Source organism: Populus nigra, chromosome 18, assembly GCF_951802175.1.
Source record: "Populus nigra chromosome 18, ddPopNigr1.1, whole genome shotgun sequence".
NCBI lineage: Eukaryota > Viridiplantae > Streptophyta > Magnoliopsida > Malpighiales > Salicaceae > Populus > Populus nigra.
In genome coordinates this window covers 12,885,203-13,026,273 of record NC_084869.1, presented here as the reverse complement: position 1 = coordinate 13,026,273, position 141,071 = coordinate 12,885,203, and the positions used below count along the sequence as shown (strand labels likewise).

General features: G+C 32.4%; 14 protein-coding genes, 4 long non-coding RNA genes and 1 pseudogene across 24 annotated transcripts; 12 read left to right on the top strand and 7 right to left on the bottom strand.

Annotated features, from left to right (window-relative positions):
• Nucleotides 1-6,594: 6,594 nt before the first annotated feature.
• LOC133679012 (uncharacterized) lies at nucleotides 6,595-8,763 on the bottom strand. The gene is made up of 3 exons (XR_009836079.1): nucleotides 8,437-8,763; nucleotides 8,209-8,316; nucleotides 6,595-7,210 (listed from the first exon to the last, which is right to left on the bottom strand). It is a non-coding gene; the product is annotated as an uncharacterized LOC133679012 (long non-coding RNA).
• Nucleotides 8,764-12,202: 3,439 nt separating this feature from the next.
• LOC133678178 (xyloglucan galactosyltransferase XLT2-like) lies at nucleotides 12,203-14,321 on the bottom strand. The gene has a single exon (XM_062100410.1). The coding sequence runs from the start codon at nucleotides 13,997-13,999 to the stop codon at nucleotides 12,458-12,460; it is 1,542 nt and encodes a 513-aa protein (XP_061956394.1). The 5' UTR covers nucleotides 14,000-14,321; the 3' UTR covers nucleotides 12,203-12,457.
• Nucleotides 14,322-22,594: 8,273 nt separating this feature from the next.
• Nucleotides 22,595-24,360, top strand: LOC133678143 (uncharacterized). Its single transcript, XR_009835902.1, has 2 exons — nucleotides 22,595-23,163; nucleotides 23,605-24,360. It is a non-coding gene; the product is annotated as an uncharacterized LOC133678143 (long non-coding RNA).
• A 363-nt stretch (nucleotides 24,361-24,723) lies between these two features.
• LOC133678142 (CDGSH iron-sulfur domain-containing protein NEET-like) lies at nucleotides 24,724-25,731 on the bottom strand. The gene is made up of 2 exons (XM_062100356.1): nucleotides 25,348-25,731; nucleotides 24,724-25,098 (listed from the first exon to the last, which is right to left on the bottom strand). Exons 1-2 carry the CDS (start codon nucleotides 25,560-25,562, stop codon nucleotides 24,990-24,992), a joined length of 324 nt encoding a protein of 107 aa, XP_061956340.1. The 5' UTR covers nucleotides 25,563-25,731; the 3' UTR covers nucleotides 24,724-24,989.
• A 2,777-nt stretch (nucleotides 25,732-28,508) lies between these two features.
• LOC133678123 (K(+) efflux antiporter 5-like) lies at nucleotides 28,509-37,089 on the top strand. Of its 2 annotated transcripts, none has more exons than XM_062100328.1 (20): nucleotides 28,509-28,811; nucleotides 30,763-30,806; nucleotides 31,265-31,332; nucleotides 31,476-31,560; nucleotides 31,676-31,737; nucleotides 31,940-32,015; nucleotides 32,173-32,247; nucleotides 32,636-32,707; nucleotides 32,821-32,904; nucleotides 32,998-33,066; nucleotides 33,163-33,240; nucleotides 33,366-33,454; nucleotides 33,674-33,770; nucleotides 33,894-33,947; nucleotides 34,809-34,904; nucleotides 35,206-35,394; nucleotides 35,502-35,579; nucleotides 35,843-35,887; nucleotides 35,981-36,095; nucleotides 36,652-37,089. In XM_062100328.1, the coding sequence occupies exons 1-20, from the start codon at nucleotides 28,598-28,600 to the stop codon at nucleotides 36,669-36,671; spliced, it is 1,710 nt and encodes a 569-aa protein (XP_061956312.1). In that variant the 5' UTR covers nucleotides 28,509-28,597; the 3' UTR covers nucleotides 36,672-37,089. The 2 variants fall into 2 exon arrangements, with proteins under 2 accessions (XP_061956312.1, XP_061956311.1); XM_062100327.1 differs by having other exon boundaries at nucleotides 35,981-36,109.
• A 12,798-nt stretch (nucleotides 37,090-49,887) lies between these two features.
• LOC133678236 (LRR receptor-like serine/threonine-protein kinase ERL1) lies at nucleotides 49,888-56,339 on the top strand. The gene is made up of 27 exons (XM_062100493.1): nucleotides 49,888-50,245; nucleotides 50,614-50,752; nucleotides 50,865-50,936; nucleotides 51,050-51,121; nucleotides 51,214-51,285; nucleotides 51,372-51,443; nucleotides 51,546-51,617; nucleotides 51,784-51,855; nucleotides 51,952-52,023; nucleotides 52,103-52,171; nucleotides 52,295-52,366; nucleotides 52,449-52,520; nucleotides 52,646-52,717; nucleotides 52,813-52,884; nucleotides 52,957-53,028; nucleotides 53,129-53,200; nucleotides 53,296-53,367; nucleotides 53,471-53,542; nucleotides 53,631-53,702; nucleotides 53,807-53,878; nucleotides 53,974-54,045; nucleotides 54,119-54,190; nucleotides 54,299-54,372; nucleotides 54,502-54,633; nucleotides 54,729-55,067; nucleotides 55,226-55,596; nucleotides 55,756-56,339. Exons 1-27 carry the CDS (start codon nucleotides 50,143-50,145, stop codon nucleotides 56,113-56,115), a joined length of 2,955 nt encoding a protein of 984 aa, XP_061956477.1. The 5' UTR covers nucleotides 49,888-50,142; the 3' UTR covers nucleotides 56,116-56,339.
• Nucleotides 56,340-56,535: 196 nt separating this feature from the next.
• On the bottom strand, nucleotides 56,536-60,448 carry LOC133678237 (protein TPX2-like). Of its 3 annotated transcripts, none has more exons than XM_062100494.1 (14): nucleotides 59,739-60,448; nucleotides 59,537-59,620; nucleotides 59,280-59,442; nucleotides 59,054-59,162; nucleotides 58,866-58,916; nucleotides 58,618-58,706; nucleotides 58,425-58,506; nucleotides 58,272-58,334; nucleotides 58,064-58,138; nucleotides 57,877-57,935; nucleotides 57,609-57,720; nucleotides 57,344-57,403; nucleotides 57,188-57,253; nucleotides 56,536-57,080 (listed from the first exon to the last, which is right to left on the bottom strand). In XM_062100494.1, the coding sequence occupies exons 1-14, from the start codon at nucleotides 59,941-59,943 to the stop codon at nucleotides 57,042-57,044; spliced, it is 1,257 nt and encodes a 418-aa protein (XP_061956478.1). In that variant the 5' UTR covers nucleotides 59,944-60,448; the 3' UTR covers nucleotides 56,536-57,041. The 3 variants fall into 3 exon arrangements, with proteins under 3 accessions (XP_061956478.1, XP_061956479.1, XP_061956480.1); XM_062100495.1 differs by having other exon boundaries at nucleotides 57,609-57,684; XM_062100496.1 differs by lacking the exon at nucleotides 59,537-59,620.
• A 3,662-nt stretch (nucleotides 60,449-64,110) lies between these two features.
• Nucleotides 64,111-64,783, top strand: LOC133678347 (1-aminocyclopropane-1-carboxylate synthase 6-like; annotated as a pseudogene).
• Nucleotides 64,784-65,947: 1,164 nt separating this feature from the next.
• On the top strand, nucleotides 65,948-66,762 carry LOC133677891 (zinc finger A20 and AN1 domain-containing stress-associated protein 9-like). The gene has a single exon (XM_062100025.1). The coding sequence runs from the start codon at nucleotides 66,194-66,196 to the stop codon at nucleotides 66,635-66,637; it is 444 nt and encodes a 147-aa protein (XP_061956009.1). The 5' UTR covers nucleotides 65,948-66,193; the 3' UTR covers nucleotides 66,638-66,762.
• Nucleotides 66,763-67,746: 984 nt separating this feature from the next.
• LOC133678014 (zinc finger A20 and AN1 domain-containing stress-associated protein 12-like) lies at nucleotides 67,747-68,328 on the top strand. Its single transcript, XM_062100164.1, has one exon. The coding sequence runs from the start codon at nucleotides 67,789-67,791 to the stop codon at nucleotides 68,245-68,247; it is 459 nt and encodes a 152-aa protein (XP_061956148.1). The 5' UTR covers nucleotides 67,747-67,788; the 3' UTR covers nucleotides 68,248-68,328.
• Nucleotides 68,329-71,310: 2,982 nt separating this feature from the next.
• On the bottom strand, nucleotides 71,311-73,227 carry LOC133678009 (protein PSK SIMULATOR 3-like). The gene has a single exon (XM_062100155.1). It carries the CDS (start codon nucleotides 72,936-72,938, stop codon nucleotides 71,529-71,531), a length of 1,410 nt encoding a protein of 469 aa, XP_061956139.1. The 5' UTR covers nucleotides 72,939-73,227; the 3' UTR covers nucleotides 71,311-71,528.
• An 11,201-nt stretch (nucleotides 73,228-84,428) lies between these two features.
• LOC133678166 (ATP-dependent Clp protease ATP-binding subunit CLPT1, chloroplastic-like) lies at nucleotides 84,429-86,740 on the bottom strand. The gene is made up of 6 exons (XM_062100394.1): nucleotides 86,413-86,740; nucleotides 86,306-86,332; nucleotides 86,068-86,177; nucleotides 85,808-85,987; nucleotides 84,817-84,944; nucleotides 84,429-84,738 (listed from the first exon to the last, which is right to left on the bottom strand). Exons 1-6 carry the CDS (start codon nucleotides 86,622-86,624, stop codon nucleotides 84,706-84,708), a joined length of 690 nt encoding a protein of 229 aa, XP_061956378.1. The 5' UTR covers nucleotides 86,625-86,740; the 3' UTR covers nucleotides 84,429-84,705.
• A 5,856-nt stretch (nucleotides 86,741-92,596) lies between these two features.
• Nucleotides 92,597-96,838, top strand: LOC133678744 (protein YLS7-like). Of its 2 annotated transcripts, none has more exons than XM_062101228.1 (4): nucleotides 92,597-92,871; nucleotides 93,131-94,012; nucleotides 95,134-95,408; nucleotides 95,658-96,838. In XM_062101228.1, exons 2-4 carry the CDS (start codon nucleotides 93,412-93,414, stop codon nucleotides 96,465-96,467), a joined length of 1,686 nt encoding a protein of 561 aa, XP_061957212.1. In that variant the 5' UTR covers nucleotides 92,597-92,871; nucleotides 93,131-93,411; the 3' UTR covers nucleotides 96,468-96,838. The 2 variants fall into 2 exon arrangements, with proteins under 2 accessions (XP_061957212.1, XP_061957213.1); XM_062101229.1 differs by having other exon boundaries at nucleotides 95,134-95,412; nucleotides 95,662-96,838.
• A 3,063-nt stretch (nucleotides 96,839-99,901) lies between these two features.
• Nucleotides 99,902-106,565, top strand: LOC133677821 (65-kDa microtubule-associated protein 3-like). 3 transcript variants are annotated; one of them, XR_009835843.1, is made up of 14 exons: nucleotides 99,902-100,141; nucleotides 101,739-101,825; nucleotides 102,063-102,269; nucleotides 102,665-102,907; nucleotides 103,001-103,210; nucleotides 103,297-103,452; nucleotides 103,540-103,699; nucleotides 103,792-103,943; nucleotides 104,036-104,123; nucleotides 104,451-104,524; nucleotides 104,598-104,672; nucleotides 104,877-105,168; nucleotides 105,266-105,367; nucleotides 105,679-105,818. XR_009835843.1 is itself a non-coding variant. In XM_062099947.1 (13 exons), the coding sequence occupies exons 2-13, from the start codon at nucleotides 101,754-101,756 to the stop codon at nucleotides 106,134-106,136; spliced, it is 2,187 nt and encodes a 728-aa protein (XP_061955931.1). In that variant the 5' UTR covers nucleotides 99,904-100,141; nucleotides 101,739-101,753; the 3' UTR covers nucleotides 106,137-106,565. The 3 variants fall into 3 exon arrangements, 2 of the variants coding, with proteins under 2 accessions (XP_061955931.1, XP_061955932.1); XM_062099947.1 differs by lacking the exon at nucleotides 105,266-105,367 and having other exon boundaries at nucleotides 99,904-100,141; nucleotides 105,679-106,565; XM_062099948.1 differs by lacking the exons at nucleotides 99,902-100,141; nucleotides 105,266-105,367 and adding an exon at nucleotides 101,519-101,654 and having other exon boundaries at nucleotides 105,679-106,565.
• Nucleotides 106,566-107,554: 989 nt separating this feature from the next.
• On the top strand, nucleotides 107,555-112,401 carry LOC133677837 (AT-hook motif nuclear-localized protein 6-like). The gene is made up of 5 exons (XM_062099968.1): nucleotides 107,555-108,478; nucleotides 109,801-109,868; nucleotides 110,245-110,376; nucleotides 111,360-111,521; nucleotides 111,776-112,401. Exons 1-5 carry the CDS (start codon nucleotides 108,010-108,012, stop codon nucleotides 111,995-111,997), a joined length of 1,053 nt encoding a protein of 350 aa, XP_061955952.1. The 5' UTR covers nucleotides 107,555-108,009; the 3' UTR covers nucleotides 111,998-112,401.
• A 5,055-nt stretch (nucleotides 112,402-117,456) lies between these two features.
• LOC133677820 (uncharacterized) lies at nucleotides 117,457-119,964 on the top strand. The gene is made up of 7 exons (XR_009835842.1): nucleotides 117,457-118,237; nucleotides 118,365-118,420; nucleotides 118,554-118,733; nucleotides 118,860-119,052; nucleotides 119,170-119,346; nucleotides 119,429-119,480; nucleotides 119,678-119,964. It is a non-coding gene; the product is annotated as an uncharacterized LOC133677820 (long non-coding RNA).
• LOC133677819 (peptidyl-prolyl cis-trans isomerase FKBP53-like) lies at nucleotides 119,878-124,659 on the bottom strand. The gene is made up of 11 exons (XM_062099946.1): nucleotides 124,519-124,659; nucleotides 124,056-124,129; nucleotides 123,585-123,817; nucleotides 123,281-123,408; nucleotides 122,229-122,589; nucleotides 121,896-122,054; nucleotides 121,251-121,527; nucleotides 120,777-120,861; nucleotides 120,656-120,697; nucleotides 120,521-120,569; nucleotides 119,878-120,264 (listed from the first exon to the last, which is right to left on the bottom strand). Exons 1-11 carry the CDS (start codon nucleotides 124,529-124,531, stop codon nucleotides 120,183-120,185), a joined length of 1,503 nt encoding a protein of 500 aa, XP_061955930.1. The 5' UTR covers nucleotides 124,532-124,659; the 3' UTR covers nucleotides 119,878-120,182.
• Nucleotides 124,660-131,408: 6,749 nt separating this feature from the next.
• Nucleotides 131,409-134,328, top strand: LOC133678775 (uncharacterized). The gene has a single exon (XM_062101264.1). The coding sequence runs from the start codon at nucleotides 131,678-131,680 to the stop codon at nucleotides 133,931-133,933; it is 2,256 nt and encodes a 751-aa protein (XP_061957248.1). The 5' UTR covers nucleotides 131,409-131,677; the 3' UTR covers nucleotides 133,934-134,328.
• Nucleotides 134,329-135,272: 944 nt separating this feature from the next.
• On the top strand, nucleotides 135,273-137,860 carry LOC133677852 (uncharacterized). The gene is made up of 3 exons (XR_009835849.1): nucleotides 135,273-136,474; nucleotides 136,662-136,826; nucleotides 136,897-137,860. It is a non-coding gene; the product is annotated as an uncharacterized LOC133677852 (long non-coding RNA).
• The last annotated feature ends 3,211 nt before the right edge of the window (nucleotides 137,861-141,071 follow it).

Here is a 141,071-nt window from a genome sequence, read left to right as displayed (position 1 = left end):
CAAAGTGCTAGCCTATGAAGAATGAGATCAAAGATAGAATTCCAATCTAGCTCTTTATCTTCAAAAATGTGTTTGTTTCTGGAATTCCGAATTCCCCACATTATTCCATAGGATAGTAAAGTGATTGCCCTCTACTGATATCTGCCTTGAACCAGAACATCCCACTGTAGAATGACTTTATCAACAGTGTTTGGCAATTACCAAGGGGTACCAATCCAGTTTTTTTTTTTTGATGATCATTGAGAGTATATTGAGAAGGCTATAAAATGAATAGTCAAAGAAAAATACAAGCGATATAAAAAAAAAAAACTGATCTACTATAGCAAACCAATCTAATTTATAAAGCATTGCTGTAATTTTCAGGATTCATAGCGATCAATTAAGAAAAACATGAGATACAGTTTCAATGTCATTGCCACAGAAAGAACAAGATGCTTGTTCCAGTGTAATTAAAATTCTCTTTAGAAGGAAATCTCTAGTGCACACTCTATCTTGAAGTAATAGCCATAAGAATATGTCAATCTTGGAGTAGTGTCATTCCTTTCCATAAAAGTGATGAAAATAGAGAAGTACGTACATCTCATGTTTTTCTTCAAGGCTATGAGTCCTGAAAATTATATATGATTTCTTTTTTCCATTACTTATTGAAGAAGCTTAGAACCAAAGAAAGTTAGCAATATGGTGTTGTTAAAAATCAATTATTTGTCTTTAAAATTTTATTATTAATTTTTTGGTATAAATAAAATGATGCAATCAGTTTTTTAAAATTTCAATAATTATATTTTTAAAAGATTTTTTTTTAAATCTAAAAATCAAAACAGAAAGAACTTAAAACCTCTCTATGTCGAACTGGAACTTAAGCTCTATAGTAGAGAAAAAGAAAAAGAAAAAAAAACAATAGCTTGAATTTCCCAAATGTTTGCATAACCTCCCGTATACCTAAAGCTTCAAGAAACATGGCTGGACCATCAGCTCGAGGCCTCTAGCTACAGTTCCTCTTCTTCGTTTTTCTTCTTCTTCTTTTAAATAAAAAAAAATGAGGAATAATAATAATAATAATTCCCTGTTTTATCTAGGGTCTTTTTCAACATAGCTACCATGATTTTAGAATTTTTCACGTTGACTAGTTGGTTAAACCGCTTTATGACCACAGTATGCTTCACAACGCAGACACACAATTATTTAATTAATTAACATCTAGCTAAATAGAATTTTTATTTTTATTTTTATATGAAAGTATATTTACGTAGTCCTTAATGTATCACTTGATTTTCAATCTAGTCTCGAAATAATATATACTCTTCACCCTAGCATATTAAATATTTTTGAATTGGTCCTTTCACAATTTTACAACGAAAAATATAAAAATCTCTTCAATTATTGCTTCAAAAAACATATATGAACGTTGATAAACATGCATGGAAGGATTTTTATTGAGGAATGAATGCCCGATACCTTGGGGATCTCATTGAGAAAAAAAATTAGTGTATGAATTTAATTGGGAAATGTTTGGTAAAGATGACTGCTTAGATTTTTCACAGAAAGTGTTGCTCCAATATTCTCTTGAAGGCTTATTCTCAGTGATTTGAACATGCGTGCATATAAATCACAAATTAATCTTATCCAAACGTGGCATTAAGTCAAGCACATATACCCTTCACATTGCTACGTGGTATTAGGATTTGACACATGGTTAAAAAAAATATAAAAATAGATATTTTAATAAAAAAAACTTTTTTTAAAAAAATATCTGGCACAACAATCTCAAAACACTTATACTTTCTAGCTAGTCCAGCCGGCCAGGCAATGAGCTTCAGGCACAGGTTTTGGCTAGCCCTGCCTTCACTTGCAAGTCAACAACAACAAGGGTGACTTTTTTTATCCAATCACACCCTAGAAATTGACATCTCTACGTAATTTTCCCACTTTGATTCGCATGGCCAGAAGGGCCAATTTTCCTCCTCCTGTTCGCCTGTACAAAAATACAAAACCATGGAGATTTTCCTGCTCAAGTTTCCCGCCATAAAGATCTCGAGCCTCCTTTGAAACGCATCACCTACCAAAGTCTACCAGTCTAACTTGATAAAAGTTCAAAAAGCAATACTCCTACCTGAATATATATATATATAGCATCATTTTCTGTCGCTTCCTAAATGACACCATGCCTAGTCGGGGCCATAAACTGATCCTGTTGAGAAAACAAAACAAGATAGTTTATATATTTTGGATTATAATTCAATTGATAGATATAAATTACAATTTTCAATTGCTCAAAATTATTGATTCCATCATTTGATGTAATTTTGATTTTCTCTACCTTTAGTTTAATTTGCATATAGTTAGCAGAATTAATGATCATTGATATTTTACTCAATTTTGAAGTGAAAAACTCTTGCAATAAAGCATCTAGCCTATGCATGAGTTCCATCCATAAAGCCAAAAACTTAAGCCATAGGTCCAGCTCGGTGAAGAATCAAGTTAATTAATTCGTCAGTACACTGTAAATGAAGCGAAAGAGAGAGCTTCTAACTTCTAGGTTCTTCCGAAAATTCTGCGTGTATCCTAAGCCAGACTAGACTGGTAAAGAATGACGGTTGGCATCTTGTCGAACCGTTAGTCTGTGAATTTTACCGGTAGTATGAAGGGAAAATGCCATGTCTTTTAAAGCAATAGATACCATATTCAGTACTAGCGGTGGAACTTTAGGTGAAAGCAAATAACATTCTTACCCTTGAAAGCAAGAAAATATGTAGTTTACTTACATGGGTTTTTTTGGGATTTCAATACTTTGTACAACGATATAATGATGCTAATAACCTTCAAAGAAAAACTAAACTTGCAATGAAGGGTTCTGTGATCATTTTATTTTTTTACAGTAAAATAATTAATTTACTCTTGAAATAAAAAAACTAGGGTTTTTTTCATTTTTTTCATGATTTTTTTGTAATATTCGGATACATTTGGTAATTTGTAAAATAAAAAAATTATTAAAAATAATATCAAACGTGTGGACGCTCTTTATATCATTGTAGCAACACATGGGTGGTCGTCTTGTCATCAAATACCGTATTTCATAGCGATGTTGAGATTATCTTGGCGAACCCTCCATTATGAGGAGTCAATAATCTTCTTCTTTTTTGTTTCCTCTCTTCATCTTGAATTTCATACCTGACCCTTCAATTATTTTCTCCTTCATATTTTATCCATATTTTTTTATTCATATTTGGCCCTTCTATATATGTTCCTGGCAGTGCATAGATCATTTTTCACTCTTTATGGGGTAACTACCAGCCATTAGGAGCTATTATCCCACATAATTATGATCAGTGCTCGTTCCCGAACGTAGACGCGGCTGCAATAATCACACCTATATTCTCAAGCATCAAAATGTTTGGAAACAGATACAAAAACTTACAAGTCTGCAAAAGTATACATCATTGAGTCTTCTTCTCATAATAGATCCTGACAAACCAACAACCATAAAATTGAATGGATTAGTAAATTCCACTCATCCATGGCCTGATCGATCCTTGGGCAACATAAAGATCCCTAATTGAATGGATTAATAAGTGTTATAGGAGTCACTTTATCTTGAATTTTGAAAGAGTAATTATTGTTCTTCGGGCTCTCACTGCATGTCTCTCTGACTCCAAGCACAGGCAACAACCACAAAGATGGAGGAGATGGGTTTAAATAATCAGCTCTTATCTCTTGGTGTCAAAGGGTGAGTTCCTTTCTAGCCTTGCCCAAAAACCTTTTTTATTCTCACTGTAGAAAAACTCCCTCACGGCAAGGTTTTAGACTATAGGCAAACGAGATGAAGAAAAAAGCTGGCCTGTCAGATACTGGATTAGAGCTGCGCATCCACTTTCAGAAATATCACCGCCTAGTGGATATATACTCGCTTTTGATTAACTAGCTTGGAAAGCGTCCCCCGCTGCCTTGAAAAAGTGAGAATTGAGTCAAAAGTGGAAAACTAAACCATATGTAATTTACTTTGGTTTGATTTTTCATTGCTTTGGTTACTGTTTTAAGTACTATTTAAAAATATATTTGTTTTAAAAAAATTATTAAATTGATATTTTTTAATAATTTTAATGTACTGATATAAAATATAATATTTTAATATATTTTTAAATAAAAAATATTTTTAAAAATTACCTTACTCTTAATATCAAACTCGTGCAAATAAAAACCGAACCTAAATCCATATAAATGAATCACAAAATCAAAATGGGAAGGACCGTAGCTTATGGGGCTAATTAGGAATGCCTTCTTTTATTTAAAATTAAATAAAACTTTGAGATTTATGTGTTGCTGTGTTGTCTTTGATTAACATAGAACTTTTGATTTGTTTCAATCAACTCTCACATCTTTTATTTTTATTTCAATCAGCCCCAATATCTTCAATTTCTATTCCAATTCCCCCTCTGTTCATTTTCATAAGGAATAGTAACAAAAAGTGTGTAAATTTCAATTTCATCCTTATATAATATCCCAATATCCATTAAAAAGTAAGGGGGAAAAATGCACTGAATTGAAATTATCAAATTAACAAAAACAAAAACATAAATTCAATAGAAAAGGATTTTATTTTTAGTAAAACAAATTCGATAAAACTTGGGGTAGAGTTGCAGTCAGCTCTTCTCTTATCTTGATCTCTACGTCTAGATTCTTTGAAACAAGCCAGAAACTAGTAAGCATACGCACTCGTATTTTTATTACATATTTATAACTTGTAAGGAATATCTTCTGATGTTTTTGAGACAGCCCTAAACATCGACTGTTTCGAACTAACTAGCTCTCCCGTAAAATACAAGCCATTTATCAATCAATCAATCTGACCCTTAAGTCCTATGAGCCCACGAGACTTAGAAATGGACTAGCAGACTTAGATTTACTGTAAGTGCATCATGTAGGAAGTAAAAAGTCTAGCAGACTTGTTAATGGACTCGCAGGAGGATAAAGATAAGTCTAAAAAAAACCTTTGACCACATCAAAAAAAACCTATTCCGAAGAAAGAACTCAAAAATCCAGTTATAACAAACACAGTATTTACTTGGAATCGCACAGTGATGTATTAAAAGGTACTGCAATGCCAAAATTCCCCTTTGGCAGAACCTTAAATAAGTGGCGAAGAGCTAAACCGGTCTGACCAATCCACCTTTGGGTGGGCTGGCAGGGCTCCCGGGAGGCCGACAAGGGACTCCCAGGTTCGAATTTCCCTAGGAAGATTTGACCTGTCAAGAACCCAAGTTTCGAGGTGGCAGTATAGTCCTCAACTCTGTGTCGGTCGAATCCGTAGTAAAAAATGAGTGAGAAAAAGCGATAAATTTTTTTAATTATAGGGTTTGATGATTTAATTGAATTATAAAATATTTTTAATAAAAGAGAAAAAAATTAAAAAAATATGTTTCAAACTAAAAAATTAAAAATTAAAAAATTAACTAAATAATAACATTGAAAAAAAAAATTCAACGAGATAAAATAAAAAAATTTTAAAAATAAAAATTGAAATGAAAAACCAAACATAGAAGAAATTGCAATTAAATAATTAAATTAAAAAAAATAAAAAAATTTATAAATGAAAAAAAAACAAAATAAAAAATTAATCAAATGACGACAAAAATTGAAAAGTAAGCAATAAAGAGGATAATGGTATACATTATCTGTCAAAAAAGAGAAAAGAAAAGAAAAATTCAAACGATCGCTAGTGACAATCCAACCATCGTAAGTTATTACACACCAATGAAAATAGAAGAGAACACGATGATGCATATGAATACGGCAAAAAGTCAGTTACATTCACTGGGTGGCGTCACACACACCGTCTAAACGGCGTGGACTTCATCCGCGCGCTAGGACGTGTCGAGCACGCTTCAACAGTTTTAAACATCGAAAAATTCAGGAAAAAAAAATACCAACATGCTCCTCAGTAACTACATAAATATACTCATATAAAAATACAAAAATACTCTTAAATAATAAGATTATGTTTTGTTTCTTTCAAGGTTAAAGATGTAATTGTACTATACAATAAAAATTAAAAACTCTAAAATACTCTTGTCTAGCAGCACAATATTTTTTTTTCTCTGGGGGTAAATATATATTTTTATTGTTAAAAAGTTTATGCAAATTCAAGAAAACTCTCGGTCAAAAATTCAAAATATTTTTGCTGCGTAAAAAAAAACATCAACACCCCCACTTAAGAAGCTTAATTTTTTTAACCAAAGGAACAAAAATAATTCTACTATAACCCAAAACACATTTTACCATAACCATAGATTAGATTGTTTTTTTCTGGTAATTAGCATCATCCTTATTAGCTATTTTGCAGCAGGTAGAATCATTGTTAGAGCGTGTTAGGCAGTGTAGTAGTGGTTGCTTTTCAAATAGTGTTTCGTGCCGAAATACATGCAAATGATGTTTTTTTATTTTTTAAAAATTATTTTTGACATTAGCACATCAAAACGATCCAAAAGGTACAAACCGCACTCAATTTTAGCAAAAAAAAAATTAAAATTTAGTCAAACACAGGTTCAACCGCAGAACCAAACAGGCTCTTAAGCTGGGATATATATGAGTCTATACATATAACCAAGGCGTATTGAGCATTCATCAATCAAGTAAGAAATAAAATAACCAACACCTTTCAGAACTTTCTGAACCCCTATCTTTCTCTCTCCTTGAGTTTTCACCAGTCCAAACTACACAGGCTATTGTTCTTTGCTCCTTGAATCCTCTCAGAACGATAGTAGCTAGTTACAACGTCACACCATATTAGAAATATGGAAATGGTTCGCCACATTTCCAGTACTAATATTTTTCCCTAGTCTTCTGCACATGCCACTGACGATAATTTACTAGCAATTGTCCCAGCAGCCACTAATATGCTGCTTGTTATTTGTTTGGGCTTGCAATAAAAAAAAACTAGCAAGAACCGATAAGTTGCTAGCAATTGTCCCAGCAACCTACAATGTGATGCTTCGTATTCGTTTAGACTTGCAATATAAAACTAGCAAGAACCGCAAGGATCATGTACAAAAACCATTGCGGAATTCCTCGCTGAAGTGCAGAAGAGGCATTGTGGCACAAATTAAATCCGTACCAAACATCTCTGGGGATGTAGGTATTGTAGGTAAAAGTAACAGTCCTCGAATAATAACCAGAAATCTTCACGGTGTCAGGCTTCCAATCATCTGGTCCGCTTCTGTAGACATAGACATAACATATCTGATAAGCACATGGTCCAGAAATCTGAAATGACTTGGAACTATTCATGAACTTCTTGCTATGAGCAACAGTTTTTCACCAAAAATATGTCAAAAGTTCAACACACACCAGGTAAAACAAGATGAAACACACCACTTGCGCCACAAATAAGAGAGTTTCAAGGGGAAAGAAAGAAAAATAAGAATGACCCTTAATAACTCTATTCCACCTACATCGAAAAGGATTTCCGAAAACCCAAATTGGATCGTTAAAGAGGAAGATAATTAACTGAATGCAATTTTGTCTTAATTTTCCAGTATTAGCAATATGAACAAACACAATCATGCCTCAATTCTCCCCCTTTTTTTATCCTGAACACCCTCCAATTGTAATTAAACCTTCCTTCTCAATCTCCTCTGCCCTCGCATACACATATCCAATATTCACCTCCTCATTCCATACCTTCAAAGGCACCCTCACTTCCCTTTCCTTTCCTCTCAGCCAAACTCATTGTTAGGCAGTAGTTTTAATGTGTACATATACTTGAACGTGATCCATAAACAGGATGTAGTGCATGAACACAGTACTCTGACAACTCATTCTCAATCCTACTACTAACTTTCTTAATTTTTCAACAAACCATTCAGCTAATAGCAGTCTTAACAAGGAAAATTCCTCTTAAATACTAGAAATCAGTTCCCCAAGCCATTATAATTCCAAGGCTCAGCCATTGACAACTCAGTACCATATACATTCTTTATCGAATGGTCAACTTGAGCACAAATTCTAGGCTTTAGAATATAAATAACCCAAAAAATGTCTTTTAATAACAAAAACCAGTATTGTTGATTATTACAGGCAACATGCTACTACATTAAACAAACATATATAGAATTAAGAATTAATCAACAATAAAGGGTTTGTCTTAAAATCCAGGAAATTTTTTTTAAGAAAAATATCCACATTATAAACCAAAAAATCAGTTGAAGACCAAACCTGATTGCCATAAGCATAACCGAAAGCAATACTAATATGATCACGAGTATATCTTGGAGAGGAACAGCTTGTTGTAATAATCACTGTGTAATAACAGCTCCCTGCATTCTTTAAAACCAAACAAAAAATAGAGGAATTTAATTTTACAACATTTGAAAGAAATGGAGATTGTTTCGCGCAATAGTGATCGTATGGAGGATTAAATAGTGGGATATACAGATTAATTACCTGGATTAAACTGAGATTAAAAGACTCAAGAGGTTGAGGCTGGAGGTGGCTGATTATTGATTGATCAGCTTTTCATAGGCCAACAACAAAAATGAAAGCAGAGAAAATGAGGATAAAATGATGGGATCTTCTCATTTCCTTCCAGAAAGAGCGAAGAAAGAGAGGGAGAGGGAAGGGAGGGGGAAAGGAAGAAAACGTAGCCTATAATTTATCTGTAGGAGTTTTTTTTGGTGAATACATAAAAGACAAGATGATAGCAGGTGTCTTCTTGTCTGCCATCGTAGATAATCTTCTGTCCGAAGTAAGAATTTGCTAAGATTTTCTTGCACACGAGTGTTGGTCTGGAATTTGTCATGTTCTTGTAGGAACAAATAATTATTATTATTAAATTTTCCTTCGAAGGCAAATGATGTTTTTTTATATGCGTACATTTTTTTTGTTCTCCGAGGTATATATTCTGCTATATGTCAAGACTGAGATCTCTTTCAAGAAAAATTATTGCATTTGTAAGGGCTCGAATAAAAAATCATCGGATTAAAAGTTTTTTTATTAAAAAAAATTATACAAATATTGTTAACACATTTTAACATCAAAATCATGGCTATTTATATCCCTTTGGGGACAGCAAAACAAAATCATGGCTATTGATTAATTGCTAAATTTTCAAAAAAAAAATCGAATCATTTAATCTTTATAATATATTTGGAAATGGATTTATTTATATTATTTGTAGAAAAACAAGGAAATGAAAGAAAGTTATTATACTTGCCAATTTTAGATCACTACCCAGAAAGAAAAAATAAATAAATAAATCTCTTTAGTTTCATCGATTTTATCATAATTCTCATTTTCTTTTGAAAAGGGAGAGAAGGAAGGGTTTTCTTGAAGTTCTCTTCAAGGCAAGGCAAGATATGGGGAATGCTCCAGTAATTTAATAAGAGATATCGGGTCAATAAAATTAAGTCTTTTTTTCTTTCATTAGGTTGGCTTCGAACATTGCAAGAGGTCCTATGTTGGAACTCTACCGCAATTTAGTAAGATTTTACTGTTTATTGTATAATGTTTGGAATCACGGTATGAAACCTCAACGTTGATATCAAAAAATATTATCTTAATATATTTTTAAATAAAAAATACTTTGAATCATAACCTTTATCACAATCATCATAAATAGACTTGTGATTTTTTATTTTTGAATGTAAAATCACTTTTAAAAAAATTTACAGATTTGATTTTTTAATATTTTTACATTATTTTTTAAAATAAAAAATATTTTAAAAATAATTATTAACATAATATCAATCAACATATAAAAAAACACTGAAAGGGAGCAAAATATCTTACCAAATGATAATCACAATCACATGACATCTATTTGACAATCACCACGATTGTCGCCGAAAACATGTTCCATTTGGACTGATTCAAATTCAATCAACAACAGGAGACATTTCGTGCTCAATTGTCAAAGGGAAGCCCCCTAATCACTCCTTTCCTAATGGGGATTTACCTCTTTATCCATGCCATAAATACCTAGATTGCTCCCGATTACTTGATTTTTCACTATTACTAACAAATTCGTTTCCTCGTATTAATTTCGAAGAACTCCAGTCCAGCCGAGCATTGAAAATTGAAAATCTGAATCATCATTTCAAACTCATCCCTGGGTTCTCGGAATAGATGAAGAAAATTGACTTTCCATGCTGTAAATCCCATGTCGGCATGTTAAGTCAGTGACTTGTCGACGCTGAACCATTTTTATTTTTTTTATCAATGCAACTTTATTTTAGTTTTTTTTTAAATATTCATAACTTGAGCTATTCCGGTAATTAGTAAATCAGAACAGATCTCAAATGAGATTATAACTGTAGCTACGATTACAATCTCAGAATCAAATTTAAGATATAACAGGAAATAATTCACTAATTTTCTCTGGGCATGGTTTTTTTTCTCGATATCCTCATAGCTTTTTAAAAAATAAGGCTAATTTTACTTGAGGTTCATAATTATCCCTCCTAATAAATATATTTTTTAAAAATAAACTTATATTTTTATTTTTATAAAAATATAACAAAGACTTAACTACCAGAATAACACTTGTTGAATTTTTGAGCTCAAATCTAAGAGGAATTGGAATAATAACCCATAAATAACACAGCTAACAAAAGTAGTACCCTATTGTGCATATACAAATTGCGTGGAGATGAACCTAGGCTACACAGATATAATCATTCGTCTCCCATATATATATATATATATATATATATATATATATATATATGTGAGCATGAGGTAGGTAGGTAAGTATTTTATGATTAATCAATAAAAAAGTTAGTGAATCCTCTATTCATTTAACCATGCAAAACGTTGTCTTTTTCGGTTCTTCTATTCATTTAATCACATATCCGCCAACAACGAGTTTTTTTTTTTTTTTTCAACTTACTAAAAAATTCATTACCATGACCAATGAATGGACAATATATCTGAGAATAAACTATAAACTATAGTTTTCTTTAATTGATATTTTAAGATAAAAATCCTAGTAAATAACTAGTAAGATTTTATTTTTTTTTTTTGCCTTTTGACCCTCGGAAGGCCCACCGTAAAGATTTCAAAGCACCCACCAAACTATACTTTAATAAAAGTGCATGAAAAAAATAAAAGAAGGAATATAGCATCCAAATGTAAAATAATTGATATGTTGTCCGTGGATGATGCCAAGTTTGGACAGCTGAAGAGCCTCGCCCAGTAGTGATAAAGTTTCACCATACCCATCCTGTAACTTCCACCTAATTTATTAATGCAAGATCACACCTTGGACAATTTGCATCAGTTACGTCTGTAGTGTGTGATAAAAAATATTTTTAAAATTATTATTTTTAATATGTTAAAATATTTTTTTATTTTAAAGTATATCAAAACGATATAAAATATTAAAAAATTAAAAAAACCAGACCCCCAGGCCAAAAGAGTTCCTAAAAATGCAAAAACAAGTTATCATGACTGCTATCATTTAATTAGATAAATAAAAATAAATTAGAAAACAAAATAAAATTCAATTAAAAAATAAATAAATAGTAATTAAAAAAATAAATGAGAATCAAATTTGATATAAAAATCAAATTAAAATGATGAGGGGTGAAATTGAAGAAAAAAATTAATATGCAAAAGATAAAAAAAAATAAGTAGTAATTAAAAGAAAAGTAACCAAATTATAAACAAAAAACAAATAAAAAAAAACTTATGTATTTTACCAGGGAGAAAACGGAGAAAGGAGAAGGAGAAAAAAAAACCAATCGAAGCCACATTATCAGTCTATCACCGACTCACGCCTTGAAATCTTAGTGCGTTGCTACTAAATCAGTATCGAAATGTTGTATTTAGCTATCAAAAGAGTCTACACACGCCGCCTGAAAGGCATGAGTTTCTCTCACTTGTTAGTGCATACATGAAATACACCAACCAGTTTTCCCTTTAAAATATACAGCAAAAATATAAAAAAACTATTTTGTTTTAGTAATGCCAGTTAAAACTTGTGAAAAATTATTTTACCCTTTAATTTATGCTTTATTGGCCTGAAAAAACATTACTACACTGTAGCAATATCCAATGCAATGAATGTTCTTGTATACCCAACTAGCTACCTAGCTTTATAGCTAGCCATGTCCAGCCAACAAAAAGAACATGGGATCACCTTACTGCCACCACCAAGTGGTGGTCCTGCCTAATCTATCCGATGAAGGCTTCAGTTTCACTAGATAATGAATTTTACTGCCCAATTACACAACATTTATTTCTGAAAATTCCTGGTCCTCAAGACTCAAAAGAATTACAAACGTAGTACACAACATTATTGTGAAGAATACATACAAAAAAGAACTGTAAGAATGGACTTGTAGTAATTGTTTCCCTATAAATTTTCTTGTAACAAATCTCTCCTGGATAAACTTGGGTACGTGATCATCTTCCCAAATTGGATCCCAGGTACCCAAATCACCATCATTTCTTAATTTCCTCCCAACTACCACCTGTAGCCAGGTTGCTCTTGCTCTTTGAACCTCCTCAAAACCCCATCAATGGCAACGTCAAAAGCATCCTTTAAAGTCTCTAAACCTTCATCGGGTCTAGCATACAAAAACTTTGGTATATATTCAATAACTCTCTCCCTCATTCTCCTAATCTCATCCTCACTGTACCTCTCAAGCACTTTCCGAATAGAAGCAGTCCCGTTTTTCACTTCATTTCGATCTATAAACACCGAATAGCTCTCTGGCTCAGCCGGCAAAAACCACTCATACTGATCATAAGCAGTTCTTTTCCAGAACAAAACCGGGATCGAACCAGCAATCATACAATCAAAAATCGACCTTCTTGTAAAACTATCACCCCTGGGCTGCAAACAGAAAACAGAATCCAAGAACGTTTCAAGAATTATCGAAGTTTCATTAGAACATTTAGAACCAGCACAATCCACAACTCGGCATGAATCAGACTCGTTCCTACAGTGATTCAACAGCAGCCCTCGAAAATCATCCTTGATTTTGCTACGTTTAGCACCAGCAAAACAGAAAAGACTCTTCCTGTTGCGATTTCGGACAAAATCCTGCCATTCGACAACATCATTGTCTGATCGAGGGTGGAATCCCGTAGGATAAGGAACACCAACATCAAAATAGTCCCAGGGATTTCGCTCGATCAAAAGGCGAGTAACGTTTCGCATACCTGGCTTGTGAATGCAACTCGAACCCCAATCCTCGTCCTTGGACCGTCTAAAATCCCAGGATATCCTTCCCATCGTCAAGAAATGATCCCATCCATCATTTCTTGTAAAATACGGCTGGTCTTGAACCCACTTGAGCATCATCTCGCAGTGAAAATCACGTTCTTTAGCGGATGAGTTCTTGAGCCATAGAAATTTCCCGACAGCGAGTCCAACGTAGAATGGAATGTAAAAGGCTGTCGCATTGCTGGGGTCTTTAGTTCTACACTTATGATTCAAAATTCTGTTGTGGAAAAGAACTTCAGTGACAAACTGATCAGTCCAGTGCCAAGCAGCAGCAAGATTTTCCGGTACAACGCTGGAAATTCCAGCGGCCACAGGGCCAAATCCGTTATTCGACAACGCAGCACAGCTCGAACTCCAAGGGTTCAATTCATCACAGTTGTTAACCACTTCATGGTTCAAAGCACTCGGAAGATCGTAGATAAAGATTTCACCAAACTCGCAGGAATTCTCCTCTTTCACTGTGCTGGCGGAGAACGAGGCGGTGGTGGTGGTGAGGGTTGGAGTGAGGTGGTGGTGGGCAGTGACGGGAGCCGGGAAGTGGTGGAGGCGATGATGGAAAGAACGAGGAATGGAGCGGAGAGCGAGGAGGAGGAGGATTTGAATGAAGAAGATGGAAAGGAAAAGGCATAACCGAGGTTGGTTTATGGAAGGGTAATGAGCAGCAAGAAACGCTTTAGGTGACCTGAAAGAGTCTTTTCTTCGGACATCAAGTGGAGTTTTTGGTTTCTTGATTTGGGATTCAGGTGAAGATGAAGGGTTTGAGAGCGGAAACATCATCAGAATTTTACTTTCCCGGCTGGCCGGAAAGAATGGTGGTAGTGATGAGAGATGAAAGAGCGTGTCGAGTGGAGTTGTGTTCTTGATGTTTGTGATGTCTCTTAAAGAGAGAGGGGGTTGTGGACTTGTGGTGATGGGCACGAGTAAGGTAACATCTCTGTTTAAAGAAGGTAACGGACGGTACGGTGAGTAAATTCACTATATTTGCAAAAACGAATCTAACGATTTAAATAGTTTTTGTTAGAAAATTAAAAAAAAAATCCGTTAATTGATTATTGTTATTATGTTAATCATTTTAATATTTAGGACGCGTTTTTGTAGTGTTTATAAATAAGAAAAAATATACATCTCTTTATCTTTCCATCTTTATCTTTTTATTATTTTATTTTTATCTTTGCAATAAAGTATATTTACATTTTTTTTACATTTACTAGTTTATGGATTCTCGTTAAAATATTATATGAACGTCAAAATAGTTTTAAAAAATAAAAAAATAATATGTTTGTAAAAACTAGAAAAATTATAAATATAATAAAATTTATTTAAAAATATATTAATTTAGTCTAGTGTTTCTCCAAGATATCTTTTTATCTTGGAAAAGCAACAAAACTTAATTTCCAAGATGAATTTAACTCCATTAACCAATGACGTAATTGAGCCACGAGTACGTGGAAGACTGAAGCCTCATCGTCAACAGGGACACCTCGGATTTGTCTCCATTGACCGAACCTGACTTTAATAAAAATTAATCCATTGCATCATTATTTTTAGCTTCATTTGTTTTAAGTCAAACAACTTTTTATATGGGCATGTTTAATTTATATTTTAAATAACAAAATATTTTTTTTTGAACTTATAGAGTATTAGAAAGATGTATTAAAATTTTTATTTTTAAAAATTAAATAAATTGATGTGTTCCTTTTCTTCTTATTGTTGTTTTTTTTCCCGAATATGTGGTTCAAAGCATGCGAAAATATAATTAGAAAAAAACTAAAAGTGAAGGAGAAACTCATGTAGCCCAAGACTCGTATTATTATTTATTGGAATAATGTTTGACGATATGCCCTATAAGAACCCTAGTTAGATTTTTCTTACATGATCTGGTAAAAGAAAGAGAAAAGGAAAAGGAGGGAATTTATGTAGAAACTTTACCCCGAGAGTAAGAAAGATTAAGAAAATTAATGTAGCAACTTTTAATGGATTAAAAAATTAAAAATAAATAAATAAATAATATGAGGATGTTAAGCATTTATAAAAAAAGGTAAAATAAGAATAAAAAAGGAAGGAAAGGAAATTTTATTCTTCCTCTCCATTGGTGGTCGCCTGCTGAGAGAGATAGAGAGAGGAAAAGGATTTCAAATTTTTTTTAATTTTTTAATTTTGAAATTGATTGAATTTCATCATAAATCAAAGGTTCACTTTTATACCTGGTAAGAAGTTTTAAACCCAAAGATGCAAGATTTATGAAATAAACTCTAGTTTTATGCATGAAATTGGATTTTTCTAGTTAGGGTTCTTGAAGAGTAATTTGAGGAAAATATTATATTGTTATAAATTTTTGTAATTGGGTAAATTGTGTTACAAATAATGTCTTATAGTAGATAATTAAAGAAAATATCAGGAGTATCAGAGGGGATTAGTATCAACCATAAAAACAAAAAAGAATAGAGAGTTTGAGGAAATTAATTTATTGTGTGAGAGGTGCTATGAGTGTGTTTGAAATGAATTATTGAATTGAATTAATTAATACATTGATTTATTTTCCTGGCAAGGATTATCAAAATGAATTATTGGGTTGAATTAATAGATGTGTTGATTTATTTTACCGGTAAGGATTATCGAATTAATTGATATGTTGATTTATTTTACCGATAAAGATTATCTAAATAAACTATTAGCTTGAATTAATAGGTGTGTTGATTTATTTTACCGGCAAGGATTATTGAATTAATTGATATGTTGATTTATTTTACTGATAAGGATTATCTAAATAAACTATTGGGTTAAATTAATTGATATGTTGATTTATTTTACAAATAAAAAATATTGAAGTGATAAATCATAATTGTGTGATTGAATAATAATAATAATAATAGAGAGTTTGAGGAAATTAATTTATTGGTGTACCCTAATATGAAGTACTTGTTGGTACAGGTGAGGTCACAAACACTCTTTAACAGTAAAGGATCGCTAGTCGAGTGCAAAATCCAGATAGCTCGTAGGCACCCTACATTAGTTCAATTGTTTTATTGTTAGAATTCAAAACCATTTATTATTAATTCTTTTGAATTATTTTGCAAGTTGATATCAAATGTGAGCTATTTATTCTGATTTAAGAACTAACGTCTAGTTTTAGGCATTGTGAGCTAGTTGTCCTGGTGTAGGGACTAATGCTCGATTTTAGACAATGAGCTAGTTATTCTGGTATAGGAATTAATGTTTTATTTTTGAACAATGTGAATTGGTAGTCTTGGTTAAGAATTAGTGCTATTTTAGACTATGTAATTTATTACTCTAGTTGAGGATTCGGTCCGGTTATGGGATAAATGTCTAGTTCTAAGCGGTAAAGTGAATGTGAAAATTAGAATTGAAAATTTTGGTGTAAGGTGTAACCTTAAATTCAATGAAGTTGTGTTTTGTTATATAAAAAAAAGAGGGATCTAAAATCACATGAGATTATATTTTATTATGTGATTTAATTATGTTTTGTATTAAATAAATTTTCATGTTCTTTTCAGCAGCATGAAGGATATTAATTAATTTTCCGACATCTTTTGTTTATGATATAGTTTAGTTGGTATGTGTAAACTTTTTGAAAATTATCTTTTATTGTAATAAAAAATTTAGAAATTAAGGTATTGTAATTCAACTTAGAAAAGCTTCTATAGTATATTACGTGGTCTAGCATGTTTTATTTATTAAAATTATAATGTATGTATTTAATATGAAACTGAGATATGAAAGAAAACTCAGTTAAAATTTTGATAAAAAATAAAAATAAAAATTCACTGTAATCTTAAATTGAATTATAATATTTATATTTGTAAGTTATAAAGAGTGGAGGTTGTTACAATGATATCAGATGAAATTATCCTCCACCCAAAATTTACTTCAAATGACAAAATCGCTAGCACATTGTCATAGTTTACAGTGTAATGTAACTATATCCACAGTAAACGACACAATAAAAGAGCAACGCCGTTATTGACGGAGGAAGCTATAGCTAGACTACGGTTTTTTTTCATGGTTACGTCCGAAGAACTGAACGACTTGTAGCATGAACGTTACAGCCGACAAAGTCGTTTGTAGTGTTGTGAACTGTGAGGGTAAGGTATCGTGTGTGCCTTTGTATCTTGACACTTGAGTGCATAAATGGACACGTGGCAGCTCAAATATGGTGAATAAATTTGTAGTTTGGACCCACGTTGAAGACAAGTTAATTATTGACATTGTTTTTGCACATGTTTAGAACGTTTGTGAGGTGATGTATTTTGTTTTTTTTGTTTTTGCTTTTTTTTTTTTATGCTTTGCATGTGTGTGTAGTTATCCAATCTCGTCTTGGCAATTTATTTTATAATTTGTTGATGTGTGGTCTAATCTTTCGTTGTTTGATTTTTTAAAATTATTTTTTATTTAATAATATAATAAAAAAATAGATAATAGCAAAACCAATTACCAACCTCGTATCATAATATTTTGTAAATTAAAAGCACTCCTTTCAAAAAATAACTCATTATGGTCTAAAATAAGTTTAAAATGAAACATTCAAACAAAGTCTCTCTATTTTATATATAATTGAAGAAAAAGATAATGATAAAATTAAATTCTTAAAAAAATATAAATTTTATGTTAATAAATATTCATGAGTTGTTTTTTTCATATTAGGCACATAATAATTGGATAGGAATGTTAAAATTCCTATAAAAAACTATAATATTATTTGAAAAACATTACTAAATTAAGTAATAGTTTTCTTATAGTGTATTTAAATATAAATCTAAATAAAAAAAAATGAAAAGGAAAAACAACCGAGCACTAATCAAATGACAGAATATTTGTTTGAAACCGTGATAATTTCATTGGAAATAAACCAAAATAGTATATGAAGAGTAATTTAAAATCAATCAAATATTGAAGGATAAAATGAAAAGAAAAAAACAAATACAAATACAAAAATCCAATAAAAATCCAATGTTTTAAGATAAAAATAGGAAAAAAAAATTAAAGGACAGAAAAAATCTAGGCATATGAGAGTTTTTTATTTTTATTTTTTTTAAGTAATTATAAACTCTCTGTTTTGTAACATGATATTATTAAACACTCTTAAAAAACAAAAAAAAATTAAAAAGTGAATTTAATGAATTTGAAATTATATGGAAACCTTTTGCACTCTTGACTTAATATTGGAAAAAATATATAAGGGTCAACATAAAGTTTACCAAGAAAAAACACAAATGAATCATGAAGGAAAAAAAACTGAAAAACATAAAGTTTACCAAAAAAAAAAAGGAAATTATAAAGTAAGTCAAGGTATCATTTAATAAATTTGGAATTATATGAAAACTTTTTTCATTCTTAACCTAATATTGAAAAAACAAATAAAGAGATAACGTCCACATAAAGTTTACCTAAGAAAAATGGAGTAAAACCCATGGGGTCCAAGTCAAAGAATATTCACATATAACTTAACCACTTGGACAATGATGTAAGATTTAAAACAAGTATTTTATGATTGGTAAATAAATTTTTTTAAAATATCAAAATAGTATGTTTTATATTTCATAGGTGATTGAAAGCTAAATATATAATAAATATGATAAAATCATGTTAAAGATCTATTTAAAAATTTTCAAAATAAGTGAAGACTTGAATTAAATTTTCATGAACAACTTATTATTAATGTTATTATTTTATATCAAATACATAATAATGAAAAACAATTATTAAAATTTAAATAAAAAATTATAATGGTATCTTAAAATTATAGCAAAACTAAAAAGTAAATGAAACTTGTAAAAAATCTCTTGAGTTCCAAAAATATTAAAAAATTTAACAAACAACATGTCTGTTTGAAGATAATGTTACTAACAAGATTCAAACATGAGACCTTGAGGGCTATGATAACAAATTATTATAGAATGATTTAAAAATATGTTAAAGTGTTTTATTTTTATATAAGCAGTAAATCACCAAAAACAAAATTCAATTGTTTTATATTGTTTAGGTAATTTGGCTTAATACAAACTTATATATTACTAATAAACAATTTCTTATAGTGACGGTCAATTAATTTTGTTGTGATAATATGATGCGTCTATTATGTCATTATGAAATATAAATGATAGCCCATAAGTATTTAATTATTGATCATGAATCATATATATATATATATGATCATAAAAGAAAAAAAAATACACAAATTTTTTTTTAATATATACAAGTAGTGAGACGCTATTGATTCTCTTGAGCCATCATAACTAGTTTTTACATTGTTAAAAATGATACTTTAATAAAGAAAATTAGTTCCCTTTTCTTTTCTCTTAAAGCTCTCACTCTCACCCCCCTTGATTATTCAAAAAAGTTAAAAACCCACAATCTGTGCAAAGATTGATTCATCGGGACTTTACCGTTAATTTCAGGATTTATAAAATAAGCACTGCAGGCTGTACACTGTGATTCTAATTGGAAATATTTTTAATTTTTTATTTCTTGCAAATTACTGGAAGAAGATTAAGAAACTTGATGATCCGGAAACCACAGATAAAACGTCTTTAAAATTGACTAAAACTGTTACCAAGAAAAGTTAATGATGCATGGAAGGTGAATATTTATTAGGTTCAATGCAATTTTTTAAAGTCATGCCTTTGGATAACATTAATATTAAAGATAATCCTCCTTCTAATTTATAATTACTTACTTCAACCCTTCTCGAATTTAAAACTTTCGAAGTTTGAAACCTGTTAGAAGAAAATCTAATTGTTTAAATTTTCCTTAAAAACATGATAATTTTTGTTTTGCGACAAGTTTTCATCGTCAAAACATTTTTTTTTTAATGATGTCTTAATAATTAATATTAAGTTACCAATGGAATTATAACTCAACTAATATCTATATCCTCTTTTTTCTTCTAGATTTCTCAGGTTCCATCTATTTTGCAACTAAAGAGTAGTTTTTAGCATAAGTTAATGGAAGTACACTTGCATCAAATTCTTCGTTTTGGTAAGCTCTTACACACTGTAGAGGGATTCTAATTAGAGTGCTGTGTACATTTGCCTCCACCATATACTGGTCTGTGCAAGGTTTTTTTTTTAAAAAAAAAACCGTGGATGTCCAAGCTAATTTACGTGCATCTCGACTAATCTCTCGAGAACTTGAAGTTAACAACTAAGTGAGCCTCCAGTAACCCTGAGATTTGTGACACTCGAACTGATGATTTCTGAAGAGCAAACTCAGAGTCTGATCAATTGATCTATACCCCTTAAAATTTTCTTAATTATATAAATAGAGTGATTACATGGTTTTATGAAAAATTTCCAGTAATTATTGATAAATATTGTAATATAAGATATATTAGAAAAAAAAATATAAATTTAGCGTGGTTTAATAATACACCTACATCCATAAAAACTTTTATTTTTTCTATATTAAAATAAAATTACATATATATGTTTATGAGCAACACGAACTACAACATATAATCGCCTTATAACACATACAGATAAACATGTCTTTTTCTAGCCTGTTATGAAACATCTCAGCACCTAAGGTGGCCATAGCAACTGATCTTCACATGTCAATATTCTTAAATTTTAGCAGGAATTAATGTAAGATCTAACAAATGTACGTAAGGGATTCAAATCAAAGAAGTTGACTGCTTAACTATGCATGGCACGAATACTTAATTTTTGAACAAAAATTATTTTAAAAAGTAATTATTATTATATTTTCAAACATCCTAAAATAAATTCGAACCTCAAATGGCAAATTAGGAAATATACCCACTTTATCAATTCAAATTTCAAGGTCTCACTCTTTTTATTTTTTTAAATAAAATATATTCTCATTCAAACTATAAAATAAGATTTGTATTCCAAATCCATGCATAAAAATATAAAAACCCTTTACAAATAATAAGATAAAAAACCCATATATAATACTAAAAAATAAAATTACAACTCCACGAAACAAAAATAAAAAGTAAAAAAAAATAAATAAAAAACAGATGAAGGTCAAGACGGCGATGCATCGAGCGAACCTCTCAGCCACCTCCACATCTAGCTTTGGTCAAAACGGATGGTTCAAACAGATAAAAATTTGATCCAACTAGATATACAAGAAATCAAGCAAAGCTTTCATCCCTAACTAAAATTACAAGTAAGAAGTTGGAGAATTGAAATTCTAATATCCTCGTACAAAATGTCCCAAGCACCTATAAAATGAGCTGCAAGAAAATGCACTCTAATAGCACCATCGATCTAGTCTTGAATCGCCAACCAATCTCTACATTCGTTCTCCTTCCTATAGATATGACAAACTTGAATAGTCCATTTTTTTTATCAAGAAGATCCATGATTTCTCTAAATGAAGGATCCCTGACATTAATTTTACATGTTCTTTTTAAGTGTTTAAACGTTAGTCCTGCTTGTCCTCGGATTCGGCTAGCTCGTAGGTTATGTCCATCACTGTGTTTTTTCTTTTTACACTGATCAAATATGGACTATTTAATTACTTCGAATGATTCCAAGCCCACCAAACTACCTTTGGAACAATCAGTGGTGGGGTTCTAAACTTCTAATTAAGGCTTAAGATACCCCTAAACACCATCCTTTAAAGGTCAAAGACGACAGCTCTTTTACATTCTTTTGAATAAAGTTATGCACAAGCATGCCATCTTACATTCTTTCTTTCTTCCCATTGAAAGAAAGAAAGAAAGAAAGAAAACAGAAGACAAGTGCAGTTATGGAGGCAAAAGATTAGGAATGTCATTGTCACTCAACATCTGGATAGCTAGAGTGCATAATTGAGTCAGATTTTTATTTTGTTTAATAAAAGACAAATGGATATGAGTAAAATTCAAACCGATTAATTTTACGAGGCTTAGAGATAGGTCATGAGAGGTTGATGGATCTATATCCAGCTCATTATCTACATTATTTAATTTTTAAAAAGAAATCCCAAGAACATACATATAATTTCTTACGTATTATTTCCATCCTGGATTTTGTTTTATAGTTCCTTTTGTTTTGTATAGAGAATACTTCTTAAGATGTTGCGATTTATGAAATCGGAGATTTATTAATTTTCTAGAAAATACATATAATCATAACCCTTTATATATATAACTAGAAAACTCTAATAATATTGAATAGAAAAAATAAATTAGGAAAAATATTCCCTCCAAATAAAAAAAAACTAGAAAAAACATTATAACAAAGAATAAAAAATAAAATTAACTAAGAAAAATATCAATTTTCTAAAAAATCTTTAAAGTTATAGTTGTAGATATTTTAGATCTTTAGCAGCTATTCGATTCCAAATATTTGATATAATGGCGTCTACACGCAAGAGAAAAGTTTAAGTGGGAGTCACTTTCCTTCAAGGCCTCAACTACATGTGCACACGATCGACATATGATGACTTAGAAAAACTCGGCTGGGATCAAAGAATACTTCAAGAACTCTAAAACAGCAAGATTGGGTATGTTACAAGTAGCAATTTTGTGCCATCATGTGATTCAAATTCAAACTCATCCTTGCCAAATGTTATATTTACACGATAAGAATAGTCTTCTAAGATCTTTAAATTCTCACCCTTTTTTTTTCAAGATTCAAAAATCAAATCTCAAACAGTAACCATCTAGATTTCGGTGTGAGTGTGGAGATAATAAAGGCACACATCAAGTTGTATATTAGAAGGGAAGGATCCAATGCTACTAATCAAGGGACGAGCTTTGGCGGTTTGCTGGGAAAAATCATGGCTGAAATTGAGATGTGTGCTCCCTCTTTTTCAGCTATAAATAGAGAGGTTAATTTAGAGAGAGCTAAACCAAGCAGCAAGAAGCAGCAAAACATGTAGTAGAGCAGCTGTTTGGGCAGCAGTTGCAGTAGCAGCAGAGAGAGAAGTGTGAGGCAATTACAGAGATTTGGGAGTCGAGTCGAGTCGAGGTATTCCTCCTCCTCCATTGTTGTGGACTATAGTTTTCAGTCTATCTAATAAAATTGGTTGCTTCTTAGATTTAGACAACTGTCGAGCCAAGTTAAGTTGTTGAGTTCTGTATCTGAGCATGAATCAACCGATCCTAATCGGCCCCAAACACAATACAATGGAAACTTACTTATAATATATGTGTTCAGAATTAACCCTCACATGTCAAGCTTATATTTTAGGCGGAATTAATGAAAGATCTTAAAAATGTACGTAAAGTATTTATATATGCAATGCATGAATAATGAATTTTATTTATACAAACAGTTTAATGAACTGGGATACCGGGTCCCGCTATAAATATTTTAATAGAGATATAATTTATGAATGGCTACTTCGTCTTCCATCTTGCATACTATTCAAAAAGAATTCTCTTGATGATGGTGAATAATCTGTAGCAGCAGTGGACCCAGCTAGCAGGGATGTCTCATTGGCTGGTCCTTTCCTCCCAAAGGATGGGTTAATCTTAAACAAAGCAAGGGCACAGCTTCTGCTGGTGGCGTTTCTACGTGATGAGCAGGTTGTGTGGATCAGAGACTTCTCCTTTCACACTGGTTTGTGTTCAGATCAGTTGTGGGGGATTGATCTTATTAGTCTTGAGATGGCTTGGTGTGCGGGTCATAGGAGAGTGCAGCTGGAGGTGGATTCGAAGTTAGCTGTGGACATATTACTCCAGCAGAACTCGTTGGATGGAGATTATGCTCTATTCAAGCCATGCTTCGCCATCCTTGACAAGTTGATCTCTCTCACTCACATTTTTCGGGAAGCAAATCGGGCAGCGGATTGTTGAGCATCAATTGCTTATTCTTCTGACAGAGGCATTGTCTATCACGAGGAAGCACAATTGGGGTGCTCGAAGATCTTGCTTGAGGATATTAGTGGCGTCACAAGGCCTGTATTGTGTAGTATTTAACTCTTTCTGGAGCCTAGCTCTCCTTGTATTCATAAAACAATCCTCTTAAAATATTATTTTTTGTAGGTTTAATCCGAGACTCTGTTTTTACACTTATCATATATCAAATGTGGAGTCTTTGATTCAAATAATTCGAAGCCCACCAATCCAGCATTGAAACAATGCGTGGCGGGGTTCTAATTAACGTTTAAAACTCTAAACACTATCGTTTAGAGATTCAATGAGACGCAGTTTGTTCCCTCAATTACATTTTTTTGAGTAAAATCATGCACAAATTATCACCATTATTTAGCTGCCAACCTCAATTGCCATTAGTGTCTTCTACTCAAAAACATTTGAATAAAAATCTCTCATTTGTAACCAAAACTTGAGGCTGAAAAGCCATTAACGAGACCACTGATGAGGGATATTAACGTTTTACAACTGAAAAAAGGTGATAAAACCTGGTTTTTTACCTCTCAATTTTCTACTTGCAGGATTTCATTGATCAGTAGAAGCAAAACTATTGACAAGGAAATAAAATTAGAAGAGTTTCAAGGAGTTGGTGCAGTGGATAAGAAAATATGTTCTTTTTCTTATTTTCTGAGTTCAGATTTTGAGACCAACATTAAAAAAAAATTGTTATCAACCACCAAGTCTTATATAGGCCTCCTCTATGGAGTAGAAGCAACAATCAAAGCCTAGTTAGGCATGCCACAAGCGAACAAGGCCATTTAACATAACATGTAAGAAATTGTTATCACCTTAAGTTTTATGCAACTCGAACTAGAGAGCTCAACTCAATCCAAAGGAACTCGAAAACACCATTTCATAGAAGAGCAAGAAATCTTCAACATGACAAACACAAAATCTAAATGAAGAGAAATTACAGAGTTACTCTTTCTGCTTTTTCAAGAGCAAAGGTCCAACATTGTCTCCAGTAGCTTTGTTGTGCTTTACATGGCTTCCATCACACAGAGGGAAAGTCCCTGACCTCCAGCATCTAAGAGTAACCAATGCAAGTTATTATCAAGAATTTGGCAAGCAAATAATTTTTATGAGTATATATTATTTCTTGGCTCCAAATTTAATTAATTAATCTTGGTTGTGCTCTTGTTACAAAAAATTTGATTGTCAATATATTTAAGCCAAGTGACTAACAAAAAGACAATAATCAAAATATAGAAAAACAAGCAAGAGTGATCCACAACAGAGACAGATGTTTTTTTGATAAACAGAGACAGATGTATACCTGCAATAAGCAGTGAGTGGCTTGGAGAGTTCAGCAACCATAACAGAGTCCACCACCTTCTCTTCAGTCTTTCTAATTTCAGGGTTTATAGCTTGAGCTTCTGCTCTCACCACCACCAAACTCCTTGGCCTCGCAGCTGCAATATTTGGCTTGACCCCTCCGATTCTTGATTTGCTGTAACAAAAACTAGCGCTAGATACGGATGCCATTGACATGGTTAATAAATGTGTAGCCTTTCTTCCCCACAAAATCTCTTGACAATTCTCTGGCTCAAATTCTTAGTTTGTGAAGGAAAGTGGGTTGGTGGTGAAATTTATGTGCAGAGTTTGAAAACTGTGTGTTGAACTTGTGGAGAACACACGATCTGGTGAAATGTGTGGATGCTGGTGGTCCGTGGGCATGTTTTATATGGATAATTTTTTTTCACTCAGATAACTATTTGGAGCACAGTACTTTCGTCGGTGAGGGTTGTGGGTGAGAGAAAGTTGAGTTGAGTTTATTAGGTTTTTTTAATAAAAAGACTGTCATTTTAGATAAAATTAAAATCGATAAAATAAAGTTATTTTAAACAAGAAATCATTGGAGTTTTGATCATGGTTAACATGTGAGTTACTCGAATAGATCAATTTTTTAAATGATTCAAAAACAAATTTGATATAAAATAAGTATCGGTCAACCAATTAAATTAAATTAAATTTAACAAATATGATTAACTGTGTGGACCAAGTTAAAGAATATTTACTCGTAACTTAACTTTGTCGGGCCCGTGTGTAGGCCTGCCTTAGTAGGCCCGTATAATTGAGCCCTTAATTTTTTTTTAAAAAAACCAGATGATGTATCATCTGATTTATTCAAATTTTGATCTTTGTAGTAGCTGAAAAATCAGAGTTTAAGTTTTTTTACTCAAAAATCTGTTTTTAATCTATTTTTGACCTAAAACATCTATAAAATATCAAATTCAAAACACCTCGTGGCTTCAAAGAAAACCTAAAGAAACACCTCAAAAATCAAAATCAACCCAAATTCAAAAATCAATCATAGCTCAAATATGTTATTCATGAACTTTAAAGGTAAAAAATCACATAATATTAATTTTATCCATCAAATGGAACCATTTGACACAAGTATCATTCATTTTTGTGGCCTAAATTGATATCAATGACACTTTTCTCTCTCTACTGTCGTAAAATGACAACTTCTCTCTCTTATTTCTCAACCAGGTACTAAAAAATAACAAAAATAAAATTTTATATCAATATTAAATTGGAAAAATATTGAGGTTCTAAAATTGTATAATTTGTTTGATTTTTAAAGTTCAAGGATCAAAGTGTATCTTTTATGAAACTTATGGCATGTCACTCATATTTGTCATTTCATTCTCTCTTCTTTCAATTCCATATTTTCATAAAAAATCAAAATTAATTGGTTTTTAATTATGGCTAAATCATCATGAAAAAAAGGTTTGAGGACCAAATTAAAAAAAAAAATAAAATTTTGCATAGTCTATCCACAATATTACATGAGAGGATAAAAAGTTTTGCACAATGAAGAACTTATTTAGGGTAATACATAATATAAAAACTCTTTAAATTGGCATAAAAAGCATTTGATGATAATTTTTCTATAAATTTCTTTTTGTTCTAACAAGTAACAAATACTTCACCCCGAACTATGTTTTTTTTTTATTGTTAAATAATATCATATGTTAACTTGCACACACAATTTAAATTTAATTATTCTCCATCTACACTAAATAAATGGATTTGGGAATAATAATTTAAAATGTTCCAGCTTGAAAAATTATAGAATTGTCTTGTTCTATATATTTAAATCTTGAGAACAGCAGCTAAAATAATTAAATTTCTCTTACTAGTATGGGAGATACACTTTTAAAATCATCTTAACAAAAACATGTGTTAATTAGTTTAAAAATATTTTTTTTTAAAAAAAGAAAAGCCTCCTTAAGTTTATGCCCACTCTCCATTAACATGCATCTTCCATTTTCAAGGTTGTTGTGATTTTACTATCCATTAAAAAAAATTAAAACAATAAAAGTTCTATCAAGTTTTTGACATGTTAATTTCTACCTTATTTATTTTAAAACATAGACTAGCTAGATTTTGTATTGGTGCATCACCAAATTAAGCTGCTATGCTATATCAAGTTTAATAAGACTTTTGTCATGTAATTATTAATTTTTAGGTTTAGTTTAGTGTAGCAATGTAATTATTATTTTATTAAATTTTAATTTTTTTTAATTGTGAACTAATTTTTTATATGATTTGAATGTTTTTGCACAAATATTAAAATAAATTTTAAAAATATAAAAAATAATTTTGTCATGTAATTATTAATTCTTAGGTTTAGTTTAGCGCAACAATGTAATTATTGTTTCGTTAAATTTTATTTTTTTATTATAAATTAATTTTTTATATGCTTTTGAATTTTTTTCACTAATGACAAATAAATTTTAAAAAATATAAAATTATATTATTTTAATATATTTTTTAAAAAATAAATTTTAAAAAACAAATTTTACCACCTTTCAAATACTATTCTATACTAGCCAAGGTTGACAATTTAACTTCTCATCCACCAATCAAATCAATCCACATTACCACCCCTCTTCAAATTATCATTCCAGCAACTTAACCCCAATCATTAACGGCACAAAAGATACTTTAAGGTAAATTCAAATTAATCCCTCAACAAGACACTTTTATTCAATATAGTCCCAAAATAAAATTAAGTCCCCTATTTATCAAAATTTCTTACATATCTCAACCTCAATTTTTTTTTATGGATAGCTTACCTTTGATTGGACAAAAAAAACTTAAGTCTCGTGCATGAAAGTTGGCCCTAAGTTATCTTTAATCAACCACAAAAAAGAAAAGATTCCTTTCATCTAAATTATCACAAATCTTTAATAAAAAAAATCTGATGAAATTAATGTCATTATATAACGTAAAATTCCAAATAAAAACATTAATGAACACATACAAAAGAGAAAAATTCTGAAAAATAAAGGATCTATTTATAATTAAGTTTAGCTTGGGAATCTATTTGAAACTATGTAACTAATTCAAGGACTAGTTTGGATGTTTCAGCAACAGTTAAATAACCTCCATCTCTGACACCGAAACAAAATAAGCTACATGATGACGATGTCTAATTAAAGAAACATTTGTTCCTTCAAATACAAAATTCCCTCTCTCTCTCTCTCTCTCTCTGCACTTCAATTTCCAGAACCATGAAAAGAGGAGGGTTTGCATGTGGATTTCGATGGTGCTGTTGTTTGCTCTTGATTTTGGTCTGTGTAAATGGGAGATCCGATAAGGAAGTAAGGGAGAGGTTTTATGGGAATTTGGTGAATTCATCAGCACCTGATAATGGAGAAGGAAGTATTGCTAAAATGTTTGATCGTGTTCTTGAAAAAGAGTTCTCTGACAATGATCAACCTGAAGGTAAAGAACCCTTTTTTTATTTTGCTTTAATTTCAGTTCTTTTATGTTCTCTTAAGGTTTTTAGGCTTGTTTTTGGTGGTTAATGTGAATGAAGGACTAGAAATGGTAGAGTGAAGCATATTTTTACTAATGTAGGATGTTTATGCAAAAGGGTTTTGCTTTAAAGTGCTTTTTTAAAAAAGAAAAATTGTGAGATTTAGTAATATATTTGGTTGTGTTGAGTAAGAGAAGATAGAGTTTGATCTTAAGAGAGACCTTTGTTGTTTTAGTTTCGTTCAAGTGTTTTTTTATTTTTTTCAATTAAAGTAGCCTGTTTTTTTATAGCTATTAAAAGGTTGTTAGAGAAATGATAAGTGGTGAAAAAACTTCAGATAAAATATGGGTTTCCTTGGGTACATCCTAGGATGGTGAAGTGATGGCTTGAATATAGACCTTTTTTCTGGCCTGATTGTTCCTGAAAAACCAAACCAGTCTCCCTTGGAAACATGGGATACAATGATGCTTAAGTAAATATGTGCACGAGGAAAGAGTAATAAATAAAAAAAGAAAAAGAAAATGAAGTTGTGGGGAGTGCGTGTCTGGATTTAGCCCGTGTATGTGTTGGCTAGAAATTGTGTAGTCTGGCCTAGCTCTGGCTATGAATGCTTTGGCGTTTGTGTGGTATGCACCTTTGCATGGTTAGCTTATGGCTTGACTTTCTATGGCTTATGGTGGCTATCTCTGTGTGGCCAAGGATTGGATATGTATTTTGTTGGGTGGGTCCTGAACATTTTTCATGGAGAAGGAGATGTCATTGGTGGAGAAATTGGTGTGTTGTCATTGGCTAGCCACGGTGGCTATATTAGTTATTGTGTCATACTATGGTTGTTGTGCTACATGGGTCATTGATGAAAATATTTGAGACAGACAATGTCATTGGCGCATTGTGCCTATTGTTCATGGAAAAAGTTGTGTGCATAGAAAAAATTGTACGCATGAAAAGTTTGTGTGTGGCTCCTGGGAACCCAGAAAAAATACATAGAAGGATGTGCCGAGGCAGGATTTAGGAGACAGGATCGGTGTTGGTGTAGGGCTAAAAATTCCAGCCAGCTGGAATTTTTTTCCTTTCAATTTGAGTATTATCAGGAAATATGAATCTGGGTTCAGTTTTTATGACTGGTGAAAAGACTTGATCGGTTACAGTAAACTGATAAAGAAACAAAGTAATGTGAAGCTTTCTTGAGGCAAATCTGAAACTTTAGTAATGTAACCGAATAAGTGGTTGAAGATGAGTTCAAGTCGATATTGATGAACATGTTAAATAATGTTGTTAAGAAGAGAATGCGAAGCTGAATAATAGTTTTGAAAGATTGAAGGCAAAAGGAAATTAGTTGTCAGTTAACAATGATATAAATAATACTTTTCAGTAAGCTTATAGCTGAATAAGAATGACTTAACAGGTAACTGAAAACATTTATTGTCAGTTCAAGGAATTCACAGAAATGTATAAGAAGTTAAGTTTGCAACGGGAGAAACATATAGCAAATTGAACAGTAGGTCCTTTGACAACTGCATTGAGATGATATTGATCTCAATGGTTTCGGTCTTCCCTTTGAATTTGAAGAGATTGAAGGTTTTCCACTTGAATATAGTTGCTTTACTAGTGCTATGCTATGACATGTGCTATGCTGGAGAGTTTAGTAAATCTAGCAAGTCCCGCACTTGAAAGTTGACAACTCATTATCATGTTTGTGTCTGTTTTTTTGACACTTGAAATTTGACGATTCATTATGTCTCTATGTCATTTGGTTTGACTCAAGTTTATGATCTCTTGACATGCCCTATGGGTCATAGGAGTTTCTGTTATGAAAGTGGAATGATAATTACCTGTGGCATTCTATCTTTTGGAAATTTTCTGGTTTCAATGTTGTTAGGAAGATATTTAATTTGGTTCTTATTTTTACTTTACTAGGTTCTGATGGAAGCAGCTTCAACAACAGTGTAGCTGACCAGCAAGTAGGTTTATTTTTCTTTTAATTATTTGCATTTACTGGTTGTGGCTTGAGCTTTAGTTTTGCTTTGCTGAATAAGTGCCCTACAAAGCGAATTTGGAAGCTTTGGCCTTACTTGAGTTTCTTGCTAAAAATATTAGATAAATAGTAAGGAAAAGAAAATCAGGTGGCTAGGGATCTTAGCTTATGCAAGATTCATACTCTGTTAATCCACGATGTGGCTGCAACCCCCATCTTCTATACTGAGGAAAAATTATATCTTTTTTAGCATATAATATTTTATTTTTACCCCAAAAATATGGTAGGACCAATATCTTCTCTTTCATACGCCAGTACTATTTAACATTAATACTGTCTAGGTATTGTTATCTTCAGTTTTACCTAGTCAAATCGATTGTTCGTTGCTACTGTTTGTTTCTTTGTGTTGTTGTTAAAAGAGGACTTCTGGTTATGTTTTCACAGGCTGTTTTGGAGACGGTTGCTAAAATCACTCATGAGAAGGGCAAGAAAAACGATACACAATTGGCTAAGTATGGAAGCGTGTAAAATATTTTCTCGTGGAAATTATTCCATTTTTTACTGTATATTCTAAGATATGGTTTCCTTTACCTCTCTTTCTGTACATAAGTGAGATTCTGATATCACATATATCATCCTTTCCTCTTGTTGTCAGTGGATCTAGACCTTTTCAGCTTCAAGATGTATTTTCACTGGAAAATGAGGAATCTGAGGATATGGCAACCCTGATTGACAAAAAGGTGTGCTGAAATTTGGTATCCAATCCCCTGTGTGAAATTGTTTAGACAGATTCTTGGATCCAGTTTTTGGTTTCTATGGACCTTCCTTCTAACTTTCTCATCTTGCTAATTGTAGGACAATGTATTTGTCATGTCGAACAAGAAATCCAAGTATCCGATTCTTCAAGTAGATTTGAGGTGAATGACCTTCAGATTTTGTTGGACTGTATACAAGAGCAGATACTACTCTTGAGAAATTGCTGTATGATTAGCTGCTGATTTTCTTTTTCTGTGCAGTTCTTGCATCTATAGTATTACCTGACTTAACTGCTATTATTAAGGTTCCGAGTTTTGATTTTATGTACTGTTAATTTATCATTATTTTTTGACATACCTACAGATTAATTTCTGATCTAGTGGTTGCCATAGTTTCTGCTGCCATTGGTGGAATTATCTTTTCTTGTTTGGGTCAACCGGTTAGTATCTGTATATTGTGGTTCTATTTGTCTTCAATTTCTAGTATATGTTTGCCTTTACTCATCTTGTTGTTGATGCTCAGCTATATCATATGATTTATGTAAGGGTGCAATATTTAAGGTAATTTTTTATTTTGACATGTAATATGTATGGCAGGTTATTGTTGGCTATCTTCTAGCAGGTTCCATCATTGGACCAGGGGGTCTGAATTTCATCAGTGAGATGGTACAGGTATGTGATTTTTTATTTTTTCTCAAATATTTACCTTTTCATTTTGCTTGCTTCATTTATTATAGCATCACTGACACACTGGATGGGGAATGCAAGTTTTATGAGCTATCAAATGAAGTTCTGCTACCTTTTAGGGTCATTTTATGTGAGGTTTTTGAAACAAAATTCCAGATGGTAATAAGCTGGTAGGACAAAAATGGTTGTCAGTCAAGTTGTTTCCAAATCACCATTGATTTTGTTGGTGCTCATAGCTTAGCAACTAATAATTATGTCCATATGCTCCAAAAATCCCTCATTAGGTGCCTATTATCTGGGAAACCCACACATAAAGAATTTGCCATCATATTCACAATAACAGTGGTGACATTTTCTCTTGTTCTTATCACAGGTCGAAACTGTTGCACAGTTTGGTGTTGTGTTTCTTCTTTTTGCGTTAGGACTGGAGTTTTCTTTGACTAAGGTAAGTTGTATTTGATCTAGGGAAGTTATTTGTAATAAGATTTTCTTAATTAATTTATTTTTAAAAAAAAATTCTTGATTTAGAAAGGCCATTCTAATTCATCATCAATGCAGTTAAAAGTTGTGGCCCCTGTAGCTGTTCTTGGAGGGATGCTTCAAATTGTAATTTTTATGTGCTTGTGTGGCATAATTGCTGCGGTATGATGCTTAATGTGTGTAACTTGGTTATGCTAGAAATTTGTGTGATTTGCCAAATTGGATACTAAGGTTGCACCACCTTTAACTTTGCAGATGTGTGGAGCAAAGTTGTCTGAGGGTGTATTTGTGGGTTCGTTCCTGTCAATGTCTTCAACAGCAGTGGTACTGTTATAGACTTGTTTCTGACACTATTATATCTATTTTCTGTTTGATCACTCCTTATCAGTTGCAGCATATGATGCATTCATTTTTTATCAGGTGGTGAAATTTTTGATAGAACGGAATAGTAGTAATTCTCTTCATGGTCAAGTTACCATCGGGACCCTGATTTTTCAGGTTTTCTTTATTTCTTACTTTGTTTATATTTATATATAGAAGCACGTCATTGATGTTATGTTGAGCTTTTTTGAAATTGGTTTTCTGATGCACATCCACTTGTCTGATCTTGTGAATTGTTTCAGGATTGTGCTATTGGTTTATTATTTGCTTTGCTTCCAGTTTTGGGTGGCAACAGTGGCGCTCTGCAAGGAATGATTTCAATGGGGAAGTTGTAAGTTGATTTTTGTCACCCTTCTTCTTGTTGTTGTGTAAATTTGTCCCTTTTCTTTTGATAATGGAAGCTAATTATCGTTATTGGTTGATTGCCACACCCCCTCTTTTTTTTTGGTATTCTGTAACTTTTCTCCTCCCCGAGTTTTTATTTACCATGAGAATGACCCCGTGTAAATAATCTTTAACGAATCTAATATCTATTGCTCATGAACTTCAGGTTATTGGTCTTGTCCGTATACCTCACAGCTGCATCTTTTATGTCCTGGTCGTTCGTTCCTCGCTTTCTTAAGTTAATGATACAGCTATCATCTCAAGTGAGTTTTTTATGGTCTAATTTTTTTGTCTCATATTTTATTTGCATGGCTTTGTTTGAGTACTTGCCGGGTTGAGTAGGGCCTTTGTCTAAGCACACTCCTTATGTTCCACTTGTGTTTCAGACAAATGAACTTTATCAGCTTGCTGCTGTTGCTTTCTGCTTGTTGTCTGCTTGGGTAAGTGGAAAAGATATGTACCTTTCTTGTCTAGTAGAAATAGTTGCATGCAACAGATCTTCCTACTGAATATTACCTTTCCATAACTCGGTAGATTTCAACTTTCAACTTGTTTAACATAATTTTTGGTCATTTGTGTAATGACATGGATTCCAATATCACAGAGATATTTGCAAACAATAACATCTAAATTGGCAATAGCATATCTACATCACATGTTTTTGCTTTCTTAATGATTTGTTATTTTAACTTATATGCTAATTTTGATTGGATGAGAGACTGCTGCTTCATTTGAACTGAATCTATATTACCAGTCTCAGTTTGATAGGTGGTTGAAACTCTGACTTCAAGGTTGTAAGGTTTTCTGTCCATCAGTTAGATGCTCAAAAGTTTAATTCAATTTCTCAGCAGTTCTTCAGTTTTTTATGTTTTCTCTAAGGATTTGATAGGCATCAGCGCCTTTATTCTGACCAGGGAAAATGCTTGCTTTAAGAAGTTTTCTGCATCTGAAAGATGTCATTTTGTGTATTTTGATCCAAAACTCTAATAATACAAATTTGCAGAGTGGAACAACATAGTTTTAAGGCAGAGAATTTAAGCAAGCCTCATATTGAAAATTTTCAAATTTATAAACATCACCTTTTTTCTGCTTAACATATGGTTTGTCATATTATTAGTTTGGTTCCTTGACTATGCTAAGGAAATTCATATGGTTAAATCAAGAGTTTTCATCTTTTGTTAACAGTAGAGGTTATGATGCTTAGCTGCAGCGTATCATGACTCAGTGCAGCACAGTGCTGCTTTGAATTTTTTGTGTCATCTTGTTCACTTTATTTTTTGGATTTCCTTCAACTATTTCAGTGCAGTGACAAGCTGGGCCTTAGTCTTGAGTTGGGTTCATTTGTGGCTGGAATCATGATATCTACCACCGACTTTGCACAGCATACTTTAGAACAGGTATTCGTCTGTGCAATGGATTGTGTGCCAAATTTTGCCAGTCATGTTAGTATCTTAAAGTAGTATGTAAGTTATATTCTCAGATAATATGGAACTGATTTAAATTTCTTAGTTGACTCTGGATCTTTGCAACTTGTTTGAGTTGCTGTACTTCTCTACTAATCATGCGACTATCAGCTGTAGTTGATGGACATCAGTGTGCTACTCATTCCTGCGTTGGAACTATTCTCCATGTGGTTATGTTATGTTATGTTATAATATAATGAGATTGATATGTTTTGAATGACTCTGTACTTTGTAGGTGGAACCAATCAGGAACCTGTTCGCGGCTCTTTTTCTTTCTAGTATTGGAATGCTCATACATGTACATTTTCTGTGGAACCATGTGGATATATTGCTAGCGTCTGTGATTCTGGTTATTGTTGTCAAGACAACCATTGCTGCTGCAGTTACTAAAGCCTTCGGATATAGCATCAGGACATCATTCCACGTGAGATGGCTTGCTATGCTTGTTGGCAAAAGAGAGACAAATTGAAGATGAAACTTCTCTCTTTCCTTTTTTTTTTCCTGGACATAAATCAATGTGCCGTGATGCAGGTTGCAGTATTGCTTGCTCAAATTGGAGAATTTGCTTTTGTTCTTCTGAGTCGTGCCTCCAATCTTCATCTCATTGAGGTGAACTCTCTCTCTCTCTCTCTCTCTCTGTTCATGCCCATGCATGTGTGGAGGTTAGGATGCCATTAAAGATGCAGATGCATATTTTTTTTATCATCAGAAAATCACAAGTTTGTTTGGGACTAAGATTTAGTAGTTCTTGAACCTATAGCTGGTTTCAGATTTGATGTGACGACAAGACATCTGTGTTTTAGTATTGCTTGCACCTATATGCACACTTACTCATCCTTCATTAATTTAATCATGTTGGTGTTATAATGCAGGGAAAGATGTATCTTCTTCTTCTTGGAACAACAGCTCTTAGTCTGGTTTGTTTCTTTGATACTTCCACATGGAATGATAGCTTTATAACTATGTGCTGTCACTTGCAATAAACATTTACTTGATCGATGGTCATTCAGGTAACAACTCCTCTCCTGTTCAAGTTGATACCTAACGTCATGAATTTGGGCATCCTTTTGCAATGGTTTCCATCAGAGAGCAGCACCCCAAATAAACGGTTTCCATCGGAGAATGGTACTCCAAATGAGGTTCTCCCGCCCTCCTTGTTTGTGTGTTTGCGCCTGTGCATGGACTACAGTGTAATTTATTTAGTCGGAAGACTGCATACTGAGAATGTTTTTGGTACTCATTGAAGCATATTAAATCCCATGTAAAACTGTCTTAAGACTTGACATGCTGACACATCCTGTGTTTTTCTGATGGATAGCATATCTTGGATAGGGTATGCCATCTCTGTTCTCCTGTAGGTGCCCCCATGTCTTACAGCTCTTTGTGAGTGTATTTACTGTTGTTTTTAGCTAGTGAATTTATTGGGGAGGATATTATGTAGGAATCTAGGGGTTTTTTTTATCAAAATTCTGGCAATGTATCCATCATGAATTAGAGAATTCATATCCTAGAACCACAAAGTCATTGGCAGGCAGTTTGGTCTTTGCCAATCATTGGACTGTGATTTAGAAACCACTTGAAAGTTGAATATCTGCTTGCCTCTCTCGTCTTTGCTTCTGATTTTTATTTTTTCACTGCTTTTAAACATTTCGAAGACAACTAACTTGCTGTGTTTTTACAGGAAAGAGTTTCTATGATTGAAGTACGTAGCAGATTGTTGTGACCTTCCACTTTTTGTCGTCTCGTCACCTAATTTTCTTGGGAATTTGTGAATACAAGGATTTCATCCCACTGCTGATTCCACAGTTGAGCTTTCCAAGTGACCAGCCAGACAATCAAGAACTCTCATGTACATAGAAATTACGTTCCACGTTCATTGGATCTTGCATTTGTATATATATGTAACTTTTTTTTTGTTTTGGCTCATCAGTTGATCTATTTTGAGTATGCTTGTTGAAGAGGGGCACCTCTTGAAAAACATGAAATTTTTCTTTTTCATGCTTTTTAAGTGTGGCGCGCTTCACAAATAAACATATTTTTTTGCCTATTGTAACCTCAAAATTCACAATTAGTCCCTGTAGAAATAGAATTTTTCTCCAGAAAATTGATTTTTTTTTAATTCATTTTTCAATTGAGGAGGTATGAAGATCAATCAATTATTAGTCAATTAAATGTTAAAGGATGATGTAAAAATAATCAATTAAAAAAAAAACTCAACTTGAGTTATTATGTTAAATTTCTGGCTCAGTCTTTAGACTAGCATAACTTCATACAAAATAAATTGAATAAAATAATAGAGATTAATTTTTTAGTAAACTTAATAAAAAAACATTGAAAAAAATTAATTAAAAAATCATCATAAAAAAACTTGAGTTAACTTGATTATTAATTTCATAGAAAGAAAAATAAAAAAAAATATGAAGTATAATGTTTAATAATTTAATATTAAATAATAAAATTTAAAAAATAATAATAATTTTTTAAAAAAATATATAAATCGGATTAACTTCTTGCTTCTTTCATTTCATATCCACTTCCAATCGGATTAAGCTTGCAATAAGATTTATATAAATTCTGAGTTGTAAATGAAATAGGTTTGATTTTTTTTATTTTTGTCTAGTTTTTAAAAAATATATTATGCTTGATAAAAAAAATTATCACCAACTTGTTTATTCCCTAGCATACTTGTATTAGGATTGGCCAATCTCTTAAAATTATATTGATTTATTTAATTTAAAACTGCCATTGGATCATCTAATCAACTTTTTTTATATCAAAACATTATTATTTAGTTTTTTTTTCCTCTAGTTTGACCTAACATGGTATGGTAAAGTCAAACAAATCACTGAAAATACAATACATTCAACTAAATTTTATCAAATCAATATTTTATTCTATTTAATTAAAAACTCAACTCGAACATCAGGCTATGCGAGTTTAGCACCAATAATTATTTTAAGATCACATGGAAAAATATATAAAGAATAATTACAAAACTCTCCAATATATTTTTATAAATTACATTTTTTATTATATAATTTATATATTCAATAACAATTTACATGAAAATATATTTTATTTAAGTTTTTTATTTAATTTAGGATATAAAATATAATTTATAAAATTACAATTAAAGAAAATAAAATTTAGAATATTGCAAGAATTTTTAATTATCCCAATATATATTCCTAGTTTAAAGAAGAGTTGAAAATAAAAAATCAAAGAATGGGTCCGACGCTAACGTTGTATTTCCAAAGATGAACCAGACTCTTTTTCTGTTGTTGGTATTTTTTAAATCGTGGATGTTGAGATAAGCTTTTATATATATATATATATATATATATATATATATATATATATATATATATATATTAATTAATTTTTTAAGATTATAAAATTAATGATTAGATAAGATTTTAATGATCCTGATATTTTTAATACTCAAACTAATAATTTTTATAAAATAAATTTAAAATTTAATTAGTTAAGTTACATCACTTCAAATTCTCTCTTCTTTTTTTTCTGAAGTCGACTCTTTCTTGCTTCCTTCCTTCTGCAACTCTTGTCTTTTAGAAACAACACCAACAATCCTTGGAAGAAAAAGAAGAACACGAAAACCAGAATTCAATCATTCACTCTCTGATGGAGCAAACAGAGGCACCTAAGTTTCGTTGCCAGCGAAATAAATGCAATGCAACGCAACTTTCTCTGAAGACAACAATCCTGAGTCCCTGACGGTTGCTGTTCTTATCATGATTCGGTACTTGTTTACGTAAAAAATATATATACGGGCTTCTATGACTCGTTTACGGGAATGTTTGGTACTGTGTTTGTACCTGTATTTTGTTAAAATTTGAATTTTTTTTTTATTAAAAACGAGTGCAGTTTATACTTTTTGGATCGTTTTGATGTGCTGATGTCAAAAATGATTTTTAAAAAATAAAAAAACATCATTGGCATGCATTTCGGCACGAAAAGCTATTTGAAAAGCACCCGCAACTACACTGCCAAACACGCTCTACATTAAAAAAAAATATCAGACGAAAATCTAAAAGCATATGCATATATATTTTTATTTAAATAAATTATGAAGCTCAAATATTTACTCGATCAAAATTAAACAATTAAATTTATGATCTAGGTTATAAACTTGATTAGGTTTAATAAAAATTTTTAATATTTTTTTTATATAAATACTTATAAAATTAAGAACCGTAAAAAATTGAGGTGATTAAAAAAAATTAAATTAAAATAAATTATGTTAATAAAAAAATTTAAAAAAATTCATAAAAAAAAGGCTCAGATTGTCAAACTTTGATGGTCTAAAGCTCCTGAGCCTTTAAAAAAAACCCAAGCATAGGGCCTGAAGCAATTTGCGAGCCTAACCTTGTTTTTTTTTATTTTATTAAAGGGCGGAGCCCATTAAAAAAAATATCAGGTTATGCATTGGTCACCCTGGCTAGATTCTAATGACCTCTCGTTGTTGAAAAATCGGGCTGAGCAATTCCAGGCAAAAAAAAAAAAAACTTATTTTTAATCATATTTCAACCCCAAAAATTATAAAATATATTTATATCTTCTAACAACCCAAAAATTAACTCCAAAACTCATAATCAACCTAAAACTAAAAAAACTTTGGGCTCAAATTTACTATTTCAGATAATTTTAATGAAAAAAAATCACATACGATGAACTATCTCCATCAAAAAAAGTTCATTGATATCAAAATCATCTTTCATCGTGGCTAGAATCAGTCTCAACCAAAACTTTTTCTTTTTATTACCGGAATCTAATCACTTTCCTTTTCCTCTCTCAAACCATGAACCATAAAATAAGAAAATTAAAGTTTGGGATCAAAATTGAATTTCATAAATTTTTAGGGACTAGAAGTTTATAGTTTGAAAAGTTCGAGGACCAAGGTGAATGTTTAGCCCCAAGATTTTTTAAAAAAAAACTATTTTTTTTTGTTGTCGTTTTCAGTCTAGTTCTTTATCTTTGAATCTTATCAATTCGATATGATTTAATTGGCTATCTATTTGGCAAATAAGGGTGTAATTAGAAGGGGAAAAAAAGAAAAGAGAAAAAATCATTCTTATGTTTCTGGTTGAACAATGGCGTGGAAAATAGTATTTTCCCTTTCCCTGATATTTTTAAAGTATTTGTAATGAAGATACCATGACATTAAGATCTTCCTAATTGAATTCATTTTTTCCGAAGTTAATTTATATAATTGCAATGTCCTCTTTAGATCTAACCAGGAGAAGAAACAACAATACTGTGATACCATGATTTCAAGTTATAAAGGATTTCAAGTTACAAAGGAGTCGATTCTAGATAAAGCTCAAGTCAAAGAATTAAGAGAATTGTTATGGATTAACCCAAGAAGGATTAACCCAAGAAAATAACTAGTTTTTTTTATTTTTTATCAACCTAAATTGATTCAAGCCTCGGTATCCGCTAGCTTATAACTAGAGTTTTTGAAAGTTAGAGTTAACACCATGACATCTAATAAAAATTCATCATTACAAACCATGAAATTAATAAGATTAGTGGTTTTTTTATTGTATAGAAATCACTACTTTAAAACTTGACCCAACAGGTTGACAATGACCTGAGTGACTCGTGTCTAGGCTAGGCCAGGTTTCAATAGAAATTAAAGAAGAATTGACTCTCAGTGTGATGTGGTTAAAAACCAGATTGACTTGTGATTTGACTATCCTAAAAAAAACTCAGCTAAAACCAATTGACTTCTTTTTTTATTTTTTTCTTTCAAAATGAAATCATTTTTACTTTTTTTATCACATAAACAAAGGAAAAGACTTGGCTCAACCACCCTAAACTAGAACCTAGGACCCGAGACTTGCCTTAGGTTAACCTCGGGTTAAGTTTGAAGGCTATGCCAGAAACTTGTTGCATATCTAATTATTTAAAAAAAAATATTGGCATTTTGTTAATTCATACCCCATAAAAAAAGGAAGGGAAACCATTTTCAATTCAAACCCCATGACATAGTTTAGATCGGGTTTCAATAAAAATAATAAAAATATTAACTCGGTATGAGTCGATTTAAAATTTAAATTGACCCATAATCTATCAACCTAGAAAAAATCTAATCCAAACCAAATAATTCCTCTTTTTAAAAAAACAAAATTCTTAAAATTAACCCAAGTAAAACCTTATTTTAAAAACTAAACTATAGAAGGGACACTCTTACATAGAATTGAAAAGAAAGGAAAATAAATTAGAAATATTTTCTTATAATTTTTTAGAGAATGTATTTGAAATTGTGGTGGTGATTATGACTTAAAATGTTTTTTATTTAAAAATACATCAAAATAATAAGTTTGTATTTTTTAAAATTATTTTTGAGATCAGCACATCAAAACGATTTAAAAATATATATAAAAAATATTTTTCTTAAAAAAATAAAATTTAAATAAACACGTTTCAATCTAATAAGACAGAATAGCGTAAAAACAGTAGATACTATATGGATAGGAATCACGGGTCGTATGACGGGTGTAATCAATACTCCGTCTTTATTTCTCTACCCACACAACTTGGGTTTGGGTCCCACTATTGCCTTTCTCATCAGGCATGTAACATATAAACATATGGCGCAGGACAGCAGAGGCTGGGAGCTGCAGGGAACACGCACAGGTTTCACAGCCTTTGCTTCCTCTTCCACACAGCTCTTTATTCCTTTCTCTACTGTTTGACTCCCCTTTCCATATCTCCTCCCGATCCTCCTTTTTCCATTGCCCGTTGAGATTTCTGGTTTTTATTAAACGAATAATGTTTGGGTATTATTTCAGATTATCAAAAATACATATAACTGATATATAAATACGCCCGGGCTTGAAAAGAACTGAGAAAATTGAGGTCATCTCTCGTATTATTAAAAAATCTTATAAAAAATAAAAAAACAATGAAGCCCCATCTCCAATAATATTAAATGTTGAAGGATAAAATTGAAAAAATATAAAATTAAAAAAATCACGTAACTCCGGAAAAATCTCTCAGATTTATAACTCGTGAAAACACATAGCCAAGTTTAATTCTCAATTAATTTAATATTGAATGATGAAATTAAAAGAAAAAAATATTAAAATAAAAAATAATAATAATAAAAAGAATGATAATAAAATCTAATATGAAAAAAAATAGAGAATGAAATCATTAAAAAACAATTTAAAAAATTATCTCAAATAAAATAGATAACAATCATAAGAATGTAAATCATATTTGACAAATAAAAATATTAAATGATTATGAAATTAAAAGTAAATTTTAATTTTATAAACTAATTAAAATAAAAAAAGATACAATTAAAAGTAAAGAGGACTAGATATAAAGGAAAAATAAATTGAAAGGTTGATGTGAAAAAATAAAAAGTAAATCATAAAAATTGAGAAATATAGTGGAATAGCTTACTTCACTGACTATTTTATTATTTTTTATATTTATTAAAATACTAAATTATTTTTATATTTATTTTTATATGATGACAATAATAAAAAAAGAAGAAGATGAAAGAATGAAAAAACCTTCAGAGTAAAGTTCAATAAATTTTCTTTTAAAAACAATTCAGTTATTCTATTGTATTTTTAAAAATTAAAAAATATAATAGAAACAAGTTGATCAAACGATGTCATTTCACTGTGTAAAAGGAGTATCGAGCTGGCCCGATTATTTTTTATAATAACCAATGAAAAGACGGTTTATGAGGAGGATAAAATTGTCGGTGCATTATTACAATCTACAGTATTTACTGATTCTATAAAAACAGTGATTTCACAGCATCAATTAGTTTTTGTTAATTAATAATAATTTGTATTAACTAGTAATATGTTTTTTTTCAAATGGTGTTGGAACTTGAACTCTCTGGCTAGCCAGATGGCAAATTGTTACTGGAGAGAAAGAGACCTGGAATCTCCCTCAATGATTACAATCTGCATTACCCTCTGGGAAAAACAAAACAAGTGCTTCCTGCATCGATTATCACACACGTTAGGGCACTAATACTGTTTCGGCAGTGTTTCGCCCTCTAATTTTTTAAAAAATTATTTTTTTTTAATTTAAATTAATATATTTTTAATATTTTCATTATTTTGATATGCTATATAAAAATAATTTTAAAAAATAAAAAAATATTATTTTAATATATTTTAGAATAAAAAACATCATTTTTTTAAAATTTATCATTATTTTTTTAAAATTGTTTTAATTTATTGATAAAAATTAACTTTTAAAAAATAAAAAAAATAGTACATTAATATATTTCTAATTAAAAAATATTTTAAATAACAATTAATCGCAGACATCTCCTTGAACCCTAGAAAGTACATTCACTCTTGTGGTAAAATCACATCAGTCACAACTCTTCCGAGACCAGATATTAAATAACACAACCGTGCATGCATGAGGTCCCACCAACGTTTGCATGGATTGGTGTCATTGCAGCAATGCTAGCAGACGGCTGAAACCGGCGGAGCAGACGCTAGTGGTGCTGGCTACTGCTTTTAGAACACCTAGCTAGGCTACTGCTATGCCCTAATGTAGCTGCTGCTTCTATAGGTCAGTTTTTGTCTTTTTCTTGAGGGTAATAGGCTGTCTCGGATTTTTTAAATCCACCACGTGTATTAAGATTTTTTAAAATGAAATGATGGTTTTCTGATTCTATGTCTCGGCTAACTAAATCATTGGAAGGGATCAAAGCTTTTTTAAAAAATATTAAATTAATATTTTTTCATTATTATACTAGGATTTCAATGAAGAATTTAGATCAACCCTACTAGAGGTGGGTTGGAACAATTTATTGTTTACGTATATGCACTGTTTTTTTTTAATTAATGATTAAATATGATGCATGCAATACATATCCATGTCATGTCACGCAAATGAATACACATGCATGGAAAGTTATCGTTCCTTGCCTAGAGGATTGTTAAATACAATTTCTATTTCTATATATATATATATATATATATATATATATATATATATATATTTCTTATGATATCTCTTAAAATTTGAAATCTAGATAGATAATTAAGTAAGATGTCACAAATGTAATGGTTGTGATTTGTAGTTGTGCTTGATATTATAATTGTTGTGACTAGCTCAGGGTTTAACTCGATAAAGGGCTCAGACCAGGCTAGGTTAGGTCAACAGAATTAACCGGTTTGAGAGATCTTGACAGGGTCAACTCTTTGGATGATTTAAGAAATATACCTGGTGTTTATTCTGCAGCATAGTCACCTTCCTTCTTTTCTCATATGTCTTATTATCTTGTGCTTTTCTTTCTAAATTTTGAAATATTTTGTTCTCCGTAGTGTTCTGTTGTGAGCGGTGATGACTCGACCTCGCATGTTATTCTGATCATCTATGAATTTGGGATCTGATTTAAGTCGTCGTGTATAAAAATAAATTAAAATGATATATTTTTAATATGTTTTTTAGTTGTTGATCTAAATCAATCCATTTGATTCCTTACCTAAGTCTTGAGCTTGATCTATCCTGTATGATAGAGTGTTTTAAAGTATTTTTTACTTGAAAATGTATCAAAATAATATTTTTTTAATTTATTAAAAATTATTTTTGACATCAGCACATCAAAATGATCTAAAAACACTAAAAAAATATTAATTTAAACTAAAAAAAAAATAATTTTTTTTTAAAATGCTTTTGAAACGTAATAACAGACCGGGCTGGCTACAAAATTCAATTCTAGTTGTTTTAAGCTTAATCCAATTTCATAGCATTTCAAAAGGATGTGATAAATGAAAAGCTAAAAATAAAAAATAATTTGGTTTTCAATGTTTGTTTTACATGCTTTAAGTAGAATGCTAAACAAAATACTAAAATATTATTTATTTTTTAAAAATATTATTTCTACATATCTTGTAAAAATGTCAAAACCTTATAATATTGTTCATTGTAATGATATTTTTTTATACTAATTTTTTTTCAATTTATTTTTTATAAAATTATCCTAGTCTCACGATTCATTTTATGAGTTTAGCGAATTCATGTGGGTTGTATTTTTTTATAATTTTATTATTGAATATTGAATTGATTGAGAATCATAGTTATGCATCAAGTATATTAACTTGTAAATGACTTTTTACCACTAAAATGCACATAAAAAAAGTCATATTTAAACTATTTACAAAACCATACTACTAATTTTACTCTTCTAGATAGCATATCTCGACGGAGATGCTCTGATGCACCTATACTAAAGAGGGGCAAGAGGCAGTCTCAGGGGAACTCCAAATCTCCCGCAAAAACATAAAGAACAAAGTTGTTATCCTATCCAACTCGAAAAGGCAAGGATTCCAGGCATGTCTATGGAAACCAAATTTGCAAGATCCCATATAATTAGGGCTTTGAACCCCAAGTCAGAAGTGGGCCAATCCTGATCTGCAATGGGACCGAGTTCTTGTTTTGCATGATAGAAACAAGCCAGCGACGTCTTGATATTGTGTATACAGATTAGAAATAAATACTCCTGCCCAGTCGAGAAAAAAGAGAGAGCAAAGTTTGAGAAAGTAGAAGCACGGGCCAGCTTTATACATGGCAACCTACTTATTGCAAAAGTGCTGACACTCGCAGCTCGCAGACACTGCAGGCTCCTGGCCTTCCAGCCCTTTGTGTTTATTGTTTTCCCACGACAATCTTGTACAGTTCTTTTTATGGAATAAAAGAGTTTGAAAAGCTAAATGCATATACATAGAAATTCACATTATAGTATTTTATTGCATTGGCAAGAAAATATACTTGTTGAAAAAGATTTTGCCATATCTACACTCAGTAAATAATTGCACTTTGATGTCAACTACACCCACACATTTATTAGGGTTAAGTGCAAAAAAAATTACAATTGTTTTAAATCTCTTATCATGTCCAAGTCAATTATAAATTTAGATTGAGCTTTTCTGACTAAAAAATAATAAAAATAAAATTTTATATCAAAATTAAAATAAAAAATATTAAGGTTTTGAAATTGAATAATTTATGTGATTTTTAAAGTTCAAGAGAGTATATTTTTTGCAAAATTTATGGCAACTCACTCATGTTTGATGTTTTTTTCTAAATTTTGGTTCCTCTTCTTTCAATCCCATCATTTTACAAGAATTTTAAATCAATTGGTTTTAAATTATGACTAAATCACCAGAAAAAATGTTTGAGGACCAAATTAAACAAACAAAAAAAATACATATTCCATCCTAAGTAATACATGAAAGGATAAATGATAAAAAAACCCAACCTTTTCTAGTAATACTTAATTATTTGGTCTTAACATATATGTACAGTTTTAATCCCATCATTTTATAAAAAATTAAAATCAATTAATTTTAAATTAGGACTAAATTGCCGGAAAAAATTTCTGAGGGCCAAATTAAACAAACAAAAAAAATACACAAGCTACCCACAGTAATATATATGAAAGGTTAAATGATGAAGGCTTGCATAGTAAAAAAAAACTACTACTTTTAGAGTAATAGTAAATTATTTAGTCTTTAAATATATGTACAGTTTCGAATTATACTTTTTTTTTTTTTTTCGGTGCGGGGGAGGAAATCTTGAATCATGGCTGAATAATTGTCGACAAAGTTCAGCATAAAGTGCTTTCTTCATGATTTGTGTATGCGGTGGTGGGATAGGCCATGACACTATTAACAGCAGTTGACAATGTCGTCAAGCTTGTTAAATAAAAAATTCATTTTTCTTAACTACCAGGGGAATATTACAAGAAAAGTTAATCCCATGAGTGGATTAATTAATATTATTGAGATTATATTTATAAACCTCTGTAAATTAATATTATTGAGATCATTAAAATTTATTAGTTAATCAAAATATTATTCAATTATGATATTATTTAAACTCTGAATTTAAATAAAAAAATATTATTCAATTAAAACTATTAATTAATCGAGTATTGATTTATCGGATGATACTAACAATAACTAATGCTCGGGGTCAAGACATTACTAACTCAACAATATATGTATTTATTATTATGATGTACAGTTTTTTTAAATATATTTTTATTTTAAAATATACTAATTTTTTTATTATTTTTATTAACACATCCAAACTATAAAAAAAAACTTAAAAAATTAATTTAATACTTTTTAAAGTCAAATATATTTTTAAAAACATACTTTCAAAACAAATATCTCCGGAAAAAGACAAGGATTAGAGGTGGAATTACAGAAAACTCCCCTGCTCCCTTGTTCAGTAACAGTTAATCAGGCCTTTATCCTTCACGCAAACCTGTCCGCGCCCAATTCACGAGCATGGAAAACAGCAAGAATAGGCTGAAATATATAAAAAATAATATTTTTTTTATTTTTAAAAATTAATTTTGATATTATATATTAAAATAATTTAAAAATATAAAAAAAATTAATTTTAAATAAAAAAATATTTTTTTTTATAAAACATGATTTGCACCATGTTTTTCAAAAAAAATATAATATTGTTTAAAAAAATATTGATTTTTTTTATAAAACGTGATTTGTACCGGATGAGAAAAATTTACAAGATTATATACTTTAATATATTATTTACATTTATAATTATCTTAATATATTAACTTGTCTTAAATTATCTCAATAATATGATTTGACCCGTTTAAAAATTAAAACGAAAAAAATAATAATAAAAAGTACAAATAATGTATTATTTATTTAACAATGCAGCCATGTGCTCATAAATTAATAACAAGAAGAAAAAAAAGGAGCCATCAATCCCCGTTAGTTCACGACCGTTAGCAACACCTCCTCTCCCCACTCGTCCTCAACGCGCGTGGAAAAGAAAAAAAACAGTAGAAGTGGCCGTCGAAAATCGTAACGACATTGGAAAACGGCAGCTATTGTACGAATGACGGCTGCTCTCTTCCACCCACTGTCAAATATCAAATCAAAACATTTTTGGTACTAAAAATGTAAAAAATACAATAAATCAATAATAATAACAATTTTTCACTTTTTCTTAAAGGGAAGTAAGGCTCGGTTTTCCGTTCTAAATAGAGATTAAGTAAATTTTTATTTTTTTATTTAAAATTATTTGTTATTTAATTTTTTTTTAATATGTTAATATTAAAAATAATTTTTTTTTAAATAAAAAAAATATTTTTTAAATATTTTTAAATAAATAAAATTAAAAATATAATCAATACTCTGAATATGAAGTATCAAATAAAAAAATATGTTAGTACGAATGACTACTGCTCTCTCTTTCATTCATTGAATTTGATTTGCAATTATTGCCGAAAAAAGAAGAAAGAGTTGTAATATAGCTAAAAAAATTCAATTTTAATATTTTAATATTCAATGATATTTGCCTCTACCATTTCAAGGCATTTTCTGAGATTTATCATGGATATATCTATTGTAAGATATTAAGTTTTGATCCTAATAATCCTCCTGTAAAAGCAATTAGTGTTGGGTAATGTGATATAAAATATTTTTTTAAAAAAATATATATTTTTAATAGTAATATGTTAAATTTATAAAATTAATATTTTTTAAAGTTAAGTATATTTTTAAAAAATATCTAAAAGCGAAAGTTACCATTCTCCTAAATAAATTTATACTCTTAAGTAGTTTTAATAAAATATTCTCATGTGATTGTAATGCATTCATAGGATAAATTTTTATAGTTAATACTTGTTTTTTAAACTTTAAAATCATAAAATCGAGGAGAAATAAAAAATCTCTTGCCACTGTAATTTCCTTGTATAATTTCATTACACAAGATAATCATCAATATTTTTTTTTTGTTGGTGATAAAAATCAAATCCTGTTTTTAAAAATATTTTTTATTTAAAAATATATTAAAATAATATTTTTTATATTTTTTAAAAAATTTATTTTTAACATCAAAACAGTTTAATAATATATAAAAAATCAATTTTTTTAAAAAATAACTCAGCCTACAAACAAACAACGTCTTCTTCTCACGCAAGCATATGCATGCATTTCGTTTAAGTTCAATCTAGTAATTATAAGTTGATTTTTTTTTCTCATCACCACCTACTAATTCGTGGATAAAAATTACCATTTAAATCAAATAATCAAAATCTTAGCAAATATAGTCTAATCAAAATCAAATAATCTTATCTTAATAAATTTTCTATTTTTAGCAAAGAGAATTTTGAATTATAATAACTCTACTTTATCTAATTATTTTACGATGATGGATGATAATTATAAAATACAGGAGGGAAATGATCATGTATATGTTTGGTACTATAATATATTATGTTTTTAAAAAATAATTTTTATTTGGAAATATATTAATATTTTAATAAATTTATTTTATTTTTGACATAAGTATATTTAAATTATTAAAACTACTAGAAAAACATCAATTTTATATTTTTTTTCCAACTTAAAACACACTTTTTGAAAGTACTTATAAGCAAAAATTAACACATTTTCAAATAATCAACACTTAAAGGATCTAAATTACTAAATAAGTAAACGAACTTATATATAGTTTGATCAATTATAGTTAATTATTTTTTTATCAAAATAATATTTTTTTTATTTGTAAATATTTTTTGATTTTAATATAATCATGATCGAATTATAAATCAACTTATAAAATTATTTAAAAGGATGTTCGAAAGTGTGGTAACAGTTATTTTTTATCTAGAAATACATCAAAATAATATATATATTTTATTTTTAAAATTTTTTTTTTGATATAGCACATCAAAATAATATATAAAAAATAAATTTACAATAATTTTTTTTTAAATTTTATAATCTAACTTCCTACAGAAATCAAAATACTGTAAAAATTTTATTTGAATAAATTATATTAAAGAAAACAAGATATAACTATTTGCCTGCTTTAACTATCAAACAAAGCAAGTCAGCCACAAACGTCTCTTCACCGCCGTTTATTACACTGCCCCTCTCCTTCTCTCTCTACTGCACTATGTTTCTGTCCTCTCTTTCTCTCTCTCACTTCTTCATAAATAAATTCTGTGCCATGTTATAAATCTCTACCTTACAGTTCACGCCAAACGAATGCTCCTCGTTCTCTCTCTACCAATGACAGCAGATAACCTCAAGACCCCATAATTTCCGTTTCTTATTCCTGTTCTTCGTCTTATACATTCACTCGTGTCTTGTTTTCCTGTTCGTGTATGAAAAAAATGAAGCTAGTAGTGGTTTTCAAGCACTGTTTAGCAATGGCGGTGCTGCTTCTGCTTCTCATGTTTCCTCTTGTTTCCCCACTTAACGACGAGGGTACTGCTCTCTCCTTGTGTACCTTTTCTTGTTTGTTAGCTTCACCAGGTTTTTCCTTGTGTTTGCTATCAGTTTTTGAAATTTTGCAGCATCTTTATTTCCCTTTTCTTTACGCGGGCTCCTTAAAGATGGTGATTTTAGCTGTAAAATGGATCAAGGATTCTTTTTCCTTTTGTGTTTGTGACTGTAAGAGAGGAGAAATTTAGTGAGAGAACTCCCAAAAGTGGTGGGGTTTTAATGATTTGTTTTGTTTGACTTTTGTTTCATAAATCAAAATGCTTAATAGAAGAGCTTGGAAAGTCAAAGTTTTTTTTATGTATAGCCTTTTGGATTCTTGTATTTTTAAATAAGATATTGTCTTGATGCAGGGAAAGCATTGATGTCTATTAAGGAATCATTTAGCAATGTGGTGAATGTGCTTCTTGACTGGGATGATGTGCACAATGAAGATTTTTGTTCTTGGCGTGGTGTGTTTTGTGACAATGCCAGCCTCTCCGTTGTTTCTCTGTAAGCCCTTGAAAGATGGTCACTTTCTTTCACTCCTCTTATTTTATTTCGGCCTTTCGCACTGTTTTGCAAATTTTGGTTTTAAAATCTTGCCGTTGTGTGTTCTGTGTAGTAACCTGTCCAATTTGAACCTTGGTGGTGAAATTTCTCCTGCCATTGGAGATTTGAGAAACTTGCAATCCATGTGAGCTGCGTCTCTTTTCATCAAGCATACGAGTTGTTGTTTGGAATCTGTCCTTTTTTCTTCCTGTTTGGTCTTCTTGATAGTACTTTTTTCTGATTTTTTGTAAATGGCAGAGACTTTCAAGGGAATAAGTTGACTGGTCAAATTCCAGAAGAGATCGGCAATTGTGCTTCATTATTCAATCTGTAATATTCTGCTGTCTGTGTGATAAAAATTAGATTTTCTGCTGGTTTTTAGTGATTTCTGGTTAACTCGTGGTTTGCATTGTGGAATCTAGGGATCTTTCTGATAACTTGCTTTATGGTGACATTCCCTTCTCTATTTCCAAGTTGAAGCAACTTGATACCCTGTAAGAATCCTTTTTTTGAGTTTCTTTCAGTCTATGTTTCAGCTTGGGTTTTCTAGTTTCATGGAGTAATTTGTCCTCCAATGTAGAAATTTGAAGAACAACCAGCTTACTGGTCCTATTCCTTCAACTTTAACCCAAATTCCAAATCTGAAGACACTGTGAGTCCTAGTGGATTAACGTTTTGATATGGTGTTTATGAATCACCAGATTCTTCCAATTGGTACTGATATTATTGAAATGTTGCTTGTGATCCTTTTTAGTGACCTTGCTAAAAACCAGCTGACCGGTGAGATACCAAGACTGATCTACTGGAATGAAGTCTTACAGTACCTGTGAGTATTTCAGTTTTTGGCACAGTTAAGCACTTGTAAGATTGTTTATTCTTTTGACCTGTTGATTGAACCTTTATAGGATTTTCTGGATTCGGTGTTGTAAGCCAAAGCATTTTTTAACCTGGAGTCTGATTATTTTCGTTAACATGTTTCATTTGTGCCCCAGCGGATTACGTGGCAATTTGTTGACTGGAACACTGTCAGAAGATATGTGTCAGTTGACTGGCTTGTGGTATTTGTAAGTAGTCAACCTGCCTGCTTATGTATTCCTGTTGAGTTGTTTTCGCGTTTAATTTCTATTTTTTCTGGACTTAAAACCTCTGTTTTTTGCCAGTGATGTGAGAGGAAATAACCTATCTGGCACAATTCCTAGTAGCATCGGCAACTGTACCAGCTTTGAGATACTGTATGTTTTCTGCTACAGACTGATTTTGAGTTGTTTATGAGATTTCTTGATGTGTATACTTTTAGTTCGATAATTACAGGGATATATCATACAATCAGATCAGTGGGGAGATACCATACAACATTGGCTTCTTGCAAGTGGCTACTCTGTACGTCTTCTATTGTACATTATTCTTTGCCATATGGAGCATGCCATTTTCATAAAGCAAGATGATAGAGTGTCCTACCATGTATATGACATGCCACAAGTAATTGCTGTTCCTCTTTTTCAGGTCCCTTCAAGGTAATAGTCTCACCGGGAAGATTCCAGAAGTGATTGGTTTAATGCAGGCCTTGGCTGTTTTGTAAGTATGATTTAAAATCATCAATGTTTTTATTTACAGCATGGTGATCTGTAGTGTGTACTTATTTCCTTTCTTTTTATAGGGATTTGAGTGACAATGAGCTAGTTGGACCAATTCCCCCTATACTTGGCAATTTGTCGTACACTGGGAAACTGTGAGTTCATTTTGTTACAATTATTGTTTTTAACGATGGAAGCTGTGAGTTCTATTTGGTAACATATAAAATTGCCACTGGCTCTTCCAATGGTTATGTGATTTTTTTTCTTTAATGCGCACCAGGTATCTTCATGGCAACAAGCTTACAGGACCAATTCCACCCGAGCTTGGAAACATGTCAAAGCTAAGCTACTTGTAAGATTCCTCTCCTGATTTGGAGGTTTCCAGATGTATTGATGTATATCAACGCATACCTTATTTTATTTAGCGACTGAACAAAATTATTTTAGGCAATTGAATGACAACCAGCTGGTTGGAAGAATTCCTCCTGAACTTGGAATGCTCGAACAGTTGTTTGAATTGTGAGTCTCCTGTGATTAAAAGCTTTCTGCTTTCTCTTCTATCCTTTACTTATTTTTTTTTTTGTGGAACAGGAATCTTGCTAACAACCATCTTGAAGGCCCCATTCCGAACAATATCAGTTCTTGCAGGGCTTTGAACCAATTGTAGGAATTTTTATATCCTAGCTGTTTGCAACTATTTGTAGTGTCTTATGTTTCTGATGTGAGCTTGACAGCAACTAATTGGTATAACTTCCATATGTAGAAATGTATATGGTAATCACTTGAGTGGAATCATAGCTTCAGGTTTCAAGGGTCTTGAAAGTCTGACTTACCTGTGAGTTCCCGAAACCATATTTGGAAATTTTATCATATTTGTGGTTGCACTTGCACTATTTCCTGTCAATTAACTGATTTGTCTTGAATTTTCAGAAATCTTTCTTCAAACGATTTCAAAGGCAGTATTCCTATTGAGCTGGGACACATTATCAATTTGGATACATTGTAAGTTTCCTAATACTGCAGACTTTTGTGATTAATTGTTAACACTTGGTTTTGGAGCTCATTCAAACTGCAATTCGCTAGTCTCATGAATCAATTTTTTCAGGGATCTCTCCAGCAATAACTTTTCAGGGCCCATTCCAGCTTCTATTGGTGATCTGGAGCACCTTCTCATGTTGTATGTCTTCTCTGGAGTGCAATGTTTGTTTAAATTTTAGTTCTTTGTTGGAACTTGCTGATCTAATTTCTGATGTTTACGTCTCCAGGAATTTGAGCAGGAATCATCTTCATGGAAGGTTGCCAGCTGAATTTGGGAATCTAAGAAGCATACAAGCTATGTAAGATTCTACAAACTCTACTATTAATTCTTGGATGAACTTTATTAGGGTATGCAATTTCCCCTTTCCTGAGTGTAATACAAATTGTGGTTTTTTTACCCCAGAGACATGTCTTTCAACAATGTGACTGGTAGCATTCCAGTGGAATTGGGGCAGTTGCAAAACATTGTTACTCTGTAAGTTAAAGGCTCAGATGAGGTCACTACTGTAAGTTCTTTTTTAATTGTGATGCATTTCTACAATGTAGTTCTAATTTGGTGATGGATGGCAGGATCCTGAACAACAATGACTTGCAAGGAGAAATCCCTGATCAACTTACCAATTGTTTCAGCCTTGCCAATTTGTAAGCTATTTTACTTGTTTCTCTTCGAAGTTCATTTTTAATGCTGCCTGCTGAAAATGACTTTTTGTGTTAGGAATTTCTCATACAACAATTTGTCAGGAATTGTGCCACCTATTAGAAACCTGACAAGGTTTCCGCCAGACAGGTATGGAGTGGTTTACACTTTCTTCTTTGAAAGCACTAAAAATGAAAATTGCAGAATTAGTTTCCTGTAGAAACTCCCATGCATTGATTATTTGTACTCCCTCACCAGTTTTATTGGAAATCCTTTGTTGTGTGGCAACTGGTTGGGATCAGTATGTGGCCCTTATGTCCTGAAGTCCAAAGGTAACACCTTGTCCAATATGTTTCTTTTTGAATGCTTGATTTCGTTTTTGGCATAGTCCACTCTAATTGAAGAAGGCTTTGGAGATGGAGTTTTATCGGGAACTTATCAATCTATTTTCTGCTGTTCAGTGATCTTCTCTAGGGCTGCAGTTGTCTGTATCACGTTGGGATTCATAACATTATTGTCCATGATTGTTGTTGTGATTTACAAATCCAATCAACGGAAACAATTGACAATGGGATCTGACAAAACCCTACAAGGTATGTGTTTTTCTTGATATTTGTTTGTTCTTGTTATGTTTATGGTTTTGCTTCACTTTCCCAAATCCCCTCATGGTTGGTTAATATCTTGCCAGGTCCTCCCAAGCTTGTAGTCCTTCACATGGACATGGCTATTCACACCTTCGATGACATAATGAGGAGCACTGAGAATTTAAGTGAGAAGTATATTATAGGTTATGGTGCATCTAGCACAGTATACAAGTGTGTGTTGAAAAATTCCCGACCACTTGCAATTAAGCGACTCTACAATCAGTACCCATACAACTTGCATGAGTTTGAAACTGAACTTGAGACCATTGGAAGCATCAGACACCGGAATATAGTCAGCTTACATGGTTATGCACTATCTCCTCGTGGGAACCTTCTCTTCTATGACTATATGAAGAATGGTTCTCTGTGGGATCTTCTTCATGGTCAGTGAACTAAACTTCCCCTTCTGTTACTGTTAGTCTTCCCTCTGGTTCACTTGTTCAATGTAGTTTCTTGTATGTTCTTATTTCTCCTGTTGTCAAAACTGGTAGTTGTATGTTATGTTATTTTTCTAATGCTTTTCTGTTGCTATCAATGGAAGGATCATCCAAAAAGGTTAAGCTTGACTGGGAAACACGATTGAAAGTAGCAGTTGGTGCTGCTCAAGGACTTGCTTATCTTCACCATGATTGCAACCCTCGGATTATCCACAGGGATGTGAAGTCCTCAAATATCTTGCTGGATGAGGATTTTGAAGCTCACTTGTCTGATTTTGGAATAGCTAAATGCATCCCAACTACAAAATCTCATGCCTCAACTTTTGTCCTGGGGACCATTGGCTACATTGATCCAGAGTATGCCCGGACATCGCGGCTAACTGAAAAATCAGATGTTTATAGTTTTGGCATTGTTCTCTTGGAGCTTCTAACTGGGAAAAAGGCTGTGGATAATGAGTCTAATTTGCAGCAACTGGTATGTATCTCAATAAATGTGCTCATAAACATATGATTGCTTATGGTAGTTCTCAACATGGATAGGTGGCTACATAATGTCCAATTTAGTTGTTTTAAAAGTTCTGACTTGTTATTTTTGCTGACGGCAACTCTATCCTATGCCCATTGTTTCCATCAGATTTTATCCAGGGCTGATGACAACACTGTAATGGAGGCTGTTGACCCAGAGGTTTCCGTTACATGCATGGATTTGACGCATGTAAAGAAGAGTTTCCAACTTGCATTACTGTGCACCAAGCGCCATCCTTCAGAGAGACCAACAATGCAGGATGTGTCCAGGGTCTTGGTTTCATTTCTTCCAGCTCTTCCTACAAAAGCTTCTCTTCTTCCAAAGCCTATTGACTATGCCAAATTTGTCATCGACAAAGGACAGCAGCAGCCAATAATTAACCAGCAGCAACCTTCGCAGGAAAACAACTCTTCTGATGCACAGTGGTTCGTGAGGTTCAAAGAAGTTGTATCAAAGAACACTCTTTAATTTGCCTTGCACCCCTGAAAAATTCAGTGATAGAAAATCCCAAATTTTTGCTCCAAATGGGTTGTTTAAAGCACATCTGGTAATATGGTTCATCATGTTTTTGCACATATTAAGCTTAACTGCTTTTACAGAACACGGGGGGTTAAATCCCTTTCGGATAGCTGCTTTTGTCAAACTTCTTATACAAGTATTTCTACTATCTCGTAATTTATTTTGGTATATCATTCAAGACCATTCGATGTAAGAATAGGGTTTAGCAACTCTCTGGTTCTGTGATCACCTTAATGCTTTTCATGAATGGAAAATGCGGTCTTTGAATGCATCTACTGTCTCTTGCTCTTGCTGCTTTGCTTGATAAGAGTTAGTTGCTCAAAAACAAAAAGGGAAAAGCTTGAAACTACTCGACTTGGAAACTGTACATTCGTAATCTCAAAACTTTGCTTGGTAAGCATTCTTTCTCATAAATCGAACATATTTTCCCTTTGGAAGCCTCAGGCGACAGGCATCTAGATACCAAAGCTTTTATATATGGGATTCTAGATACCAAAGCTTTTATATAGATGAGCTGGAACCTCAACCAACATCATGCCATTTCAAGAATTGAATCCAGGAAAAAACACTGCTGCTCTCTGCATATATCCACAAACTACTGTAGAAATTAACCATCAAGTGATGGGCAATAAACTTGCAAACTCGAGGTTAGCATCCAAGCTATCTGCTAATGTTAAGTCTGGTTCGAGACAACGCAACAAATCCCTCGACACCGGTTATGACTCCCTCCTAGCTTAGTTAATTCGATCACGCTCATCGTCAATGATTTGTACGGTTTTTGAAAGAAAAAAATTAAGAGACCTTCATCAACTCAGAAACCATGTGAATGCCATGTCAATACACGTAAAAGAGAAGATAATATATAGACCCTGATTTTATAGGTTCAAACAGCCTGGTGCATTCTCTTTTGAGCCCTACATTCAAACAATGGAAGTTTTCATATATAATAAGAATGCGTTGCATAGCAAGTATAAATAATAAATTTCCGAAAATCACGAATGGAGAGTTTGAAGGAACCAACCCTATACTGCAACAGCAATTTTGTCTGAGCATTTGCATTAGAATGGACTTCAGATGCCAGGGAGAGCTGAATACCATGCCAAGAGAAAACATAAGAATCCATCCTGATGACTGGTTATAAAGAGACCACATAAGACATCATTCAAACGAAACAAACCTTACTAAATGATTCTATCGTGAGGTTCATCCGAAACCTCTTAGTCGGAGAATTTGGTTCCTACATAGAAGTAAAAAACACAGGACTGCTGTAAGCACTAAACAATCAAACATACGAGGCAGAATAGCAGGGCAGGACTCCTGACTGTATACTACCATTCGCCAATAATCTCTTGAAATATCTTTAGGAGACAGATATGGCTTAATAAACAAGAAAATCACTTGCATTACAAATTACAAATGGAAAAGTAAGAAATGCACCTCACCTTTCTATTAAGGCAGCGCGGTTTAAATTTATCAAGGGCTTCTGATTTCTCCTTCAAGGTAGAATTGGACTTTTCTCTGTGAAAGGGATGTAACTTCTTAACAAGTATCATACTGAAACACAAGGGTTTGAAAAGAATACGTGGAGAGATTACACAACGGAACATACTGAAATTAAGTCCTATGTAGGACGAATGAATGCAGAGAGGAAAAGTGAAAAGGGATGCCTGTCTTCAAAAATTGAGAAGTTGTCATTGCTGACAATGTTACCTTCTAGAGTCTGTGGTTCCATTTTGTGAAATAGGGTTAGAATTAGATACATTTGCTGCCTGAAATGAGAAAATCATTTCCTTGAGCAATGCAGAACATATAGAAAATCAACGCAGACATCTCTACCAGTCAAGAAGTATAAGAGGCAGAATGAAATTTAGCATCAATATGATTATTGATCACCTACATTATTAATAGATGAACGTTGCGTAGCAGCCCTCTCCGATGTCCTTGCTCTCTCCAACGTCCTCAGGTGAAAAACCTGAAGACCATGGAAAAGGCATTTTAAAAGAAAAATTATGTGATCATCATAATCATTCAAATCAATGTCTCCAGAAACTCTAGGGAAAGAGCAAGAGCTGAAAAAGCAAATTAACACCAGTTTTACTGATTACTTGAAAGTCTGGCTGTTGTGGAGTGCTTTTTCTATGAAGAGGGAATGAAGGAGCCCTGAGAATCTGTCAAACACACGGAACACAAGTACAAAGATGAAAACTTGTGAAATGGAAGACAAGAAAAAACACAAGACAGTTACTGAAAGAACCAACTTTTCTGTTCAATGGCCTTGCTTTAAAAGCACAAGAAGCATTTGGTTTCGCATTTTCATCAGACTCTAAATTAAGCTTAGACCTGAAAATTCAGAACAAGTAATAAAAAGATGGACGAAATCAGGCAAAGCTCCATGTTATGAGGATCCTAAATAAAAATTATCAAAGAAGATGCCACAGAAGTGATTGATACCTGTGTCTTTCTGCCCTATAAGATGTTCTAAGTATAGGTTCTCTGGGAATTGTGGCTTTTGTTCTGCCAAATGGGGGTCTTTCATCAACCTGTAACACAATCCATAATTATCTAACAAATCAGTAGATGAACAGGAAACTAAAATTAGACTATAATGCAGCACAAAAAAATCTCAAATTCAAATCCAGTGGATATTCTTAAGCGATCATGAACCAAAATTAACAATTCAGTTTGAATCTATTGCTAACCTTTTTCGGTTCCTTGTGCTGAAAGAGTGCTTGATGCTTCAAACAAGCAACCTGCATAGAAAATTAAAGAAGTATTCTTATGAAACATCGAAAACTCACAAGTTGTTTGCCCCAACCGCAATTCGAAAAGCGAGTACAATAAGCAAATCAAAGCCAGAATGATGCCGAAAACGATGACATTTCTTCACCTTGCGCAAGTAACCAGACTCGAGCTTTTGCCTTTTGGTAGCTTGGTTTCCAATAACAGAAGAGCCCTTTGAATTTTTCTCTTCATTTTGCACTGAGAACTTGGTAAACCTGCAGCAAATTAAAGCAAATAAAATGAAACAGAAAATAGAGAAAATACACCAGAACATAAATTAGAAGTACTCATGGCAACTTCAAAAACATTATTACTTAAGAAATAGCTAGAACCTTCTGATCAATCGAGCGCAATGATTTTCCGGCCAGCAATTTTTCTTGGCCAGCTGACTTGCTGTAGGATTCATAAAAGAATTTTTCGATCGTGGTGACTTCACTGGGGACTTGGCATCAGCTTTTGCAATATCTTGAACTATCTGATTATCAGATTCTAATCCTGCTTGGAAAAAAAAATTATTCACAACCTACAACCTTCATAAAAGAACAAAAAATATAATAATTAGCATGGATTTCATATTATTTTCCTCTACCTATATAATTATTATGATCTGTTGAAATTTCTGCAGGTTCCAAGGAAGCAAAACTTGGTCTCCGTTTAGCCTTTATAGCAAAAGCTAAAAAAAATAAAATAAAAAATTCCACAGGAAAAAATTTTAAAAACAATAATAATCAAATAAAATTTGACTAAAAATTATTGATTAATTAGGAAACAAATATAGGATAATTACTTACGTGAAGGAGGATAACTTGGTGCAATTTCAAACCAAAATTCAGATTCTTGAGCCTCCAATTCTGTTTCTTGCCTCGAAAAATCATAACATTTTGAAGCATCAAACTCGTAGTCAATATCGAAATCAGCATCATCACCATCAACGTCTCGGACCCAGATTGGTTCAACAGCAACGAATTCTTCTTCCGTTTCCATTTCTATATCCATATCTCTTCAGAATCACATTCCACGTACAGAAACAAGAGATCCCATCAAGGTTTCCACGTTCAAACTCTTGTTTTTCGGCTTTAAAAGACAGAGCAACAGGACAGCATTGATGATGTTTATGGCTTAAAAAATTTCTTCCTTCTCTCTGCTGAGTTTTTCAAGAATGACAGAAGGGAGGTTAATTTTTCTGTTCTTTTTTGGTAAACTCACGAGAAGGGTGTGAATGTAGTATGATCATCTCTCACTTTCTCTCTCTTTCCTTCATATTTTTTCCCGGAAAATGAGAGAGAAAGGTGTAATGGCATGTTCAAGATTTCATTTATGTATTGTTCTCTATTTGGTATGATCTCAAACTTTCCGGGAAAATGAGAGAGAGTTCAAGCAAAGGATATTAATTTTCAGTGTGAAGGAGATGATTTTATCGAAGTAAACGGCGATAATTATGTTGTGATCATGTAATGAGACATGTAAGGAAGGAAGGCAGGCGCATGACAGGCAAAGGAAGGCAACTAGGCAAGACACAACTTAGAGAGAAGGAGGGATTCTAAATTTTGAACATGTGGCCCCAATCCTTCGATTATGACGATTTTACCCCCTCATTGGTAAATACACCCGTATACGTTATACGCCGGGTTGTAAATGATAATAGTGTATTTATGTTCGAGTAATATAAATTTTATAATTTTTTTAAAATCTTAATTATGATATATAGATGATAAAATCTATTTAAACATCTAATTCTAGTATCACGAAAAAGGAAAATATCATGTGGGAAATTCATCTTAAATTTAAGAAATATTGAAAAAAAGGGGAGAAATTGTTATGAAATCACCATAATATTAATTCAGTTTTATTTGGAAAATAGATGAGGTTTATATTAACAGTCATTCATGCTTGATTAATTTTATTTAAACTAGCTAATGAGTTTAATAATTTTTAGATGGTGTTTGATTATTATCTTGGGATAAAAAAATAAAAATACAGAATATATCTCTCTTCAATACATACAAAAATTCATTTCAGGATCGAGATATATTAATTTATATTTCTTTCATGTTCTTATCATTATTATATTTATTTTTTTAATCTTGAAACAATAAGTAAACACTAACGTAAATTCATAGTTGGGATTCAATAGATAGCATTATAGAGCATCACCACCAGCTGGTTTTTTGTCTGATTAAGTTGAATTATGGGGCCTGAGGTGTTGAAAACACATCTTCTCGTACATGATTTGTCAACACCAAATTGTGTCACTGCTTGCTTAGTTGCTGAATGACAACACAGAGAAAAAGCATTAATAATACAAACAAAGTAATTTGAAATTTAAATAAAGAAAGAATACATGCAAAGAAAAGGAAGTGATTTTGGCGAGGCAAAAAGTGCAAGGTGTTGGTCTTTTTTCTTACAATTTTGGCCATGTTTTTGTCTGGGATTGAAGCTTCCCCATAAGAGGACGCTACCCAGTACCTAGTTAGTTCAGTTCTCCTTGTTCAGATTTATTTAACTCTACTCTTCAGAGAATCTTTTTCCATGGTAAAGTTGAAGAACATCTTGTTCTTTTGCACTTGTTAAGAACAGGGCAAATGTAATTCCTTGTAAGAATTCAAAATTTGATTGAGTGGAAGGAGCCTACAAGACATTTTGGTTGGCAAGATCATATCCCATCACAATTGCAAATCTACTTTCATCAAGGAAATTATGTTAAAAAAATAGGAGAGGCTAATTTATACTACAGGAAAGGATTTGAATGATGTTTAATTGACAGTTTGTGAACAAGGTTATTTTTTTTAAAAATATCAAATTATATTTTGCTTAAGTTTTTTGTTTTGATATACTAGATTAAAAATAATTTTAAAAATATATTTTCAAGCGAAAAGTAATATAAAAAGCAGTTGCTTCTAAACACGTAGTTTTAAAATGTTAAAGCAGGTGATACAAAGGGGGGATTGTTTTTTATTTTTTCATTGAAAAAAAAGAAGCAAAATAGTGAAATATTATCTGATTATATTTATTAAACTTTATTTATTATTTAATTATGTTAAAAAAATAATGAAAATCAAATATTCAAATAAAAAATAAATGATATTAGATACATATATCAAATAATTGTTATTTTATATTGTAATATTTGTGGTGTATATGATAAATTATATAAAAAATAAATGAATCAATTATGAACATTATATAACTCTTAATAAGTGCTTTAAGAGAGCTCGAATTTAAAAAGAAAAGGAGTTAATTATAAATTAATTCATGTAATTTACCAATTTGAATTAATTAGTTCTTTTAGCATGAGAAACTATTCAATAATTCTTGTTTTTTAGTGAAGTTATTAAACTCAATCAACCCTCGAGTCTCTTTTTTTCATTATTGAAGTGTTGAGCTGCCTATAATTAATTTAATTGTTGTTTTCCCGAAATTCCCCATCCTTTCTATTCGAAGCTTCTAAATTATGAATGATTTTCTAGACATAAGGATTGAATTGAATGATATCAAAATATAGTGACTTAAATTCGACTTCTCCTGCTACAATTATCTGATTTTACCCGCCCATCCGAGAGACACAGGAGCCGCCAATTCCCCCCTCTATTTTTCCTTTTCCCCCTAACCTTTACCATTTTTTTTTTTAAATAGGAAAAACCACCCTACCATCTTAGTTGGACCGCGCAATGACCTTACTGAAATTCGGTGTTTATCGGGTCATTGAGTTAATTATTTTTACTAAAATATTATTGTTTTTTTTTAAAAAAATTATTAAAGCTGATCTAGATGAGTTTAGAAAAGGTTTAGTCAGTATAATTTAGCCAAATCAATTAGGTTTTGTTATATCAATACCTTTTTAGTTGCTGATTTTTTGAGTCATTAAATTAAGTTGAGTTGAGTTTAACAATTATATTTAAAGTGAATAATAAAGTTAAAAAAATCAAGAAACAAAATATTCATCAAACACAAGATAGAAGAAAATTCAAACAAACTCATTTCAAGGCCATAATATCTGAAAATTGAATCAAATATCTTTAGATCACAATTTAAAAAAAAAGACAGAAAATTATAGAGAAAACATTTTACACTTCACCTACTTTGGTTCAAGAATTTAAAGAGAACTAATATTGAAGGTTTTTAAGCTTGGCCTATGCCTAAACTACTTCAATGACCCAGGCTCGATTGCTCATATATAGAAGGCAAACTCAAGATTTGGACCGAGTCAAGTTCTAAATCGACGAGTTACTAGATTGACCTAACGTTATCAAATCAAAACATATCAAATAGATAGAGGGCGAACTCCTCCTCTAGTCTATCTCCTTCATACTTCACTTCTGATATTAAAATGTTAGCCTTGAACTCTTCCATGTAGTAGCATACCACCATTCCTTCTGTTTCAAACATGGTGTAGGTGAACTTAATGCTCGCAGCATAGCGGATAAAAGGTGCTAATTTTGAGTTAGAAAAGCAAGATTCAAAGTTCCCTTTCAGAGCTACAAGTGAGATATATATAACATGTGATAGAGCAATGAGCTTGTACTTCTGAAACAACATGATGTATGAATCATTCACAGGGCAGAGCAAGGAATCATTCTTCCTGTTTGCTTCTCCTATAGTCTTGATTTCAAGCTCTGGTTACTAATATAATAACCATTTAAAGCTTACATGATCGTTAATTTTAAAATTTATGAGATTAATCAAGGTGTGTGTAAATTAACCTGGACATCCTTATTAAAAAAAAAAAGGAATCATTCTTCCTATCCCTTGCCACTCTTAATTATTTATGTCACTAACTTAGAGAAAACTTAATGCCAATTTTGAGTGATTATATAAGATTTTATCAATATATTTTTATTAAAAAATATTAAATCAAGAAAAATATACAAGTATAATTTTTTTGAATTCTAGAATGTGTTGGGCTCACCAAACATGTTTTGGTAGAAACACGTTGGGTGTGGCCAAAGCTACCATGTTACAAGTAGGCTTGTCAGTGTGTTGGGTTTAGAACTAGCCACAAATTATCTTAGTTTATCGAGCATTAAGTATAAATTATTAATTATTTTAATTAAAAAAATAAAATTATTAAAACTAATTAATTAACTAATTATTTAACTCTTCATGGAATAGCAGAAAACAAGGAGTAAAAGCTCGGAGGATTTTGAATTCAAATCCCTCAATATACTTCCACGGGAAACCCTCTATAATATATTAGACTTTGCCTGAGAGAAGAGCATCCACATTATCTCTGATGAAATATTCACCGGGTCTGTGGATGGAGGTGAGGGGTTTGTGAGCATGGCAGAAATTTTTGAGGAAGAAGAGTTTGATAAGAACAGGGTTCACATAGTATACGGGTTGTCAAAAGATCTCTCTTCCGGGGTTTAGGGTTGGCGTTATTTATTCATTCAATGCTATTGTTTTGCCTGCTGCTAAACGATTAACTAGATTTTCTCCTATTTCTGCTCCAAGCCAGAGGTTACTGATTTCAATGCTGTCAGACACCAAATTCATCCAAGAATATATTGAGACTAACAAGCAGAGGATGCAGAAAATGTATCATTCTTTTGTTGATGGATTCAAACAACTGGAAATCGGGTGCATAGAAAGCAGTGCTGGTTTATACTGTTGGGCTAATATGAGTGGACTAATCCCATTTTACATCGAGAATGGGGAACATGAGCTATGGTATAAGCTTTTGAATATTACTAAGGTCAATGTAACTCCCGGATCAGCATGTCACTGCATAGAACTGGGATGGTTCCGGTGTTGTTTCCCTGCATTGGCTCTAGAAGATATTCCTACAGTCATGGAACTGATCCGCAAAGTGGCAGAAACTCGTAAATCTTCTGGTTGAAAGACAATTTTTTGCACTCAATTTTGTTTTATGGATTGTTGATGGCACAACTATGTACCCCAATCACCTCTTTCAATGGCAGAGCAAGCAAGTTAACAAAAAAACCAAATTTGATGTCTAGGGAGTTCTAGCAATTTTCAGGATTTGGTTTCATTCCGAAAGCTGTGAATTCTTTACATATTTGTCTGGAAGTGGGAAGCTAAAACGATTTGAAAAGGGATGATCAAAGAACAGAACTCAGTGTGGTTCTGAGTGATAGATGCCCTATACTAGTTTCAGTCTGGGTTGGCGCATCTTCCTCTGCAGCCCTCCAATCATATTGATGCTAGCTCCAAAGATGAAGCATCCAAAAGCATTCTTATCCATAAATTTCAGCCACACTCGCAAACAGGCAAGAGTAAAATTTTAATCTTTTGTTGAAAATAGCAGATTACTAAAAAATGTAACCTTTTGTTTATTCAATGATATCTCAGAAGAGACGATTTTAAGTATATTTGCTCTTCTGACTTCTAGTTGTTTATCACTATCAGTAGTCTAATATCTAAATATGGTTTTAGGTGTAAATGACAGTGAAATAGAAGCAAGAAGTGAACATCTACCATTGATGAATTCTGTTTTCTCATTTGAACAGCTTTTCTCTGGCAACTCCTTCGGCTCATCAATATCAGTTCACCAAGCGTTAGCGGTCTCCTCACCACGGCACTGCTATTACGTTCATAATCCAAATATCTGCTGTTTAGCTCCGGAGAGAAAGATTCCTTTCTGTGGTGGGAAGTCTTTCCAAGAAAACCAGATTTAGGTGTACATAATGGAAAGAAACATTCCAAGAAAAAGCTGATGGCGGTTGCCTAATATGCTTTTTTCCTCAAAGATTCAATGACTTCCAAATCAGCCATTCTGAATTAAAAAGCTGTTCTCCCTGTAGCATTGCACCTCGATCTGTTCCTGTTCATGCATTTATATTGCAAAAGTAGTGGGTTTAGGTTAGTAGAGTTCCCATCCTAACTTTGCAAGCCAGCTGCACCATTCTTTGGATCAAGCAGTAGATTAGGCTTTCCCTGCTCTCTCTACTGACCGAATGACTCTTTGGAGTGGGCCAGCTCTCAAAATAAATTCTTTCAAGTCCAGCCCAATGCAACAATATGGGCCATCAATGATGCACCGCCCATAAGGAGGGCCTCCGTGCATATAAACTGAAAACCTAGAAACCTCCCCACCTTCACCTTTCCCCTGTCCTGTAAGGAAGGATTTGGCTGAGCCAGCCGACTTTGGTTTGTATGCCTGTATATATTTAGACACATAGTAGCGCTGCATGCTCCAAAAATTGAAGCAATCACAAGGAAGTCTCTATTCTCCAAGAAATCATAATATCTTTAGTTCTTCAAGAAGCTAAAAAAAAAATCAAGAAAGATGGACTCGATAAACAGCTCAACTCCTCCTTTGTGTGCCAAGGGTTGCGGGTTCTTTGGTTCTCCAGAGAACGAGAATTTTTGTTCAAAGTGTTATAAAGACTATCTCAAAGAAGGGTTAATTGCTGAGCCTTTCAAGAAACTCTCTGAACCTATCGTAGTCACCCCATCTTTTGATGATAACAGCCCAGATGTTGTTACCGATGAAACAACTTCAACAACTACTGCTGTTGCATCCACTTCAAAAGTGAAGAATAGATGTAAATGCTGCAACAAGAAAGTTGGTTTGATGGGGTTCGAGTGCCGCTGTGGGAACACCTTCTGTGGGGTTCATCGATATCCTAAGGAGCACTCTTGTACTTTTGATTTCAAGACTCTTGATCAACAAAATTTGGCCAAGCAAAATCCACTTGTTGCAGGTGATAAACTTGGTTCCAGAATTTGAATGATCAGGAGTTCTTGCATCTGTCTTCTTTATGAATTCAAGAAAGTAATACTTGTTGTTTGTATCATTATCTTTTCTTTGATTTTGAAAATAAAAGTTTCGACATGGTATCATCTTCGAAGTAATTAATAGTTTATGAAATCTCGCAAGAGCAAACTTCCAACTCCGCCACCACCTTGTTGGGTTGTTGCCATTCACTCTTACCTATAATGTGCTCTCTACTGCTAAATTGCATCAAATTACTCAGTTAAACTAATTATGCTTCAGTTGAAAATAAGAATTGGTTTAACTTGACAAAAACAAAATCGTTTTTAGTCAACTAGGTCCTCGTTTGTTATGATTTAAAAGGAGAAATGTTTTAAGACGGGTTAATTAGGTAATGGTCAATAGATGAGGGACCAAATTGAGATTTTTTCAGGGACCCAATTGAGAATCTGGTGGTAGTTAGGGATTATATGTCCCAGAATTATCTTCTTTGTTTTTCAGGAGACTGGAACATGCATGGTACATATAGGATTACTTGTTGTTTAAATGAAAGGATAATGTTTGCTTGTTCATTAGATTTGTAACAGTAATTTTTTTTAAGTGTATTTTTTAAAAATATATTAAAATAATATTTTTTTATTTTTTAAAATTTATTTGTATTACTATCATATTAAAACAATTTAAAAAACATAATTTAAAATAAAAAAAATCAATTTTTTTTACACACAGCTCAATCACAAAAACCGTGAAGACTCAACATTTTGGTAAACTGAGTTTTGGTTTAATTTTTAACCCCTTGAACCGTTCTAGCCCAATAGGTTAATCTAGTGGCCCATTAATTCGGAGCCTTGTGTGAAAATTCAATTTTTTTTTTATTTTTATCAAATGATATTATGTCGAGTTTTTTTTAAAAAAATAAATTATGATAGTAGACGTAAAATTACACAACCTCAAACAACAGTACTGTTTGCAAGCAACAAGTTAATCCGCATAGCGAAAGGATCATTGCTAGATATTGACTTGTAAATAATCCGAATTCCGAAGGGATTAATGCACGTAATAATTGAAAAATCTTACCTGTATATATAACACAATCCAGGAGCTATAGAGCAAGAAATTCTTAAGATTTTTTTGCATAATATAATTTAATTATCTAGAAAGAATTGATGGATTCACAAAGCAATTTGACTCCTCCTTTGTGTGCAAAGGGTTGTGGGTTCTTTGGCTCTCCAGAGAAGAAGAATTTGTGTTCAGAGTGTTACAGAGACTACGTCAAAGAAGAAGAGTCCGTTGCTGCCGAGACTGCCAAGAAACTCTCTCAACTTGTCATCAATACCCCATCTGCTGCTAATTATAAGAGCCCGGCTGTTTTAACTGATGAAACAACTTCAAGCTCAGCCGCCGCCGCCGCATCCTCTTCAACAGTAAAGATTAATAGATGCGAATGCTGCAACAAGAAAGTTGGATTGCTGGGGTTCAAGTGCCGCTGTGAGAAGACCTTCTGTGGGGTTCATCGACATGCCACGGAGCACTCTTGCACCTTTGATTTCAAGACTCTTGGTCGACATATTTTGGCCGAGCAAAACCCACTTGTTGTTTCTGATAAGCTTCATACTAGAATCTGATTTACCCGCCTTCGGAGTTTTCATTCTTCGATCCTTGAATGTAATAAAATTTTATTTTTCTTATCTCGTGATCTTAAATCAATCTCCATTCAAGTAGTATAAAATAACGACTATAGTACAAGTTTAACTTAATTTTAATTTATATGGAGTCTATTAAGCAATAATTATTATAATTCAACATTATAAGGAAAAAAAATACATTTTTGTTTTCTTATTACAAAACAAATGTTTAATTACTATCTTGGAATAAAAAAGACAAAAAATATATATCTCATTGTACTTTCAATTTTAAAATTTATTTTAAAATTATTCCAAAAGTATGTTCCTTTTAAATCTTTATCTTTTAAAAAAACACAATTTTATAAATATATATATATATAACATCAACCAAATACAATGCATTGAGTTGATGATGACACATTGTCAAGCTGTAATGTGGCTAACTGGGCCTGCTATGTTTTTTTGTTTGCTTCTGCCAACTTATAGTATTAATGTATTTTTACACGTTTCAGGATCACTATATCTCATCTTTGCACATGTTTTAGCGAATATTAATATTAGTTATTTGACTTGTGTTTTATTAAAAAAAAATATTCAAGTATTTTCAATGTATTTTTTTAAATTTTAATTATAAATCAAAAGGTATATGTATATATTTAATTAAATACATCAAGAAATATATATACAAATAAATACAAAAATAAAAAGTTTTAACATATATATATATATATATATATATATATATTCCTCGTCAAATAATTTTTTTTAATACAAAAAAATTAATATATAAGTATTATTAACATGTTTTTAACATTGAATAGCAAATATAACATTGAATCAAAAAGTTCATGCTAACATATAATAAAATATAGTAAAACTTACATACGTTGATAAAAATATGTTAGATTTTAAGCTAAATTTTTACGTAGTTAAAAAATAGAACAATGCTGTAATTGCTACAATGAAATACAATTTTCTTAGTCCTTATATATTTTTTTTTAAAAAAAAAATAGTGTAAAGAAAAAAATAGTATAAATAAACCAAGTGTAGAGTAATAAATATTTAAAGTGTAAAAAATAACATTTTTTCAAAAAAATATGTATATAAAAAATTACAAAAATAAAGATAAGAAAAAAAATAGTGATAAACAAGTTAAGTGTAAAATAATAACGAGTAAAAAAGAAAAATATAAGAAAAAAATTTGTTTTCTTAAAAAAATTTGAAGAATTATAATTATAATTTTACCATCATTACAGTATTACTACAAAAAAAATTAAAAAAAATATAATTATGTCATTTCTAAGTAAAAATACCATTTCGTGTACATGAATAATAATAATTGTAAAAGTTCCCAGCATTGTCGGGTGTACCAAGCTGGCTTATCTTGGATGGACTAGCCAGGTTTCAACGATATTATGTGAAGAACAAATATGTGACTGGGTCCATGGCGCCCCCGCAGGTTTAAGGGCTCCAGGCTTGGCTTTGGACCACACCACATCATGTTTGGATCTGGTCCACCGTTCAGACCTAAGCGTTTCCAAGATTATCATACAATTTTTCTCGTTAGAAATTTAATGATATGCACTTATTATTGGTAACACGGCGTACAATGGTTTTTTTAAAAATACTTTTTAAACTTAAAAATATATTAATTTTTAACATAAACACATTAAAAACATAAAAATATCGATTTCATAATTTTTTCAGATGGTTGAACTACATTGATCTCATATTTTGAAAAAAAAATACATTACATTTTTAGAATTTTTTTTAATTAATATAAGTGTCCAGACCAGCTTGCGTGTATTTCGATTAATTTCATGAATATTAAAATTAACAAATATATAAATTTTTAATAGTTAAAAAAAAAACTTAAATTCGTGACTATAACCTAATAAAAAAGTGGAGCATAAAACATGAAAAGAACAGAAGAGGTGGGTGGGGCAAATTAAAAGATAAAAATTATGGGCAAGGCTCCCATTAATTGCTTGAAGTATCAGTAGATGGAGTATTAGAGACCAAAATTGAATATTGAGGGAGCTCAAGGACGGCCATGAGGGCCCTAAAGGGAGACAAAAGTGACAAAGGTGGGAGCATTTACGAGAAACTTGTCCTAATAAGGCATCAGCTATGAGCTGTGAGTGCAGATTAAAACTTATAAACACACAGAGAATTATAAGAAGATATGAAACATGGTGGATTTTGAGCATGGGATTAATTTGCCCTTTTATATTAATTAACTTCCTAAGAAGAAAGAAATGAGATTTTATATTCAAAGAAATATTGGATTTTTAAGAAAATAAACACGATATTTTCTCTCGTTTTTGTGTAATTTGAGAATTTTCCTAGCAGATCAAATACAAAATTGTTCAGGATTTTAGATCCTAGGAAATTCATCTGACCTCCATATATACTGCTTCGATCTTACCTTCCCCCATCTTGCTTCTAAAGATTATATTAAATTAGCTGCGGTGTTTGATCAAAGGTCAAAAATCAAAATCAAAATTGACATTTTATCTCTTCATGGGTACATTGCTGGAATTAGTCTCGGGTATATATATATTAAAAAAAAAAAAACAGAGACAATTTGAGATAAAAAAGACATATCTTACTATACCTTCAATTTTTTACAAAAAAACATAAATTCATTTCAGAGCTAGATATTAATCATAGACAAGCGGTGATGATAGCCTATGATATAGTCTAGCTCCTTGGTCCATATATAATTGATAAATTAGTGTAATAGTATTGAAAAGATTCGACTATGATAAAGATTAAATGAACTACTAGCTAGCTAGTGCAGGGATCACAAATCTAAGGTTCCCTTGAAGGGCCCATTGACAATGGCAATCCAACTGCTGCTTTTGTGAGTAGTTTATGTGACTTTTTATCAGAAACCGTATTTATCAGTTGGAAATTGATTAAAAAAAAACAATTATACATAACTAACAGCAGCATAAATTAGCTTGAAAGTACAGAATCTTGATCCAATTATGCTACCAAATAATCAATTAATGAAAAATCAAAGGAATATTTGCACATGAAATTTCATATGAGCAATCATTGAAAGCCAAATGCGTGCGCGCATTGTTTGCAAGATTAATTAATACTCAAATGATCGAAACATGTACATACATATATATATATCTATACTTGACATATACAGATCAGGGCCAGAAGGAAAACAAACCCTCAAAGATCTGAAGCTCAGTTCAATCTTAAGATCAAAACCATGATAAACTTTAGATTGAAAACAAAACTGAAAACAAGAAATCGTCTTCCTAGGTGGAGCTCTGATGAGGATTTAAGAATCCATTGAAGTTGGCACATTCAAAAAAGGCCTTGGCAGTCATCTCCCTTTCGAACCTCCAAATATAATTCAAGCCCACCAAAAGTTCTGTGATGGCAGCTTCAGTCTTCTCTTTGTTCGCAAAAAACAATGTTTGCAAAAGAAGAACATTGGTTTTTGGCAACAAATTTTGCTGCTCAAAGCTTCTTTCACTTTGCCATTTGATCATGTTATGTGCTAATGGAGATAACCACGCCAATATCCTCCCCAAAGCATCCCTCCATTCTCCTGCAAGGACTGGATCACTCGCTGAAAACCCTACTCCTTTCAATCTAGCCCTCAGTGAAGACCTTATACTGTTTGGTAACATCGAGTAAAGATCATCTCTTGCATCAACACCAACAAGTTGTGGTGACTTGATCATCTTTTCCATAACTATAATCAAATTTGCATAGTGTAGGGCCAAAGCCGCCGCCCCAAGCGTAGTTGGCGGAGGCTTTAAAAGCTTCGAATTCGACTCGAAAAACCCATTACTCGAGTCTTTATTTCCTTCAAGCTTTGAGCTCTTCAATGGCCCCGACACAATGTTACAAGTAGTAGGGTTCTCTGTTGGATGCACTGTTGCAGAAGCTGAGAGACTGCGAGGTAGAGAAGTTGGATAGCCATGTGCTATGCCAAAAACCAGCTTGATCCTTGCTAAAACAGTGAAAATGGACTTGGCAAGGATCAAGACAACCGTATCAAAACTTCTATTCCAAAGAGATCTCTCTTTGAGGTACTTCACCTCCTGTCTCTGCCACAATATCTTCTGTTGAAGATCCAAAACCTTTTGTTCTTTGCTTGTTCCTTCAAGTTCACCGCAGTGTAAAGCTTTCCTTAATCCATTCTCCAATGCAGACAGCTCCTCCATCTCTTTATACAGCGTCGCCGTTACAGTCACGTACCTGTCCATCTTCTTGGTTTTGGCTTCCATGTCTTTCCAACTCAAGACCCAACAATTAGCGTCATTCCCCAAGTTGGTAAAATCATCGAACAAACGCTCGAAACGCCGCAAACCTGAGTCCTCACACCTCTTGCTTAATCTCGAAACAGATTTGGCGATGAGCCTAAGATTCTCAGCCATTTCGGCACACGCGAGGCCGAGAAGGAAGGACTCGTCGTTGGAGACTATTTTGCGCACTCCTTCAAGAGAGATAGAATCATTGCGCACACGAATTATGTTCTTGTCTGAAAGAGATTGCCAAAGATGGAAAACCTTTGACATGAGACCTGCGATTTCGAAAGCTAAAACTCCAACTGAAGCTCTCTTTGATGGTTTTGGGATTGGATTGGAGGTTATGACAGAATCAAAACTGTGAGATATTGCTGTTTTTACCTTTATTAGCCATGTTTCAAGAGCCATAATATCGTTGATCAATATTTTTTTATGTACTGTGTACTAACAAGCAACAAAAGGCTAGATATATATTATAGCTAGCTAGATGGGATCGATCAATGAGAAGTACTTGGGTGTGTGTAAAAGAAGAAGGGAGAAGAAGGTGGTTTGAGAGAGGAATCTAGAGATGAAACAGAGGGTAATGGGAGATCAGGAAATAATTGAAGAATGGGAGATGGAGATCACATATAAGGATTATAAAAGAGGAGAGCATCACATGAAGGTTATATTGTATTGTAGGGGGTGAGTGGCTATTTGATACCATTACAAATAGCATAGCGAATGAGAAAATAAAATAAAATAAATAAATTATTCCGAATTAACTCACATCAATCCATCTGACCCGTCGTCATCGAGAACTAGCCGCAAATGGACCTGAGCAGAATTTAAATACAATGACACGTATAAAGAGGTGATAAAAAATAAATCTTTTTCTAAAATTAATCAATGAGATAATAAAATTTGCAACACTCACATGCAAGACAGTGTGTGAGACATGTTTATTATTGAAAGGTATTTTGTCTTTTATGGGTTTGGACTTCAAGGGGATTTTGAAGCGAGTGGAGTCTTGCAGGCACTGTGGATTTCTCTTCCCTTTTCCTTTTTGATAAATATATAAATTATATTTAACTAAAAATGAGAAAGTTAGTTTTCGGTTAACTCAACCAAAATACAATTGTATTCTCTGAATATAAAAATATAAAAATAAATTTTTCCTTCTTGTCTAAATATAAAAATAAAATTTTTATTGAATTATAAGAATTATTCTCTAAATAATTAAATAAAAAACTATTTTTTATTCCTTTGTCCATGAAATGAAGAAGAAGAAGACGACGTGTGCTAAGAAACACTTTCTCTCCTAAGATGCTATTTTTTTCAAGAATGAAGGAGGGGGGCCATATCATAATTGTTTTTTTTTTCCTCTTGAACTTTTATGAGGTAATCTCTCTTGTTAATTAGTATGTTTGTTCCATGTGAATTATTAAGTGTGTAGCTAAAAACTTTTGACACACAAGAACATAAGAAAAGAGGAATCTAGTGATCTCCTACGTCTGGAATATCATGATATTGTTTTTTAAAAGATTTTAAGAGTACAAAGAACACTCAAGTAATTACTATACGAGCTGAAAAAGAAAAATTAATGTTGTAAAAAACTATTTGAATTGATTATTTTCTTGTACTTATTGATTATCGTAGCAATAATAATCCTCTAATGGATTCCGATAAGATCGTAGATCTGTGGTTAATTAGATTGTAACATCATATCAATAATTATATATATACTTGCCCTCTTCTTCGAATAATTAATATTGTTATTAAATTTTATGTTTCATTTTACATTAATTAAGGTGAAATATCTCTTGGAGTTAATTATTCTCGTCAAAACCCTTCAAAAAGAATTTAAAAGATATATAATATATATTTTTTGTTTTTATCTGGATATCCTCGCATCATTTTAAAGGGTTAGACTAATTCCGTTCGGGATTTGTGATTATCTCTCCTAATAGGTGTGTTTATTGAAAATCAAACTTGTGTTCTTACCCAGCACTAATATAACAAATTTAACGAACGAGATGTCATAATTTTAAATTTAACTTTGATATTTTATTTTATTCTTGATATTTTATGAGAATGAAGATGAATGAATTTAATTCTCACATTATTTTTTATAGGATTGAAAATCCAAGAGAGGTTACATGAGAGTGATTTTTCAATTTTTTTTTTGAATGGTCCATATAAAACCTGATAATTAGAAGGAGATAGATAGATGTAGCCCTGTTCATGAAAACTAATTAATGCAAAAATATCATTATTGTTAAAAAAAAATCTTGAAAAGGCAAATTCCCTCTACAACCTTGAATAAATAAGTGTATAAAGGGCTGTTGACTTCTATGTATATATTCCAAAGTGACAATGAATGATAGGCATCCTAATTCATGCACTACGTACGATCACAAAACGAAAATAGTGCCATGGATCGTAAATTGGTCTGCCTTTTACAGCATCGTGGAGTTCTAAGGTCTCGATAAATGAATATAATTTAGAGCAAGTAGTGCAATTTGATCTAAATTTCTGTAGCCCTAATCCGACAAATTAATGAGCACGCAATTAGGACGCCTTGAGTGGTGCAAAATGTATACTAAGACTCACCAATATTAGCAGTGGCAATCTTTTTGAGAGAAAAAAACACACTGCTCCTGGTCAATTTTCTGCAATTCGTTTAAATTATGTAATTTATTTATTTGCCCCTTGTTTTGTTATAGTTTATTAGAAATGTGTGAGGGCACGCATGCATATAAACTATGAAAATGCTCCAAATATATCCATTTGTCTCTACTTCTACATATATGTCCTTAATTATTAGAAGGGTCACTCTAGCTAATTCAAATTGTTAGAAATTAAGGCAAAATTCTGAAATATTCATGGTGGGTATATTGAGATGAGATAGCCATAACACTATATACATTTAATTATTTGTAAGCACTGCATACTTAACAAGAATTGTGCATCTTTCACTTGCCAAAATTATGTATGACTCTTGATATAGTAAAACCATTGGCAAGTTGCATCAAAATCTCTACGATCAATATAGATCTTGAATTGATAGATTTTGTGAAAATGCAGTGAATGGGTTGCTTTAATTCTGACAATCGATTAGGGTTGACTAATGGATACATGAGGTGGGGATGATTCAAGACACAATAACATGGAGTTGCCTGATAATTTAGTAGCGTTTAGCTAGCTAGTGACTTGTGACCTAAAAAAATAAAGATATATAATAGAGATAAAAATTGTATGTTTCTGTGTGCCTTTTATTTTAAAAATATAGAAATTTGTTCTAAAATTATCTCGAAAATATATTAATTTCATATCTTTATTTTTATTAATCAAATATCATATAATATCACATAGTATTAAGATTAATACTATGGGTTGTGGAAGGGAGTATGGATTTAAGAAAACCCCACTTGCTCATTGACATCACATGGCGAGTGTTGGTTAATTTGGAGCATTTTTGGGGTCATAAAAAAAAAGGATACGAGAGACTGGCCTTTGAAATTTCTAAAATTGGAGCGAGAGAGTTTCGCTAGATATTCAAAAGTTGCTTCCTTTTAAGCCTTGCCTTTCTAGCTTTTGCCTACCAATGGAAGGGCAATGAACGATATGCCTGTTTACTTGTCGGATCATGAACAGGCAGCCATGTTACATTTCCATATCTAGATAAACGTGCCTCCAAACCAATTGAGTATGGTAGCAATCACCGTCTTCCCTTTTTCTCTCTGCCTCTTTCAGTTGTTTTCTTTATTCTCATCCCCCCTGTCTCGGCCAAACCTTTACTGGATCGATCTCCTGTAATGTAAACAGTTCTGTACATGAGAAGAACAAAAAGAAAAAAGGTTAGCAGTGGGTGCCAAGACTTCAGATCTGCAGCCCATTTTGATTGATATTCTTAAGATTATTTCTTATGATTTCAATCCCTAAATTAAGATTGATATCTCTTGTAATTGATCATTCCATCTTTCTTTTCTTTTCTTGTTAAATTACCTTTGACTTCATGTATATATATATTTCCTTGTGAAATATCAAAATATCATAAAACAAATTATGGCAAAAATTAACCTCAACCATGCACACTATCATGGCAAAAATTATAGGTAAAAATTGTTTGAAAACATGGATAGAACAAGACAGATCTTACTGATTCACATGTTAGTTAATTAATTAGTGATATAGTCGGAGGCACCTTCCAAATCGCGCGCATTGTTCCATGTCTGTGTCGCATATATGTTTCTCGATCCTGATTGAGTACTGAATAGATTTTGATCTTATCGGAGGCACCGGGATTTGCTGTTGTAGTTTAAATAAGTTGGAAGAAGATGCATGGAAGAAGAATGCCGGTTCCCATCTGGAGAGCTCTTCAAGAATTGTTGGTCAAAGAAGCCTCCTCAGTCCTCACAGTGTGATTCACTTGTGTTTATTAAATGTTATATGAAATAAAAGGGATGTATATAAAAAGAGCTTCAACATGTTTAACTAAATAAATTAAAATAATAATATAAAATAAATTTATTCATATTATTAGATTTATCTTGTCAAAATCTTTTCAATAAAATTAATAATATCATAACCACAAGGATTTTTATCCTTATTTTTCTCTCTCTCTCGTCTCTTCTTTTCCTCGCTTATTTAATTAAAGAAAATTACGTTTTTCAATTACTACATGTATTCACTAATTATTTTCTCAACAATGTTATTAATTTCACCAATATTTGTCTTTAAAAAAGGGGCTAGGAACCAAAAGTAGCCGTAGATCTTTCGATAAATGGGATCTTGTTCTTAGTGATCAAAATTGAGTCAAAATGTGGTAGCCATTAATAAAGGAGTGGAGATTAATAAAGAAGACGGTTTGGCATGTCCTTTTCTCACAGTACAATGTACCGCTACTTGATTTGCAAACCCTAAGAAGATTCCGGAGGCTGGATTTTCTTTCCGATGCAGATAGACAATTGGTGGTGCTCTACTTTCACTCTCTATTGGCTCTCTACCCTACAGATTGACAATTAATTAATTAATGGTATATTTACTCTTAATTTATATTTATTAATATAATGATGACTAAAAATTTATATAATTATTAATTTTTAAAATTTATAGGATTAATCGAAATGTATACAAGCTGGTTCGAATATCTATATTAAAAAAAAACATAAAATAATATATTTTTGAGACAGTTTTGCAATAATTTTTTGTATTTTAAAAAGAGAAAGTATATACTTTCTTATCTTTATTGTTTTTATCTTTTCTGAGATTTTAATTAAACACTATAAAAAAAAATTGTTCAAAGACCATCGCATTAAACACTTCAAATTATAGAGTTCAAATTAATATTTATTTCCACCTACCACATGTATCATAAAAAAAAGAAAGTCTATGTTATATTTCTTTGACTTAAAACTCTGAAGCTAAAATCATCATTTAATAAACTCTATATTATAAGCTATAATGAGTTGTGGCAACAAGAGAAATCTGAAAATTGCATGCAACTGGATGCATGGATTAAACTATGGCTTAAACGAATCGTTAATAATTATTCCAAGAGGAAAAGAAGGCAATCAAGTGTCCTAGTCCATGCGGATCAATCTGACTCCACTCTTAGCTAGCATGAGTGCACGCTGGCTCCCTCTCTTGTTGCCACGCACCCCAGCAATCCCTCAAAGAAGAAATGATGAAGGAGGTTTTGACGGTCAGAAACCAAGCAGAGAATGATGCAAAGATCCATATAATGGTTTGTGATGCAATCATCCATATAAATGTTAAGTGATGATACCACTAGCTAGTTCATGGCATATATAGTCTTCCACTTTCATCCTGTAATATTAGACTTGGACCATTATCGATGCGATGGAAGTTTTTTTCTCGAAGAAGTCATGATCATGGTGGAATATTGTGGCTGAGAGCAAGAGGTGAGCTTAATTGTTGTCGGTGTCCGAAGATCATTTTGATCCACAGTTTGGAGTCAAAACCCTATTCTCTTGCTGAATTGTCTACCATGCTACAATTCCAGTCAATCCCATGAAGCACAATTATTGGCTGACTACTGGGGTGCTCTCTCAAATGAATGCTGATGTTTTTCAGATGAAGGAATTAGAGACCAATTATGGATAATTGTCAACTCCATTAATGGCTTCTGGTTTCACACGTACATCAGCATTATATAACCACACACATAAGGGTTAGTGTGCTCATTAACATCATCGATTGGATTGGTACATGTTGGAGTCCTTCTCTTTTGATCATGAGGAGAGGTGTTGGCTGCATCAATGTATGTGAACATTGTTAAATAATCCAAAGAAAATAAAAAGAGAGAAGGTTAGGGTTTCATTGATATTATATATACTGTCATGAATTACTTAAAAAAAATTTAACTTCATCTAAATATAAAAGGATGATATATAAGATAAAAGAAAGAAAATTGGAGAGAATATTTTACCCTTAATAAATAATAAAATAAATATACTGTCGATTTCTTTGTAGTGAGACTAATCAAGTTACTCCTCGATGAAGTTTTAAGAAGGTAATTAATTCCCATGTTTTGCATTTTTCCAAATAAAACTTCTTTATCCAGCTTCCTTTCGATTCAAACTCGAGTTGGTAACAAAGTGTTAGAACTTTTGAGAACTCAATCTACTGAGTTCTTTGAACAAAATGAAGTCATGAATTTAGATTTAGGCAACATAATTAGAGTTGCAACCTTTTTCTGCATGAAAGTGTTTCGGTGGTGCATGCTCTCGAAGATATTTGAAATTGGATAGAAACTTTTTTTTTTTATGTACGGCCAAATTATATCTTGTACCATTGTCTTAGAACTCAAATTATTAGGTTAGGACGATATTGGATCTGAAGTCTGAGCCGATTCAGATTAAAAAATATATATATAATCGATGATTAAAAAATATATATATAATCGATGTACTTAAAAATCTAGATTAGTTTAATGATTCGATAGTTTTAGACTTGACATGATCAAAGCTCAATTATCAATGTGTTAATTTTTGTTCTTTAAATTTTTTTATCAAAATATTATCATTTTAATTTTTTAAAAGAAAATTAGATGTCAACCCTTCTAATTCATAATTTGAGCTAAATTTACCTCATGTTGGGTTTTAATTAATACTATATCTTGAGATATATATAACATTCATATCTGGGAGTAGAGGTAGGGATTGATTTGACAAGATTTAAAGTGGAGGATTTGGTTTGGTCAAAAGCACAAAATAGAGGGACCATGCAACTATGATCTTGACACCAAAGTTCATTATTAAAGTGGAAAACCATCAACCATCACATAAGGAATAGCGTGCAACCGACGATCACACCCTTTTCTTTTAACTTTTATGAATTGTCACTTTGCTTGATTTCAAAAAGCATACAAGAAAAATACATGCGTTTGCATGTGGGCTGCACTCGCCTGTGACATTGGCCGTACTCCTATCTAGCAAAAGAAATTTAAGTCTAAGAAGAAACGGGGGGAAATTAACTCTAGCTAGCTAGCTAACTGTATAGCTTTGAGTAGGTGGAGCTAGACCTACCACACTAGCCAAAATGGATGATCCAATCGAGTCATGACTTCAAATTGGAACTCGTCAACACAATGTAGAACCTCCAAACCGAGTTGGCTCATCCCACCATGCTTCTATGCCCACCACGGCTTGTTGTAGTTGGTCCCATATATATATATATAGCTAGGAAGACTTTGATCCAAGGCAATAGAAGGAAAAATCGAGAGGCTCTCTTCTTTTTGGTTCAAGAGAATTAAGTTGCATGATGGGGACCTCTTAGTAAGTGAGCTTTACTAAGATCCCACTAACTATAATGCTTTTGGAAATTAAGATCGCCCTTAGAAAATTGATTTATATATACCAAGGACCGTGAAGAAATTGTTAAAGAAATGAAAGGAATGGGTGGCTTGAGCATGAGAGGGAGACATGGTATGGCCTCTATTTCTTCACAAATGAAGGGGTAATGTCCCGCTTTTGATAGACATTCCTCGAAGAAAACGGTCCCAAAAACACTTTAGAAAACACCTTAGAATGTAGATCATGATGATGATGATGATGATGGTGATGGTGTTGGTGTTGATGCTCTCTCCTGACAACCCTTTGCGCCATTGATGAACAATCCTCACGTGTGTCATCATCATTTTATGTACCCTTTGGACCAAATAACCCTATCATGTCCACGTGCGTTAGGCCTAGGCCCATCTACGACATTCTCCATTTACTTGGCCTTTTTGTTTTTCCGAGAGAAATTACAAGGGGGTAAGGTAAGGTAAAGAAAAAGAAGAGGGTAAATTCCAAATTTCCCAAATCCCAAGAGAAAGTAAAAGGGGTTAAATTTTCATGTGGGGGAGAAATCATGAGGCTGAAATGTGGGGTCGATTTTCAATTGTGGGGGTGGGTAATGGCATGCACAATAGTTGATTTGACAAATAAATAAATAAATAAGAATCTCTTTTACTTGCTAAAATTTATTATTTACATACATTTTAAATTAAAAACAAAACTCATTAGTACTAAATTTAATCTAGGTGGACGAGTCAATGAAAATTCAGCCAACTCACTACCTAATTTAAATTGAATTTCAAAAACAATTATATGAAAGTTAATCTTGGTCAAGATCCAAGTTAATTTTTTAAAAAAAATAAATTAATATTATTTTAATTGAAATAAATTAATTTTATTAATTCATAACTCTAACCAAAGCTAAAAAAATAAAAGAGGCTTTAGAGTATAATTAAGCATCTTATGATCATAGCAACTTTCTACAAGCTAATTGCTATGATCGTAATCGTACATGGGACACATTTTGAAAATGCTCCCTGTACTTTAAAGTTTTGCATAAAATACCCACCCGCCCCTTTTTTTCTTTTTTTAATCTGAAAGATATCCCATCTTTTTGTGACTGCATTATCCACTAATTTTCACTAATTAAATCTTAACCAACCTAAATTATTATCGAAAAAACAGTATAGATTTCCATGCCCGGTTATTTTTACCTAGGGCCGTATGTGTGAATACGATAAATATTCAAGATTTCTGGGATAGAGCTCTTCCTGCTGGCCAAAGTTATCAAACATTCTCCAAGATTTCAAGTTGCATTAGATGAATTAACTAATGTTAATTTAAAATACAATTTCATTTAAATTTCACTGATTATTTTTTAAAAACCCAACTCGGTTCAGTTTATAAATTGACCCGTCTAACCAGGTTGGATTTAATAACACTGCTTCTTCTAGCTACTATTATGGTCCTTGTTGACTAGGGTTTCTTTCACTTCACTTCAACAACAAACCCTACCCGAAATTGCAAGTATGATTATGAGACATATAGTTGATTTCTAATCATTCCCTAACAACTCTTAAGCCCTTGATTAAACACAATGAAAGTGTCATTATAACAATCACAATAAAAAGAAAAAAACTTGAAAACAGGGCAAATTAAAGGGAGGTAGGAGAGAAAATACACAAGTATTACGAAAAATTGTAAATTTAAGGACGAAAACTAAAGTTTTCAACTCTCTGGGGGTGCCACGGCCACTTCAAAGCATGCTGCAGGACTGCCCATGGACAGCATGACCTAAAAAGCTCTCATGTTATCTCTGAAAAACCTCCATCACAAAATATCAGATGTCTCTATAAAGGAAAATGTGATTTGCAATGAAAATGTTCATGAAATACAATGCTTAGGGTTTTTATTTATTTTATGATCGTAACCTTAGTGGACATTGACGCCGAAAGATTAAGTTGTTTTTTCGGAGATTCACCGATATCTCTTCATTCGCTTCAGTTGCAACTTACCCACTTCGATCTCTCCATTACCTCCTCGAGTCAAAAGCAAATTGATTTCCCTCTGTCCTAAAACAAAGAACTGAAATTGTGCAACATGCTCGTTTCTTGTTTAGATAAATAGTAAATCACGTGATTTGTTTTGTTTCAATTTTATTATTTTTTAATGGTACGTGTGTAGATTGCTTCCGAACTATTAAGTTAGTTAGATTATGTTAAGTTACTATTTTGTCGATTTGTTTTTTTTTCCTTAGTTTCATTCTCTTTTTTTTATTAGTTGGCCGGCTTGTTTTTATACCAGCCAAATCGACCATACAATTTAATTTTAAACATAAATTAGATAACAAGTTAGGTTATGAGGTTTTAAAGTTGAACTGTTACACCTGATTTAATAACAATATCAATTAATTTTTAACTGTATAATTTTTTTTATGTTGAAGAAAAAAATTGATATAACTGCATTAGTAGCACCGGTTAAAATAGTAATTACCAAATACATTTGCTTTTTACTTACCAGAAAAATGAAAATTAAATAACAAGAAAAATAAAAGGAAAAGGGAGAAAGAAAAAAGGAAAATTTTGTTAAACTATAAATCCGGCTATAACACTGGAAAATAAAACTATTAAATGAAAGCTTCCATCGTTACAAATCTATAAATACTAGATTTAAAACATTTAGTCGGTGAAATAAAAAAAATATCTCAATTTAGATTTTTAAATTTAAAATAATCAAATTTATTTTTTACATTGATTTTTGTACTTGGAGTTGAGTTTAGTAGGCTTTATGGTATATTTATTTTATGGTGAAAAAAGAGTTGTTAAAATCACAAGTTTTGACATTATATCCGTAACTTGGGCCGAAAACTGGCAAACTTGCCCAGATTCCAACAAGCGTTGGAGAAGAAGAGGACATAACTAAACCCAGACCAAAGCCCAAGTTCACTTGGACAAAGTTCAAATATATCTGGGCTCAACTCCAAGCCCAGATGCCTTATCTACAGAGAGAGTTTTTTAGTGTTTTCTTTTTTCTTTTATTTATGTTATGAACATTGTAAAATAATATATATATATATATATATATATATATATATATATATATATATATATGCGCGCGCGCACGCGATTTTAAAATTTTTTTCACTTTTTTTTATATTATTTTATTTCCATACTATCATTATTATTAAATAAATATAACTCTTTTCATGTTATTTTATTCTTATACTATTATATTATTAAATCAATATAATTTTTTTCATTTTTTTCATGTTATTTTATTCCTATAATATCATATTATTAAATAAATATTGAAAAAAAGTACTTAATAAAAACAAAGCATAAATTTATGTATATTTCTTGATAATTAAATTCAATGAAAACAAATCAGGGCAAGTAAAAAACATAAAGAATATGGATAACGTTGCGATGAACCTAATGAATCATGTTAGCTGAGCGGTGAGCTTTACGAACTATCACTGCCAATTCTCCAGTGGAGAAAACAATGATACGCTTGTAGCGTTATCATGGCGACACTCATGCCACTATCAGTATAATTCGGAAGTCGGAACTCAAGTAAAAGATCCATGTTCATTCATAATGCGAGCAGCATTCAAGATATTGAGATTGTTTAGAAGCTGGGTAGAGATATCAATTTAAAATAGTTTTTGTTCAGAAATATATTAGAATAAAATTTTTAAAAATTATTTTTTATATTACTACATCAAAATAAACAGAAAATATATATATAAAAAATTTTGGATAAAAAACATTAAAAAATTCAAATTTTAAAAAACAAGGAACCATGTATTCTCAAACACTGCCGTAGCTTTCCATGTTCACGTACTCGTGGGCTCATCACAATCCACAATTGCACTCCGTTTTCAGTACATCAACCAACACATCAATACAAGGAAAAAAAAGGGTGATGCTGTGGTGAACAAATACATCAGATGCGATTGTAGAAATGAATTGTATTCAACCATGTTACAAGGCGAATCAAAACTTTGAAGAGTTTTAGTATTTTTTTTAAAGCAAACTCGGTTTTTCATATAAATGCTATTGATGCAATCCATAAAAGGTAATGATGTAATTCTAATGCATGTCAAAACAAGGAATTGAAGGGAGTCAGTTAATCATCTAAGTAAGATGCCCACCTGGGAATTTGGGTTCCACAAAATCCCTTTTCAGGGACATGCAAATTTAAACATCTCCAGCTGATTCATGAAAGCATTTGGTTAAAGAATTTGAAACACCCCATACATGGAACAAGTTCCTTGATGACAAACTTGCTCCACCTAGAACCAACTACCTAAGTGTGTATCTTCTGAAAGCTATGCAGCAAAGTTCTGGAGTCAACAAGGAAGACGTGTTTCATAAAGCATTCTGACCTCCCTACTTGAAGCTCAGGGCAACATCTCCGTTCATCTGGATGGATGAAGAATTGTGTTAAGCTGAAACACTAAAAAAGCTTATGTTGAAAATCAGAAAAGCATTCAAACTTACAGATTCTGCGACTTCTCTAGCTTTATCGTCATTAAAACCTAAAGTTTCCAATATTGTGCGACCCGCAGATTCTTTTTCTGACCAAGTCCCCAGAAGTATATGAGCTGTGGTAATTTCTCCACTATCTCCTGCAATTCACATGACAATAAGATGATAATAGTAACTACATACACGTGGACAGCACCCACACAAATATCAAATCCATTGTTTATGAAATTTTAAATCAAATCATAAATTTTGCACTTTACAGTTGCCAGCACAAGTAAATTCATGATGACTCTTTTAAGGTTGCAAAAAAAAGCTTTTTTTGGGAAAAAGGACAATGGAATAATGAACAACAAAAAAACGTTATTACAAGTCAAGAAGAAAGAGCTCAAAACTATCATTGCAAGTCAAGAAGAAAGAGCTCAAAACTATATAAGAACAAAACACAAAATAAACACTTCTACCGTAAATAATCAGGAGAATTGGTTATGCCAGTCAATAAGTAAAAGAAGATGTTTATTGAATCTGGACTCTAGGTAGGATTAAGAAGTAACTTTAGTGATGCAATTGTACCCTTAAGAGACTGAAACCTAACATAAAGCATGCATAAGCAGGTAACCTCCACCTCCTACAATATCCCATGATCGTTTATCTTATTTTCTTTACATCCAATATGGGGTTAAAAACTTGCAATCTTTTTCATACTGAATAATTTCGTAGATGAAAATAGCACTAACATAATTGAATTTCATCAAGCTCCAAAAGGTATCATATAAAAAATCAAGCCTAGTAGCATTACAGAAAATGACCCACGTTCTCATCCTTGAACGCTCCAAATAACTTTGTACAACGCTCCTACTTAAACTAGTATTACCAAATTGAAGTTTCTAAATCACAATCACATTATGTAAACCATGGCAGCTCATTAATCAAATTATCTTGCAAACACATACACAAAACAGAATAAGACATTGCAAGTTCTGATGCAATAGAAGTTAAAAATCACCTGACTTTAGTTTCTCCTCAACAGCCCAATCAAGTGCTCTTTGAGCTTGTTCAGTCAATGGAGGATGCTCAGGACTAAAAAAATACATTTCAGATTTCCCAAGTAAATTCACAGTTTCTTCTCTGACTTTGAAAAAAGTAATCCCATTAGCCCTCAAAAACTTTGCAGCTGGACTAGTCCCTACAACCAGGCACAAACTTCAATAAACCCCAGAAAACAAAAAAGAAGCTACACACTAAAATGCATAAAAAATCACCAACCCTCAATCAAAATCCCCATTAAAAGTGCATCAGTTCCCGTGTTAGGATACTTCAACTTCCTCGCCTCCAGTTCTCCTAACCCAAATGACCTTATCGCTCTTGCTGACCATCTAAAACCACTCACAAAAACAAGCATTTCCTTAATCAACGGTGAAAATCACACAAAATTCACATAAAAAGCAATCAAGAATCCATCGTTCTCTCTGTTTCTCTTCAAGATTAAAGGAAAATGACTAACTTTGGTATCTTCTGAGATGTATACTTCCTGAAAGAACAAACAAAACTAATCAAGACCCATTTTTCAAAATCCAAAAATAAAAAGACCAGGGTGAACAAAAAGCTTACTTGGTGGGTAGAGTAGATAAAACTGTGACATTCGTTGATGGCTTATTGCCCTTAAGAGATAACGTTCTCAAGTTTGAGTGTGAAATCAATAGCTTGTTGCCATAAAAGGAGCTTAAAGGCAGTGGCAAGAGTGAAGAATTATGTGGTTTTTCATTGCAAAATTGAGAGGTGGAGATTGGAACTGGGAGAAATGAGATAGTGTTAGAAGCCATCAAAGAAAACCCAATTGTGGGTTTTGATCGAGAGGGGGGGGTTATGGTCTCTGGGTTTGAAAATGGAGGGTGGTGCTTTTTGGGTTGAAACTTGAAAGAGGATGCTCCTCTCTAACGTTAAAAGCCAAGAATATACGATGTGTCGGACAATGATGTTGGGGTAATGAGAAATGGTTTGACGAGTCGTTTGATAGAGATGAAATCACAACTTCTCTCTTTTCTTTTTTCTTAGTATTGTTTTATATGAATAATTGAGTCCGTCTCTCTAATTTGATGAATGATATAACATCTAAGGAGTCTGAGAAATTAAGTGTATATTTTTTTATTTATATAATTTTTAAATATCTTAAATATATCTTTAATAGAATGAATCTACTTGAATTTTATATCAAATTGAGTTAAAGAGTTAAAGAGTTGATTCATTAAAATCAATTAATTTAACAAATTAATTTATAATTCAGTTAACTAGGTCAAAATTTTAAAAAGACATAGTTTAACTTAAAAAAATAAAGGATTTTTCAAAATAAAACTATTTTACTTTGATTTGCAATCAATTTGAATTATTTTGTTTATGGAGTGTTTGAGAGTATAATAGTAATTTTCTTTGAAAATATATTGAAATAATATGTTTTTTATTTTTAATATAAACATATTAAAATAAATTAAAAATATAACCAGATTTTAAACAAAAATAAATAAATTTTTATTTAATATCGTTTAGAATGTAATTTCAAACAGCGTTGTAATTCATGGTTTTGATCATGACCGGATTTTATTACAAAGGTGTTTTGCAACATATGTTGTCCATCTCCACAGATAGAATATCGAAGTCTTACCTTTTACAGCATAAACTCTGAAGACTTAATGGGAACACTCCCTTGGATGATCGAATTAATCCCTCCAGACAAGTTTTTTTTTTAGTTTAATAAGGGTGTCCGGGCTAGCTTGCGTGTACCTCGACTAATTCTACGGATCCTAAAATTAATGACCATGTAAGCCTCTAGTGGTCATCATATGAGTAACCATAGGACTCGAACTTGAGACCACAAAGGGAGCAAATCTCATAATTCCAAACTCTTATCACTGATCTACCATCTAGATGATTCTTCGAGACAAGTTTTGATGGTTGAAATGGTGGATATATTATATTCTATGATATTCTTGAGGAAAGACCGTTATTCGTCTCAAATTTCGGACCTTTTTAGTGTTGTATTTTAAATGGAGATATTTTTAAAATATATACTTGTTAAAATATATTTTTAAATTATTTTGATATGTTGAGATCAAAAATATTTTTTAAAAAATAAAAAATATTATTTTAATATATTTTCAAATAAAAAATATTTTTTAAAATAACTTTTATCTTTCAAAAATAATTTTTTTATATTTTTAAATTGATTTGATGTATTGATATTAAAAATATTTTTTAAAAAATAAAAAATATTATTTTAATATATTTCTAAATAAAAAATAATTTAAAAAATAATTTTTACTATACTTTCAAATACCCCCAACAAGATATTTCAGATTGATTGTTAATCAATCTGTGTCATCTTGAAAAATAAATAAAAAATCAAACTATTTATCACTTAAATTTTCACCAAATCAACCGGCTACAATTCAATCACCTAGGTGGAATTTTGCTGTGAGCATTTCAATAGGTCTCAGATCGAATCCAACCCTAGCCCAGCAGTCCCTTGATGATGGTGGTGGTGATTGGACAAGCCCAGTTATATGGGGCGCATTAAACATGGGCTCATGATGAGCAGGAAAACAAAAAAAAAAATCCAACATAGCATGCTGCCTGCTGGTCTCTAAGTAATTTTCCTCTTTTTTTTTTTTTCTCCTTAGAATATGGTATATAAGTAATTGATAATCAAAGAAGTTTCCAAAAACAGAAGGATTGTTGTTGCAGATCATACAAGCTGACAAAATCTAGAGCATGGCACTTTCGTTTTTTTTCTTACCAATTTATCATGTTGCATCATAACTTTTGTTACACGAAAAATCATTAGTTTTTGGAAGTTCAAGATCTTGGCTGTGCTTCATCTTACTAAAATACTAGAGATCAGGCATGTCGTGCTTGATGTTCCAAGATTCATGCATATATCCTAAAATTTAAGATAAAGCGTATAAGGTATACAACATAAAGTTACGACAATAATTTCTATTTGAACCATGGCATATTACATTGTTTCAATGCTCTGTTAAAACCAAGATTATCAACCCAGATTCTTCGAATGGCTCAACATCTTAAAAAAAAAAGAGGTTTATTGAAATTCTATACAGATTTAGAGTGTGTTTGTTTGTTACGTAACTTTTGTAGTTGTGATTTTAAAAAAGTAAGTTTAAAAAAAAGTGTGGTTTTGTGTGGTCAGTTGGATTTAGAGTGTGTTTGGTATTGCGGTAGCTGTTATGATTGTGGTTTAAAAAAAGTTATTTTATAAAAAGTACTTTTAATTGTGGTTGGTTTGAAAAAATAGATGTTTGGTTAAAACTGTGGTTGAAATTGAGGTTGAAGAAAAAGTAATTTAATGTGTTTGGTTAAGAATATTTTTGAAATTGAAGTTATAAAATAATTTAAAAAAATATATATTAATATTGATGGTTTTTAATTTAAATATTGTGGTAATATCATGAAATAAATCATACTTTATATATAAAAAAATTTATTATTCTATTAAATTATCTACAATTTCATTACGTACAAAATTTATCTGACAAGAACTACAGTTTCCATAATTTTTTAGCATGTAATAAAATTAGATAAAATATTATTATGTATAAAATTCACTCTAAACTAGTTTTTTAAAAAAATATATTAAAAAAATTAACAAAAAAAAACTTAACACACTTAAAAAAAAAAGTCCATGCAGTGCAAGAGAATTGCACTGTTCACATGAACAATGCATCACTTTGCACTGTTCATGTTAATTACATTGTTCAATGAACAGTATGCTATATTTTTATTTAACCAAGCTTATATAAAAATTTAAATTTTGAAAAAAAATGCTTTTAAAACATAAAAACAAAATTTTTTTTACAAAAATTGATTAAAAAAACATGTAAAAACTGTTTCACAAAAACCGCGTTTCAAACTTATTTTTTTAGTGGGTCCCATAATATAAAATGTAGTTTGATATATTATCAAATACCTAACTGTATTTTTTACACCGTAAACGTAAAAACTAAAGCTTAACAAACGCACCTTTAACCTTAGATGAGCGAATGCATCTTAGAGTCATCTGCTATACCCAGATGCATGATCCGTAATCAATTTTGATATATTTATCATCAAATACGAGGACAGAATATACATGCATTGAATAAAGACATACTTTTTAGGAATTATTCGTGTTATTGTTATTAATAGTTCACAACACAAAAACCAAAATCAATGCAACTTTCTAAGTGACCTGTTTTTTATTCTAAGCCTTGGTCCCCATATAGCAGGGTCTGTTTGGCTGTGCGTTTCAACTTGTGTTTCGCTAAATTTTAATTATTTTTTTTTTGCTAAGATTAAGTGCGGTTTGTACTTTTTAGATCGTTTTGATGTGCTGATATTAAAAATAATTTTTAAAAAATAAAAAAAATATTATTAACATATATTTCAATACAAAAAACTATTTAAAAAATAACTGTTATTATATGGTTGACAAGCACATTGATTACCTTACCAATGCTATTTAAACATTATTATTTCTGCGTGTGGTAAATCAAAAGCCCAAATAATGTCATGACAGGCCTTTTAAATTTCTTGGGCCAGGTTGATTCTCATAAAAACCACGCCGCATTTTTTCACGGGGCCACCTTGCACGGTTTTTATCAATGAAGGAATATTTCTCAGTTTCTTATTTATTTCTTCGATTTCTTATTTAATTTTTTTTATACTTATTGTTTTTACCACGCAGTGATTTTTGGATTTCCAGGTGCTTCATGTCTGTTTGATTAGGGTTTCTCTTTGTATAATAAATTACTCAATGCGCTGTCATAGTTGAACACGATTGCCTGTCTATTTGATGCTTCCTAGGGTTTTTTTTTTGTTTTAGAAGAAAAAAAAAATCCCATGTTCGCATGGAATAATATCAGGTTCTTAGACCATATATTTAAATTTATTTACCGATTTAGTGGTCAGAAATCCATTGTGTGTAATTGAATAAGGATATGGTTTAGAAAATGATTTAATTCTAAAATAAGTCTGGCTAATAATTTCTCCATAAATCAATATTTTTAAATTCAATGGACCTAATTAAAACCTATATCAAGTTTGAAAAACAATATTTTTTTTAGTTCTTCTTTTTAATTTTTAATATAATATTAATTTATATTACTTCATGTTAACTCATCTAATTCCAACTTAATATAAATTATTTAGTAGGTGATACAATGATAAGATCTTGGGATTAAATGATTTGTTTTTTATATGATCTCATGTTCGAGTCATGTAGTTGCTAATATTATAGTCATTAGAGGTTTACATAGTCATTAACTTCAGGATCCGCAAACTAACCCGAATACCTATATTAATAATAATAAAAAAAAATACAGTGTAAACTTCATAAAGTTGAAAATATCCAAAACAGTAGCCTGGTATTTCAATTAGGATCACTTATTAGGTCAAAATAGTCGGAATTGTGACTACAAATAAAGTGGACAAGGCTCCTGTAAAAGTGAGAGATTTTAATGGTATTTTGATTAATTAATTGAATCGAGACCTGATTAATAGGTTTCGTTGACGGTGGCTGGATCTGGACTTATTTGTTATTTCACCTTAATTAAAAAGAAGAGTAGATTTAATTTCACAAGGATTATATTTACTTAAATTTACATAACTTGGACGTGCATTAATAATACATTTACAAGTACAAAGATTCAAATTAAAATTCCTTAATTCCACATAAAACTCTTTAATACTCGGAACATTGTATGCATAAGTTTTATAGCAATAGTAATGCCCATAAAAAAAATTAACCAATATAAGCATAAAATAAAAAAATAAATTTCCGAGCTAAATTAATATCATTTACATTAGTTTTATATACAAATAACAATTGCATCAAATTCACATATAAAATAAGTTTTGAAAAGAAGACAAAACAAATCAAATTCCAAGTTAGTTTAGTTATAAAATACTTGGAATACTCTAAATTGAATTTAATTAGGATGTTTTAATGAGATTTTATGCTTGGAATTATTTCAAGTGTTAAAAATTAAATTACAAATGAAATTTAATATTTAAAAGTGATACAATACAAAAGAGGAAAAATTAATATTAAAATTAATTTCTTCAAAATACTAATTTACTTTTTTTTTGAAATATTTGAAGAAATAAGATGAAGATAATAAAAAGAATATAGAAAAGAAAATGAATTAAATTTAATTATGGTAGAGAATTTGTTGCAAATAATCTCTAAGTATCCTTGATAAAAAATATAAATCTACAAAAATTTAATCGAAAATACATTAACAAAAATATAAAATAAATTATAATAGTTTTAAAATAAATTTTTATTATTTTAAAATAAAAAATATAAAAACATGTTATTGATGTTTTGACTATGTCTATTTCTTTTATATCTCAAAACAATTTTGAATACGTGAGTTAATTTGATAATATAATTATGGTTTTTTTTCAAATAATTTTTCGTGCCAAAATACATATCAATGATATCTTTTTATTTTTTAAAAATTATTTTTGATATCAACACATAAAAATGATTTGAAAAAACTAAAAATATATTAATTTAAAAATTAATAAAAAAATTTAAAACTTTCAAAAATACCTTTAAAACATAAAAATAAACTAACCAGCTTAATTATCTTTTATAATTCTAAATAGAGCATGTAATTGAATAACTAATGACCTCCCATCATAATGATAAAATTAGAAAAAAAAAATACAGTAAGAACCTGTAGAGGGTCACTTCAGTAATTACACTATCCTCGCCTCCTTTTGTGTGTCTCTTTGACAGCTTTGGAGAAGAATTAAAGACAACGTAAGCTGTGAACCAAGATGGATGCTTTAATTTGCCGGATTTGCCGCAAATAAATTCTTTCTTAAATTCAGAGTCCTTCGATAAATTAAAACTCCCTTTTTTTCTCCCGATCCAAGAATTATCTTATATACCTTGTTTTTTAATAAACAGAGACAGGTACAGAGAGAATAAGCTGAGAATTCTTGAATGCCAGGTCAGGTCTGTTTCCATTCAAGATCCATTGAGTTCTTGAGGTGGTTTTGATATGAAAGGTATGGTTTTGGATGTGAATTTAAGAACCCAGACGTTGAATTTTGAAGGATTTTCTTTCTTTATTTATGATTCTAGAGTTTTTATTAAATGCATTTGATTTCTATATATGGAATCACATTCCATTTTTGTTAATTATCAACAAAAAAATGTTTTTTTTTTGCTTTTAAATGTTATTTTACTGTTTGTTTATTAAAATGGCATAATGGGTTGTTATTTGTTGGTTCATTAAATGCTGTATCTATTTTATTTGTCTTTCAGGTTGGTTGATTGTTGAAGGTTGAAGCTGAGAGCAATTTTTTGTCTAATCTGGAATCAAGATTCAATTTTTAGAAGTTTTTGGTCTGTGGGTCATTGTCATACAACGGAGACATCCAAATTTTAGTTTTAGATTAAGATTTCTCATGCCAAACATGTCCACTTGAGAGCTTAGTTGAAGTTCTTCTTCCATCTTTTTTTTTGTCTGGTTTGTGGGTCATTTTCATGAGTGGATTTTAGTTAGTATATATCTTGAGTTTCACGATCTACGCAATTGATGTTATATGAAAAGAGCTAGCTTAATGTGGAAAGCCATGGCCTTGGCTTCTTCACCGAAAGAGAGTAATCCCACGATGGCTGCGTTTCCACGGTCCCTTTCATCAATGGCAGCATCAATTGGAGGCCTTGCAGTATTCTTGGTTATTGCTTCTTTGCTTTTGGTTTCGTACCCTATAGGTTCCACGGTTAGTGGATACTTTTATGGGATAGATAGCTCCGGAGAAGTTGATTTACCCATTTTTGAAGGCAATCAAAGCTCCATTGATCGGGGCCATGATAGTGATGTAGATGTGGTTGATAAGGATTCTTCATCTGGGTCTGACTTAAAAGTGCTCATTAGTTTAGGCGGTGTTAATAATAACAGTGTGAATGTCAGTGATAGTCAACCCAGGTCTGATTTGCAAGAATCCACTACTGGTGCAAGAAAAGAAGAGGAGGCCAGTTTCAAGGATGGTTCAGTTGCTTTAAGTTTCAAAGAGAATGATGTAGATAAAGGATCAGAAGAGAGTAGCTCAGATGCTGCTTCTGCAGATTCTAAATCAGGGGCTAAGTCAGATGTATCTGCTGTGCCCAGTAATGCATCCAAGACTAGTTCTGATGATCCAGGTACTTTTTTCTTTTAATGGATTTATCGTCTTATCTTAATTAGTGATATTTAAATCTGGTTGTTGGATTGTCTTTGCATAGATGCTGGAGTTTCTGTACGGTAATTTGCTTTTCTGTTTGGGATTATTCAACTGCTTTGTGAAGTTTCCAGCTATCAATTTTATTGAATTCCAATTGTTAACTCATTGGTGGTAAATGGGTTTCTCAAAGCGGTTTGCTTTGATGAAAAAGAAATCCTTGAGGATCCTTTTTACTTGCACTAGCTATAAAAAGGGAGAAAAAAATGTGTAATTATTTGTAAGACTGGAGAATTGTGTAATCTCTGTTATAGATGCATTTGACTGCATCGATTTTGTTGGTGCTTAATCAGAAAATTATTTCTGTTCTATTTTTGTTGTTAGATGCTATGAGATACCAAGCTAGTATCTTCTGGTACTTATCCTCAGAAAAAAATGGTACTTCAAAGAATAAGAAACTTAATCTATCAAAAATAGCTACAGCTTATTGCCAGTGGCCTGGAGGCTTAATTTTGCTGGGCTCTTTGCGAGAAGCAACTGCCTGTAGAATTCCTGGCTACAAACCCAGGCAAAGAATGTGGAATAGATAAAGGAAGGCGAAGAGCTATTTCAGTTATGAAGTCATGATCCTATACATACAGAAAGTACAGTGCTAGGCTCTTTGAGGGATAAAAGAATCTTCTTTCTGCATGCCATGATCCTCTCAGATGGATCTGACCCACCTTTTTCTTGTTGACGTGTCTTCTCAAAGTCTACCAATAAATGTTTTGCGCCACAACTATGGGTTCTAATAACAACCCTTCAGTGGTCTGGTCCAGTTATGCATAAAGAACAAAACAGGAGAAATCAGGGTTTGCTTTTACATTCTTTCTGAACACCTTGATAGTGTGCTTATAAAGGATTTGCATGCAAGCACTACAGGGTCTTGACTGAATGGAAGAAATAGTATAGCTTTGTTTTCGCAAGCAGAAGAATGTTTATATTAAAGAGTTTCCTGGAAATTGTTAGTATAGAAATGTTTGGTTAATGAATTCATTCTTTTGTTTCCTCACTATCTCTTCATTTTTTTTAGATTATAATTCTCTTACATTTTCTGACATGCAGGCTGTGATTTGTACCATGGAAGTTGGTTTTACGATTCTCTAGGACCATTATACACAAACAACACATGCCCTGTCCTAACACAGATGCAGAACTGCCAGGGAAATGGAAGGCCAGACAAGGAATATGAGAATTGGCGGTGGAAACCTTCTCAGTGTAACCTCCCACGATTTGATGCCAAGAAGTTTCTGGAATTGATGAGAGGGAAAACAATAGCTTTCATAGGTGACTCTGTTGCTCGAAACCAGATGGAATCGATGCTGTGCCTTCTCTGGCAGGCAAGTATATCCACTCTCCATTATGAATAGTGACCCTTACTGGGCTTTGGCAATTTGCTCTTGATAGCTAATCATATCTTGATTTTGGGAAATTTTATCTCTGTAAACTGATAATAATTACCAAATTGACACTGGTGAAATTTAGTGGTCTCACATGAAATGAAATGCTTGTTTATGTTACAATTGTGATATTTAGTCTCACTTTTTTGGGGAGTTGTCCTTCTGAAAAAATCTCTGATGCATTTTCAGGTAGAGGCTCCCAGAAACCAAGGGAATAAAAAAATGCAACGATATTTCTTTAGGTCGACATCTACCATGGTTGTCCGGATATGGTCCTCTTGGCTTGTTCACCAAACATCAGAACCTATTGATTTTGCTCCAGAGGGTGTTGTTAAACTCCACCTTGATGCCCCGGATGAGCATTTCATGGAATTCATCCCCAGTTTCGATGTGATTGTTCTCTCTTCAGGCCACTGGTTTGCCAAGCAGTCAGTCTATGTCCTCAACAATGAAATTGTGGGAGGACAGTTGTGGTGGCCAGACAAGTCACGTCCAATGAAGATTAACAATATTGAAGCATTTGGGATATCTGTTGAGACAATTCTCACATCTATTGCCTCACATCCAAATTACACTGGGCTAACCATTCTGCGCTCCTATTCACCTGACCATTACGAGGGTGGGGCCTGGAATACTGGTGGATCATGCACCGGGAAGGAAAAGCCTCTTGCACCAGGTGAATTAGTGGAAAATAGCTTTACTGACATAATGCACAAGAAACAGATAGCAGGTTTTGATCGTGCAATTAAGAAGGCGACCGATAAATCAAAGTTGCAGTTGATGGATATCACCGAGGCCTTTGGCTATCGTCATGATGGACATCCAGGTCCATACCGAAGCCTTGACCCTAATAAACTCACAAAACGCGGTCCAGATGGAAAGCCACCTCCGCAGGATTGCTTACACTGGTGCATGCCTGGTCCAGTTGATACCTGGAACGAACTTGTGCTCGAAATCATTAGAAGAGAATTTGCGTCCAGCCAAAGCTCTTCAGTATGAGATGGTTATGTTTTCATGTCTAAGCAGCCTGCAGACATGCACTTTGTGCAATGGTCACTGAGAAGCCTACACACCAATACTTTGTAATCGAAAAGGTAACTTATTCAAATGAGACTTAATATATTGTAGAGTCAGGGTAACCTAGTCCTTTGGTTTTCATTTTTTTTTATTTTGAGGTAAAAAAAATATTTTCGAGGTGTTATCCATTACTACAACTGACGGAGGATTGGCTGGTAGTTGTTGTATGTTAAGGCCTCCATTCTTTTTTGAAAAATGAGCAAGATCACCTTAATCTACTTGTAGAGAAATTGAGAGCTATTTGTTTAACAGTGTCATGATAAATAAATTAAGTCAAATATCATTGTTTCTTATTCTAATGTTTCATCATTTGTTGTTGTTAAATCCCCAGTTTTTCTAGCTGGATTTCCCTATCATTGGTTGGTTAATATGCTTGTGGTTTAATGGAGTTCCATTTTGCATGTGAAGGTAAAGAAGCTTACACACACACACACTATTATTACGAAAAATCTAAGACGCTTAGCAATTTCACTGTGCAAGATATATTATTCATCCTTCTATGAATTTATTGTTCAAAATTTTACTTTTTTTTCCCTTCAAGTTGGTCCTTAATTGTTTTTGCACAATTGCATCCTTTTTAGATAAATTCAAAGCCAATTAAATCAAATTTGTTAACTAAGAATAAAATTGAAAGACAGGGGATCAAACTAGAAAAGACATCATAAATGAGCGATGATTTCAAAGTTAACAAAAAAAAAGTTTAATTGAGTTCTTACTTTTTTATATGTTCAAATCTTGATTTGAGAGAGGAGAGAGAGAGGTAATTGAATTCTGGTGGTGAAGAGAGAAAAATATTGTTAATACTGATTTTGGCTATTAAAAAGATTGATATTTATGACAAATAATTCTATTTGATTAGTGAAGTTCATATTATATGTTTTTTTTTTAACTTGAGAGTGCTTAAAAAAAAAGATGTGAACTCGAAAAGATTTTTAGTTTTGAGTTGAATTTGAGTTTAGGGACGGTTTTTTAAGTGTTTTGAGATCATGGATGGGTTTACTAAGGTTCTTAGGGTATTTTGAGTAAAATATAAGTTGAAAAATATATTTTTTGGTTTAAAAACACCAATAGTCCTGATTTTATAGCCACCAAGATAACCAAAATCTAGGCAAAATTAAACAATGTGCTGTCTATCTTAGTAAGTAACGTCTTGTCTAATTTATTTATTTTTTCAAAAAAATAAAGAAGACAACAATCATAATAATAAAAAAAAGCCCAAGCTCATGCGCTCTAACAAGATGGGTTAGACGAGCATGCTAGGCTTACTAGGCGTAGCGCTTGCCTTTTCCCCTTTTTTTAGATTATTATATATTTTTTTATTAATTTTTTTTCTATTTTTTCTATTTAAATTAATATTCATTCTCTTTTTTATTTTGTTTATATAGTCTCTTTTAAATAATATTTATTTTTAGTTATTTTATATGTATTTAATTTTTAAATAGAATATTTTTAATCATCTATACTTTTTTGGATGATATTTTTAACATGTGTAACCTTATATAATATTTTTTTTCTTTTATTTTATTCAAACAATTTCATTTATATCAATTTCTATTATCGTTTGATTGAATGAAAATTTAATTTTGGTAAATAAAATAATTCAACACAACAATGTGAAATACCTATATTGCAATGCTAAATATCTTAATTTATACATATTTATCGGTTTTCTATTTTTGTCTTTATTTATTGTCAATAACTTTTATTCTATATATATAAACCTTTTGATTTTCACTTATATTTATTTTCATATTCAAATACGTGTAAAACCTATATGTATAATTTTTTTTTATATAAAAAAATTAAGTTGCAACATAGCGCATGTTAAATAGCTAATATAGTTATTAAACCTTGTAGGTCGATTCGATAATCTATCAATATAAAGCCTAGCTTAAGTCAAATTTTATAAAAATTGACCGATCAAACTCAATTAAATCAATTCCAATATAGTTTTTAATATTTATCCAAAACAATATTGTTTTACAATATTTCATAGTTATTAGAAGGAAGATATAAACTTATCCTAATAAAATCCCATCCAAGTTGTAAACTAATTAGGACACTTGTAACCACAATTAAAAGACTCAATCCAACCCATAACCCGATTCAAGTTTTAAGTTGAGCAGATAAATCCAAGTTAATGAATTGATCTAGGTGAGTTATCTTTTTATATTCAAAACAATATGATTTTGGATAAAACTGAATAAAACTTCTTTATAATTTCAATTTCACTGATCACACTAACTTAGAAAAATTTGATCAACCTAATAGGTTAATTTGTGATTAAATTAGTTTTAAATGATATTTTTTTTAAAGAGTACAAAGAAAAACGTTGTTTAGAACTGGAAACAATTAAAAAACATTAATCCAGATTAATTACTGACCTTCAAGATGACTTTCTAATAGAGTATTTGACAGTATAGTAGTGGTTGCTTTTCAAATAATTTTTTATGTCGAAATGCATGTCAATGATGTTTTTTCATTTTTTAAAAATTATTTTTGACATCAGCATATCAAAACGATCCAAAACATACAAACTATATTAAATTTTAACAAAAAAAAATAATTTTTAAATTTTTTAAGAACGTGATTTATACCGCGTTCCCAAACACAATCTTACTCAACCTATAACCTACCTATGACTCGGACTGAGTCATAGATCATATGAATTTATTAATTATGCTTACAATAGTCTAACTGCTTCGCAACTTGGATTGAATTTTATTAGGATAAGTTTACATCTTTCTCCTTGGAATACCTGATTTTAATGTTCTCAACTAAATTAAATTTGTAGATCAAGAAATTAGGGCTATAAATTATATATATACATCACCTAAAATTTCTTATTATTAAACTTTATTTAAGATGTGAACTCAATATCTAATTAATTTATCTTCTAGATCATATTAAATTAAATAAAATATTCCAGAGTTCACTCGTTGTAATCAAATAAAAAATCCAAATTAATCCATAATTTAATTAAAATATAATAAAAATATTTCATTAACTTTTTTTTAAGAAACTTTTATATTAATCTGCTCGACTTATAATCGGTCTTGAAACGGTCTGATTTAATAACTATGTTAGAAATGGGCCATTTCAAGACAACGAAAAAGACACACAGCATGGGCTTGCTTAGGATAATTGAAACTTCCAACATTTTCATTTTCACAAGTGTCCATTTCAAATCAGATATGCTGACATGTTACTCTCCTATTGGTACAAATAACACACAAAACATCCAACGGTGCAGATTAATAGATTCTGTACAAGTGATCGTAGATGATTTAGATCTATGACTTGATTGACGATCATAGAAATTTGAAATTCAAATCAATCATCATTAAAAATAAAAATAATCCTGAACAAGCGCACTCTCTTTATTTCAACGGTCTTTTTTTCCCTTAAACGGCTCTCTCTCTCCTCTCTCTCTGCTGGATCGTCCAAAAATTCGAAACCTTATTTCTCGCTCTCGTTTCTTAACAACATCGGAAATCTTCTCAGGAAAATCGAAAAGAAAACAAACCGACACTCACATTTTCTCGGGAAAATCAAACGACGGAACAAGTTTTGGACAAAACCACTGTTTTGTTTAGGTTTGTGCTTTGATCTCTCTCGCTCTCTACTCAGGGTTTTTGGCTTGCTTGAATTTCTGTTTGTTTCTGAGAAAGCGATGGAAATGTGGTTGGTCAATCTGATTTGATGGTTAGGATTTTATTTTGGACTGAGCTGAGGGAGAATTGTAACTGTGCGTGTGACATTTTTTTTCTTTTGAATTTATTTTTGGAAACCTTGAGAGTTTCTTTTCCTGGATTTTCTCAGGAATCAAACAAACGGTTAGGTTTGTATTTTTCGTAGTTTTTCGATTTCGTTGAGCTGGGATTTGATTTTATTTTCATAGGAAAAAAAACAAAAAGAAACTGCGTGTTAATTAGCATTTCGTATGGTTTTTAAGGTTTGATTACGTTATACAGTAACTGAGGTTTTCTTCAAACTTTCAATTTTTTGTAATTCTCTGTTTGACCGCAGAGAAAATGAAAATTATGAAAATTTAAGGTTCAGTTGTTTGTTAGAACTCAGGGTAGAGAAAATTTGAGCTAAAAAGTGTTCGAAATCTAGAATTGTTGCTTTTCTTTCATAGATTTTCTCAGGAACCAAACAAAGTATTGGGTTTGAATTGGTTTTTGATTTTGTTGAGCTGCTATTTTGTGGCATTTTCTTTGGAAATCACTAACTTTATCGCCAAATTGAAAAGGAATTAACTTGTTAATCATACATAGGTTAGGGCTCTGATTAGGGTTTTAACTAACCGAAACTGAAGCTTTTATGCAGAAATATGAGTAACCAAAATTAAGAAATTAAAGTCTTATAATTAGAAGGTTGTTGTTGTTTGATTGGCCTTTTCTTTTTAAAAAAACGTTAGTTATAGTTTGAAACCAGGTTTGTGTTTAGGATATCCATGAAATAGAATGTTATTAAAAACTATTATACGGAAATTACCTTGATTTCTGATTGCTTTCCCTTTTAAGACTGTAGTCTGATTCACTCTGATAATTAAATTACATGCCATATATGTAGACTAGTTTTAAGTTTTTTTTTTTTTTTGGGGGGGGGGGGGTGTTAAAGTGGATAAAATTTATTGCTATGTGGATTTAGATCTCTTTTAAGGAATTTTGAGGATCTTGCATATAAAGAACGAATGACAATGTTTACTGTTTTTTTTTTAAAAAAAAAATGGTTGAAGGATTGTGTTTCAAACTTTGAATCCCATATAGCTACCGGCGGACTGCTCCTTTCTATACAAAAATGCTAAACATTAAGTAAAAACTTTAAGAATCCATACGGATAGTTGGATCATCGATCTTGAAGGGGGACCAATTGCGGGCCCACTAATCTGATGGCCCATGTGTGTTCTTGAAGTTTTTTCTTGACAGGCAATTTTTCTTGAAGCTTTACTCTTTTCGTTGTTACATCAAATATATTATTCACTGTTTAATAGTTCAATTCATTGAATTACACCCTAGCATTTCAGCATATGTGATGTGTTTCCACCTGTCAATTTATGGTGCTAAATGCTGATTATGATTTATTGATTTTTGCTTAATCCGGGTCTTCTCTCTCTCTCTCTTTTTTTCCTTTCTCTTTTTATTACGTATATTGCTAACCATTTCCTTTTTTCTCTTTTTTTGGTAGAGGAGGGAAATCAACATGTCTAATGTCCAGAGCGATCCACTTCTGCAAGTGGAAACAACTTGTGGAACCCTTTTATATGAATTGCAGGTTTATTTTTCTATTAGATAAAAGAAACTTTATAAAATAATCTTCCTTTCTAGGTTGTAGTCTTGTATTTCCCTTTTATATGAATTGCAGGTTTATTTTTCTATTAGATAAAAGAAACTTTATAAAATAATCTTCCTTTCTAGGTTGTAGTCTTGTATTTCTTTTCCGTGTTATTTTCTTGTGGGCTTAACTGTAGAATCTGAACCCATTATTTTTCCTGTCCCAAATGAAAATCAGATAATTTGGAATGAAGTAGGGGAAACAGATACTGATAGGGATAAAATGCTGCTTGAGCTTGAACAAGAGTGTCTTGAGGTATATAGAAGGAAGGTGGACCAGGCGAACCGGAACAGAGCTCAGTTACGACAGGCAATAGCTGATTCTGAAGCAGAATTGGCTGTCATCTGTTCTTCAATGGGGGAAAGACCAGTACATATCCGACAGGTTAGGTTTAGAATACCGTCTCTGTTCTATTTCTTTTTATAACTAACTTGATTTAATTTATTTTAAACTTCTATAAATTGTCTGGTGGATTATGAAAATGGATAACAGAGTTGGGATTACATGTAATAGTCATTAGAAATTATTCAATTAGCATCATTGGTCAGCTACCACTGACCATAGTTTACTGGCAACAGTTTTATGACAAAATTGTTGTTGTAGAATATGAAAAAAGTTGGAGCTGAGATAGATGTTTAGTAATGTAATAAGTTTAAAATACATCAATATAGTTGCTCATACATGAATAGGTCAGCAACCACGCATCATAAAGGTATGAAATCTGGTGCATAGATTAAATATGGTTTTAATCCTTCTTTTTCCCTTAATTTTACAAACAGGCTGATCAAAATGCTGGAAGCTTGAAGGAAGAGCTTGGAAGAATTCTTCCACAACTTGAGGAGATGAGGAAGAGGAAATTGGATAGAAGAAAGCAGTTTCATGAGGTTGTAGAGGACATACGGAAGATCTCAAGTGAGATCTATGGATCTGCTGATCATAATATATTAGTTGATGAAGCTGATCTCTCCTTGAGAAGGCTGGAAGAGCTGCACAGACAGCTGCATGAACTTGAGAAAGAAAAGGTTGGATTATTTTCTTCGTTCTTCATCATCTATGTTCTGTCATTTACTTCGTGTCTTTAGTTTTTACCTCCTGATCATCTTTTCTATTTGCAGAGTGATCGCTTGAAGCAGGTTCAGCAGCATCTAGATACTTTGAATGCACTCTGCTTAGTGCTTGGTATGGATTTCAAGCACACAGCTAGTGAGGTCCATACAAGTTTTGGTGATTCTGGAGGATCGAGGGACATAAGTAATCAAACAATTCAGCTTTTGGCTGCTGCAATACACAAATTGCGAGAGGTTAAAATACATAGAATGCAAAGGGTGAGTATTGGGTTGAATTTTTGTCAATTTTTTATCCTGAACGTTTTATCTTAAACTGACCATGTAGTGCCTTTGTGTGGTTATAGCTGCAAGATCTTGCAACTACAATGTTGGAACTATGGAATTTGATGGATACCCCTGTCGAGGAGCAGCAAGAATTTCAAAATGTTACATGCAATATAGCTGCTTCAGAGCATGAAATAACAGAACCAAACACACTTTCTCTGGATTTTATAAAATATGTGAGTTACAGATGTTTCATAGTTTCATGCCTTTTTTTTTTTGTAAAAATGAACAGTTAGCTCAAAGAATAAGTATATAATATACAGGTTGAGGCTGAAGTTTCTCGTTTGGAAGAGTTGAAGTCAAGCAAGATGAAGGAGCTAGTTCTGAAGAAGAGGTCAGAACTGGAGGAGATCTGCAGAAAAATGCATATGATTCCTGAAGCAGATGCTGCAGTAGAATATGCTGTTGAAGCCATAGAATCTGGTATATTTTTTTATGATGGGTCATCATATATTAAAAGCTACTCATATGTCTACCATTTTACGGAATGCCTTTTTTTGTCCATACTGTTGCAGGAAACCTGGACCCTGCGAGTATACTTGAGCAAATTGAGCTTCAAATTGCTAACATTAAGGAGGAAGCTTTTAGCAGGAAAGAAATTCTTGAAAAGGTTGAGAAATGGTTGAATGCATGTGAAGAGGAGAGTTGGCTTGAGGAGTATAACAGGGTTAAGTGCCTATGTCATCTCTTATGTAACTTTTATTTGTCATTAATTGATTTCCTTGCTTAATTGTTACTTATAATTTGATGAATGTATAGGATGACAACCGATACAATGCTGGGAGAGGCACTCATCTTATTCTAAAGCGTGCTGAGAAAGCTCGTTCTTTGGTTAATAAAATGCCAGGTACAGGTTTTTTTTTCAATGGTTGGTAAAATGTGCAAAAGGGCATAATCAAGTTGCATGATATAGAGAGCCTGAGTTTTATTTATAGGACATGGTATAGATAGCTGCATTTATATTTCATCATCATTTGCTCACTCAGGACAACTTTTTATTGCACCATGGGAACCTTTTATAGTCCATGGGTTTTATTCTGTTGATTGATTTTATTTGATCGCTCAGAGTCCTTTTCTCCATCATGCAGCATGCATTTATTGTTATTTCTGTACATTTTTCAATAGCTTGCTCCTCATCTTATTATAATAAGCTTCCTTTTCCATATGGGGGCAGGTATGGTGGAGGCATTGGCTTCAAAAACAATGGCATGGGAAAAGGAGAGAGGTGCTGAATTCTTATATGATGGTGTAAGTCCAGTATTTATTTCTTAACTCATCATGCATCTTTATTAAGGCTTAACCTTTTCCTACCCATGTCCAGATTCGCCTTCTTTCTATGCTTGAAGAGTACACCATATTACGCCAGGAGAAAGAGGAAGAAAGACGGAGGCAGCGGGTATGAATCTGTGAATTCTCAGTCTGTCTAATAAAAACAGACTCCATTATATCTTATTCAGTCATTCATGAATCTTTTTTACTATACTAAATCATGGGTTCTTTCTAGATGCCTTTTATACAGAGGATATGCTTATTCTGATAAGCCTTTTATACAGAGGATATGCTTATTCTGATATGCTTGTGGTGGTTTAATTTATTATAGGATCAGAAGAAACTGCAGGGACAACTGATAGCTGAGCAGGAGGCCCTTTATGGATCAAAGCCAAGCCCTTCAAAGCCCCCGAGTGTGAAAAAAACCCCTAGAGTTTCAACTGGAGGTGCAAGCAATAGGAGACTTTCCCTTGGAGGAACAATGCTTCAGACTCCTAGACCTGATTTACCTCACTCTAGCAAAGCTACACCACATCCACGTGCTGGCAATAAAGTAGATCGAACACATCAAAATGATCATTTGAAACCCCAACAGGATGATGGCTTTGATGCTTTATCGACTGGTAAGTTATTTTGAAATGCAAAGGTTATAGATTACTAAGGAGTTTGTAGCCATGACTTCTGTTCTAAATAATTTCCATTTTCCCTTTTCTGTTGAAGATGATATAATAGAAACCGAGCAATAACGGCTCGCCACTTTTCCTCGGGGTCTGGGAAGAATATCAACTGGTTCTTCACTATTTACTTGTTGTTGACGATGAAGTATGTACTGTCTCTTTGAGTATTTCTGTTTGACTCTATCAGATGATGTTTGCACAACAGAGCACGGACAGCCTTTAGACACTATCTGTTAATATTTCATTCAAACACAACCTTAAGTCTTAACAGAGGGTTTTTTTTTTTTAATCGTTTTTTTTTAATCATGTCTGGACCATTGATGGTCCGAGAAATGAAAATGATTTGGTAAGGATTAAATATCTAGTAGGATTGCTTAAGCAGCCAATGTTTATGCTTATTGGCAAGTTTGAATCTCTTTTAATTTGTTATTTCATCTTCTTTCTACTATTTTGCAGGTAGGAGAGGGTTGGATGTTGCTTGTCTTGCTACGAAGAAACACTCGTTTGGTGCTGTAAATGCTCGCGAACCACAATCACCAATGCTGCGGCAACCTTTCTCACCTATTTCTTCCACTGTTTCATCAAAATCCAACATCTTGGAAGAAGCGACAACACCACACAATGACACCTTTAAGAAGACACTTCCGATAAATGATCTGTCCTTTAAAACTCCCTCGAAGACAAATACCATTGCAGATGAAGAGAATAGGTGGACTCCAAAGGCAATGCCAATTCCTATGCCCATGACACCTTCAACAGTATCAGTACCAATGCAGACGGCTATGACCCCAGCAGTTAATCCAGTTGAAACCCCTGAAGAAATTGAGTATTCTTTCGAGGAAAGAAGAGCAGGCTTCGTTCTTCCCAACACACATATAAAATCAGTCATACAACTAAACCCAAACCATTGGTGAACTTGAATGAGTGTGTGCTGCCATTGCTTGTTGATCTAATTGATCTTACCTTTTCTATTCGTATGATCTTCTCCAGGGACTAGTTCTGGAGTAAGTCAATTGTAATTGGCTTTGATGGTGTACATAGTCTACGAGCATCGAAACGTGGTTTAAGTTAAAACTGTTACCTCTTGATCGATGCTAGCTTCTCTTAATTTTCAATGATATTTCCTAGGAGCTTCTATCAAGCACTCGAAAGAGTTACGACAGTGATTTTCTTTCCTGTGAATGTTTGTTAATACACTACTAGCCGTCAATTTCTAGCCGCATTTTGTAGGTAACTGAAGTAAAAGTCTTGTACTGAACTAGCAGTTTTAAGAAGCCTTTTCTTTTCCCATGTAGCCCTTTTGTGATGTCTCTGTTACAAAATGAAAGACCGCTTTCCTAGTCCGTGTTCTTGTCGTTTTTCTTCCTTTTGAACCTCCAAAGTACAATAAGAACAAATCTGTAGAAGATTCCCAGGGTAAGGAGATGGATTTATTTTGCAGGAAGCTTCTTAAGCATAGTTGTATTATCCACTTCAGACCCGACTTCACCTGCATCGGAGGAGGTTAGACGGGCTGATTCATGGGTCGACAAATCAATTTAAATTGTGTGTTTTTTTTTTAAATAAAACAAAGAATTTTTGTTCCAGCCTAGACCACAAGTTAACTAGTCATCGAAATTGACATGTTGGGTGGATTTTATAATTGTGTTATTAATTCTCTTAGAATTCGAACACAAGACATGGGATTGCATGCCTTTTTTTTTCTTTCTCTCCGACGAGTCTTACTGGATCATAAATATTTAAATGAATGCATTTAAACCCTAAACAACAACATAAAATCAATGGAAGCACAAGATTGATTAACATGGGGATAGTCAATGGTCCAGAACAATACTCAAAGGAGAAAATGAGAGCCAATATCAAAAAAAGCATGACCTTGTGCATGGCTGCTTCTGGTTAGGTTTTGCCTTCTTCTTTTGGGTAAAGGAGCAGCTATGCATTTTAGAGTGGCATTAATGGTAGATTCTAAAAGCAACAGGGGCGATTAATTAAATTAAATCTTGTATAGTCAAACTTGAAGACAAAGGAAGATGTCAGTAGTTGGAAAATTGGCATGGCATCCAACCTTGCCTTTACAGCTTCTAAAATAATTTTTTAAGATTTTAATAATTAAAGGCCAAATTTAAAATATAAAAAGCCATTTTCTTTTCCTAAATCTTATCACTTTTTTAATAACTCAAACAATTTACAATCTCTGCCATTTATTATTAAAATCAATCTTATTAAATTTCCAAGACGGACGTGAAATCTTTTATTAACCAAAATTTATACTTTGAATTATTCAATTAAAATATTTGATTTATTAATTAAATTCAACATTATTAAATCACATATGGATTTATTTTATATTTTATTTTTTCCATTTTCCCTACTTTATTTATTTCACCTCATTTTCCTGCAAAACCCTAATTTCATTTTCGTTGAAGAAATTCTGCAATCCCCTCGAAATTTTATTTTTTTGCAATTTTTCTCTGTAATTTTTGCAACTTTGATGTTAATTTTCAGTAACACAAAAAACCCACCATTGAAGCTCTGAGCATTCTATGCAATGCTGGAGATTTAAGCCACAAAACCCACCAAAAATTTGCAAATCTTTGAAGATTCAAAGCAAAGTTTGAAGCTTTTGTGTTTTCTTGAAGCTTAACAAGCTTTTTTGAGCTCATTTTCTCCTAAAAACCCTGATCTGTAAGCTGATTTTGTGTTTTTTTGTTGTATACCAAGCACTTGAACTTGAAAAAGTTCTGATTTGTCGTGTGTGTTAAGCTCTAGGGTTTAAGGTCTTTTTGAATGATCTATGAAGTGATGGAGGCAAAAGAAGGAATAGCAGTAAGTTCAGGTGTAACAGTTAAGGCAGAAGAAGCTCCTGATGGCTTCAGGGTGGCACCCAGAAATGAGAATTCTAGCCCTAGTCCAAACCCAAACCCAGACCTAAACCAGAACAATAACCATAACCCGAACCCGAACCCGAACTCTAACTCTAACTCGAACCCTAGTCCAAACCCTGATCCTGGACAGCTTGGTGCCCCACAGGTGGGTGCCTCTCCTGTGAGTGCGGTCGGTACTGATACTGCGGGCAAGAAGAAAAGGGGGAGGCCTAGAAAGTATGCCCCTGATGGTACTTTAGCTTTAGCGTTGTCACCAATGCCAATATCGTCCTCTATTCCGCTTACCGGAGACTATTACGCATGGAAAAGGGGTAGAGGGCGGCCACTGGAGTCAGTGAAGAAGCAACATAATTATGAATATGAGAGCACAGGTAAAATGAACAGAAAAGATCGGTTCTTGTTGATGTTATAAATTTTGATTTTTTTGAAGGTTTAGTTTTAGTTACTGTTAATTTTTATTTTTTTTAATATGTTTTAATTTTTTACTGTTACATCCAGGAATCATGAATTTATGATATATTGTTAAATCATCGAGTTGGGTGTAAATGATGATTTGTTTTTTGATGTTTTTAATGTTTTTTCACGGTTGTGTTTGAGTGGTGAAATCTGAAATGGGACTAGACTGATTTTTTGTTTGTGATATGGATCTTCCAGTAGAATTATAGAGGATACTGTTGGGTTTGACGTGAGACAGTGAGAGTGAGAGTGAGAGTGGGACCATTAGCTCTGACATTTTCTTTCAAACCCCCAGAACTGGATTTAATGGTAGAAGTGAATGAGAAGAGGATTTGATAATGATGTAACATGGAGGAATCTTTTCTTCTTCTTCTAGATGCAAAACTGTACTTCTTGCCTTTTGAGGGGGAAAATTTGCACAGTTCTGCTAGAAAACTCAAAAGAATATTTCTCAAGTTGCCTCTTTGTTGGACAGCAAAATCTGTTGGTTATCTGATATGGTTGGATCCCATCTGTCTGGAGATGGGTCTTTATTTAATAGCCTTTGAACTCTGGCTTTTAAGGTTAAAAATTACTACAGAAAATATGAAAATTGACAAGGAGCAGAGCAATAAGGCATAAAGATTGTATTGATGTTAATTGTCTTGTATTAAAATCACATAAAAAGAAAGCCATTCAGGGGTGCTTTGGATGGAATGGGATCTGGGTACAGTTGCCACCATCATTTTATGAAAAGAACTGCGAAGGCCTTTTGCATTCTCTAACTAAATGTACTGTTTCATGCAAGTGTTTGTTTGCTGCTTATGCAATTATGTTTTGCAAAACTTTATGCATCTCTATTCATTTTCATTTTGTTTTTTAACATTCCTTTCTAAAACAAATCAGTAGATGTATTCAAATAATTACTGAAGACCAGGTTTAAACTAAATGCCTTGATACAATACCAGTTGCCCCTCAATGTAAAGGGTTGTTTGTTATGTGAGATGTAACAAATTATGTGAAATAATACATCTCCTATTTCTTTTTCCCTGAATAACTTATTAGACAGATCCTTGGGAATACTGACAGAGTTTTCCTTTCTTGATTTACTTATCACCTCTGAAGTCAAACTGTGTTTTTCTTTTAATTGGAAGATGTCAGGTTGTTAGGCCAAGCACAGTGACTGGTTTTTTGTATGATTCCTGAGTATTTTTAATTGGTATTTTTATGCTGATTTCTTGAAATATCGGTGTTGCAGGTGACAAAATTGCATACTTTGTTGGCACTAATTTCATGCCCCATGTGATCACTGTTAATGCTGGCGAGGTATGCCTTGCAGTTGTTCTAAATGAACCTTGGTATAATATAAGGATTCAATTGGCGTCAATTTGTCTCCCAAGTGAACTCAAATTTTGAAATTCTCAATGTTTTATAAATAAGTTAATTTAACATGCTTATATGACAAGAGAAAATGTATAGTCTCAGCATATTCATTCTCCAACTACCCATGCAATATGGGTCTAATTTCTCGTGCATGCAACCATCCTCTTTTATTTCAAGCTGGTCTGTGATCTGAACTTCCCTAACAATCTGTTTAAATACACAGATGCTCTGCACTGTCTCAATATCTTGTCATTTTTCTTTTTGTGGGTTTTTTTGGGGTTTCTTACTGTCATTGTTGTGGTTGTTGTTGCTGTTATAGGATGTGACAATGAAGGTCATGTCCTTTTCGCAACAAGGAGCTCGTGCTATATGCATTCTTTCTGCAAATGGGACTATCTCTAATGTTACACTTCGTCAACCTACTTCTTCTGGTGGTACTCTAACATATGAGGTGTGGCTCTTCATCCTTTGTTATTTTAATATTCATATAATTGAGTTTTATGCTCAAATGACCAATTAATTTTCTACGGAAGCACTTCAAAGAGTTGCAATGTTTTTTTGGGGCCTAATGACCAGGCTGTACAGAAGGAATAGTCCTTGCACTTCCACCATTTTCTGTTGATCCCAATGAGTAGCAGTTTCATATTTTTAGTCTATGTTAGCCTGTGGTGTTGTAAATATCTAGTCCAGGTTTTCAGGAAAGAAAAATCATTTTCAGTGTGTGCTTATGAAGACATCATCATCAGTAAATATTGTTTGCTCATATAAGTAAGATATTTTACAAAGTTTTAGGAGGTATACTACAGAATCATAACACAACAATAATGATCTCAAAACATGAAGAGACATGTGGAAATAGCATGGCTAGATGGGGGGGGGGGATGTTTTGTTTTCATGAGTTGCATAAGACTAAGAGCCTGACACTTTCAAAAGAAGAAAGAAAGCTTGTATTATAGCATGAGCTGCTTTGAGTCTTTGATATCAGAGACATATATCAGTAAATGAATCTTATATTGTTGTTGTTATGTGTTTCTTGTTTAGGAGTTGGGGTTTTAAATTTGATCCTATTGCATGGAGTTTGTATTTGATGTGGATTAGAAATGAAAGACTTGCTAGACCTTTGCCAAACATAATTATTATACTGCAATAATTGAACTGATGCTGTCCTTGCATGAACTTTCCTTATCATCCACTGATCCCACTAAAATGTCATGACATGTCGATCCTTTTCAATTTAATTTTACTTTATCTCACATGGATGGCCTCGACTATGTTTTGTGTTGTTCTAGTAACATTCTTTGTAATATTTTCTTTTACCTAATTGATGTAAGTTTTTGGATGTTCTACCATCTCATCGCTTCAACTTCAAAATCATGTTACCTTCCTTATCAAGGCTTTCTTTCTCACGGGAAACCATCGATCCATTATTTTCAGGGTCGTTTTGAGATACTTTCTTTATCTGGATCATTTATGCCCTCTGAAAATGGAGGAACGAAGGGCAGATCTGGTGGGATGAGTGTCTCTTTGGCAGGTCCAGATGGTCGAGTTGTGGGGGGAGGACTTGCTGGTCTGCTGGTAGCTGCTGGTCCTGTGCAGGTACACTATTCTGTAAGAAGATCAAATGAAAAGGAAATTAGAAAAACATCGAGTGCTGCTGGGTGATTTCAAATTTCAAAATATGTATTTAGTATTTCACCTTTTGCTCTGTTGTAGAATATCAAAGTGATAGTAAATTGTGTAAATAATGTGTTTCCTGTATTGTAAGTCAATTAATTCAATTCTATTAAGGAAATTGCGCCGAGGTTTCACTGTGTTAATTTCTTCTTTGTTGTTTGTGTTGAGTACATCAGGTTGTCGTGGGCAGTTTTCTACTAGGTCATCAGCAGGAGTCAAAGCACAAGAAGCAGAGAATTGAACCTGCACTGGCTGTCATTCCAGCTACTATTCCAGCTACAATCAATGTGATCTCCCCAGAAGAAATGAAGGGGTCTTATGGTGGAGTAAGACCTATTGCCATACCATCTCCATTACATGGAGACAACCCAGCTTCTCTTAACCCCATGCAAGCCTAAATAGGGATCCACCTGCTGATAACAGAACTTCACTTCATGATGGATCTAAAGGTCATTACCATTCAAACTGTGAGGTCTCCTACTGATGATGTCTGTATCTACATTGTTTTACTGCAGATACCACAGCATTTCTGCTGATTCAAACTTAGAGAAATATAAACCCGTCGGCTATTCATTGAGAAATATTCAGGGTTTAACATCATATGGATTTTAACCCAGAAGTGTACTCTCTTTTGTTAGCTTTAGGCAGGACTTGCATTAGTTTAGCATCTTTTTCTGCTGTTGTAATCTTGTGTTTTGTAGCGTTGTGTTGTCGCTTTTTAGCTGTATGAAAACTGGTGTGCCATTGGTCTGATTTTAGTACTCTGTAACCGTACAAATTTAAATGGATGATATTTTGGTCATCAATGACTTGAACTAGGCATCGAATCTCTCATGCAGCACGTGATTTGCCCTTGTCCTATATCATAATTTTTCTAGTTGAGATTTATCTGAAAACATTGACTGCAAATTTTCTTCCAGATTCGCAGAAACCCTCTCTTTAATCACATCATGTAGTATGAAAGACCTTCCATAGCACAGTGCAAGAGCCTCTGTTCAAATCCGACTTAGAAACCTAAGATCACTGTACTCCACATCCAATACGAGATGGGATCCTGACAAGTTCACTCTACACGATACCTAATGTTAGGGGACCCAGAAACAAGCATGCAAATGATGTTCCATTTCAAGATAAGCAAGGAATCTTAGTTGCCTTCATAAGATAGCCAATTTCTTTGTCCCCAGTCTTGATTGAGACCACAATCCAAGTACAAACAAGATTAAAAAGTGGTTAGTTCATAAATCGTTGTCAAATCAAATTATATTAACTCTGTCCTTGTGCATTTAGTAGTGATGTAACATTATTTGGAGTTGCATGATCAACAATGTTCTTATCTTTTGAAATTCTTGCTTAGGTTCTCCGGTCATGCACTTGCCTTTGTCTATGGATAGTTTAGTAGACAATTAATCTCTTTTATAAGAACCCTAATAAAAATAGCATCTCGTGCAACTTTCAAACTTGTTCTTTGTGCCCTTTGTGTCACACTTTCTTTATCCATGTGGATGGAGAAGCCAAGCTAAATCAGGCTTTCAATTATTAAAAGTTAACTCTTGTTTAAGCAAAGATACTCCATCCATAGTTGCCTTTTGGGCTCGTCCTTGTGCCCATTCCGTGGCTTAATCCACTTTTTCAATGCCTGTTTAGTCCTTATCCATGTGAAAGAGAATCGCAGTCAAGAACAGATAATCATCCAAGACACCATAGAGGCTGTACTTGCATTCTGTTGTATATTTGATAATTCAAAGGCTGCACTGTACAACTGGATTTTGCTACTGTTGCATTTGGTTAATGTTGTATTATAATACAACTGAAATGGTGTAGAGAAATCACCTAGATTATAAGATTTTTTATTGTGAATTGTAATGGTAATTTTACTTTTAATTTCTTTTTTACGAGATGATTCTTTGATTTTTCTTTTCTTTTCATTCATTGCTTTTTTCCTGTCACTTTAGCGTCTTGGATTTGACAAAAACATCATACCCACAAGCCTCGTGAATTTGACAATCATTCAAGATCCAAGAGCTGGGTCTGACAACCATGCCAAACTCAAGCGTTTTGGGTCTGACAATCATGTTTGGGCTTGACAAAGTTGTCAAACACAGACGCATGTGTCTGTCAGAACAACATGCCTAAGTCTTCCAGACCCGCACACCTAAGTAAAAAAATTAAATTTTTTTTAAAAGTATGATTGAACTGCAAAAACAAACACTATCACATTTAAGTAGGATTTTTTATTTATATACAGTAGAACTTAATTGTAAATTTCTTTTTGTTTATGTTATTTATTTTATAAATTTGTTATATTTAAAGAGAAAAAAAATAAAAAATATATTGAGTTCTAGTTAATTTAGACAGAGGATCATGCCCTTCTACCTCATCCGCCTCTTTTCTCTTTTGTTCAAAAACAGTGATCAAACTTTACCCTAAAAATGTTGGGACAACATGTAGTTGTGAATCCTAACTGTGCCTGCAAATCACCTGGGCGAATGTGATTTGCACACGGTTAAAATCTAAGTACTGGCAGCCATGGCTGTACTTGCTAAAATCCTATACAAATAACTATTTACTACCTTTATGATATGCTGATAGTTTCGCAAGTGGGTCACACATTAATGCTAAAGAAGATGTCTGAAACGTTGTGTACCAAACTACCGTCCAAAACATGAGTAGGTAATCAAGAAATTGCAGCGGAACAGTAATTTTCATTTTTCTTAACAGTGATTTTCTGATATTTCTTTCCACCATTGCAATCAAAATTTTCTCAGTGAGTTGTATCATCATCACCAGACATGTACAGTAACGTGGAGAGATGATGACCAGAACAAACTCAAGCAGTGTCACATTTCTAAGTTATTGACCAACCCTTCATAAACTCCTATCAAGTTATTTCTAAGGCTAAACATGGTGCCTTGATAATTCTGCCCTCCATCCATGATTGACCTTGTTGATAAATTCTTCAACTCTTCTCCTCAGCTCATCCTCATCCTCATCCTCTTCATTATCATTTCCATTTTCTTCTTCATCGTCGTCGCCAGTGGGTTCTTCCAGGGTAATTGACACTCTCCCGTCGTCCGCTGACATTTTGTCTTCATCCAGTGAAGGCTTCTTGTTTTCATCAAATGAAGGCATGGCCAGAACATCTTCTTTCACCTTCGTGTGTGTCTTGGTGACCACTGACTGGGGAATCTCGCTTTCTTGACCAAAGTTAGAGACAGGTTTTGAGCCCATGAGAATCATGAAAATGATCAGATTGCAAAAGCAGAAGATCACAAGAGAATTGGAAGCAGCCTGAGCGATCAGTTCTACTGTAGACTCGAACATGGTTATGAAATCTAGGGAGAATCAATGGATATGAAGTCTGACAAAAACCTGAAGGGAGAGGGTGTTGCTGTAAGGAGGCAAAGAGCCGGAGCCCTTTTAAAGCCTTGTATTGATAGGCTAAAGAGAGTGCAGAGGAAGCTTTTTTAATGGGAAATGACATATTATATGCTCTTGTTTAGTCATCAATGTATTCTGAGAAGCTTCTTGCCAACAGGGATGTGGGGCTTCTCTCCATTAAACTAAGGAAAAGGTCCTTTGTACCAAACAAGAACAGCACATGGAGCCATCTGATTAGCTTCTCATACACTCTAATGGCACCACATTGACGTCTCTGGACTCTTAAATTGCTCTTTTCCTTGTGTCTTTCACTGTACAGTTACAATGGAAGCTGGGATTCGATTGTTTGATGATAATCAATCCATAATAGTGACCTTGACATACTTGGGTGAAAGTTCTAATTGAAAGAAAAGAAGAACCAAAAAGCAAAAAATTTGTTATATTTTTTACCTTCCAATAAAAAATTTGTTAGCTTACTCTTGGGGCAATTTGAGAGTTTCCAAAAAATTCTTCCATCATTGTTCAATTCTTTGGGATGATTTGGTCTTTTAACTTTGCATTAAGTATATTATAAAGACTACATACATATACTTGAAGTAAATTTGTTTAAAGGTTTAATTGGGTTAATTTGATTTTTTTTTATTTTTTTTAGAATAGTATAAAGACTTTCATAACTTTAAAAGAAAAAAAAAATTCTAACAAGCATAAGAATTTGTGTATTTTCAAATTTTTTTGTAATTAATAAGTTATTCGGGTGGATGGAATCTTTTAACATATTTATGAACAATTTAAATGCATCCACACAAAAACTTAAACCTTGCAACTAAGGGTATTGACGTCTTTTTAGGTTGGTGCTTTTTTGTAATTTACATGCAAGTGGGAGTGGTTTGATCTTTTTAATAATTAAATATTATTTTTTAATATAATTTTATTTTTATTTTTTTTATTGCTATTTAGATTTTTTTAATTTTTATTTTGATTAATTTGTTTTTTTAATTTCATCCCTCATCATTTCGTTTAATTTTATTTAAATTTTAAATTTGATTATTATTCTTTTGATTTTTGTTTGTTTGTTTTTATCAGTTTCCTAATTAAATTATGTTTTTAATTCTATTGTTCAACATTTTATATCAAATTATTTTTGTATTAAATTTAGTCATTCCTTTTAATTATAATTTATTTTTTTTTTGGAAGGTTTTTTTTTATTTTTTTTTCAATTTCATCCTCTAGCATTTTAAAGATTTATAATTTTGCTTTGTTGTTTTTAATGGTGTTGGTCTCGTGCTTATGATCGGGGTCACGAGTTTTGAAGACTAACATGGGTTGACTTTATTTTTTTTCTAATTTCATCATTAAACTTTTGATTTATTAGGAATTGATTTTCATGTTTTTTTTGTTTTCCTTTCTATGTGATTAACGGGTTGACAATAGTTTATTTTTTCATTGTTTTTTTTATTTTATTTTTTTCCTGATTTCACCATTGAATATTAAATTATATAATTGAGTTTCATGGTTCTATTCAGTTTGCTTTCGATGAGGATGCAATTACAATCAAATCATGAATTTGACATGCTAACCCAAGTAAACTTAATTTTGTTTTCTTGGCTTTTTTTTGTTATCAATTTATTTATTATCATTATATTTTTTTATTCATAATATTTAAATTAGCTTAGCCTATTAAATCCAACCAAATCTCAGAAGACTTTTAGCTACTCTCTTACCACTTGCATCGCTTCCCTTTTTGTTTTTTTTTTTTTTTGGACTTTGAAAAAGAATTTGGATGGCACACAATAGAGCGCGGGTCCTATCTAGTTATATGAACTTTAGGCCATTGACAATGAACAGTAGTTTTCGATGAGCAGCTACTGATATTTTAATTTTTGCGTTTCATTTGAAAATATATATATTTTAGTATTTTTTTAATTATTTTAATATACTAATATAAAATAAAATTAAAAATTATTTTAATATATATATACTTAAAAAAATCTCTTAAAAAACAATTTATAACATACATCAATTATGTAGCTAAATTGACCCGGGATTCCCCAGACTTGACTTTTTTAGCTTGAATTATTTTATTTTTTTAATTAATTTTTTTTAATTTTATTTTTTAATATTAACTCAATTGAGAATTTTATTTTAATATAAATTTTTTGATTTTTTTCTTCTTGAGTTTTTTTAATTAAACTATATTATATTTTTTAATTATTTAATATTTTTGAACTAGTCAAACTGATCAAATTATATCAAATCCTTACCTAATTTAATTTGTTTTTAAAATGCGTTATAAATGTTTGAATTTTTTTTTTTAAAAAAAACCTAATCCGTAATTTTCTTTTCAAACTAAGGGACCACTTTTCCATGTGAATTGCAGCTGGTCCTACTTGACCATGCGCTTCTCACTCCACGTGTCTAATTGGTGGCCATGATCTCGTACGATTTACGTGTCAAAATTTGGAGTCCTCATCGCTGGTGCCTTAATCAAGCTTTCCTTCTCTCCTCGGCCTCCTCAAGGCTCCTCTTCTCTGCCAAAAGCCAGCCCTTCCCTTTCTCCATATGACCATCCGACTTCACCATCTCCGCGTAATAATCAGGAGGCCTGAGAAATGGAATCCAAAAGACTTATAGGTTGTTTTGGAACCAATTCTCTATTATGATTGAATTCAGTTGTAATATTAAAATTGAAATCGATTGATAGATGGATTGAATTCTCGTATTTGGAGCAAATATCCCTACTGTGATTTCAATTCATTCTGTTTCCTATCTTCCTTGCTGTTCTCTTCCTCTCCCTGGAAACCCCAAATTGCTACTAATACTGGAAAGAAACAAACCAAAATAGAACAAAGAAAATGATCCAATTTACATACTTAAGCACCAAGAACAACCCTTGATTTATGGAACAAAATTTACACTAAACTGATAGCTAGACCATCAAACAAATACACACATAGCCTCGATTCAACAAAGCTTATGGACCCAATTCAGAATTATTCAAACCCAAATGATGGTTTACCATGAAGTTCATAAGTTTATACAAGAACAAGCTAAAACATAGCTTGATGCAAAAATCAAAGACACATAAAAGGGCCCAGTGACTATACAAAAGCAAGCTACTTCAATGTGAGAGAGAAAGGAAAACAGAAATAAAACCAAGCAGGTTCAGGCTCAGAGGTGGCAGTTTACCTTGTTAGAGAGAGATTGAGCTTTTGAAGTTGATATCGCAGATACTGCAAGCAGAGCTAAAGAGAGAAGCCGAAGTAAAACCCTAAACCCTGATTTGATACGGATAACATTAGGCCTTTGTATAAAATTAGAAGTGACTTGCTAGCATTTACATTTTTTTTAATTGAATGATAATATCTCACTCTATTGTTTGCAAAATAGTATTGAATTCTCACTCTATTGTTGGTGATGAAGGTGGCTTTGCTCCTAATATTCAGGTTTGTTAATGCTATTAGCTACCTGTTCATGTACTAATCGTTGCATTAGAACTTCTAGGTCTGACTTGTTACCAATTGGATTGGAATTAAACTGCGCGGGTAGTGGTGAAGTTGAATCGTGTCTTTTGTGCAGGAAAACAAAGAGGGTCTTGAACTGCTCAAGACAGCAATAGCCAAAGCTGGATATACTGGAAGGTTGCTATCTCTTCTGATGATGTTAAAGCTCTTTGCTCTTAAAATCATTGTGGATGTTGCTGCTTCAGAATTCTATAATAACGATGACAAGACCTATGATTTGAATTTCAAGGAAGAGGTAACTTATTCATTTAATCATGTTGTTTAACAACCAAATGCTACTTTCTGTCTCCTTAGAATGACTGCATTCTATCAAGTTTGAATTTAAACCTGAGGCCCCAGCTTATGAATCTTTCTGTTGTAGAACAACGATGGATCACAAAAGATATCTGGAGAGTCTGAAGAATGTGTACAAATCATTTGTGACTGTTTATCCAATTGTATCCATTGAGGATCCATTCGATCAAGATGATTAGGAACACCATGCTAAGATGGCATCTGAAATTGGTGAGCAGGTGCAGTTTGTTGGTGATGATCTCCTTGTCACAAACCCTAAGGTGATTATGGGAGCTAAGGTTTAAACTATTAGTCTTGTAACATGCTCTGTATAATGGATGATGAGATGAGCAAAATCTGAAAGTGATCGGCCACTTACTCAAGTGTTTTTATTGCAGTGTGTGGAGAAAGCAATTAAGGAGAATACCTGCAATGCTGGAGCTACCAAATCTAAACTGTTTTGCCCTCTATTTCACAATTTATCAGGTGAATCAAATTGGTTCTGTAACTGAAAGTATTGAAGCTGTGAAAATGTCGAAACGTGCTGGCTGGGGCGTCGTGGCAAGCCAAAGGAGGTACATCCTCTTTTTTGTGGCTTTCATCAATTATTTTTTCACTAATTAACATTTCTGACATGGTTCCCCTTGTTCGTTGCAGTGGTGAAACCTAGGATACTATCATAGTATATCTTTCAGTTGGATTGGCTACAGTAAGTACTAGGGCATTTCTCAAGCTCTTGGTTTTTTTTTTATTATTATTATTATTGTTACCATGCCAGATGATGTGCTCTTGAACGCCTTTGAATAAACTGTTGGCGCGCAGAAGTTGGATATGTTGATAGACTGTTAGGCTGTTGCTTGCGGCTTGAGCTGAAATTTACGCATTGTTTCTTCTTCTTCTCAACAGGGACAGATCAAGACTGGAGCTCCTCGCAGATCAGAACGCCTTGCAAAATACAACCATGTAGATGGAAATGTCTTTCAACATACACAGCTTAAGATGAGGAATCTCACAAAGTATGATTTTTCATATCATACACAGCTTAAGATGAGGACCTCACAAAGTATATTATCCAAATTCAAAGCAACACAATATGCAGGTCAAGGTGAAAGAAAAAACTATCCCGTGGTCATGCTCATAGGATAACTCACTTTTTCATTCTGCTGAAACAGAACAGCTAGTTTTAACCAAAATTTTTGCAGAGCACGCTAGTCTTACTACACTTGAATTAACCAAAATTTTATTCACACCATCCATCTTGACACTTTAGATATGCGATGAGGGTGAACTTGCAGTATTGTAAAACAAGCCTACAGTTAAAACACCAAGTTTTCGAGATCCATCTATACCCACTGTCTGTAAAAGCGGCCATTGAGTTCGAAAGCAGAAAAGGAGCACATAAAACAAATAATCAACGAGCGTTCACCAACTCAACATCAAACACAAGCCATGAGTTTGGAGGTATCTTCCCACCAGCACCCCGGTCTCCGTAACTGCATAGAATATTTCACAGTAAGTACATTTTGGCAGGGAAGGAAGACTTGATAAAGAAGATTTTAACAAATTTAGAAAACCCTGAAACCCCAAAGGCAAAGAAATTGATGATGAACTTATGTCATGTCATGTAGGAAGTAATAGATAAGCAATGAGTTTGGTATTTCCCAAAAGTAAACATGCAGATCATATCTGATGAATTTGAGTCAGGAGTGCATCGGGGAACATATGACAGAAGTGGTAGCGATAGCATACCCCATCGATGGTGGAATTGTGAGTCTTCTTTTGTCCCCAACTCGCATACCTGCAGGTTTGACATATAAAAACATGTAAATTTATGGATAATAAATTAAACATACAAATTTAACTCTTAAACATCAATATGATTACCATTAACTCCAACATCCCATCCTTTTATGACTTGTCCAACACCTGCAGGACACCAAGAAAGTAAATCAATCATCAAGAAATCAAGTTTTTGTTATCCATTGACTAGTCCAAATCATAGTACCTAGGCGGAATTTAAAGGGAGCCCTCCCGACATTAGAGTCAAATATTTTTCCATTCTTCAGCTTACCAATATAGTGCACACTGACCTGAAACTCAAACGGCATATAGTTTTAGTCCATCAAATAAGCTTTCACCTTTGATTAATCAATAACTTTTGCAAAAAAACTCCAATTATGCCAAAGTTACAGTAAAATATGGATTTTAATTGGTATATGGTGGCTATCACAAATATATGCATCTAAATATCCTTGCATGTTGCTTGTTATGAAATCATCCGTAACTGACAGAGGCAATGTATGGTGAACAACTCGATGACATGCAATGTATGGTGAACAATTCGAACATTTCATAATATCAATCTATGCAAGAACAGATAACAAAAATAATGTGCTTAAACCACAATTTACTGATTTCCTCTATGACTTTGGCTTTGCGAATTGATTGAACAACAGTCAAATACAGGGCAAAGAGTTACCTGACTTCCAGGAGAAGCTCGTTTACCATCTGGTTTGCCCATTGCTAATTCTTCAATAACCAATCCATTTGAAAAGGTTCTAACTTGTGAGGACTTGGCTGTAGATTGCTTATCCTCAGACTCCAATGAAGACTTGGCTTCACCTCCCGCAGCTGAAACAGCTTGATCATTAGTTGTTGCTCCACTATCCTGGGTCTTTTTCTTCTTCTTATTCTTCTTCTTTTTCTTATCCGATGAATCTTCACCGGGCATACTATCTGCATCAGTGTTAAGGTCCCTGCACATGGGTTCAGCGGCAACATATTTAAGTAAAAGCTAAAAAATAATGCTATCATCAGGCTACCATAAATCCCTTCATTCACAAATACCAGCATCCTTACATCCTTGGGAGACAGAGATGTAAAGAATCCTAAGCCATTTCCTGTTATTTCGAACCTTTCGGGGTGTGTGGTAAGATTATTTGGACAAAAACTCTTAATTTAAAAACAGTGAGTTCACACACTTGTTGGATTAGAGTTGGTCCAGGCACTTTTTCACACTCAATGACATACAGAGACATGTCATAAGAATGAACATATTTTCATATTTGATAGGCAACAATATAACACTGTTCTATGTCACAGAATAATAGACTACGGTTCTCACCTCTGTTCATGTTTGTTTCGGTTGGTAGAATCCTGCTTTTTCACTTGCTTGGACTCAATTTCATCTCTAGAGGCATTGTTGAACTCTTCCTTGTCATCCATTTCATCAACCTTTGCCTCTGTACCTCGTTCTCTCTGCTTCTTCTTTTTCTTTGTTTTCCTGCCATCAAAATTCAGGAACCACTTCATAAGATATAATTGACGAGGCAATGTAAGGTAAACTCCTTGCTTGAGGAAAGTGCAACCTAATAACTCAACCAACCAGTCCCTGACAAAAAAAAATGAGAATAATTTTTTTTTAAAAAAAAAAACTCCCAGGTATGGAAGGTCTCACCTTTCTGGTTGACCATCTTGATCAACGCTTTTAACTTTTCTCTTTTTTCTAGTGTCATCATTATCCTCACTTGCCATCTTTTTCTTAGTCTCTTGGGTTGTTTCCTTATCTTTTTGTCCATCTAGTTCTGCTTGCTGCTCCTGAACTGTATCTTTGCTTTTTGCAGAGGAAGAAATTGGAAAACCATCTTCATCTTCACTTTCCAGAACAGAAATACCTCTATCCCTCTTAAGAACAATTTGTTGTTGAGAGTTGTTTTGGTCTTCCTTGTCACTTGATTGATTATTCTTCTTCTTTAGCCGTTTAGACTTGCCATTTTCTTTTGTAGGTTTGTCATCTTCAGTTATCTCCTCAATTACAACTAAAATAAGGAGCAGATTTAAGGAAAGAAAACATCTTCGGTTAATTGCTGCTATTGATCCTAAATCAAATTATCTAAAACTTCATTGAAAGCGTGCCAACAAGCACATATAACAAAAAGTAGCATAAATTTGAAAGAAGTCCACAAACATTGGATGACTAATTTTACACAAGACAAGAACAATAGATTCAGAACTCATAGTGAAGTAAACATGATATAATATGATAAAAGCATAAATGTTACCATAAATTATGTAAACAAATTTTTGGTAATTTTTTGTTGGTGTATGTAAACATATAAAATTCTTTAACTAATATCACCAAGGATTAGAAAATTCTCAAGTTCTGAAATGTTCTGAAGCTTTCCTCCTAATCTTTTTACCAATATTTGAACTGATTTATATTTTGCAGTAATTATTAAACGGCCAACAGTTTCCACGTACAGATATTAGGGGCATCCATTTGGAACAGAGCTGATGCATTCTGTTGGAGAAGCTCTGGACTAATGACCAATTTAGCACTAGATAAACAATTTCATTATACAAGGATATTATTCACCTAAGATACTAAAAAGTACATAGTCATAGCTCTTAAAACTCCTTTTGAAACTCTTTAGACCACAAAGTAACAGAAAATGGTAAATGAACCTTGTGAATATAAAGACAATGTATTTAATCAAATTGTCAAAATACCTCCACTTTTGGGAACAGGCGAAGGGGAATACATTTGAAGATCGTCATCGTCGTCGTCATATTCATCATCATAATCATATTCACTGGACTCATCCGACTCCGTATCAGCAATATCCTCTCCCGAATCACTTAAAAGTTGTAGAAATTAAGAAGAACAAAGTAATGACAAAATTTAATTCAACCAAGCAATTCCGCATTGTATTCAAAATATCTACAATTACATGAAGTGGGTGGGGAAGGAAGAGAAATGATAATAAAAACAACCAATAAACTACAAACCCAAAGAAACTAGTGAAGAGGATACTATTCATATTCATCTCGGAGGTGATCTCCTTCTACAGAATCAAAGTAACCACAAAGATGGATGCTTTGTGGTCCAATCACTGAGAACGCTACTAATTCATCCGTAAATTCAAGATTCAGAGAGCAACTTTCAGCTTTCCCTGGCAACAGTGAACATACAAAAATTGGACTCCTGTGTCCAACTGAACACTGGAGTATGCTCCTTTCTTTTGACGAACCAAGGCCCAAAGTTGCCTACATTGTAATTCAGCACACATAAACAACTCAAAAACTGATATGTAATTATAATATGATCCACAGATATCGATATCAACAACAGCCATAAGACAACAAAACCAAAAAACACGTGGAAGGCCAACACTGATTGAAAACTAAAAAAATGAAAATTCAAGCAATTTTACTATTTCCCCCACCAGTTAAACTTTCAAAGCTCTGAAAGAATAATAGAATGGATTGGCCTAGCGAAAAATACCTGAGTTACCCGAAGCTTTCCTTGCACATCATCAGAGTGATAAGGATGAGGCTTGCCTGGTTTCACTTCAATACCTAAATAGCATATCAACACATAAAACATCAAAAACAACATTCAACGACCAAAGCCAGTAAAACCCATCTCAGTATCGACATTTTCTATTCTCACGAACTAAAAGGTCCAGAAATTAGGATCCAAAACCATTCAAAACCCAAAAACATTTAAAAAAATATATATCTTTCCATATTCACATTGAATATTTTTAAAACCTCACTTCATTAACAACCTTTTAGATTCTCATAAGCTCAAAAATCCAAAATTTACAACAAAAACACAAAGAAATAAAGAATATTACAATTACCCCGTGATTTCTAAGCAACCAAAAACGTCAAACAGATGAAGTAAATCAATATAATATGAGAACTAATAGTTTGAGTAATTAAAATTTGATTGAGATACAGACCCCAGAAGCTCATCCTATTGTTTTCTGATACAAAGCAGCTCTCTGTCTAAAACCCTAGAAGGTGCCTTGCTGTTTCTTTTTTAAACCTCAGCCTGTCTTAAGTTTAGGCTGCTCTCTAGGGTATTACAGAAAGTTCGTACTACCGCTTTGCAATGAGAACACGTGCTCTCTTCCTCCTTTTTCTTATTTTGGGAACATATCAAAATATACCCCCAAACTATCAAGATAGTATCAATCTCACCCACACTAAACTATTTAGATTTCTCAATTATGACTTATGTTACAATACTATATTATATAAAATAAAATTTATTATTATAAAATAAAAGGTAAGATTTGGATGAAAAACCTTGAATTGAAAAGTTATAAGAGTTTGAGAATAATATTGATACTTAAATTTGTTTGATGGTAAAATTGAGATTGTCTATATAGTTGGAGGGTGCTTTTGATGTTCTATTATTATCGGCCCTTTTCTTTTCTCATTCTCCTTGGCCCATTAGAAAAGAAAAATGAGTGTTGGGGACAAATGGGCTTTGAAGAGTGTTTAAATTAGGAAATTAATGATGGTGATGCAATTTGAATGAGGCCTATAAGCCCAGATCTGAAGGATATTTTTTTTATCCAAAAAAGAAATCAGTAGAAAATAAGGAAAATTATGTTTGAGATGATAGTCTTCTTTCTAATACTTAAATTATGATTGCGAATTTATCACATAGAGAAACGTTTTTTTGTTTCTAGAAACGTATTTTTATCTCAAAACTGATTTGAAAAATAGTTTAAGTTTTCGATTTAGTTTAAATTAATTATTTTTATTAAAATATCATAATTATTGAAGTATAGATGGGTTTAACAACCATGAATTTATTTTTTCTTTGAAAAAAACTATTAAATAATTATTTTTAATAATTTACAATTTTCCATAAGAGACATAATTTTCATACCACTAATGACATCGTAGGAATCTTCATTCTAAAGTGCTTGTTGAAATTCTTCTTTAGTCATACGAACTTAATTGTATATAATAAAATGTTCTAACCAATAAAACTAGTTATTCCATAACATATATTTAGTATTGAAATTTAGAATTTTCATGGTTGCTTTCCCATTCGCAAATTAAATTTAAAAAATGTTAGAAGCATATTATTAATTTGTAAATCATAATTAATGATTCCTAACAAATAACTTCTGGATTCTAGCTAGCCAAACCCATATAAACATAAGTGATTTTTCAAAAAAAATCATTACTTTTTTTATGTCCGTGAATACAGTAACTTATGGTTTTTTATGTGTTTTATTTGAAAAATTATTAAATTGATATTATTTTAGTGTGGTATTAAAAATTAAAAAAAAATATTATTTTAATATATTTTTAAATAAAAAATATACTATTAAAAGCATAATACACCAATATCAAACACATGTCAAAGAATTCTCCACAGTAAAGAACGGAAATGTGTTTTATTTGAAAAACAATTACTGGTGAATTCTAGGGTGTTTTTTATTTTTATTTTCATGTCTTCTTTTTATGGTGTTGGCCTATTTCAAAAATATAGTATATGGCTAATAGTTATAAAACCCTGGCCAAGTAAGAAAATTAGATCAATTTAGGCTACTTTAGGTCAATCTAAATTAGTGTTATTTTAATATATTTAAAAAATGTAATAATTTCATTTTAAATCTTTTTTTTTAAATCAAATTAAATCTTGTTCGGGTTTTGATAAGGTCATGATTGACTCACTTATAGTTGGCATATATTTTATCAGGTCAACTCCACAGCTCAATTTGACTTGAAACTTGACATCAATCGAGTCTTAAGTTATGGGGTTACCGGGTTGATCGGTTAGACAAAACTGGGTTAGTTTTAATAACACTAATGTGGCCTAATGATTGGAAAGTTCTTTGCTTTTGATAGTATTAACAAGAGACAAATATCATTTACACACACACACATAGAGTAAATATGGTAAGTTCCTTAAGAGATTTTGTATACATTTATAAGTATAGAAAAATCAATACGGATGATAGTTTTAGATGGAGATGCATAATAATTTATCATACATTTTGGTAATGATTGAATCCAAATAATTTTGATCTGACATTTTTGTCAAACCCATGTTTCCTTGAGTTTGGCTCACTGCCAAATCCAAGTTTTTTAGACGTGATATGTTTGCTAGATCTAGGCTATTTTAAGCATAGCCAACTGCCAAGTTCAAACTCTTTAGATCTAGCATGGTTGGTAGACTCGCACTATCTTTGACTTAGTTGGTTGCTAAATCTAAGTTTATGGGTCGGAAGGGTCAATATGGCAAGCCTAATTTAAAAAAAAAAATCAAAACAACCTTATTTTGACCTCTATTTTTTTCTTCAAAAAGTCAATAAATTTTTTACCCGTGTTTTATCACGGTTTAACCTGAGTTTTTGACCAAATCAGGTCGAGTAATTTCTTCCTTGTTTTTTTATTAACACAGACCAATCCAAGCTCTGGATCAACCTGTCAAGTCATTATAGTCATAAATTATTTCAGTTTACTTTCTATAAGGTCATTGTAGTTTCAAATAAATATCTTGACATTTAATTTATTCTCGATTTTATGAGTGTCTATTATTATCATGGTATAATCAAGTAAATTTTTTTTTTTAAAAAAAAAGACTCTTAGACCTAGTAGAATTCATAACTAGGATCGTGGAGGTAACGAGTTAAGTTGCGAAGCCTGGATCAATTCAATATATCATCATCTTAATATTAAAAAAAAATCATTTTGAATATCTTTTAAAGCAAAACCACTTTCATACTAGTCATTCGGATTGTCTCAGGACTTATCAAATTAATTAGGTCATGTCAAAATAACTACCATATAGTTTAATTTTAAACCATGCTAGATAATAAATCGAATCAAAATATTTCAAGATTAACCCACTACATCAGTTTAATAATAATACCATCGAACAGTTCTCAATCTTTCTTATTAGAACATCTGCTCGGCATGATCCAATAAACTGATTTATTCTATCCAAATTTGCATAACAATTGTAATTAATATGTTTTTTTCTCCCCAACATATCAAACAATCAACTATTAGTTCTGATGGCTCGTGACCTCTACCTTTTGTAGGGTCAAGTTCTTGGCATTCTTTTTTCTTTTAAATAAATAAAAAAAAAGAGGGTTCCTGGCATTCTTTGTGACATGCCCTCTCGATGGCGGCTACTGGTTAGGCAAGGAGTAGTAATAATATTGAGTGAGTGGGTTTCTTAGAATACACACCAGTGTTGGTATAGACTTGTAGCTCGAGCAGCCAACAAATATTCTCCATTGAGATCTCAATTTCTTGCAGCTTGAGATGTCAACAGCAGAAACATTAGCCCCAACACAGAATGTTGGAAAATGTTTGTCGTCTGACTGAAAAGGAAAGGAAAGTTTGTGAGACATGAATTAGTTGTCGAGTCTAAATATTTGAAAAACACTAACGTAGGATTGAAGATAGATTTTTAAGGTATTATATTTAAATCACATAGATTTGATTCTAAAGTTGGATTCCACCATCATACCCACCCACACAAAAGAAATTATTGATAAAAAAAGTTGGAAATTTGAAACACATGCATGTATATGTAAATATATAATCATCCTTTTTTGTCTTCAATGATGTGTATTATAATGATGAGACCATGTATTTGGTCCACATCGTTTGGGAGGCAGCGAGAAGGAGGGTTGGTGGTCGAATCCATTGTTTTTCTAGCTGCTAACTAATGTTAATCGATGGCATCGTGATTCATCACCTACTTAGAAGTTAGAAGTGCAATGATATGCTTATATTTTATTTAAAATATTAGCCGCTGACAATTATTTATCTCCATCGAGAAAAGAAAGCTAGTGTTGTTTGATGAAGACATTAGTGGCCATGGATTCACAAAGAAGATTGGTTTCGGGTGGAAGAGGAGCCGTGTTTACTTGATCGGAGAGAAGAAGATTGCGGTGAGGATAATGGATCGTCAAGAGGAGACAATGTTGTTCTTAGTGTTTTTTATCCAATGTTGGGGTTGGATCGGAAAAGAGAACGGTTGGTGAAGGGAGGAGGCTCTTGTTGTTCTTTCCTTGGTGTATTTTTTGGATTTTTTTTCTTAGATTTCCTTTTGTTTTTAACATCTCTAGATTTTGTCTATACAATTGAGATATAATATAAACTTGTAAATAATTCAATATTTTTTTTGTTTATCTATTGGTATATCAAGAATAATAAAATTATTAACTTTAATGGATATAACTTAACTAATAAGATCTTGAGTTTGCTTCTCAGAAATCACCAATTCAAGTGCTACAAATCTCGGGGTCATTGAAGGATTACATGATCGTTAACTTTAAGACCCCGAAAGATTAATCGAGTTGCACGTAAACTTGTCCGAATACACCATGATTAACAAAAAAAAAAAGAAGATAAAATTATAAATTATAATTTCTAAAAGAATGAATACAACTAGAAAAAAAAAAGACTAGACTGTAAGAATATTAGAGTAATTAAATACAAATAATGTTTATATTCAATTCCCCTCCAAGAACATACACAAAATATATGTTTTATTCCTTCAATTTATGAGCACTAAAGGGTGCCAAACTATACTGTAAGTTCTGGATAGGTCCATACGTCCAAAACTCAAAAGCATTGTGAGAGCTTATAATTCAAAAATGTACCTAATAAATTGAAGTAGGACCTTATGTATTATTAAAACTTTATTAATGGTTGACAACACAATTTCCTTTAGGGTGGAATGTCATGTCTTATAGTCTCAACAAAAATATGTACTTTTTGACTTTTTTTTGCCTTTCACGTACCTTGCTGTATTGTATCAATCATAGATGCCATTCCTTGAGAATTCATGAATTCTTTGCTTCGATTGTTAGGGTAAATCATAATTACCATAATTTAAAAGGGTGTGGTTAATTTTCATCCAAAACCCATGCTATTTCATGATCATAATAGCATATGGACGAAAGATAATTATTAAAAGCATGCATAGGTCTCAAATTAATGCTTTTTTACCATGTACTAAAATAGTGATATGAAATTTAACTCGAACTAGGGTTAAAATAGAAATTGACTTTGAAAGCTCAGTTGATTCAATTAAAATTTAATTTAATTTATTTTTTTTAAAAAAAATCTTCTAACTATGCTATTTTTATAAGAATGATTATTGTTGAAAAAAATGAAAAAACAAAGAGATTATACTGTTGTTTAATGTTCCCCTTTACATTATTTTTGCATTATTTTCGAAATTGAAATGCTATTTTTTGGAACAATATAGCTGAACAAATCACTCGTAAAACACTAGGAACACCAAATATTTGAAATATAATAATCTCAAAGGATAGATTCAAGTGGGAAAAGTTGGACTTGGTTTGCATTTGTGTCTTGGATTTGATTCTATTATTTTATTTTTAGTCAGAATTGATGATTTTAATTCATCTCTTTCCATAAAAAAAATTGGGAAGCATGATTTTGCCATCATTTTTAAGTGGTTCATAGCTAGTAAACTAGTTTAATTGCACCCCTCATAGCCACAATTAATGCCCAATAATTAATTATACAGAACATTATTTTGAGTTCATCCCATGTGATGTATATATACTTCAAAACATTCCTCCAATTATATATAAAAAAATCAGTTTGGCCACCAAACAAAATTTTTTTATATCGAATTAACCTTTAAATTTTTAGAAATTATCAAGTCTATCTTCATTCTAATTGTACTATTTTTTTTTTAAAAAAAACAACATTATAAGGAACGTAAAGATTTATATTTTAATAATGTAAAGATAAAATTGATGTAAAAATAATTCGAGTATAAAATTAACACTATCTCATTTTAATTTATGTCACAGATGCATTGAATATTCTATAGTTCAGACATGCCTGAAAACAGACAAACTCAACAAAGCTTGACGAGGTCAATTTTCCTTTATTTGTCCCAAATGTCCATGTCTCTCCTGTTGTTCTTTCATGCCTCACAAAATTCTTCCTTTACAATCAATGCAATTTGAAACCATTTTCTTGTCCTTTCTCCCTTTTAATGGGAATAATCCTACTCGTTATAAGAACGAGTATTATGTTTTGGGAAATTTTATACATCTATAAATAAAATTAATCACACACTTGTATAGAAAATATGATATTGTTTATTTCAAATAATTTAAAATATGGATTGAACGATAATTCTTTTTCTAAAAAATATGTGAAAGAAATATCTTAAATTGTGAATGCTATAATTTAACACTTTTTCAAAAAAATATTCTCAACTTTAACAAATAAATGAATACAAAATATTTTAAAATAATTCAACTTTAGCTTGTTTGGTATTGTGATAATGATCGCTTTTTCAAAATGTTTTTTATTTAAAAATTCATCAAAATAAATATTATTGTTTAACAATCATTCAAAAAGATATTCTCAACTTTAACAAATAAATGAATACAAAATATTTTGAAATAATTCAACTTTCAGCTTGTTTGGTATTATGATAAAGATTGTGTTTTCAAAGTGTTTTTCACTTGAAAATATATCGAAATATATTTTTTATTTTTTAATATTTTTTTTAACATTAGCATATCAAAATAATCTAAAAATACTAAAAAATATTAATTTAAAATAAAAAATATATATTTTAAAATCATTAAACACAGAAATAAATAAGCTATTCAAAAAGTATATCATCTATTTTTTTAATATATAAAAAACATGCACTTTAAAAAGTTGATATAAGAAAAAAATTAATTTTGATATTTTTATTAGAAATATATTATTTTAACTTTTCTTTTTTAAAAAAATTAAATGGCCTGTCTAGATGGACCGGATTGACCTTCCCGAATCGCGGGTTTTACAACCATGCATATAGCCCTTCCTCCTCACAGGACAACAGTCAAAACAAACCTCCATAGTTCTCCTCTCTCTTCCTCTCCCCCTTCACAGCTCGTCTCCTCTCTTCTATTCTCTCCCTCCATCAAACTTCCAACTTCATCTAGACAATTCCACAAACACCTGCCACACACACTAAAATCATCCTCCAACGACCAACCTCGCCATTCTCTAACCTCATGGGCGATGAAAAGATCAAGCATAGTATCAGAATGAGGTAAACTGCGGGCCTAAAGCAGTTTTCAGTTTTCATTAATGGCTTCAACAAGTTCAACTCCAAGTGACCCTTCTATTTCTATACATGATGACACAGCAATCAGAGCTGTGAACAAGAGATATGAAGGGTTGGTGACTGTTAAAACAAAGGCAATCAAGGGTAAAGGGGCATGGTATTGGGCTCATTTAGAGCCAATTTTGATGAAGAATCCGGATACAAATCTCCCTAAAGCAGTTAAACTTAAGTGTTGTTTATGTGAAGCTGTTTTTTCTGCTTCAAACCCATCAAGGACTGCCACTGAACATCTCAAAAAGGGAACTTGTCCTAATTTTGTATCAGTTTCAAGACCCAATTCAGCAATTTCTCCATTGCCTATATCTTCTTTGCCTTCCCCACCTTCAAATAATCATAGAAAGAGAAGCTCACAAATAGGTACTGCTTTAAAGTCTCTAGCTTTAGTTGAGTCCAATAAATACTGTGACCAAGTTGGTTACTTTAATTCTGGGTTTACTCCAAAAGGTCAGGATTTAGTGTTGTCTGGTGGAAAAGAGGATTTGGGTGCATTAGCGATGTTGGAAGATAGTGTTAAGAGGCTCAAAAGTCCAAAAGCTTCACCAGGTCCCTTGTTAAACAAGGACCAGATTGATTCTGCTCTTGAGTTACTGAGTGATTGGTTTTATGAGGTTTGTGGGTCAGTATCATTTTCTAGTCTTGAGCATCCAACGTTTAGAGCTTTTCTTAATCAAGTTGGTTTGCCTTGTTTGTCAAGGAGGGAATTGTCTGGTGCTAGGCTTGAAAATCGGTTTTATGAGGCAAAATCTGAGGTGGAAGCTAGAATTAGAGATGCTATGTTCTTTCAAGTTGCATGTAATGGATGGAAGAGTAATAAATGTTGTAGTGGGGAAGATAATTTGGTTAAGTTTGGTGTTAATCTTCCAAATGGAGCTAGTGTGTTTCACAAGGCAGTGATAACTGGAGGAGGAACAGCGTCGTCGAAGTATGCAGAGGAGATTATGTGGGGGGCAGTGACGGGGATATGTGGTAGTGGTTTGCAGAGATGTGCTGGGATAGTTTCTGATAAGTACAAGGCTGAGGCTTTGAGGAACTTGGAGATTCAGTATCCGTGGATGGTGAATATTTCTTGTCAGATTCAGGGGTTTGTTAGTTTGATCAAGGATTTTAGCAAGGAGCTTCAACTTTTCAGGACTGTTATTGAAAATTGCTTGAAGCTTGCTAATTTTGTAAATAATGCATCTCAAGTTAGGAGTAGCTTCCAGAAGTACAGGATGCAGGAGCTTGATTACACTGGGTTGCTTCGAGTTCCTTGGTGCAAATGTGATTGTGTAAAGGACTTTGCGCCTGTTTATGCAATGTTGGAGGATGTATTGAGCTGTGCCCGTGTGCTCCAAATGGTTATCTTAGACGAGTCATATAAGTTGATATGTGTGGAGGATCCTGTCGCTAGGGAGGTCTCTGGGATGATTCAAAGTGAGGGTTTTTGGAATGATTTGGAAGCCGTTTATTCGCTAATGAAGCTCATTAGAGGGATGGCTCAAGAGATTGAGACTGAGCGGCCGTTGATAGGGGAATGCTTTCCTCTTTGGCAAGAGTTGAAAGCAAAAGTGAAGGAATGGGGTGCAAGATTCAATATTGCAGAAGGCCAAGTTGAGAAAATAGTTGAAAAGAGATTCAGAAAGAACTATCACCCAGCATGGTCAGCTGCATTTATACTTGACCCTCGTTATTTGATGAGGGACACAAGTGGAAAATACCTTCCACCTTTCAAGTGCTTGACTCATGAGCAGGAAAAGGATGTTGATAAGCTTATAACCCGTTTGGCATCCAGGGAAGAAGCTCATGTTGCCTTAATGGAGCTTATGAAATGGAGGTCAGAAGGTATGGATCCACTATATGCACAGGCTGTTCAGGTTAAACAGCGAGACCCTTTGACTGGAAAGATGAAAATTGCAAATCCTCAAGGCAGCAGACTAGTGTGGGAAACTTGCCTGAGTGAGTATAAAACACTAGGGAAGGTTGCAGTTAGGCTTATCTTTCTCCATGCGACCTCAAGCGGGTTTAAGTGCAATTGGTCTTGCATGAAATGGTTTTGTATCCATAGAAACTCAAGGGTGGGACTTGAACGGGCACAGAAGATGATATTCGTTGCAGCTCATGCAAAGCTTGAGAAACGTGATTTCTCAAATGAAGAAGAAAAGGATGGGGAGCTGTTCCGCATGGTAGGCTGTGAAGATGACATGCTCAACGAGGTCTTTGTCGAAGCACCATCAGTGTAATGTTTTTCTTTTTAACTCATGTAGAATTCTGAAGGTATAGGATTTATAGAATTCTTTCCCTTGTATTTGTTTTCGTGTCACTTCTAGATGAAGATGTGAGAGGTATGTTTAGGGTAGAGTATATTAAAGGATAAAACAACGTATCACTAAAACTTCTTAGGCGCGTGATCTCAATGGATCCTTCATCTTCAATGGGCATGATTTTGGCTTTTTGGTTATAGACGTAAAAACGGTCAGGAATATAAAAAAATTGTGTTTGATTGTTTTATGTCAACTCCAAGGCCATGCCCCTAAGTTCAAAAACTTGGTTTCGTTAGGCATCAGAATTGACCAGAACAAACTGATGGCTGGTTTGTTATGATCCTCTTGCGTGAATTATTAGCTTTTTCTCTCTCTATGTTTGAATCATCTGTCTTTGTTGTGGTGTCTTGAAATATGAAACAATTCACTTCTAAAATATGTTACCTCATTTTGCTGCAAGTTTCCTGCCAGACAAGAGAAGGTGGACAGGTTCCTCAGGAAATAAATTGCTTGTGGTTTTTGACTTTATGAAAACTTTTTGACCCATGTAGGTGATTTAGAATTTGGACTGAACAAGTGCCTTCTTCATTCTACTAGAACTACCAAAGAAAGTTGGCATTGGTATTGGTGCCATCCAAGCAAAGTAACTATGAAACAGGTTTTCCATGTCCAAGATGGTAAGCTAGCACAGATACTTTCTTAGGAGTGCCTATTTCAATATATGACTATATGTTGCAGAAATGAGGTCAACTGGATTTATTCATCATTAGGCAATGCTATGTGAATCATTTGCAATGAGTTCTTATGCAATATCAACCATCTTTATTTATTGCATCACTGTTTCTAAGTAGTGAAGAATTGATTAGTCCAATGACCAAAATGGAAAATTGTTATTCAAAAAGAAACAATAATTTTGTTGGAGAACAATAATAATTAAAAAGGAGGTGTGTACGCAATGAGGAAAGTGATGATATAAAGCGATGAGGTAAAATATGTGAGCCCACTAAAAGCTAACGTTTACATCAAGGATGAAATGATGACTCTAAAATGTTATTACATGAAAAGGGTGGGTGGGTGGGTGGGGGGATCCTGCTCCAGTTGTTCCAGTGCGTTTTCACTGCCTTTCCCTACATGGTTTATGCATCAGCTGATAACCATGCATGGAGTTCATTATTATATTGATCTGCAGGAGTTTGTCAGAAACCAGGCGGACACTTCCCCAATTTCGATTCGTGGGCCAATTTTTAGCAATCCTCCTCCCAATACCATAGATTAATATCAAATGTTCAAATTAATGGTGCTATGTTACGGTATAAGTCTAATAATTTGACATTTTGGCAGTTCACTCATTTACAATTTCACGAGTCTTTTATATTGGTCGGCATATACAGAATTACAGATATGATGTTTGCGTGGAACCATCATGAATATGACACTGCTGGCAATAATGAGTACTTGCGTGGCCTTACCATCTCCACGTTATTTATTTAGATTCATACGCTAAATTATATGGGTATATGAACGGAAACGAACAGAAACGAACGGAAACGATGAAGAATAGCTTCACCTTTCACTTTTTGGATGGGAAATTGAGTTCATATAAGCCTATTTTATTGTTTTTATTTTATTTATTGGGATTATTTATATAAAACAGTTTTAATTGATAGATTAAACCTAATAATTAAATGTTTTAGAGCTATACTATTTATATGTTTTTTATTTATTTCATGACACAATTTTGATGATTTAATAAAATAATAGACTTTTCCTCCTAATTCTCTTTCTTCCTAGCTTTTCCTTTTCCCTGCTTTTAATCCTTAGCTTCTTGCTTTACTCTTCTTTTTTTTCAAGTTTATAGTCCCACATCAGATCCCTAAGAAGGTTTTGCTGCAGAAAAGTTTGAGTTTAATGTGCTGTATTATTGACATTTCAAATATTTTTCTTGTTTATGTTCCTCCCTGTTTTCTTAAGAAGAACAAATGTTTAATATCGAAGGATCAATCCTGCCAAACTGTTCCTTTATCATAATTCCAGAGAATTTGTTTGTTTGGCAACATTGATTGAATTTAGGCAGGATATTTGATTATCTCGTTTTGAAATGTAGTGAAATATCTCTCTCACTTCGTAGTTTTAATTAACATTGCTTGTTCCGTGATTGAAAAAAGTGAAAATGCCCATGTATACTCGAGACATAGTATGCTTGGTGGAATGTAAAACTTACTGAGTTACTTTAAAAAAGCAGAGTTGCGAAAGGGAGAAAAAAAAATGACATTGACTAAAAGTTTATAGTATATTTTTGCTGCAGGGTAGGCTTGGCTTGAGTTGATGGGAGTGTGAACCAGCTTGCTGGCCACATGAGTCAACCTTGGAAGAACTCGAGAGTGAATCTTTGTTTCAAAGAAGCTCTCCTCACTGATTTAACTCGTCTGCATCACCTATGTTGTCTGTTTATGAAAATGCAGAGCCCACCATGAAGAGTGGATGTCAATCTCAGTGCTTTAGTTGTCATGGTCAAGAAAAGTAAGGACTAGGGGCCCTTCTTTACCATCACTTCTTAATTTCCCTCTCTACTGTTATTTATGTGTTTACTATTTTCGCTAAGGTTATCTTTGGTAACTTGTTTATTAAACATTCCAATTTTGTACTCTCCCAGCTGGGCCCTTTTTTGAAACTTTTGATACCCGAATTGATATTTGAAGTCTTGCAGGTCAGCACTTAGCCTTTGCATGGTTGCTAAAAGCCTTGAGGAAAGCAGAAGCAAGGACGTCTGTCGACATGGAGCGTCACACAGGATCGCTGAAAGTTATATTGCAATGAACATGATCTTGCAGGCAATACGTTTCGGCGACTGTTGATGACTAGAACTCAGCAGGTAGGTGGTATCTGTAGCATCAAAGATTTGCCAGCTTGTTGGAACTAAATTTTTGCTTTCATTCATGCAGACGGCAAATGTGCACACTTGAACCCTCTTTGACCTGCTCTCTCCAGGTCCCATCCATAAGATCCCATTATCAGAAATCTATATTTATGTTGCCAAAGTGATTTACTCTTTCATTTGATCTCCCCTGCAACATGACACGCAGAAGATTGTACCCTATACATAACATGGCAGGTTCAGCCTTTGCTTGTGGTTTATGTGGGAATTCTTGAAATGAAATTATGAAATCCATGATAAACTAATACATTATCAAGCTAGTCTCGAAACAGTGCTAAGCCAGAATAGCATCTGGGATGGTATTTATCCATCCTGCAGCGTTGAAGAAGTGCTCCATTTCTGGAGTAATATACATGTTACGCCTAGAGATGGAAATGGACTTTCAAAATCACTCCACCATTTCTCTCATCGTCTACAGCACCATAAAGTAATTTTAACTTTGGACCCCCCCCCCTCCGGTTCTTATTCATAGACTTGGATTTATCCTGTAGTGAAAGTGGAGATACCTATTGGATGTGTGAACAAACGAGATCAATTGGGCTAGCTGTTACTTTTTTTTTTCTTTTCTTTTAGTTAAAGTGCACTCGGTGACTGATGGAATTTATTGCTAATTTACCTCTGGTTTTTCTCGTTGCTAGTCAATTTGGTGGAGACACCGGGTCCTGTCGGTAAGGCTGACTGCTCACCAACTAGGAAGGAGAGCGTCTTTCAGTTTTCACTCGTATGGTATGGTTTTATTGTTCATTCCACTCGTTTTCTTGTTAAAGGAAAGGGGGTATAATGATTGGTATAGGTCAGGGCTTTCTTTTTACAAGAATCTTCACTCTTTCAATGCTCCTCCATGATTAACTTTATTTTATCATACATCTTTTTCTGCCCACTAATACAAGTCTTTATTGTTTTTGAATTGGAATCCCATCTGTGTAAGATATGTGAGATGATGTTGAAATAGATTGGCTTCATTCATTACCTATGGCCCTTCCCTTACGTTCACTGGTTATACTTTATACTATTTTTCAGTAGCTTTGCTATAATGAGGTGAAGAAACCTATCTTTTCCTTTATGACATGTCAAGTTCTAGCATCATATCTGCCAAGAGACTACGATCTTCAAAATCAATACCATCAAATACGAGGAATAACGTAAAGTGACTACTGTAACAGATCACAACTGTAACTATATCTGGTCTCTGGTTAAAACTTGTTGGTGTAAGAATTATCAATTCACTGTTGAGAGCTTAACGGTGGTGTCTTCAACTTTCTGGCATTCATTTTTGCTTCATATAGTGCGTTATGCCCTTGGTCTGTATTAGATATATATATATATATATATATATATATATATATATATATATATATATATATGGCCACTGACCAGGGTTTTGATTTTAACTTTATTCTTCCTTTTGATCAGTATTTAATTGGTCTAACAAGGATGATTCTGCTCAAGTCTGGCTATGAATGATAATACTTCATCGTTTCTTTGAGGTGTTATTTCCTTTAGACATGTGACAGGCCACCATTTAGTGAATCTATTCCACGTTTGAACCTACATGTCTGTTAAAAAAAAATACAGAAGAATGGAGGTTTAAGGTGCATGCCCTATTATTTTATCCACAATTGGCATAGGAGAATCTGACTCGCTGAGATGATTTTCTAATATAATATTATAGTTATAATAACTAAAATGAAAGTTGTGAAAATTTTAAATTTAAAAAACTTTTAATTAGAGAATAATATAAAGTTTTTATTGAAATCTACTAATAGTTAAGTTTTAAAATTAAAAGGGTGTGTTAAAAAGTAATATAAAATTATTATCGGGATTTTATTTAATAATTTAAATTTTTAGATTGAGATAGTTTTTTGATAATTTAAAACTTGTCTTGAAAGTTTACTTTGCTCAGTATAATCTCGTGTTTAATGTTGATATAGATATGAAAGATATGGATAATCTGTCTATTCTTAAAAAATAAAAGGTTGTCCAAGAAACTAAAATGAAAAAATTTAAATCCCTATCTCATTTGACTTAAAAACAAAAAAAGCTCGTCAAATTTCAAACATTAGAAGCATGCATGGATGCTTCTTTTCAATTTCTCTTTCATGAGTTTTTACCCTCCTACATGGTCTTCAAGTTTTACTCTTGTCATCACCAGAACAAACACTTTCTCCATAGAATTTAAAGCACACTTGTAATCAACAAGAAAAACAAATAAGTAGATTCATCAAATCCCAATTAATTATCATCCAAATCCTAATTATATATAATCTCCAAACATTCTTCTGAATCCATCATTACCCTTTTGTTTGGCTCAAAAGAAGGCCACCTACACATATAATGCCATGGAATATCGAAGCAGACAGTTTTTCTCTTTGGTCCACGAAAAAGGGTCCAAATAAAATTATTTATTTAACATTTTGACTCATTTTTGTTTTATGGTTAACTGGGAATCCTCAAAATCACTTTGGAGAATTACTGGAGATTAATTTTCAGTGGCAATGATTACTATCTCGTCGTTCACTCAATCTTACACCTTTCTAAATCATGTTTTGATTTGATCAGATGTTTCCATAGCATATGCTTGAGTTAAATCTGCTCCACCAGTTCTGCTAGAAATTTTCTCAACATGGATACATTCAGGAAGGTGACAGAACCAGAGCCCTAACCTAGCCCATGAACATCCCTGGCCAAGCATGCATAAAAGGCTTCCCTGGTGAGATGCAAACTGAGTTCCATAATGTATTATGAGCCTGATGCTAAGTTGCCAATTCAGCATGAACCCAGAATATTTAAAAGCCTTTAGCCCTTTTTAAGTATAGCAAGACATGTCTAAGCCCATTGCTTATAGGCCCATTACATATTATCAAATCAAATCATATAATAAATATACTGATGATTCGATGCACATTTTCCTATTCACTACTATCACTAAAGTGTAATGACTTTTTTTGTCCCTAGTGAAAAATCTCTTGTCTTTAAACTAGGGATATTTTTATCTTTTTCATACAATGCATTAGACATTATGGATTTATTTGAGGGTATTTTGATTGATTCAGTGTGTTTATGAATAATAAAATAATCAAAATACCCCCAAGTAACAAATGATAAAGGGTGCAGGAGAGGGGTATTTTGGTATTTATGTTTTTTAATATATAGTAGAGCTCTTGGATTCATAAAATTTAATTCATTCGTGTTAGGGGTATTAAGGTCTTTAGCCTTGATTTTAATTCTTATTTTTATAATGCTAGTGGTGGTGATGGCAATAATAATAATAGTAGTAGTAGTAGTGATAGTGATCGTGATGGTAATAATTATTAATAATAGGAGCAATAATGATTTTGATTTTTTTTCTTTGATTTGTCATTTTTAAAATCCTCTTGTGTGATTGAAAAAATAAATTTTTTTAATTTTATTATTTAATATTTAATTTATTAAAAATTTGACTATATAATTTTTTTAGATTTGATGCTTCAAATTTGATGAGTAACTTGAGTTGGATGTTTAGAAAATTACCATACTTGTTTTAAAAAAAACTTTATATATATATTTTTTTAAATTATTCTAATTACATAATTTGAATTATAAGTTTAACAAGATGTTTCGTTTTGGCATGGATCTAATTAGCGTAGTTATATATATTTATAGTGAATAGTTTTTAATGTTATTTTTTTACTCAGTTTCAATACATGAATATTTCCTCTCGGCGAAGCACAGACACGAATACTAGTATACAGCTAAAACTAAAACGACGAGAGCCCAATCCAAGTTGTTGTCATCCGGTATTGACCTGGCAAGCCTCTCTCCAGTGCAATGGAAGGTTATTGCGAGAAAGGCTAAAACAAGACTGTTACGACCTTGATAACAGGTAAAGAAACGAAACTGCACTCTATAGAAGAAGAAGAAGAAGAAGACGAAGAAGAAGAAGACGAAGACGACAAGCTTCTCTTCCACGAACCAGAGAAAAAAAAATGGAAAGGAAAAACTTAGCCCAGCCACCCAAGCTATATAGAAGAAGAAGAAGAAGAAGAAGAAGAAGACGACGGCAAGCTTCTCTTCCACAAACCAGAGAAAAAAAATGGAAAGGAAAAACTTAGCCCAGCCACCCAAGCTATATAGAAGAAGAAGAAGAAGAAGAAGACGACAAGCTTCTCTTCCACGAACCAGAGAAAAAAAAATGAAAAGGAA

Coding starts and splice junctions, on each gene's coding strand:
- LOC133678237 (XM_062100494.1), bottom strand. CDS start 59,943: ATGGATATAGAAATGGAAACGGAAGAAGAATTCGTTGCTGTTGAACCA. Junction 58,507..58,617: donor TATAGGGCAGAAAGACACAG/GTATCAATCACT, acceptor CTGAATTTTCAG/GTCTAAGCTTAATTTAGAGT. Junction 57,936..58,063: donor AACGTTCATCTATTAATAAT/GTAGGTGATCAA, acceptor TTCTCATTTCAG/GCAGCAAATGTATCTAATTC.
- LOC133678744 (XM_062101228.1), top strand. CDS start 93,412: ATGAAAAGAGCTAGCTTAATGTGGAAAGCCATGGCCTTGGCTTCTTCA. Junction 94,013..95,133: donor GACTAGTTCTGATGATCCAG/GTACTTTTTTCT, acceptor TCTGACATGCAG/GCTGTGATTTGTACCATGGA. Junction 95,409..95,657: donor TGCTGTGCCTTCTCTGGCAG/GCAAGTATATCC, acceptor ATGCATTTTCAG/GTAGAGGCTCCCAGAAACCA.
- LOC133678178 (XM_062100410.1), bottom strand. CDS start 13,999: ATGATGTTTCCGCTCTCAAACCCTTCATCTTCACCTGAATCCCAAATC.
- LOC133677837 (XM_062099968.1), top strand. CDS start 108,010: ATGATCTATGAAGTGATGGAGGCAAAAGAAGGAATAGCAGTAAGTTCA. Junction 108,479..109,800: donor TTATGAATATGAGAGCACAG/GTAAAATGAACA, acceptor TCGGTGTTGCAG/GTGACAAAATTGCATACTTT. Junction 110,377..111,359: donor GTGGTACTCTAACATATGAG/GTGTGGCTCTTC, acceptor CATTATTTTCAG/GGTCGTTTTGAGATACTTTC.
- LOC133678009 (XM_062100155.1), bottom strand. CDS start 72,938: ATGGCTCTTGAAACATGGCTAATAAAGGTAAAAACAGCAATATCTCAC.
- LOC133677821 (XM_062099947.1), top strand. CDS start 101,754: ATGTCTAATGTCCAGAGCGATCCACTTCTGCAAGTGGAAACAACTTGT. Junction 102,270..102,664: donor GACCAGTACATATCCGACAG/GTTAGGTTTAGA, acceptor TTTTACAAACAG/GCTGATCAAAATGCTGGAAG. Junction 102,908..103,000: donor ATGAACTTGAGAAAGAAAAG/GTTGGATTATTT, acceptor TTCTATTTGCAG/AGTGATCGCTTGAAGCAGGT.
- LOC133678014 (XM_062100164.1), top strand. CDS start 67,789: ATGGATTCACAAAGCAATTTGACTCCTCCTTTGTGTGCAAAGGGTTGT.
- LOC133677819 (XM_062099946.1), bottom strand. Junction 123,818..124,055: donor GAAAGCTTCGGGTAACTCAG/GTATTTTTCGCT, acceptor ATTACAATGTAG/GCAACTTTGGGCCTTGGTTC. Junction 120,265..120,520: donor ACAATTCCACCATCGATGGG/GTATGCTATCGC, acceptor TATTCTATGCAG/TTACGGAGACCGGGGTGCTG.
- LOC133678236 (XM_062100493.1), top strand. CDS start 50,143: ATGAAAAAAATGAAGCTAGTAGTGGTTTTCAAGCACTGTTTAGCAATG. Junction 50,753..50,864: donor AGCCTCTCCGTTGTTTCTCT/GTAAGCCCTTGA, acceptor TGTTCTGTGTAG/TAACCTGTCCAATTTGAACC. Junction 52,521..52,645: donor TTGTCGTACACTGGGAAACT/GTGAGTTCATTT, acceptor AATGCGCACCAG/GTATCTTCATGGCAACAAGC.
- LOC133678166 (XM_062100394.1), bottom strand. CDS start 86,624: ATGGCTTCTAACACTATCTCATTTCTCCCAGTTCCAATCTCCACCTCT. Junction 86,333..86,412: donor TTATCTACTCTACCCACCAA/GTAAGCTTTTTG, acceptor TTGTTCTTTCAG/GAAGTATACATCTCAGAAGA. Junction 85,988..86,067: donor AATGGGGATTTTGATTGAGG/GTTGGTGATTTT, acceptor GCCTGGTTGTAG/GGACTAGTCCAGCTGCAAAG.
- LOC133678775 (XM_062101264.1), top strand. CDS start 131,678: ATGGCTTCAACAAGTTCAACTCCAAGTGACCCTTCTATTTCTATACAT.
- LOC133678142 (XM_062100356.1), bottom strand. CDS start 25,562: ATGTCAATGGCATCCGTATCTAGCGCTAGTTTTTGTTACAGCAAATCA. Junction 25,099..25,347: donor CCACTCACTGCTTATTGCAG/GTATACATCTGT, acceptor GGTTACTCTTAG/ATGCTGGAGGTCAGGGACTT.
- LOC133678123 (XM_062100327.1), top strand. CDS start 28,598: ATGAAAAGAGGAGGGTTTGCATGTGGATTTCGATGGTGCTGTTGTTTG. Junction 34,905..35,205: donor CACAGCATACTTTAGAACAG/GTATTCGTCTGT, acceptor TGTACTTTGTAG/GTGGAACCAATCAGGAACCT. Junction 36,110..36,651: donor AGAATGGTACTCCAAATGAG/GTTCTCCCGCCC, acceptor GTGTTTTTACAG/GAAAGAGTTTCTATGATTGA.
- LOC133677891 (XM_062100025.1), top strand. CDS start 66,194: ATGGACTCGATAAACAGCTCAACTCCTCCTTTGTGTGCCAAGGGTTGC.